At 42.6% G+C, this 142,739-nt stretch overlaps 6 protein-coding genes across 9 annotated transcripts; 4 read left to right on the top strand and 2 right to left on the bottom strand.

The window, feature by feature from the left end:
• Positions 1 to 45,343: 45,343 nt before the first annotated feature.
• Positions 45,344 to 58,087, bottom strand: tfap2a (transcription factor AP-2 alpha). Of its 3 annotated transcripts, none has more exons than XM_076080787.1 (7): positions 58,055 to 58,087; positions 53,023 to 53,442; positions 51,769 to 51,820; positions 49,993 to 50,218; positions 49,076 to 49,194; positions 47,184 to 47,325; positions 45,344 to 45,828 (listed from the first exon to the last, which is right to left on the bottom strand). In XM_076080787.1, the coding sequence occupies exons 1-7, from the start codon at positions 58,085 to 58,087 to the stop codon at positions 45,543 to 45,545; spliced, it is 1,278 nt and encodes a 425-aa protein (XP_075936902.1). In that variant the 3' UTR covers positions 45,344 to 45,542. The 3 variants fall into 3 exon arrangements, with proteins under 3 accessions (XP_075936902.1, XP_075936900.1, XP_075936903.1); XM_076080785.1 differs by lacking the exon at positions 58,055 to 58,087 and adding an exon at positions 56,091 to 56,141; XM_076080788.1 differs by lacking the exon at positions 58,055 to 58,087 and adding an exon at positions 53,941 to 53,967.
• A 3,767-nt stretch (positions 58,088 to 61,854) lies between these two features.
• tmem14ca (transmembrane protein 14Ca) lies at positions 61,855 to 63,298 on the top strand. 2 transcript variants are annotated; one of them, XM_076080571.1, is made up of 5 exons: positions 61,855 to 61,929; positions 62,375 to 62,459; positions 62,698 to 62,799; positions 62,950 to 63,037; positions 63,120 to 63,298. In XM_076080571.1, the coding sequence occupies exons 2-5, from the start codon at positions 62,384 to 62,386 to the stop codon at positions 63,175 to 63,177; spliced, it is 324 nt and encodes a 107-aa protein (XP_075936686.1). In that variant the 5' UTR covers positions 61,855 to 61,929; positions 62,375 to 62,383; the 3' UTR covers positions 63,178 to 63,298. The 2 variants fall into 2 exon arrangements, with proteins under 2 accessions (XP_075936686.1, XP_075936687.1); XM_076080572.1 differs by having other exon boundaries at positions 61,869 to 61,932.
• Positions 62,480 to 75,979, bottom strand: mak (male germ cell-associated kinase). Its single transcript, XM_076080570.1, has 18 exons — positions 75,868 to 75,979; positions 74,563 to 74,737; positions 74,259 to 74,359; positions 73,979 to 74,119; positions 72,419 to 72,473; positions 71,875 to 71,996; positions 71,349 to 71,428; positions 69,829 to 69,961; positions 69,476 to 69,647; positions 68,864 to 69,031; positions 67,920 to 68,165; positions 67,605 to 67,816; positions 67,164 to 67,303; positions 66,614 to 66,757; positions 65,555 to 65,641; positions 64,798 to 64,917; positions 64,403 to 64,498; positions 62,480 to 64,142 (listed from the first exon to the last, which is right to left on the bottom strand). Exons 4-18 carry the CDS (start codon positions 74,080 to 74,082, stop codon positions 63,982 to 63,984), a joined length of 2,040 nt encoding a protein of 679 aa, XP_075936685.1. The 5' UTR covers positions 74,083 to 74,119; positions 74,259 to 74,359; positions 74,563 to 74,737; positions 75,868 to 75,979; the 3' UTR covers positions 62,480 to 63,981.
• A 1,433-nt stretch (positions 75,980 to 77,412) lies between these two features.
• plcxd2 (phosphatidylinositol-specific phospholipase C, X domain containing 2) lies at positions 77,413 to 82,139 on the top strand. The gene is made up of 8 exons (XM_076080776.1): positions 77,413 to 77,515; positions 77,674 to 77,810; positions 77,990 to 78,109; positions 78,585 to 78,638; positions 78,761 to 78,916; positions 79,687 to 79,797; positions 80,066 to 80,196; positions 81,980 to 82,139. The coding sequence occupies exons 1-8, from the start codon at positions 77,413 to 77,415 to the stop codon at positions 82,137 to 82,139; spliced, it is 972 nt and encodes a 323-aa protein (XP_075936891.1).
• A 5,290-nt stretch (positions 82,140 to 87,429) lies between these two features.
• phldb2b (pleckstrin homology-like domain, family B, member 2b) lies at positions 87,430 to 123,822 on the top strand. The gene is made up of 24 exons (XM_076080465.1): positions 87,430 to 87,462; positions 93,499 to 93,555; positions 93,772 to 93,895; positions 95,404 to 95,502; positions 96,284 to 96,367; positions 103,332 to 103,451; positions 105,648 to 105,832; positions 106,212 to 107,465; positions 110,828 to 111,214; positions 111,967 to 112,128; positions 112,355 to 112,492; positions 113,658 to 113,786; positions 114,280 to 114,435; positions 114,538 to 114,648; positions 114,789 to 114,863; positions 115,575 to 115,727; positions 116,658 to 116,801; positions 117,017 to 117,116; positions 118,274 to 118,424; positions 121,579 to 121,669; positions 121,880 to 122,026; positions 122,526 to 122,745; positions 122,976 to 123,061; positions 123,247 to 123,822. The coding sequence occupies exons 1-24, from the start codon at positions 87,430 to 87,432 to the stop codon at positions 123,385 to 123,387; spliced, it is 4,347 nt and encodes a 1,448-aa protein (XP_075936580.1). The 3' UTR covers positions 123,388 to 123,822.
• Positions 123,823 to 126,839: 3,017 nt separating this feature from the next.
• On the top strand, positions 126,840 to 142,265 carry tlcd4a (TLC domain containing 4a). Its single transcript, XM_076080226.1, has 7 exons — positions 126,840 to 127,183; positions 129,797 to 129,966; positions 131,420 to 131,509; positions 133,181 to 133,239; positions 133,506 to 133,600; positions 138,683 to 138,756; positions 139,093 to 142,265. Exons 2-7 carry the CDS (start codon positions 129,812 to 129,814, stop codon positions 139,409 to 139,411), a joined length of 792 nt encoding a protein of 263 aa, XP_075936341.1. The 5' UTR covers positions 126,840 to 127,183; positions 129,797 to 129,811; the 3' UTR covers positions 139,412 to 142,265.
• The last annotated feature ends 474 nt before the right edge of the window (positions 142,266 to 142,739 follow it).

Below are 142,739 nucleotides of genomic sequence, written 5' to 3'. Positions count from 1 at the left end.
ATTTCTGCAACAAAAGATTTTGGTTTCAGCGACATTTCAAAGTGGCTCTTCGGTTTCATTTAACAGCATTTGAGAATGAACTGAAAGAAAATCCTCGATAAGTAGCACGAATGCTACCACTATAGCCTACATACATGGCATCCCATCCCTAAAGCAAGACTTGTTTGTTTTAACTGTATGTGTGCATATACGCACAGTTCAGTTCTGGTCGTTCCGTTCTTTATTGGCATGAAATACAACAGTGTTTGTTGCCAAGGCAAAACACAAATCTCTCTCTCGCACTCTTTCCGTCTGCCTCCCTCAGTCGTGGGAGAATGACAGGTGTCCTGGTCCTGTACTGTGGCCCCTCTGGAAGACAAAGCAGCTGGTTAGGACCTCGGGCAGTGTGTGAGTGTGTGTGTGTGTGTGTGTGTGTGTGTGTGTGTGTGTGTGTGTGAGAGAGAGAGAGAGAGAGAGAGAGAGAGAGTGAGAGAGAGAGAGAGATTTGGCGGTTACATATTTTACAATAAGATAAAGGAGGCTTTTTACACCACTATAACTAGTTCAATCCCTGAGACTCAGATGTTGTATGCCATGACTTGGTGGCAGTGGCATAAACTGGCATTCACTTGTCATGAACTTAGTCCGAGTAATCCCATTCTTCAAACATTCATTTTCCTATTCAACATGTTTCAGAATATCCAGTATTTGTAACACTCAAGGATTGGCCAGTTTTCATTCTGAATATATCAATTTCTTTTATTTATTTTTTTATGTGTCGATACAATACTACGGTACATAAACTCGCCATTTTACTATAAAGTGGAGGATGTTAATATGCGCATTACCATTAGCTTTGCATGTATTTAGTCTTGCCATTAATGTTTCCACCACACTTTACCGTTAGGGGAAAAGGTTCTCAATAAACTCAGTGTTGTTACTATTGCTAGCATTGCTCGCAAAGGGTATTGCTAGCCCCAAGCTAATGATCGATTTGCGGCCTAAATCATCACATTATATTAGTGTTACATAATGAAAAAAACAACCAAAAAAAGCAAATTGTCTTTGTCTATTACAGTAATATACCAAATGCATTTACATAACCAAAAACGTCTACTGTCAAAAGACGTCATGCTACAAAGAGAAAGGAGATTGATCCGTTCACATTACTCAGCATAATACAATTGCGTGACTGAGTGAATTCCATACACTTAGCGCTGTCGTCTTCATCGATTCCCCAATAACAGGCTTCACATTAAGTAATTAGGACTGATTAGCAAAGTTTTATATTTATTGTAATACTCTCAGTGCCATGAATTTCATGTCCTTGCTCCAGCTACACAATGTCTGGGTATTGAACGTTTGTCTAACGTATTGGATTATATCACAATCAATATTCACAATGGAAATAATCCCACTGCATCTGAGGCAGCAGAGATTTTCTATTAAAGTTTCTCCAACGTGGTTTCACTCTTAAAGGGTTGAGTTATGAAGGACGTTACATACACTGACATATGATGACTAAAACAAAATGCCTCTGAAGTTTAGGGATTTGTGCCTCCTGGTAGGTTTCATATGTGAATAACTCTTATGTCACCAGTGATGAAGGTTGCTGCTTTAGGCTAAGTCCTTTAAAACAAACAAATGTCATTCATTAAGTCATGTTGTCTGTCCGTCTGCCTTGCAGCTTGTCTGTCTATCTGCTCGCGCTGCTGCCTTTATGTCTGTGTAGATAGATGGACGGATGGATGGATGGATGGATGGATGGATGGATGGGTAGGTAGGTAGGTAGATAGATAGATGACGCATCATAGAGAAAGGGGAGACGCTAGCCTGTCACTCTGACAGCTCAGATCTCCCTGCAATCCCATTCAAGTAACAGATGCAGATTTTCCCAGGCCCCGCGTCAATATAGGGACACACTCCCACTCACACACACACACACACACACACACACACAGACTGCTGCCTCAATGGGGACAGCCGCTCAACTGTTCTGGAACAGAACACATCACACGCTCTCCGCTCGCTGTCATTTTACTAACAGTAGTCCCAACAGCAGTTCCTACCCATACTTGTCAACCAGCCAGCCAGCCGCTGAACGACTACCTCCTGCTACCCACTGTGGTGAAAGTGAACAGTACATCCCAGCTTCCTAACATGCAACATAATCATGTCGGACTGTTTTTACTTTTTGCATTATTCTTCAGGGCCTCAAAGGCCACGGGTTCACCCAGTGTAAATTGGTTTGTGTTTGATTAAATGCAAATTTGCATGGGAATATGTAGCACAGGAATTTATAATTACTATGCACAATCGACTGTTGAGGCAATAAACGATGCAGATATGACTGGTCACTTCTACAATGTGGCTATATTTTTAACAACCCTCTCTGAGCTCAGTGGCTGGTTCATCTCTCCTCCCTGAGACACCCATTTGGTTTTTGGTTGACATTAACTTTTGTGTTTCTACACCATACAACATTGCATACTCACTTTTCCACTCATGCACTTACTTACACCGTTGAACTTACTAACTCCACACGCCACTGTTTAGTGAATGAATAATTAGTTAAGTGGCTCTCCCTCTTTTGTCATGGCCGTGCAGTCCGGTTTGTGACATTGGTGAATTATTTTCATGTGGAATCTGCAATAAAAGCTTCATATCCAAAGTCAAATCCATTAAAATTCAGAGGAGAAATGCATAACGGCTATGAGCAACTTTCCTAAAGGATAAAAGAGGACAACGTGGCCCATGACAATTTGGGACAAATTCAATGTGAACCGTATGGTCAGCTACGAAGAACAAAATGCTGTAAATGAACAAAAATATGTTATAACTCATTTTTCCCATGCAGAAAGAGTGCATGTGTAGCATTTCCTGCATGTGCTTTCTCACTTGTCTTTGATGTGTTTTGGAAGATATTTTTTTCACATAAAATCCATGTGTCTGTTATAAGTGTGTCTGATCCTCAACAAAATAAATGACTTTGGTTTGGAGTTAGCAGCTTAGAGAAACAAGGAACAGAACTAGTAATGACCATTTACAGCACCATTTGTGTCTATGTGCGTGCGTGCACATGCTCGTGACTGTAACGGTGCATCTATGTGTGCGACCACGTGTGTGTTTATGTATTTGTGTGCCTGTGTGTTTCTGTGTTTGTGTTGTGTGCTGAGCTTGGCACCGGTTAACGGTGCCAAATAATGTGCTCTGTTGAAATTTTAATCACCTGCAAGTGCAAAACAAGAGCAATGCAATCAGGACCTAATTAGCACAGCAATTAACACCTCTCTCTCACACTTTGTGTGTGCCAGAGCTCTCACACTCTCAGCTCATGCGATTGCAGGTCCTCGTTTCATTAGCATTTATGCTTTGATTGAATATGTTTTATTTATCAGCAAACATTTGTTTGTTGTTCTTGTTGTGGTGGCACCGCTAGCTCCCTGGGTCCCAGCTGCCTGTTGATTTCGATCAGCTACGTGTTTGGTTTCGAAATGAAATTGGGAGTATTTATTTCATCTATTTTCCCATTAATATATTCACATGTAACAGTTCACTTGATGCATATTGAAAAAACATACATACATAAACATACTCATACATAGCAGCATTTTCGACAATTTTAATTTTAATTTTGTCAACTAAGGAATTTGTACAATGATTAAATCCAATCCAGTGAAACAAATTAATTGGTAATGTTAATTAATTAAATACGATTATCTTCTATTTCAGTTACTGCAAAGGCAGGCGTAGAGTGACAAGATTATGGGTAATACAAGTATTACCTTAAGTCTACATTCAAAACATAGTCTTTACATATAGGATTGTCTCAAAAAATCCAACAGTCTCAATGTGAAGTAAATCATATGGAATCTCTGGTTGACTGAGCAGTTGGTGCCGTACACGCGTGCCTGACTGTCCATGCAATAACTGTAAATTTGAATAATTAGATTTTGATTGGCACATGTGACAATTGATCAGTGACCCAAGAAAACGATTGATTACTGTATTTTGACACCCTGTTAGTTTTCCTGTGAAAATGCATATTTAGCAATACTTGTGATTTGCAAACGCACGCAAGCCCACACATTTTATTTCATTCGATTTATGCATGACACCTGAGGAAGCACACGTGCAACTGTAGATTTTGGAACATGCACATGCATAACTATGCGTGTTCTGTACCGAACACACATTCGTAGAGTGTTTGCTGAGTTTGTGTCTTACAGTTTTGGTTTAAGTGACGACCACGCGGACGAGGTCACTGATGACTATTGATCAGGCAACTGCTCAGCCAGCCGGCCGGGTCTGTCATGTGGGGAATGGGGATAGATTTGTGTGTCACTGTCCGTCTGACTGCAGGCCTCCCGGGGAGTGGACGTGTGTGTGTGTGTTTTCATCTGTGTGCATGTGTGTTTGTGCATACTGGCCTCACAAACACGCTGGGTTATCCATTACAGCCTGTCCAGCAAACCAATAAGCTTCACTTCAACTTGAGAAATATTAACTTTCCCCTGGATGGCAAGCTAATTATGGCTGTGGAGTCCCCACACCTAATGCTGTCCTAGGTACACGGTGTCACTGCTGGGAAGGCAAGTCAACCCCAATGACATCTGATCAATGCATTGAGCTATAGATGATTGAGGAAGGGATTTGACTTATCTGTTTTATGTCACTGGCTTTTTTGTAGCAGGACATGATGAGATATTTGTTTGTTCAATCAATGTTAATGTTCAAACTGTTGTCTTTGTTGTCTTTTGATAATACATACGGAATAGATGATAAAAATCCATCTTGTCATTATGAAGAAAATGTGGTTAAATTCTACAAATTTTGAGTGAAAGCACTAGTCCCTTTCATCAACAGACAAGGAAACACCCCCGCCATTTTTTGTTGGATTCTGTTTTTAAAGCGATATCATCATATCCATGGCATGTACAGTTGTTCAGACCCAGACATTGATGAAGGAAACCGTCTGCCGCTCCGTTCAGACAGGAAGTCTTGTTGCCAGTGTAAGAGACTTTGTTAGCGCTCCATTTATTCTTGCAGATCTCAAATCATGGCAGCGTCTTTGGTGGTATTCTGGGTAATTTAATGTGCCAGGGCGCCGCAGATCTAATTTGAGTTGAACAGATACAGTTTTAGTAGGCAGCGGGTGACATCACTTCCCTCTCAGTATGCATTCTTTGGCATCTGTGTCATCAGCCTAATTTGGGGATTTAACAGATGACTTATTGTAGTCTGATTGTGTGTCTTGAGTTGAGGATACACGTCTTGGGGTCAACCATAACTTCTGTAATCCCCCTGAAACCCCGAAACAAGTGTTAATGTAGGACAACGGTGCCGTTGATCACTCAACCCCCTCTGCTCCAATCCCTAAGTCTTTCTCAAAATATCTCATTATCTGTCATACCAATGATCATTATGACCACTAGTGATGAATGTAGAGTATTCTATCATGTGAGCTGGAGCTGGAGCTTCCTAAAAAGGCACTCGGACACCCCAGATGTGAAAACACAAACTCACTTGCACACATGTGCATACAGAGAGCACGATTGTTCAATTCGGATTAAAGCATATAAACCACATGAGGGGATGGAGTTAACGCAGTTTGGCGAGAGAAAATCTGAAGAGCGAGAAAGCATGAAGACGAGGCAACACGCAAAGTACCAGAGCGAGGGAGATGTTTACTTCGCCGACAGCCATCTGATCTGATGCCATTATGCAAGAACCACGCGTATTTTCAAGAAGAAAGGAGAGGGGAAGACAGCAAGACAGAGAATCGCGTATGCCATCAAAACCCCCTTGGGGCGTCTGTGCTTTTTTGGCGTTCCAGAGCGATGCAGCGATCAGGCCGCGTGTGTGACCATGACTCCCTGACGCTGCCTCCCCTACTCGGCCACAGTTCAAGACCAGAGGTTGGGAAGCTCCCTCGTCTTTGACACGATTTTCTCAATTTTCTGCTTGACCGTGGTGGGAAGCGTATGAAAGCACGCTCTGTGCGTTTTCCAAGGCTCGGTGCGTGGTGGCTGAATCCCCTTCACAGATGGCTCTGTGTCGAGCGACGACTGCTGCCCCACAGATGGAGGACGAAAAAGGAGAAAATGGCAGCGGTGTTTGAACGAAGAGCCTCCACTCGCTCCCGGTTTTTGTCACATATGAGAGAGTCTCAGAAAAAACAAATTATCTTTCATGCGTCAGTGTCATTTTGACACACGGAATCTCATGTTTGTTCTCTTTATTCGGATGCACGCATGTTGTGTTTCTGTATTCACTAGTTGCTATCCCAACACTAACCAGTTTTAGGGCCTACTCGTGGGAAAGAGGACATTGAAAGAGAGACACCGCAGAACAGCAGGAGAGAGTGAAAATATGAGTCATTAACATTATCAAAGACATCTGTTGATATATTTGCAGTTTATTTCCACTGACAACAAACCTCTTTTTTTGGGTGCTCCAGATTTAATTTAAAAGTGTTTTTGTATAAAGCACTTTTGAAATGGAAACGCACGATGAAACCTGAGTCTGTTTCAGTGTGATTGATGCTTTGCTGCCTTCAAGGTAAATTCCACACTTGGATCCTTTTACACTCATGAATCAACAATGTTCAGTGTCAGATTATTATGTCATCAAGTGCTGTGATTTACTTTGAATCTGAATTATCCATCTCAGCTGCTTATTTCCCAACAACCAACCAAATGCAACGTACATTTGTTCTGAATAGAGTTGGGGAGATAAACTAATGGGATTTGGTGCAACTTGATCCTGGGCCATGTAAAGATGTGGTTAAGTGTATCTAAACTATCTTTACCAACAAGCTATAATGATGTTATGTTCATAATTGACATGGATATTGTATCCTCTCTCCCTCTCTCTCTCCACTATGACACAAAAATAGATCTTTACACAAACATGATTGCTATGTGGGACTTTATTACGGCCAACACTCATATTGAAACTGTTGCAGTTATTATCTGCTTAATGACAAATTCATCTGACTTGCTATCGGATTCAGAGCGAAGACACCGGGGACCTCTTTTGGGTTCTTAATTTGGAGCATATTTTCACTCGGGAAATCATACTTCCTTGTCTCATTCTCACCAGAGACTTCGCTGCTGTTTTGTTTTTTTTTAGTTTACTAACAGTGGCACGGTACAACCGGGCCTATGATGGTAGGCCTTATTTGGGAGGATAATACAAGAAATTAATGGATGTAGAGTATTTCATGATTTCACACACATTTCTGTGTGGGATATCTGTAATATTCTGGTCCAAAAACCAAAACAGCAATTTGGATATCACCGTGCATCAAGTGTTTTTAATGAGTTGATTTAGGTTTCCAATTTGTCTTTCTTTTTCTTTTTTTGCTTACCCCCATTTTTCTTCCATGCTCTCTGTCTATTTCTATCACCGTCTCTCCGTACAGTAAAGTCTGCCAGCTTGTCTCACATTATTTCATTACCTTAACTTGGTCAGCGTATTTCCGGACCCAACGCTTTTCTCCTCTCTATCTACACCTTCTCCTCTCCCAATCCTCTTCCAGCATTTCCCCAGACCTAAACCTAAAGAAAAGCTGCATCAGCTATCATCAAGGCTTGATGAACAGATTTAAAAATGGAGTATTGCCCAGAGACAAATTTATCCTATGAAGGGGGGGTTCAAACCTGGCAGAGGAACTTGGTGTGATCATCCTGGTTTCCTGAATAGACCTGCATCTACATGAACACACTTATCATTAACATATCCATGATTTACAAATATGAAAGTTAAGAAAATAATATTGCAATGTAAATGCAATTTCAATTCCTTAACACAGTTTGACTTGTGTTGCCCACTTGCATGCACAAGCACCAGCGTACTGTGCAGTCTCAATTAGTTTACAGAGCAATATGGAGGAAAGGAATGTGTCAAGTTTATTTAGATGCTTCCCCCACCTCCCCCACCATCTCTATCTCTCCAGCTCACCAATGGAAGTAGGTAATTAGGAGTGAGAGCGTGGGGGTCGGGGGGGGGGGCTGGGAGGTCCTATAATCTTTTGCTGAGAAGGCACCTTGTCCTCTCCCCTGTTTATAACATCATCAAAGTTGTGCCTCTGGGGGCCCCCAGCTTCGTTAATAATTTAGGTGCAGGCTGGCCTAGCTGGCTGAGGCAGGAAGCCCTTACTTATTGAGTTTGTAAACCATGTGATGATTTACGAGAACACCTTTGCGTTCGTCACGCTCATTAAATGGAATACTCTCTTTTTCTGTGGCCGTGTTTAATCAAGAACGTGAAGGTAAACAGTGCGTCTCTCCATCACATACAATTGCGCTGTGCAGGGTAACCAGGCTGAGACACGGTGGGATATAGAAGCAGCAGGTAGGCAGAGAGGCCGAGGGTCAAAGGGGATGTAACAGAGGTAAGACGGCAAAAATGAGGAGGGATAATAAAAACAGATAAAAGAGAAAGCATATGCATCAGACCAGTAGTGACCTTTCACTTATTGTTGTAATCAGCTGGTTTAAATTGCACACTTCTGACCTGTTGAGTTGTTCTTCTTGACCGCAGCTGCATACAAAGTTTGAAAACCTGCAATGAAATATAATTTTCTATCCACATTTTATCCAGTCATTTATTATTCAACAATGTCTTTTATAAATTAATTCCTCATCTAAAGGCAATAATGTATCCCAGAGTTTCCCTTACGATTGAATAAATGGGGTGGGTCACCCTGCCTAAAGCAGCTGCTAACCCACCTAAAATCATTTCATTAGTCTGCTGCGGTGGAAGGCGCTTTCACCCTGATGAGAATAAAATTCTGGTGGATCCTGTAATTGTTTGGCATTAAAAAGGTCACATTTAATGATACACAAAATGAAAATCAGTACATAAATGCAGAGAGTATCTGCTTTCGGTATCTGGCATTCAAAAACCTGTGCTATAGAGAGAGTTACGGTGCTGGAAGGTGGTATATTAAAGTTTCACTTGGCAGCTAGCTTGGACATGGTGTGGAGGGTAAGTGCTTCACGCTCAGATGGCAGTCAAAGTGGGTTGTCTGACCTTCATACAGCACCTTACACCCCAGTTTAGCTTATGGAATTGATTGTGATATGGCATGGCAGAGCCCGGGCCAGGGGACTATACACAGCAAGGGGCCGTAGAAATGGAATATTTCTTCACCTCAGGATTTATGGCTTTTAGAAAGTTGCTCGCTGCATGTGGAGTGGATGATTGGACAGTGTCTGTGTGTGTGTGTGTGTGTGTGTGTGTGTGTGTGTGTGTGTGTGTGTGTGTGTGTGTGTGTATGTGCTGTATATTTGTCTGCGTGGTGTAATCGAGAGGGAATGTGTGGTAAAGGTGAGGTTGAGTACATGTGCCAGTAAGGAGAGGAGGAAAAGGGAGATAAAAGAAGAGAAGGACAGAAAACAGTGAAAAAAAGTGAGTGATGGAGAAAGGAGAAGAGAGGTGGCGGGGGGGGGGGGGGGGGGGTTGTTGTAACTATGGTAATAGTTAGTTATTACCATATGGTAATAACTTTTTATTGTTACGTTGTAAGATAGCAAACACGTAACTAATAAGATCCTATTAAATTTGCACCAGCAGTTATAGCATGGGATGGTTGGTGGCAAACATTTACCAATATTTATTTGAGTTTGAATTATGTTTGTAACCCTCCCTGAAGGCAGGGCAGCTAAAGAGCTGTGTTTGTTTTACTGGCTTGGCTGTTGTTTTAGAGTCAGTTAGGCCAAATTAACACCATTACATCTCTTCTTTAAACACACATTATGTTGTTTAAACCACCTATAGCATGTTTGCTCAAGAAGCAACCATCCATCTAGGCAATTATTGCAAATATGTCCCAGGAAAGTTTGAGTGTAAACATGCAATCTTTCCTCTTCCTCGCCACGTAGATAAATCCACTTGATAGGCGTCTGTCACAATTTAGAGGCCCACAAAGTTCACTTTCTTACCCTCTCGCTCTCTTTCTGTGAGGATTTAGATGGTGTCACTCTAATGGGTTTTACAGTTTTTAAAGAGATTATACTTTGGGATTACTACCTGAGCAGGAGGGGCTTGGAAAAGTTCAGCAATGCCTTTGATGTCCTGGAGTGTAAACACAACCTAAGGCTACCTTGCAAGGAGGGGCCCCCTGTTTTGTTATTCAGAGCCGTGGCCCTTAATTGTGGTGGTCGGGACAAAAGGGGAAGAAAAAGGTAACATTTTTCTAAAAAGCAAAAGGGGAGGGGCTCAGCTAATGGTCAAGAAAGGCCATCACTTTGCATAATTGTGCAAACAAGAGATAGAAATTCCACGCTGAGGTCAATTAAGCACATCACAGGTTAGTCTTTTATTCCTGTTAAACAAATTTTCAAAATGTCTTGGAGACGGTTGTGTTCAAAAAGGCCAATAGGAGTAAATACATATTTACAAGTTGCTATCCGGGTGCAATAAGTCCTCTCAAGAGTAGATTTGCAAAGAAACCTCATGCCGACAGTTAATATAGTGTTTTAAATCATCCAAAACAAGCTATTGTAGGGGACTCATTACTTGTTCTGTAAAAGAGTCAGGCAACGTTCAATGCTCTGCTTCCCTGCAATATTTAAAACTACGGCTCCACTGAGCGTAAGTGCAGAGATGGGGTTCTCTGTTGGCGTTATGGACATGTAAATAGGCCTTAATGTGTCCACAAGGCCCTCTAAAGGCAAATACCTCCACGCTCACTCACAGCGATGAGCTTCCTTCTGGTGCAGGCTGCACTGAGCTCTTTGTGCTTTCGAATTAAAGATAATGCCTGTTAACGTAGACTTGGGGGACATTTTATTTTTATTGATTATTGTGATGCGCTTGCACTAGATCTAAAGTACGACAAGCCAGGGAATGTACAGTAGATATTTAGTAGATGCTGTCTTATATCTGAATTATTACACTATTACTTCGGATGAACAAAACGTTGTTTTGACTGGCATTTGTATCTCTCTTGCGCACACTAACTCCACATGTGAGACATGATATTGAACAGTTCCTAAAGCTTCCTTCATATGCGCTCTCTCCTCTCGACAAGAGTAAATGTGCTATATCGGAAATGTATCACACCTCAGACAGAAAAAAAGCAGATACAGAGAAAGACATGGAAAGGAGTGAAAGGCATAGGAGATAAACAGCGTATTGTGACAGTTGCAATCGCCATTACCTTTGATTCTGAGTCGCTATCCTGTCCTGTCAAAAAAGAAAAGGCAAATCAATATTGTCATTCACAAGTTCAGATTAAACTCTCCTTGCTTTTACTGCCTCTATGTTCTTTTTTGGGCCATTCAATCAGCCGTAACAGTGACAAACACATCTCAATCGATTGCTGGTGAGATCAGCGAATTAACAAGTGGAATGCTTTTTTTCTCCCCCCCCCCTCCCTTTGTTTTTTCCTCCAAAATGGGCAGGGAGTGAAGCAATGGAGCAAAACACATAAAAAGACGGCAGTCATCAACAAACACAATAAAACCCTGATCTAGAAACTACTTTCTGAGGCGAGGGAGTATTGCCGTGCAAATGTTTTTGCAATTTAGAGTCAGTTGCCACAAACCACTAAATGCCCTTAAATAGTACTGTGCAGTTAAGGTTTTCAACAGAAAAGTAGTTCCAGTGCTTTATGTGGGGCCAGACATGGGAATCATTAAAAAAAAAGAAAAAGATGCGGGGTAAAAAGCAAACACAGAGTAAGTATTGAAAATATCCTCCCCAGATTCATGCCAGACATTCGCATATATCGACAATGTGGTTTTAATAGATCCTCATTGTTCCTCACGGCATCGCCAGAGATGTAAACAAAAGTCAGCGGTGTCTCTTTGCCACATGGACTATCCACATGTGTTTCCGTAACAGATCAAGTGCGCTGGCATCCCAGAGTTCTTTCCTAAATCCTCAGTAATGCTGATACAAAGACACAGCTTGCAATGGCAAAGAGAGGCACACTTGGCACGCACATGGTTCGGTCCAGAACGGGTGAGGTGGGGGCGGGCCGGTGATTAGGTCGGCCCTTCAAAGCCGTCAACTGCAAAAAAAAAACTAAAAATGACAAAGTTGATGACTGGAGATGGAGGGGGTGGCTCGGCACAAAACGCTTTTAGTTATTGTCTAAGACCGCGCCAAGGTAGATTATAGCGCGGCTTTAGCGCATGAATGTGTCATGGGATAGGCTCGATAGGGAGGATGCTGCTTTTGGGTGTGAGAGGTGCAGGTCGGGGTCACGGGTTCACATTCTGAGTGGATCAGCATCATCGCACGCTCAAGTGCTGCGGTAATACTCTGGACCCATCTACCTTAGTCAGGTAAAGAAAGAAACACAGATCCTCCTCCTCAGCACTAACTTAATGTCTCCAAACCCAATCTGCATCTGCACGTCTTAGAGAAGAATGGAAGTATTTAGTTGTTGGATAGACACTGATGACTGCAGCTTTGAAAGAGTCTTGCAGGGTGTTTAGAGGATAATTCCTGTTTTTTTTTTTTTTCATGCAGCAGTCATCTGACTTTTTGACCTTAGAGGGGTCAGAGAACCAGGTAAAACTGGATTGGAGATTGGAGAGAGCCATTAAGACGTTCAGGTAGAACTGATTCTAAAGGACAAAGAGTCAAAGGGGCAACCTCAGCACATTTCAGTCGAGGTTTTTGCTCACCGTCTTTGTTTTTTAAAAGCAAGAATTTTTTATTTAAGGGGATTTGACCAGTTACACAACACGTCTAATTGCCCTCATTTGGCTCGTGTTCGTGATTTAAAATAATCTGCCTCCCAGATTATTCTCAGGCCGATAAACCACCTGACTGAAGATATAAAAACGTGATTCTGTCAAGAGTCCGGCAGGCAGAGCCGTGTGTGTGTGTGTGTATACATGTGATTACTTGCACATGCGTCCATGGGATAGTACGAGCCTGTGTTTGTATGTACATGGGTGTATATAGTAAGTGAGTAGATGCATGTATTTCTGTTCACTTTAATGTGACACACTCGCTGAACTCACCGAGCGCCTAATTTCTCCTCTTCCAGCATTAGGAGCAGGGGTCACACATCAAAGCGGCCAATGATGATTGAACGAGAAAGGTCTCCCGTCTTAAGAGCCTGCCCGAGCCTGCTCCCCTGGATTTAGACACTTAGCAGGGGATAAACAAAAGGTACTGGATTTTACTTCCCGGACACGCAATCAGACACACACGCACCTTCATTCACACACCTAGACGTACACTCTTAGCTGCCCGTGTTCGTGTGTCACGGCATGTGCACGTACAGATTCACGTGTGCTCGTACAGGTCCGCCAAACAGCCTGCATTTTCAAACATATCTATAAAAGAGAATGAAATACCTTATGTATTGTCAGCAATCACTACAAATTTGTTTGTATAAGCGTTTTTTTTATTTTTTATTTCATTGATAGCAATAGCCTGAGGAAAGATTGCACTCCAACTCCCACCAGAGAGCTGCCCAGTATAACGAGTCATGTCCTATCCACCACAGAGCAGATCTGCTGGAGCAGTTTGGAGGTGAAATGTCTTCACAGAGGCAGAGTTGTTGAAAAAGAATGACGAGTGTTTCTCATTCACCGCCACCTACGTGCAACACCACGCCGTGGCGCGCTTTCGAAGCTTGCAACCCTCTGCGTCCATGATTGTTTTCCTCAGACGCCGGGCTCCGCTGCAGTCCTCGGCGAAGCTTCATCGTGAGCTGCGCTGAAAGGTTTTTGCTCTGTTTGTGCTTTGCAAAGCGGAAACGGAGACTTTAAACTGTAAGTTGGTTACAATGAGAACATGGTTGCAGTGTAATAAGAGGCAGAATTGATGTGTTGCAGGGGGACACTGTTCACACACTGCTGTTGGCAGGTGTGCCGTTGTGGGGTCGCTGATGAGTGTCAACTGAAGAACGAAAGACGATAGTTACAGGATCAGGTCAAATCTCTCACATGCTTTCTTATAAACACCCACACCTTGCATGCACCAATGTTGGTGCAAAGTGCTACTGACGCAGACTGAAATTATACAGATCAAGACTCATGCACACACACACAAACACACACACCACAAACACAACAAGGTGTGTCCTCCTTGCACTGATGTTAAAGTAGCCAGGTATTTATGCTCCTGCTTGGCTTATCAGATTTCAGTATCTCCCCTAAGGCATCGTAACACAAAAAGATAGATAGCTATTCAGGCATGACCTCAGATCATACAAAGACACACGCACACACACACACACACACACACACACACACACACACAGTAGATAGATTACAACGCAGGCATGACGTCAGACATCACCAGTGATTACCTTCTTACAGAAACTGAGATGAAACAGAAGCGTAAACAGAGCAACTCTTGTGGTTTTGTGACGGATTTCAAAGCTGTCGAAGTGGATGCCTGTTTGTTTGCGCAAGTAACTGTTTTGAACCATGAGAGGTTCAGTGTGTGTTCATCCTTTGCGGTGCACGTAAGAATGCATTGCTTTTTTTCCAGTCTGCATCATAAAAGTTAACTTGCTTGCAGTTGATATGGGAACGCTGTAGTTGCCCCTGCAGTATCCTAATGCACCCAGACGTATGAATGGCTCTGCGCGGCCTTTGTTGCTCCGTTATCGGCAATCTCTAAATATCTCTTCGTCAAACTGAGCTGGAGAAAAATAGAGCTTTGCAGCAGATTGATTGTTTTCAATTATGGTAATCTGTCCGCATACAGTTGGCACTGATAAGCCGGCCGAAAACTTGGTCAGATGAGCACCGATGGTGTATTTTCTACATATGAGAGGGTATGCGTGAAGGTGCGAGGTTAGAATCGAAGCAAAGGAACAGCTCTTCACTGGCTGTTTTTCTTTCTGTTTCTGTGGGAGGAGTTGAACTCTGAGCTGTTTCATTTTTCTCACACTTTCTGGGTTGCCGGTCCCTGTCCCGGTTTTAAAAAGAAATGTATGTAAATCCTGATAATTTAGCGGCGTGCGTGGCAGTTATTCATCTTGTTGTTGCAGAGCCAGGTGAGCCAGGCTTAACCTGGCTGATAGCATCTGATTTCACATCAGCTCTGCCTCCAGGCCCTGAGGCCCCACCACCGTTTATTTAACTCTAATCATTTTAAGGCATCTTCTCTTTACCACAGTCACTAGAAGATAGATAGAAGGAGATTGAGAGAGGGAGAGAAAATAGAGCAAAAGAAAAGCCCAGACTGAGAGGGAGAGGAAAAAGAGATAAAGAAATGTAAATCTATAGAGGGATGAGGTAAACCGTCAGATCCCAAATTCTGTCCTCTTCCTGTCCTCTAGTTTTCTTCTTTGGTACAATTTAAATTTCCTCAGAAACACATTTCTACACCCACCTTTTGGCAGAAAGTGGTTCAGACATAGAACACACTGGGACAATAATATGATGATGGGGTTTGTAGGGGGTGAAAGGTCAAATAATGTAGGTGACAGCTTGGACTTTGAAGTTTCGCAGCAGGTAGCCCTCCACTTCCCCCTCCTTCCCCATCCTCCCTCAGGCTCTCTGCCCCCCCCACACACACACTCCCCCCTTCTCTGTCAGTCTGTCTATTTCAGCCTCACTTTCAACAGATATTCATCCCCTTTTTTTCTCTCTTTCTCTCCAAACATCTACTCATCCTGCTTGAGTAACTATAGCATGACTTGTGCTGCTTTCCATTGACAGGTGAAAATAAGGTGCTGGTCTTTTAGTCACAAAGTCCACAGCACATCATTACATTTTTACTCCACATATATCCAATTTTAAAAACTCCTTGAATCTTTTCCATTCAAATTGCATTGTTCTTTAAAATGGATAAAAAGTGATATGACCCCTGGCCGTTGAACCCTAGCTCTTATTAAACTCTACCATGTGTGGAGCGCGTATGCTCCTCTACAGTGCCACACAGCTTGCCATTAACACAGTTCTACTCGCTCACAACTGCTGCCTTGTCAACGTGTGCCATGATTCAAGCATGTACTACACCCTGTCAAATTTTAGCAGCAGAAAACAACACTTTTTTGGGGAGAGTTACAACCTAAGCGAGAGATAGATTGTTTTGTGAAAACACTCTGGAAGAGCTTCTTTGCCTAAGGGATGGAACTGAGATGTGTGTGCGGGCCCCCACCCCCACTGTCAGTCCAAGGCACAAGTAGGCACATGCACACACCTTTATACCTATGCACAAATGTCCAAGTTCATGCATGTGTGTGAAAACACACCAACATATTTGCACAAATCTACTTGCACACTCAAGACGGCACACGACACTTTCTCAAAGTCTCCCACACGACAGTTGTCAGTTCCTTTGCCGCGCTTCCACAGCGTCCCTAGAGTGTCAGGACTGCGCCGCGCAGTGTCATCTAAAGAGCAGACATTTGCTCCCGTTACTCCTTCGCTCTGATGAGAAGCTGTAAAGCTACCACCTCTAGTCGGTCCCTGGGTGTGTGTGAGAGAGAAAAGGGATGTGGATAGAAAAGAAGAGGAAGACAGACGATGGGTACAGACAGAGGGAGACAGAGAAGGGGGAAAAGAAGACGGATAGACCAGCGATCGGGCTCTAAAGATGAGTCTTCACATTATTTTTGGGGAAAACCCATATTTTACACAGATTTATACATTTAAGTTATTTTACAGAAATATGAGAAATGTTGAAAACGTACAGAGCACTGTAACAAAAGAACACACCTTTACCTGTATATGTGTGAATTAGTGCTTTAGTGGATAGTGGTTTATTACACCAGCCAACAGCCTTTTTGTGTAACTGTATGTTTTCATGTACTAATTTACAGTTGGCACCCACTCAGTCAGTTTACAGCATGCACTCCAACACAAAGAGGCCCTTGACCCCATATAAGCAATATCTCCAACACAAAAGACAAAGAAACACACGACTGATGGTAATTTCTCACATTAGAATACTGTGAGACTTTTTTTTGATATATCTGGTATTATTGTGATGGAAGATCTTTGACTTTCATTTTACATGAATTATATACAGACATAATTTACCCTCTGGGGATATTTTGCAGTGGTCTCTTTGGGTTCATGGCTGGAGGCGGACACGCATCGCCCCAGGCTATATTTGTGTTCACCTCTTTAGCTGAGTAAGCCTCAGAGGCCCATATGGTTGTAATGTTGTGAATTCCTATTTTTGAATGGATTTCAGCAAATTTTGGATTAGATCCTGACACCAAAGTTATTTTTTGAGACCCTCATAAAGGATGTGATGAATCAAAGATGTTTTCCACGATAACCAGACCTGTGAATTTCAAGATGAAGCTAGTTTTCTTTCCATTGGTAACGCGTCATCAAAGTAAGCGTATGAAGGAATCGCAGCCAAAAGCATCAACTTTTAATGGAAAAATCTCCTCATTCTTCATCATCCAAATGTTACAGCAGCAACTTGCTTGACCCCTCGCTGAGGAGCCTTCCCATTCATGTGTTTCAAGCTGCCCTCACATTGGACCCACTAATGGGTCCTCTTTCTCTCTCTCTCTCTCGCTCTCTCTCTCTCTGTCCCTCGCTCTCTCCTCACGCTGTGTTCTCACTAATGGACAGATGGCATCCCATTGTTTACTGGGCCAAGGTACAATGCCTTATCGGCCATAGCAGCGGAAACTGGGCTAGCGTTTCTGCTTGACCCAGCTTAAATCTGCCTCCTAAAAAAGGAGGAGGGGAAGGAGGGCGGGAAGAAAGAGACGGAGGAAAGGCCGGCCAATGCAGATTGTTGCAAAGAAATATATAAAATCTCCTGCAATATGATTTCTGGCCCTCCGTTTACACCTCTTTGACCCTGGATAGAGTGTGCATTTATGTGTGTGTTGTGATGGTCAAACCCTCCCCCTCTATTCTCCTCCTCACCTCCTAGTAATCGAGTGAGCTGTGACAGCCCCCATCATATATCCTAACACAAACAAAAACACACACACACACACTCATACACAAGCCTTGAGGCTAGAGGGGATTTCTTGATGGGACGCAATCAGCTCAGAGCCAATCAGTAATGAGGGTTAATCAGCTGATCGATCGGAGAAGAGGGTCTCTGTGGCCACACTCCTTATAGCTCCACAATGACTTCCCTGTGTTGTGTGTTGGAGTTTGGTGAGTGATGTTGAGGATATTGTTAAACAATAAACAATATATTAGTCATAAAGTAAATATATAAATGTGAAACTAACTTAGATAAGAGACGCTCAGATGTCACATAATGTCGGTACACACAAAAAAGAAAAACAAAGAAATACAAAGCTCATTGTCTAAATGAAAGATCCAAAACAAAAATATTTAATTTTCATATTAGAGCCACAGCCAGATTAACAATATCAGGGTTTAAAAGATAAGTGATATGCACATTAGCCAAAAGCCTGCAAGAACCAGGGGGTGCAAAACTGATAATCCGTGAGATCTGTAATGTTTTGCTTTGTTGTTTAATTTTATTGTGTGGATATCTTCCATGCGCATATCCTTGATGTTTTGTTTCAGTTTTGCTCTTGTGTCTTTTTCCATTTTCTGCAGGTATAGGGCACGGTTTTATGTGGTCATCACTATTCATGCTAACGATCCAGTTCTTCTTATATACAAACTATAAACACATAAACTGAACATCAGAATTTAGCATGTGGTGAATTTAGGGTTGGGAACAGATTGAATGGGGCTTCGTATACTAATCAGATTGATTCTCAGGTCTGCTGGTGCAGCTATACCCAAAAGAGCGTACATTACTGGCACTCAGGGCCCCTGTTTCAGCCCCTCAAACCCACAGCTCCTCCCCTCCTTTTAACCCCTGAGGGCCAGGGACCTGGGGAACTTTTAATTACCCACAGCTCCAGCTCTCCTCTCCACTAGCCACTGAATGGTCAACAGGCTTTTTACTACTTACAGAGGCATCAGTGCTTGAATAATAATAGAAAACAATGTAGTGTGCAGGGAGAAGTGTCAAAGGGGGGCCAAGGCTGAGTGAGAGAGAGAGAGAGAGAGAGAGAGAGAAAGAGAGACGGAGAGAGAGAGAGATAGGGGTATCATTAGATAAGCCTGTTGGTTAATTAGCCCTGCTTCAGGAGGAGGAGACCCCCCTCCTGATGCCAAGAATGGCCATCAGGCGTTATCCGTGGTCGCCTATTTTTTATGGTCCTTTGCAGACTCCACTGACGAGGTTGTTAAGCAGCATGGAGGGCATATGGTGCCAGGATGGAAACACGCTGTTGTCAGTCAGTTGCACATTGACAAAGAGAAAAATACAAGTTTTTACGTATATAGTTGCAGGGGCGGGACTGACGATGTTTCGCTCCAGCTGCTTGTTCGCCGTGGACTTTAAAACAGGATCCCCCTCAGTGACGAGGCTGTTTGGACCATTCATCAGGTCGACACCGTCTGCTGGTTCACACGATTTACAGTACGTTAGCAGAGGCAAAGACAACTGCCAGAAACTATGCTGTTGGAGATGTTAAAGGTTTATTTGGATAGGATTTTCTCAATATAAAGGGTCACTTCAAATACCAAAAAGCATATTTTCCCACTCACTCCAGACAGAGAGTTTTAGTTTTATTTGGCAGGGTTTTCAGATCATTGGCAGTTGTACTAGAAACTATAGCTTCTATACGAATTGTATTAACCAAGAATGTTTGGCATGTGTTATCACATGTAACGACAACATTTTTTCTGGAAAGAGATGTAAGAGTTTTTCAAATGTAATTTTGAGACGATTTTTAAGGACCCAAAACCAAATACCATTCAACCCCATTATATTTGAGTGGCAGCAGAAGTCTTTACCGGCCAATGACCGGCAGTGTTTGTCAGTTTGAGTCTGTGCAAATGTGTTCCCACAAGCCAGAATTTGTTTTAAGAAACCAGAAGTTGACCCACGGACTTCCCCATGTTGTCGATGTTATCAACGTACAAGAATAAAATGAAATATCCCTCCTAAAGACAAAGGGAAAGAGCCATACATAATACATTAATTCAGCTGAACACACATTAAGAGCTTTGAACAGTCCTACCGTGTTTTTTAACTCCCGTGCCAGCTATTTGCATCGCATTGTATGATGCTCATTTAGTATTCATATTACTGTATGCACTGGCTTTTGTGCAGTCAGTTCATAATAGTCCCCTTTTTTTCAATTAATCACAAAAGATTTTTTATTTTGCCTGCAGCATATTCAGGAGGACTGATTATACATCAAACACAACTTCCCTTTTCTTTCTTTCATTATTTCTATCTCTGTGTTTCTTGCTCTCTCACCCTCGCTTGTTCTTTACCTCTTTTCTCTGCTATTCAACCCTTGATTTTCTCTATCATTCTCACTTCCTGTCCCCCAGTACTCACACACTCCCACTACCCTTCCAGTCGCCCCTGAACATGTTCCCCTTTTTCTACCTCCCTCTGTGAGCTTTACAGATTTTTGCCATTTACCACCACCTTCTCCCCAGTTCACTCTATCCAATCCCTCACCCATCCATCCCCCAAACCCTCTCTTCAATTTTTTTTCTTTTTTGCCATCACCTCTCCATCCCTCCCCTCTTTCACCCTCCTCTCTCTCTCTCTCTCTCTCTCCTGGCAGTGGTGGCTGGGCAGGCCGAGCCCTGGGGCAAGAGAAGCAGCGCCCAGATCTGTTCTGTGTCGTGTGACTAGTTATTTTTATCTCAAGTCACTTTCGAGGCCCAAACAGCTCCCTCTCCATCCCTTTCTCCTCGCTCTCGCTCAATTTAATTTCTTCTTCTTCCTCTCTTTATTTTCATTTTGATTTTCTCATTTTTGGCAGGGGTCCTGGTTTACTCACTGTACTGTATTTACTTCTAACAAGCAGTGTAAGATAAGATGAGTGGGCAGTGTTTATATGCATACAAGCCTGCGTGAGTACGTGTGTGTGCGTGTGTGTGTATGTGTGTGTGTGTGTGTGGTAAGATGATTCAACTTGCTTTTTGTCATTGATGTTGACAAGCATAAACAGAAACCTGCTCTCTCTGCTGGTAAATGTTCCTGAAAATCACGGAAAAGAAACACAAACACCTCAGGTGATGACTACTGATCACTGGAATAAATAATAGAAAAGTCACTATATTTAAAATAAATATATGTGTGTCTCCACCTTTTTACATGTACAGTTTCAGTAAAGTATAGAAAGTATATCAGCATGTTAGTCCAACTTCCAAGCTGTTGCAACATTTTATGAACATCAGAATCAGCCTTTCTGGAAAACACCTTGGAGACTTGTCCTGGAGAATTCTGGGCATGCTGGTTAGAAAAAAATATATGTTGCCAGGAAAGAGGACACACACACACACACATACTCGCACACACACACACACACACGCGGTCTGCTCTTCAGGAGGAAGCCCATTGTGCGGAGCGGAGATCGATGGAGGGGTCAGGTCATGTCGGAAGAGGTAAAGCAGAAACAAGCAGAAGATTGTTTTCTGCGTCTCTCTCTCCTCCTCTGTCTAGAGACCCCGCTGGTCAGTGCTTTGCGCCAGGGTACAACCTTTCAGCTCAGGGAAGACAATTTCTTTCTGTGCAAATGTACTGTGCAAAAACAAATATCAGCAGACTAAAATGCCAATAAATGGGAGGCATTGTAAACCAAACTGATGCCAGAATGTACAGTATGTATTAAGTGCAATGTGATCAATTGAACCATCATCTGTTGTACAGAATTATCAGCTGTCTAAAAATGATGTGAGTGTGTGTGTGTGTGTGTGTGTGTGTGCATAAGCGCTTGCGTGTGGGGGTGTGTATTACTTGTGTTGTGGGGACATGATTCTGTTAACAGATTCACATTGTGGAGGCTCGCCTTCCGTATGGGTACAAAATGCACAACCCCATAACCTCATTACATCTTAGAGTGAAGGCTTAGTTTAAGGTTTGGGTAAGGGTAAGGATTAAGGAAGTAGCGGTTATGGTTAGGGTAAGGCTCCAAAAAAAGAATGATCAAACCATAGAAATAAGTGACTCTATTCACTTCCGTCAATCAGGAGTCAGGAGTCTACGAAAAACACATGTCACAAGGAAGAATCTACTACATCTACTTGATATACTTGGGCCAGTATTTGCAAGAATGATGGTGTCAGTGCAGAAGAATGTAAAAAGTATAGAATATTAGTGAGTAATAATAGGATTTAAATACAGACAACAGTGGCATGCTCTCTTTATCAAAACTGTGACTTCCTGCTGTCTCTTGCTGTTATTAGCCATCAGCTGTTATTTTCGGATGCTGGCCCCAACTGATAAGTGTGGGAAAGGAGCATGTGGTTCTCCACACCAGTCCTCCAACCTCACCCACAATGGTGTGCTTTGTCCACCTCACCTCCCTCCTGCCCTGTATTGGGCGCTACATAGGGTTGGTATTGTGCTTAATAAAGTTACAGTGGCCCTGGGACGTCTGACTTCCGTTTATAGCCAAAGCCGGCACATCTGGGGCGTTCCAAGTTGGGACAAAAGACCTCAACTGCCACTTTGCCACAGCCAGGCCAAAGGTAGCTCAGCAGGGCTATGGATAAAAGTGGCCAGTGAGGTTATAGGAAGCCATGAGATGCAATTATCATTAAAAAGAAACTAGCATGATGGTGGATTTCTGATGTATTTAAAATAAAGGACATTCTGTCTGGAGGGCAGATCATCGACATAGCTAATGAGTTAGCTGGCTGGCACCAAACCGAGCTAATGATTCACTTGGGCTTTTTTATGACCCTACAGCCCTCATGTGCCCCGTGACACATATCTTAAGGATGGGGGTTGAGGGGGTGAGGAGCTGCAGAGACGTTAGCAGAGCCCTTGTTGTCAGAAAATACAAGGTGATGAAGGCTGGTAAACAAGGTAAATGAGTCTAAATGAAAGGGTGCAGGAAGAAATGCTTAGCATTATCAAATTAGCTCCCAAGCGGTTGTTTCATTGACACTCTCGGTATAGGACAAGGGACGGAAGGGCTGTGATGTGTGGAGCATTGACGATGATGGATAGGGTGAGGGTTAGGGTGAGCAGATTGTTTCAAGACCAACCTGTGGCAAATTTACCTAAATGTCCCGGAAAAAGTCTTTGCAAAAAGTGCCCTTTTCGTTCATTGCCCTTTCCATGTGATCCTTCCATTTCATACACGTTATATACATATCAGACAAACTAAAATGTTATACACAACTTGGGTATTCTTGCAACTTCCTCGAATATCACATAATCTGTGACATTTTCATTGCTCGTGATCTGCTTACTTAATCTTACATAACATTAACTGATTCGCTGGCATTAAAAACATTATTCAGCTAGGTTTAACTATTAGCTTTTATAGAAACTCTAACTTATCTGGAAAAATTGCTGATCATAACAACTGACCTTTTTTTCTGATTTGCTTGTTGCCACCGTTATCATTGTGACTCATACCCAATGCTAATTACTGTAAGTATTCCTACATGTATCACCCTACGTTTGTTTGCTTCCCATATCTTGCTTATGTTGCAGCCAGCACATGGCCAGCTCCTGACTGATGACATGCTCTCTTTCCCCAGAGCTGCTGGGTCCCCTGGTAGTCTCATTTCCCCCCCCCCCCCCCCCCCCCCCCTGCCACAACGCTCCCTCAGGGTGTCACAACCAGAGTGTGTGCCTGTGTGTTTGTGTGTGTGTGTACATGCATTAATGTGTGTGTGCTGTATCTCCCCTGTGCAGGTAGCTAACTGTGACAGCTCAGTCCACAGGTAATAGTCAGGTGGCTTAAAGGAGGACCCCCTTGGGAAGATCTCCGTCCGCCAGACCCCAAGGGACAGAGAGAGAGAGGCTAAAAGATAGGCAGGTAGGTCAACCAGCGAGGGGTTTCAGAGCTGAGCTGAGTGTTCCCCCGTGACTTGCTCACAACCACCCTACCCAGGCACTGTCCCCACCGAAATACAACATTGTGTGTTTATGTGTGTGAATGTGTGTGTACATAACAACTGATTGGGTTTATTCTGAATGCAGAGACAGAGTGCGTACGAATGCTGGGCGACATCTGCCTGCTAATGGTAAGAAGGTCAAGATCTGACAAGTGCATGATAAATGGCTGCTTGAGCATCTATTTCCCGCTTCCAGTTGGTCTTTCTGAAGCTCTGTGTTTGGGTGGCTGGGTGGCTGGGACCACAGCCCATTTTTGGGGGGTTTGGGAACATGGCCATTTCTAATGATCCAATGTCTAATTCTCCAATGAAATATCTCATAAAATGTCATTAATCTTTAATGCAGCGCTGTGCACAGCAAGCATTGTGGCTGTATGATAACCATGCATCCTGATCACAGACATGAACCACAATTACCAATAATAATATATATACTTTTTTTCTACAAAAGACATTAATATTGGACGATTGATTACGTTAACTGACAATGTTTACATGCAATACAACAATTATTGTTTTCTGCAGTATCTGCACAAGGCAATCATGGCATGGTTATGGTTAAGGAAATACAATGAATATTAACTATGGTTAAGGTTAAGCAACTAAAAACACTTGGTTGGTAAAAAACTTTGGTGTACTGCATAGAAATCCCTCCACCACTCAAACCTCCACGCCTTTGCTTTCTGCCTCGCTACATATGGAGTAGGCTACTTCCTGCATGAGCACAGAATGTTGGCATTGGATGTAAATCATGGAGTGCGGAATCATCCAATATGAACGTAATTCCTTGGATATCTGGCTGCCCTAGACTATTGTTTTAGAGGTTCAAGGTTTATGGCACTAAAAATAGTAGACATAGATAAGATAGTGTCAGTAATAATATATATCTCCATGTAATTTTATAATTCCATAATGGTACTTAATTGCTCCCTGCAGGAGACAGGATTTAACCTAAGGGGTAACCTCTGTTCCCCAATAACAGACACACACATTTTCTATTGTAAGGTCTTATCTTTCCTGATACCTGTGCATAGACAGGTGGTGATTTGGTAGCCGTAGTCAAACTGCAGAGCATTATGACAGGTGTTTGCAGGATTCTTAATTGCTCCCATGTGCCTGGACATGCCTTGGCTTACACTGACGGTAAGTGTGCATTCAGGGGACGGATCAAGGTGGATTTGCACGCATGCTCTTCAAAACTTTTTTATCTTTCCAGACAGACATACTTGGTGTGGAAGTTGAAGGTAATGGGAGGGGAAGACACTACTGTCTTGTTGGTTCTTCTAGCCAACCACACAATTTGAGTCAGACAGTTTACTTGGTCATGGAAACATTCCTACTCATGTGTCACCAGACGGCAAGACCTCCCTAATCTTCCGCTGCGTTGCCAACGAACCCCATTAAGAAAACTCTCCGACAAGGCAACACAAACAAGATTCTCTTGCTCTTGACTCTTCTTGTCAGGGCTGCCCTTTATCACCCTCATCGTTTTTTATGAAGGGAGGCCTATCTTTGGAATATCATTTGACATCATGTACACATTCCTCCTACCAGATGCTCCCTTGTGATATGCTGTGTGTGTTCCCCCCTTGCTAAGTGACTCAATGGGCTGCTTTCTTCCTTTGCAGCTTCCCCCCTCCATCCACACACAAACATATAGACCATGTCAGCCACAAAGTCCATTCAGCTGATGAAGACTTCTGGCTGAGGGGTAAAAAGCCACCACATGATAGTGGGTCCAGCCCCTCGCAGAAAGCCACCTTTTCTGTCTGAGGGGGGAAACAGACAATGCTTTGTGGACCATATAGAGGGAGTCTACCCCTTCTATTAAAGGCACTGACGCCCAGCTGCTTAAGCACGTCGGCCAAACTATGGACCATTGTTCCACGCCTGCCTGCTTTAGTCACATCCCTTCCTCGATAGGCCCCCAGTGATGATCAATGGTCAGGCCCTGCTGGAGTAGCTGAGGGTCTGTGGCACCCCACAGGTCTACATACTGGGCCCACTCATCTTGTGACTGATCGCCTGTCACTCTCCACCCTCTCCACACCCCTGGCCTGGAAGAGGCACTCGTCCTGTCCCTTCAATTAAACCCACACAGCAGGTTATAGACTCCTTGTTACTGGTTGCTGGCTTTGTCAGACCACATAGAGCTTTTTTTTTTATTCCTCCACGGTGAGGTACAGTTTTTATTAGCTGAGTTTGCAGGAGATAGGTGAGCACGTTCTTATGTTTTTCATCCCGTCTCCCTTTTACGACAGCCTTTAAAAAGCTAATGTCTGTCATCTCATCTGTTTGGTGCAATTAAATTCTTCTTTTAGTGGTATTGAAAGGAGGCCTCAGCTAACACGTCCATCAGAAGAGGAGCTGCGTATAGGAGACATGCTCAGTTAGACCGCATGGTCATAAAGGTTATATTAATGGTTTATGTACCCCACTGCAGCATTGTTAATGGCAAATGGCATTTACTGGGTGCTGCAGAGGAAGGCCATTCAATCCACTGTATGGTTTATCTATCATGTCAAGAGCTCAATAAAAAGCCTTCAGTAATATCAAAGAAGACTCAACACAAAGGCTCTACCCCTGGGCTAGGTTTAAACCTTCTCTTGTGTTCTATGCAACAAAATGAATAGTTTATATTTTCAAAATCCGTCTGAAATTAATCAAATTTAATTCCTCTTTGCGCCGTGCCTAAGTACATGCACATGGACACACAGAGACAAACACACACCACGGTATGTCTGTGTGTGCACACACAAGGCAACAAAGCGATCCCTACACAGTGAAACAAACCCTATTAAAAGAATTTCAGGGGTCGTTTCAAAACTGGCTCTGTGAAATAGCTCACGCCTGAACCAGAGACTGATTTCATGTGCCTATTTGATTGTTTGGTGTCCCTTTATCAGCCATGATGTCATCAAAACGAGTCCCCTCACCACAGCAGCACCTCTCTGGCTTTACAGTTAAGCAATCCCCACAATGCTGGCTGAATGCTGGAAAGGATAACGATAATGATGATGGAGGTTATCGTGGAGTAATTACTGTGCATGGAGGATTCCGCGCAGTGTGAATGAGTAAAACACCCAAGCGAGAGAGATTGAAAGAGGGAATGAGGAAGAAACATCGAAGGGGAGGGGGTGTGGGGGAGTCGTATCTCTTAATGTGTCGCTTGATTGAAGTGCGTAAGGTTCTGAGCTAATTACATCCAGAACCGCAGCCTAGGAACAGATGCCACACTTGTGCATCAATAAATGCTTATAAGTAACTTATTTAGGGCTGCCTGCCATGCAAGGAAATGGCATGACTTAAAGCACAAGCGCCCGGGGGCTATTCCCCAGCTCTTTGTCTTGTCATCCTGCATCTTTTAAATCTATTCACCGCTTCAAAACAACACAGGCAGACAGCAGGGCACGCAGGGAAAAAAAAGAGAGAAGAGGAAGAAAAAAAAAGATACAAATATTCACACTTTGCAGACAGTATTATGTTTGCTGTTTGGGTTGTCTAGCATCAAAGAAATGCTGTCTTCTCTTAGATTTGTGAGCGGTAAAGGAGTGGTGAGAGCGCTGTCTTTAAGGCCAAGCTCCCATTTGATGAAATGCAGCTGTTCTTTAAAGTTTTAAGATAAATATGTTTTGACTTGAGCGTAGAGAGATACATTAGCTTGACAAGTCGGTGCTATGTTTTATTTAGCGGTGTAATAAACAGTGAGGCCTAAATGCCCGAAAGTTGTGTGTTGTCAAAAAGTAAAGGTACATTCCTGCTTTATGAACGTGTTGGGTGTGAACACAAGAGGAGTTTTTTTTGTTGTTGTTGTTTTTCTGGTGGAGCCTACGCTGACATGCCATCATCTCTACTGACCGCCGTGAGTGACAGATTCAGACAAACAGGTTGACTGCCTTGACAATTCCACAATGGAGAGCTTATAGAACAGAGTATGTAATCAAAGCCAGGCCTTAGCTTTCTGCAAAGATAACAGGCAATTAGTGTTGCCACAGCACACAGAGCTTTGCTATTCAGTGCATGCGTTTGAAAATTCATTTCAACATCAGTTCTGATTGTTTTATCCTTGGAACAGCATTTGAGTCTTTGCATGGTGCTGAACGTATCCTGTTTTTAGCATTCTGAATCTATCTTTGATTGTTGCACCTGTTTTACGCCTGCTGTCCTGTGTTCAAACATTTTTAGCTAAACTTGATGGAAATGAGACAGAAAGAGACACAGTGAAAGCATGCAATGGTGCTCACACTCTAGTAACTCTGTGTATGTGTGTGCACTCATGTTCGCAATTGTGTCTGTGCATGTTTAGGAGTATGCTAGTGAACCTTGGCCCACTCGCGAAGCTATTTAAAGCAGTAAAGCTGGAAAATCATCTGTGTGTAACAATAAGGGCCCCTGCACATTCCCAAGGATTTGCATACAGGGAGAAAGAGCTTCTTCACTCATTACGGTCTCTGCTACATGATGTAAGAGGGCGAAAGTCCCCAGGATTATTGTTCGCTTCAAGCAGCCTGCACGACTGACCAGTGCTAAAAACACTGCAGCGCTAAATACAAAAATGCTAATGCCAGCAGTTTCCCCTATTTGTTCTCCCTTTTTAAATGCAAAAGTCTGCAATTGATGATTGTCCCAAAGAATAATTAGACAGGTTTGCATCTTTCATGAGATTAATTCATGGCTTTCTAATGTGCGTTTTGTAACCTCGTACTGCATATATTCTGCGCCATATTAACATATTTGAAATATGTATGATCTTTAAGGAATATGCCATATGTTAGTAGCAGGCCCTGCACCGTGGGTTCAACCATGTGAAAGCAGAATGCAAATTGCCGCGTTTATTTTGTAATATTAATATCAGAAGCTTAGAAATGGGTTTGCGATGGAATTCTCACATGGACTTGTCTGTTCACGTTCATCAGATCATACTCACAACCATATCCACTGCCAACGTCTGCACACAAACACGCACACATTGTAAGTATAGGTGCAAGCACAGTTAACTTTCTTTAAAATCTCATGTCTATTAATTATTACCATTTCAAGTCTACACCGGAATCTTCACAGTTTGTATGTGTTTGTGTGCATTCGCATTTGAGCACACAAGCTTGTTTGCATTAGTGTGCTTGCGTATTTGCACACAAACATAGCTCATGCAGTTAGTGGGTGTATTTGTGAACGGTCATCCCATGCGTGGACAAACAAGGAGGCGGAGTGTGTAATGAAAAGAGGAGAGGTGGCGGAGGACGAGGTGATGGAGGACGAGGTGTCGGTAGAAGCTGCGAAACATGGCTAACTTTTCCATGACATCGCTCATCTGGCATTGACGATGTTATCGCGTTGTCCGGCTCTCCTCTCCCCCGTGCCACCCAAATGAGAGGAATGTAGCAGAGAGACCATGTACAGTATGTGGCTGTTTTATAGGGGTTCCAAGTGGCCTGCTGCCAGAACCTCTGCGTATGCTCCCAGGGCTTATTTATCACCTCCTTCCCTCACCTATTCTTCTCCAAGGGTGAGTTCTACTGGGATGGACCAATGCACTATAGTGTCTAGTGGAACTCAGCACTGCACTTAACCCTGTCTTCGTTTCGTAGGCTGATTACGAATAAAAGTAACAAGGACTAAACTTTGAGCTCCAAATTATACCTCCTTAGAAGGTAAGAGTGAACGCTGGACTCAAATATGTTAGTATAACCTGCAATATTTTGGTCACAGGACATCAATTCCACGTTTAATTAACTCTTCGCACGTTCTTCCCCAATAACAAATAATAAATACAGGATGTACACTCTAGAGAAACAGCATCTGCATTTTCATTAACACTCCATTAAGTCAATTTATGAAATGAAAACCCGGTGTATAAAAACCTTTAAACTGTCAAGTAATCAGACCTGAGGCTTCGTTAGTACCAAAGCAGCTGGAACACACTTTCTCACAGTGTGGAGTGAGTCTTTACAACCAAGCACAGTATGCGAAGAATACGGAAAAAAAACTGTAATCCAAGGTGTCTGATTTCACCTCCGGGGCAGGAGGTGGGGGAGCAGCTATGTAGAGAGGTACAATATCTTAATGCTTTAGAAATTACCGCTCACTATTTGTTGACTTGTTTGGGCAGTGAACAAACACTGGTGGCATATATATATACCTCCTAGCTCCACCTTCTCCTGCACCCACAGCTGCAACCACCACCCCCGATCGTTTTGATCTAATTTCCTCTTTTTTTTTCTTCTTCCTTTACCTTTCCTGCTGAAATTGATTTCTGCTTGTTTGGTTTGGCAGTAATAAGATCAACAGTAGGATCATGTTTCAATGGCATACTACCTTGAACCCCAGGCAAATGATTTGTCCAAACTTAATAATGGAAATACTTAGGATGTATTGGGAGATGTAAACAGTAGTTGTAATAAAACAGTGCCGGAAGGTAAGGGCTCCTTTAAGTTGCAAAGCCTTTCCACTTATGTTGGCCGTACACACCTCGGGCTCTCCCCAAACACTGCGAATAAAGCGTATCCCCATTTAGCCTGGCGAAAAGTCACCCAATAAAAGCTATTTAACTGGAGTGGGGTCTGCAGCGTGGCATGTTCAGCCCACTGCAAAGTTTGACCGCCAATGACAAAGCTGTCAACACAACAGGAAACAGCTAATGGTTCACTACACAGACAATTAGTTTAAGCCTGTCAAACACACATACAGGCACTTTATACTTGCTGTAATGCTACAGTGCTGTTTTTCCTCGACCAGAATATATATATTTTTTTGTTTCTGCGAGAGGAGTCCCAAAGGAGCAAAGGGATTTTTACAAGTAGCATGTGTTGCAACTCTCAAGATTGATGTTTCTCCTCTTTGTAAACTGTTACACCTGTGGACAACATTACAATGAGAGCATGCATAGACACTTTTCAGCAACTAGACATAGAGCAAAATATTTCTCTCTTCCCTCAGCGCGAGTCTTGGCTTACAAGTCAATCAGTCAACAAGCCTGCGGGACATATTGTATTGTTAAGACCTGCCTTAACCTACATAGACATTTCAGTGAAATCTCAGCCGTTTGCTAAAGTAGCCAAGGTAGCAATTTTAGGTTATATTTAGCTTTTCAAAAGGTATATTGTATGTGTGTCAGTTTCTAATTAAACCCTTGGAGAGTTTTGTTTACAGGCTGTCGCCTCACACCTTGAATGCATTGGCTCACTTACATTCCTCAAAGTGAATTAGATTAGTTTCACTCCATGCTGGATGGCAGAGTTAGTCCCTGTCTTCTGCCGTAACCTGAGAATGTATCCATTCAGGAAACGCTTCACAACCTCCCTCTCCTTTCCCACAGATTTCTCCTCCATGTTACAAAAAAAAGTGATACCTTGGGACACTCAAACAGAGCCTAAAATGTAAATGTACCTTGACTCTCGATGTCAATCCACAAATTAATGGCAATATCCTTAACTTTGCCGAGTATGAGCAGATGTGAGTGGGGAGCGTTCAGGGCACAGACAGATTCTGCAGATGCACTTTGTGGCTCTATTGACCCAAAATAGACTGACTCATGCTGTGTTTAGTTCTGTATCATACCCTCTGTTGTCTGACGCATGGAGTCCTTGTGACCAGGCCACAGAATCAAGATAACAAACGGCTGCAAAGACTTCTTGATAAGCTTTCTCGCTGAAACACACAAATCATTCCGCCAAGAGAAGCACAAAGTCAAACACAGACGCATTCAAAATTTGCAAATTAAATGCACATTTAAAGACTCAAGCACATGTGTGGACTAAAATAAATACTTTTAATAATCAGTATGCTACAGTATGCTCGAACATACTGTACAAGTGCAAACGCTAACACGTGCTCAGTCGCAAATCGATTCTCCTCGTGTTTCGTCTTCTTCTAAAACAGACACACACGAAGAACCCAATGAACCAAAAGCTTGTCCCAGCCCACTAATGTTCCCTCACCTTTGTCTGTCTGCTGCTTGCTGTTGTCCCATACATATTGCTGTTCTCTTTCTCTTCCTGCTTGTGTATCTTGTTCTGTTGTTGTAGTATTGCCCGATGCTGCTCTCTGCGAGCTACCTGCCCGATGCTTGTGTGCGAGACTGCAAGACATTTACCAAATGCTTGTTGTCACATGCAATGCTTGTTGTGATTGTATGCTAGTCCTGGGTGTGTTGGAAATGTTTAGATGTTGTGCTGCAGTTTCTGTTTACTTTAGATATTTCTTTTTCCTTCAAGACGCTTTGCCTTTTGCCAGGCCGCCATTGTAAATAAGAATTTGTTTCCAAGGACTTGGCTGGTTAAATAGAGGTTAAATAAAAATGAAAACTTTCGCCATTGAGGCTGCGTCATGTAGTGTGTGACCTTCATGGCAGTTTTAATGCAGCTGCATTTCTTGATGCACTAATTATTCTGCCTCTGTGGTGAAGAACTGATTAAAAGAGGCTCAGTCAGTGATCAGTCATGACAAAGAAAATATTCATCATTCAGCTGCAAAGGGACCAGTGTTATATGAGACCAAACCATGTGATTTGGTGCTGTCATCCAGTGAGCTGTTTAAGGTTTTTGAACCCTCGGTCGGGAGTCAAAATGGTAACTCTGAAAGTTGGTGGAAATAAACAGCAGGCGGACTCATAAAACACCTGTTTCCAGTATGGAGGCCTGAAAGCAGGAGTTGTTAATAGCCAGCCATAAATCGCTCACTGCATTGTTCTGTCACCAAGTTGCGGGCCTGCTTTTCTCTGTGGGATTCAAGGGCTAAAACTTTGTTGAAAGTATCCCCCCCCCCCTCGTTTGCTACTTTTACATCAAACATTTTAAAGCATCAATCGCCCGGCACGTTATGCAAACCTTTGAAACTGGAAAATACCAACTCCTGAGCCGTGATCTTTCACAAACATGTAAAACGCCTTTTGAATTTCAACGTCTTTGCAAATCATTTGGTTCCCTTCACATAATCTACGTCAAACATTTCATTAATTTGAATTTAAAAAATTCCATCTTTTATGGAACACCATTCGACTGCATTAGTCACAGCTCTTTATCGGGCGCTTTTTGGTCGAATGCTGATATTGAGATTGCACAGAAAAAAAACATGCTGATTTATCAGAATTTAGCTGCTGTTGACCTTTTGTGAGGGCTTGGGAGCGCCAGCAGAGAGGGGTCTTTTTCCTAATCAGTCTTTTGACAACAAACACAAGCTGTTTGGGCCACAGAAAGCATTGAATGTGTGTGTGATGAGTGCATTCACGACTGTGTCACCTGGACAGCCTGAGCAAATCCCCCACCCCTTTTATTTTAAAAATAAACCTGTGGACGTCTCAGTCGTCTCAGTGATACAACGCACATGTCTGACAAACAAAGGAGCAGGCAGAGGAATTGAATGGGGGGGGGGGTAAAAAGAGCAGTCGCCACAGACAAGCCTGGACGGGACAGGAGGAAGACCTCTGGCCTTCCACCGGTCCTCCCTCAGAGTCTCCTTGGACTGGTGGGGGGGGGGGGGGGTCAGCTCACTGTAACAAGCTGCACAAAGACAGCAGGAGGAGCAGAGGGGGGAGAGCTGAACACCTGAGATCAGATCTGCTGATCACGTGCCTGCAGTAAAGGGTCATCTCTGCATTCATTCTCCTTTTAAGGAGCCAAGCCTCCATTGTGAGGGAAATACATCGAGGGGTCAACAAAAACAATAGTTGTCGTGTTTTATTCTTTGTTTATGAGATAAGCTATTGTTCTGTTGCTGTTTTTCATAGTTTATTCAAAAGTCTATTCTATTCATTATAGATCTGATTTTAAAAGTCTAAGTGTGAAGACAGTGAGACCTCCATGAGTCCTGCTAAATGCTAGGTATAGTATACTTCTGGTTTAAATGGTGAGTAAAACAGAAAAGACGAGGGCCACACCAGCCTTTCTACATTCTCTGTCTAGTTAATGTCGGGAGGCTCTAATAAAAAGCCACCATGTGCCAATTGAGCGCCTACAATTAACAGATTAGAGTGATAAAGAGGTTGCAGGGCTGCAAGGCATGGGGGCCGCCTCCACGGGCCCTCAGGGCTCCACGATGGGCAGGAGCGGGAGGAGGAGGAGGTAGGGGGGGGCTGAACCACTGATGAAGGGCCCAGATAATCTCTTCCTCCCTCCTTCTCTCTCCCTTTTCCCTCCTCCCCCTCTCCGTTCACCTCCCCCCTCGCCGCCGACCCACCCCACCCCACCCAATCCCTCGCACTCCGTGCCCTGGAGCACCTTTTTCGCAAATACCTGCTCAATATTCCAGTTGGGGGGTGCAGCAGTGGTGGTGGCGGCGGGGCATGTGGTGTGTCTGCAGAGGGGAGATACAACACACACAAAAAGCCGCTTGAAACAAAAAGCGGAACATCTGCTAAAGCGATTGCGAGGTAAATATGTTTGACAATTATTGTTTACAGTGACAGTGGTAACAGTTTCAACACCCAAATCAAAACCCCACCATTTCTCTATTTGCAGTGAAACAGATGGGCCTACAGCGATCCATTAGCAACCTGTCAAACGCTTTATTCTCAACTTACTTTTATGTCTTTGCTTCTTTGCTGTGTGACTGAGGAGAGGCACTATTTGGGCATAATGATTATTATCTATTTGCCCAGCATAAATCAGATACCTACAGCTCATTTGTGTATATTCTTTATTTATTTTTTTGTCTTGCTCTTTCTTTACTTTCTTCTCCTGCCAGTGTTTACTGTTCAAGGAGAGCCGCTTGAATCCACATTTGTTTCTCCCTCTTCACATATTATTGTATTATTGATGGCGATACACTCTGCGTTGCACTTGAAAGAACCTGCATAACGATTTTTCACTGGTTGTTGTTTTGGTTTGTTTGCTTCAGCAGTTAAATCTAATACATTTGGGGGCATTTCTCATTTGTGTGAGTGAGATTATTCAGCGATACAAATTATTAACAAGTCGCCTCTTTTATCCTGCTGCCTGTATTCTCACGCTACCTTGAGAGACCAACATGAGGCCGTTGTGAGCGAGGACTTTGAATGATGTGAGGATGCTAATCTAATCAATTGGCAGCAGTTTTGGAACGAGGGAGGTGCAACTTCAGACCCCTTCCGCCATTTTTATATTGTTTTACACAAGACACAGAGTTGTACAACACAGAGTCACATTAAGAATACTTCATGATACAGGAAGCGGAAGGAAGTTATTCCAGCTGCTTAGGAACAGGATTTGTGTGTGTGTTTGTGTGTGTGTGTGTGTGTGTGTGTGTGTGTGTGTGTGTGTGTGTGTGTGTGTGTGTGTGTGTGTGTGTGTGTGTGTGTGTGTGTGCACGTCTGTCACTGTCTGTAAGTGTACATCAACACTGACTAAGGCGTTATCTACTGCTACCCCTCTCACCATGTTCCCCCTGCACTGTACTGCTCTAAATACGCTCAATCAAATAATGTGTTGGGAATAATTAACCCCAGAGCCCCCATTGGTTCTAATTGGCACCTATTAGAGAGCTGTATGATTCCTTGATAAACACTGAGGAGAGAGAGCGAATGGCAGCAGTGGTGGTGGGCGGAGGTTTGATTGGTAAGCAAAGTGCGGGAGCGATGCATACCGGGGGTAACCAACATTTAATTATCAATGAGGTTTTCGCAACACTTTAGAGAGGCCCCGGGCATCGTTTCCTTCAGTAGTAGTAATGGGCTCTTTTTAATGGAACTTGTGTTAAACACGGTGCTGCCACTGCAAAGCTTTGGCGTTCAGCCCTTAGTTGTGGCTGCTTTAATTTAGGCGACGACTGAAAGAAGATGGAGCTCATTTGGGTTGCACACTTTTGAAAGTGTGCACCAGGGCCACGGAAGGAGATAAAGAGGGTGCCCATGGTGAATTCACATAGGCTGCATTTACATTTTCTCATTTGTATCTGCTGTGCGACTTCTTCAGGACTAGGGTTAGTCGAATGATTCTTCTCTTTCCAGATTGCATCCTAAGAGCTTCGGAACGGTCTGATACTTGTCCTTGTATTAAAGAAAATACTATATTCTGCTCTCCAATTAAGCTACTACAAATTGTTGTGTAACTTTTTAACTTTCAAGCCACATCCCTGGAGCCACTCTGTTTTAAATTACCAGTGGTTGAATGTCACTCTAATGTCAAACTCTACCCGCTGTCACCACACACATTAATGTGGTTTCCCAGTAAGACCAGTGAGAACTTTATGTCATCGGATTTCTCAACCGCACAAACTGCCTCTATCCTATATTTGATCCATTTGTTTACCCTATAGTGTCAAAAATACTTTTTTTTTTGCTTTTCTTTTGAATGTGTGTTTTATAAACACTTTGTCTGGTCATGAACATGAGGGCTCAACATGTTGCCAGACTGACTGTGTACTTTGGGAGTTCAGAGCAAATTAACCTATATGTCAACTTTCTTTTCTTCACATTCATCATCAATCTGGAGACAGCCTAATGTGCTGTTTTCTAAACTAGGAGTGGAAACAAAATCAGGGATGTGTGGCCTTTATTGTGAAGGGAAGGGAGGGGTGGGGGGGGGGGGGGGGGGTGATACACATTACAGACAATATTCTATGAATAAACACACTAACAGTTAATTCTTTCATTTATTTAAAAACCAACTGCAGTTTATTTGAAATAGGCGTGAAATGTTTGAAGAACCATATTGTAACAGCTGTTCACACTGAATGTCCTGTTTCAAGCCATTGCCTACACTGAATAAGGACAAAGCAATAACTGCTTCTAACAAAAAGACATCAAGTATCTTATACAGTATATGTTTAAGAAGGCTATAATACATGATTCTGTTTTTGGAAAGGAGAACGGTAGGATTGCTGAAATACCGGCTTCGACTTTGGCCTCCATCCGAGGCCTAAGGCTTGATCCACCTCTTCCACAGCACTTGCATTGGGACTAACGCTGGGGCGAAGGGGCTCGGGGCACAGCCAAGCCCAAGTCTGACCCAGTTTTCGGGGGGTTCCTGGTAGCAGACGGCTGGGAGGTCTGAGGCTGAGCCTCCATCAACACCAGCTCCTGTAATCTGGCCTAGCATGTGCCAATCAAGCCGAACGCGATGACAAGCTCATGATGACACGGCCATCGTCCTCTCTCTTCTCTTTGCTGCCTGGACATCTCAAACGCAGGAAAACATCCCAGTGATTATGGCATTTCAGTGTCAACTGGCATGTTGAGTTTGGCCAGAACCTTGAGATTGACAATGGAGAGACAACATGTTTGTGAGCTTCGCAAAGTTTATCGGGAAAGGTTGAGGTTTTTGGCACACAAGTGTTCAATGGTATTAGATGAAACTTGTTTGTGGAAGCAAACCATCGGATCACATTTACATCCGTTAAGCTTCCAAAAACCATGAACCATGAGTGAAAAAAATTCTAACTTTTTCACAGATCTTTAAAAAAAAATGACCAAGCCTAAAGAAGCAAACACACATAAGAACTTGAACGCAAACTTCAACTAGATTTAAATTTTGTCAGAAAACACGTTTCATAATAAGAAAGGCTTATGCAAGTTTATCAGTTTTTCCCTCTCTGGTCTTTTCCATTTTTCAGCTGTCAGTAGGGAATCCTTTTTCTGGACACTCACATGTAAGCATACTGGGAAAGAGAGAGAGAGATAGTGAGTATGAGACACAGAGGGAAAGAGAGCAGCACATCTGACAATCCACTGGCATGAAAGTGAGCCCCTCAAGCTAACAAATTCAGAGGGAAAATTACAGTTTTGCGCATTTGTGTCAATATGCATGTCAAAAGGTAATTGGGAAATTGTTCTGCAATGTCAAGTCCTGTTGGCAGTGTTTAGCCTGTGGTAAGATCAAAATCATTTCTTCACAGGCTCCGGGAGGCCAGACCAAGCTCTCGAACTCTCTCAACCATATACAAGACTCTCCTTTAAACTAATAATGTGGCTGTTTATCGTAAAGTATCCTACGTTGTTATCAGCTGCTCACAGGATCTGCTGAAAATGACAAAAAAAAACCTGTATTGCGTTGCTGCACTGCCATGAACAGTTCATATGTGAGATTAAGTTTAACTAACAAGCAATGAAGATGGACATGGTGCAAAATACGCTTTTTCCCTCATGGAACTCACACATGATGATTTATCTGGTGACACTGCAATAGTCTCACGATCAGCCATGTTGTGTTGCAAGGTAAAAAAAAAAATACAGTTACAACAGCTTAGCAATTTAGCAGAACATTCAACAACTAAGAGAAAACCGGTGTGAAAAAGAGTCTCAATGTATGAAGATTAAATGATCAGAATCCCATCATTTGAAGTGTATCTTATTCTATTATTATTCTTAAGATTTTTTAACGAAAAGAAAAGTAATGTATTGCCTGAAATGGCAGATTTTTTCAAGCAATAGGATAATAAGAATGGACTGTCTTGCACCTACTGTTACGTGTTATTTTAGCACACTTTATTCATTCAGTTCCAAATACTGATTCATTATAAGTGAATAAAAAGGTATCACTGGATAAAGTGCACAAGGGTCACTTCCTTTTAACAATATATCTATATACTGTTTCGCAGGGTTTTCCACTCTAATGTAGGCATTGTAGGCTAAACAATGGAACCTACTTTAGCATGACAGAAAGTAGAAAGATATGGAAGACATGGCAGAAGAAATACAGCTGAGTAAAAAGAAGGGTAATGATTCCGTTATCTTCCGATATCTTCTCCACGGCTCCTTAAGAGTTGATTTCATGTAATTTTTTATTTAGAGTGCAGTGGACGTTGATTTTTGTCCACTTTTTATCAAACTAATTCCAAAAGAACCAAAGGAAAAAAGATAGGAAATAAAAACATTTCCAAATAATAAATAGTGGCATTTGTGGGAATGTAGCACCCATCATCAGTCTACTGACTCTTTACATTGAAGAATAAACTGCACAAGTGTTTCTTTCCTTGATGAAGTTGAAACTGGCTAACCTGAAGGCAGATGCACCCATATGGACAGAATGGGCCTTATCACCTGGTATTAGAGTTTTAGGACCCTATCAACCTGGAAGCTGCAGGGGAAGAGGTCCACATTATGTTCAGTGTGTGTCCCGTTTCTTTATGAATTTCTTCCACTTGTTTTATTATTTTGGGAAACAAATATACATTTGTGTAGAAACAACAACAACAACAAAAAATATATATACTTCTCCTTAGATTCTGAGAACAGACATTTAGACGTTATAGTTTTCTTCCTAAAATCGGTATGCTTTCTGAGCAGCTGGATGAAAAAGTGAGTCCAACAAAATGCGTAGGAGTCAAAAAGTAAGAAAAAAATGGCTTCCGTTCTGAATAACAACTTCGGGTGAATTTAAAGTGACCTAAGGTCTATATATAATGCACTTTATATATAAATATATATAATATATACATATAATATATATTATTATACATAGTAGTAGTAGTATTGTTGTTGTTGTTGTTGTTGTCATTAATAAAGTTTTATTTGAGGCGTAAGGGTAAATAAATGTCCACCCAAATGTTAGTCACAGAGAGAAAAGGGAGACAGAAAGAGAAAAAGAGAGGGATGGAGAAAGAGAGGGCGGGGGGTGTATACCAATCGTTAAAGGGCCAAGCCAGTGAGTTGATTAGGTTCGGGAGAGAGAGAAGCTGCTGCGGCTTTCTTTGCGCACAGACAGAGTATAAGTCCTTTATCATGGGGAGGCACCGGCGTGGCCCCGAGCTATTGCTGGCCCGAAGCAAAGTACCAGAGAGAAGGGAAAAAAAGAGAGAGAGAGGGAAAAAAAGAAAGAAAGGGTGGGGGTCTATCATCAAACTTCATAATAACGCTTGGGGTTTGCCACAGCTGCGCAGTGACCCTTTCATTTTGCTGTGATGGAACAGATAGCTCACTATGAAATAGTGTGAAATTATCATGTCTATTAATTCAGTCAGACATCCACAGCTCTCCGCTGCCCCCCCCCCCCCCCCCCCCCCTCTCTATCTTATTTCATCCCTTATCCGTGGAAATATGTGATTTCCTGGCAAATGCTCCCTTTTACTGGAGTGAATTCTCCATCGTCGATTCACAGAAAATAAGGCAAAGGATGTCACGGGGTGTCAAAGCACCGGGTGTCTGTTTATGCAGAACACAACAACACAGATCAATGTGCACGTTCATCTGGCTGCTTTCCGCACTTTGCAGGACAAACTTTGTATGTTTATAAATTCATCACAGGGGAGCAGACAATTTAGTTTCCTTATCGAATCACGTTTTATAATGAACCCAATAATTTAAAGTCAGATAGAAAACCCTGGCACCCTGGGGCGGATTGACGTGAACATTTCTCAGATGTCCCAATGTGTTTCCCAAATGTTCAAATCATATTCATTTAAAACTAAGTGAAGTTAAATTCAATAAGTCAGTCTGGTATTTTTCTTATCCTTACTATTATTATTATTGTTGTTATAATTATTATTATTAATAATAATGTTTTTAATATTATTATTACTATGTCCTAATAATTTTACTAATATACTACTACTGTAGAGTAGAGCTTACTTTAAATTCGCCCTTTAGCATTTTAGATTCGATCCAAACGCCTCGAGGTTTCAGTAACATCTGTTAAACTCCGCAGATCTTGTCATTTGTCACTTCATTTTGTCTGTCTCTGCAGTAAACGATGCAAGTTATAATGAGCTATGTTAACTTGGTTGGATGACCAAGTAGATTTACCCTTCTTGCCTGAATAATGCTGGTCTAAAATAGTCACCAACATTTTCATTCTTATTTGTACTCATTGCTCATGCGACCGTTTTGCCAATAAAGCCTGCCAACATGGTGCCCTGTCAATATTAATGAAGATGGTGCTCCAAATGAGATGACCTGACAGCAACAACAACATGAGGGGGAAATAAAGAAAATAAAAAACTCTTTTTTTTAAAGGATGTGGCTGTGTTTTTATGGAGCGTGAGGGTCTGGTTTGATAAAAGGTCTGGGGTTTGATACAGAAAGAGAGAGAGAGAGAGAGGAGAGAGAGAGAGAGAGAGAGAGAGAGAGAGAGAGAGAGAGAGAGAGAGAGAGAGAGAGAGATGATTGAAATGGCGTGTGCCTGGCTGACGGGAGCCAGTGAGGGACAAAGCCCCTGCGAAGCCACGGCCACTCGAGCAATTATTCCTCCACGCTGCATTTGGATTAGTGCAATGGAAAGAAGCATATGTTTGGCCCGGGGCGACACTCCCCCCCTGGCTGACTGCAGAGGATGCAGGGAGAGGCTCAGAGAGAGACACACAGTGAGAGAGAATGACTGAAACTAGAATATAAAACGGCATCAACCAAGTGCAGAAACATTAACACAATTTTAATCCGCCTTTTTTTCAAATATTTGGGGATACACAAGCCCATGAAGTTGCAAACCTTAGTCCTCAGACTAGAGGACAACAATTATTCATGTCAACAAACATTATTTATTGTTTATAAAGCCTTTTCAAAGTGCCAAGCCCTTTCAGAGTGTAGTTGTACGCGCGTGCACGTGTTCTCCCTTGCAGATGACAACCAATCAAACACCTCTCCTTTTTGTGAATGAGCCACATTGCGGTGGAGTTATTGAGCAGCGCCTATCAGGAGTCGCTTTGTTTATTCAAAGTCACTTAATGTTTTCTAATCGGTTACCTAATGTCTCAAGTAATCAAGGGTAATTTGATGATTTGGTGGAGTCATTGACCTCTCTTGGCTTCTGAGCCCTGTCTCACAGAAGTGGGCAAGGGGCCCATAGGGGGTCAGCGCCAGGCGGGAGAGGGGGGGTGGCAAAGGCCCAAATTACGGCTAATGTCAGAGTTGAGGACAATTAGCCATTTTGCGCTTCATTGCAAACTTTAAAGTCACATAATTCGATTGCACCAATAACCGTATCACATGTCATTTAGAGGAACCCTGCGCCTTGTCCAATCACTCACAAAACAATGACTTCCATCTTCATCAGATCCCTCCGTTTAAATGTCATGGGGACAGCTGGGCTTAAATCAAATTCCAATCACACAAATATAACATTTGTGGCGGCGCAGCGAAGGAATCGCTGTTGCCCTATATCTTCCCATGCATGCAGGCAAGCAGCTCCAAAGCATTGCCTGCGAGCGTTACAGTGCAGGCCGTTGCAGCCATGGTGCTACAGGGTAATTAGGCCATGCAGACACTCCTTTCACCCAAGCGATGACTTCAGCAGCACCAAATAAATACTTTCTGACCCCCAGACGTCACTGCTGGCGCGTAAAGCGGATGGCACACATTTGTACAGGACTGATGAGTGCAGCTGGTCGAAGATGAAAAGTTCGACGGACAGTGGTCAATAGAAGGCGAGTAGTCTGAAAAAAATAAATACAGTAAATACAGCATTTGCACATGAGCATCAATTCAAGCTCTGAAGTAATCCTCGATGCAAACGTTGGTGCTGCAGCTTTTGATTTTAAGTGAGATTGTTGCCAGAAGAAAGTGTGAGGTGGTTCAACTGAGTCTGTCTGTTTGGCCTTCATTGCATCTCTGCTATAAACTATAAATATCAACAGAGCGCCAGCTCACTGAACCTGCGTTTTACCAGCAGAGAAATGTGTGAAATGAATAGAGAGGGATCCACGCTTCTTCCGCATCGTCATCTGCAGAAGACGCTTAATCACACAAAGTGTGGGCTATCACTCTAACCCCTAGCATATATTTCATTTCGCATATCCTGCAGAATATTTGATAACAACAGGCCTAACACTTATTAATTACTATACGGGAATCAGCTGTAATTGCTTTAGTTGAGACAAGCAGCAGTTATGGATTGAATTAGCCAAATTCACCTGGGTATTGCTGACTGGCTCATCAAATTTCACCTCCTTGTTTTTTGTTTTTTTTTTTATTTTTGCAAATGACTTTTGCTGTGAGGCAATACGAGAAATTACCTCTACCTGTTTAAAATCAAATTAGGGTAAAATTACAATTTTGTATGAAAAAAAGGTATGCAAATTATAGGCGAGTATCAGTGTAAACAAACAAATTCCATTACACAGAAGGACACAATTACAGGCCTTGCGATCCTCTCGTCTCATACTAATAACACGCACAAATATCCGCCATTGTCACAGACACCCCTATTTCTAATGCGTTCGTTTCACCCTAAAAAAAAACCTGTTTTCATTCAAGCAAAACGCCGATAAATTTATTAAACAACATTAGCATTAATGACACACGCGAGGGGCTTCCTTTTTTCGCTAATACCAATGAATGCTGTTTTAATACGATTGTTTTCCCTTAAAGTGACTATTTATGCTACCCCCCCCCCCCCCCCCCCCCCCCCTCCCTCCCTCCCTCCCCCTCCTTCACATCCACCATAGCAGGAGCAGCCGGGTAGTCTCTCCCCTTTATGAGTGAGCTATTGTGCCTGAGGACAGGATCCCACACACAATCTGAAGACTGAGCCAACAAAAACAGGGCCTGACAGACAATGCCTCGCTTCACCTGCTCCAGCACTGTGCATCGCAATTATGCCAAGGACATGTACAGTTAGGCTTCACTCACCCTCCTGCAAAACAACTGCCTCGGAATTAAACCAGGGCCCGAAAATCATGCAGATAATAAATATGGCTGCTGAGGAGGAGAGAGAGAGAGAGAGAGAAGGAGAGAAACGGAGGGGGGTCGCAGTGTTACAATATTTTAAACTGCATGGTGACAATGAAATAGGGGAAGCAAAAAAAACAACAACAGCAGGATGCATATATCACCAGACTGATTCATGCTCCAGACGAGATTGATTTCGAGCTATAGGTGCCATGCCATCAATATACAATCAAACTCAACTGAAATGTTATGCAACGGCCTGCTCTCTGCAGCTCTGCGCGCAAAATAAAGCAAAGGCCAGCCTCAGATTTGCTATTACAGCCTGCGTGATGGCCACATTTATGGACTCACTCAGCCAAACACAACGAAATGAGACCAAAGACCAGCTAGAGGAGGATATTCTTTATGGGAGCGTTATAGGCCTAATTATATCACGGAATATGGATTGAAATCCAGCCTACTGAGCGCAGATTGTTCATTGATTACACGGAGAGGCAAACAACAAATATTTGATGCATATCTTTGAATAAGGCTCCAGCACAGAATAAACGGGGGAGAGCCAAATATAGCCTATAACAACCAAACATTGCACCACCAGGCCTGTATACATCTCAGAGGGTTTTAGCTGGAGGGGTGGCGCTGCACACTTCAAACGCGAGTATATCCATTGTTGTGAGCCAGTTGGCCTGCATAAGATCCTGTGCTCTGAAGGAGTTTAAAGTAAGATTTTTTTTTTTTTTTATTATACTTGAGGGAAACAATGAGTTCAGCTGCTTATTGCAAGGAGCAATCGTCAGGGGAGACTTAAACTCAATTACTGTAGCCATTCAGAATGAAAAAAAAAATGCTAAGACCAAAAAAGAAAAAAAAAAGACCCGGGCGTATCAAGCAGTGAATAAAAAATTTAAAGATATGAATAAATATCGAGATGAAGCGTATCAAATATTTATTATTTTTTTCTGGGCAACAAAGGACTATAATACATTGACAGGCATGGGAACTATTGCCAGCACATGTCTATACAATACAGCTAAAACCGCCTCCAATTGTGGACATTTTCGGACATAACAAGATATCAGGTGGTCCCAAAAATGTTTTTTTGAATGTCTTTCAACATTTAAAAAAAAAGACAATATTCCATTTATTGCTTTTATGGTGCTTCAAGGAGAGAACAAGAGGTGAAACGTATTCTGATTGGCACAACACATAAAAGCTTGTATAAAAACGAAAATAGGAACACAAAAACAAACAGTTCTCCTCAGGGTGTCACCTATGCTCTGTCTCAAATTTAAAGAAAAAAACTGAATAGGGATGATATATATAGAGAGAAATGGAAGTTTATTTCTATTCAATTTGTTCACTTGCTTCAATGTCGCCTCAACATGCTACAAGAGGGCTGAATTGAAATATCCCAGAGAAATGAAAAATACCCCAAACTTCTGTTTTCTAAGAACCATAAAATCACATGAAGAACTAACCGAATATTTAAACCCACTAAAACAGGAGGCACCAGATAAATAAAAAAAAAAAAAAAGAAGTTTCAACAGACGCACCATATTTACAATTCCCATTAAATTACACATAAATAAATATATACATACATGAACACTGATTCCCTTATATAACCGCGAATCGTGTTGAAATTCAAAAAGTTCAAGTTGGTCGCTTGGAGAGAGTGAGAGTCTACAACTGAAGTCATGACATGGAGCTCTGTGGAATTTCTCTTTGTTTTTCAAGTTTATTATTCACAATACTGTTAAGAATTCATCCTCTTTTCGCTTCGTTTTTTTTTGTCACAATCGTAAAATTGAGATATAGAGGGGTCGCTGGATTTCAGTCCATTCGTTGCAGCTCATAAAAAATAAGGGGAGTACATAAAAAGTCCTCTGGCTGAGGCAATACACCTTTTCCTCGCCCTGGAGCTGTTCCTCTGCAGCTTTTTTTTTTCTTTTCTTTTTTTAAAATAACATTTCATATGGTTCAGGTGTTGGAAGAAGAAGAAGATTCTTGCGTCGTTTCCTCGTGAATCCAAAGTGGGATGTAAAAACAAAACATGTAAAACCGCGCAAGATCAGAAAGTGGCACGTTTAACTTTATCAATAGTATTTATAAGGTATTTATAATATTTATATTGGATGAGTGTGGGTGGGCCGGGGCGAGACGGAGGGCTGTGGGGGCCGGTGTAGAAGAAGGGCCCTGGGGTTTGGCCCTCGGTGAAAGGTGGGATGGAAACATCACTTTCTGTGCTTCTCGTCTTTGTCGCCTTTAGTGCCGTTATCTGAGTGACTGTTGGGGTTGTTGTTGAGGTACATTTTGTCCATGGCTTTGATAGCCTCGGTCAGATAGTTCTGCAGGGCAGTGACTGCCGCGCACAGTGCCGGGGTCCCAAAACCGTGCGAAATTAGACTGAAGTGGGTCAAACAGCTTTGGATTCCCGGTTCAAGAATGGGCTGCGGCCGTGAGTTTCCAAGCGGCGAGCGGTCCTGGGACAGCAGGTCTGTGAACTCTTTGCAGACTTGCCTATAAAGAGATTGATAGAGCGGCGAGTTAATGACTGAACCAGAATATCATAAATATATGCATGCATTTTAATGTAAAAAAATAAATAAAAATAAAACTGGGCACACTGCAAAAATCGCAATTTTATGATCAGTCAGTGCTACTGGGTTGTAAATTCGTAACTTCTTAAAGTAAGTGAAAAGTGAAAAAATGTGTTGACAACATTTATTAGTGGACTGAAACTGTGTTTCTTACTCTGCTTTGTTTTCAGAATTTATCACTTAGCTAAAGAAAATGTCCCGAGGCTACAAACAGGTGGAAGTTCACCTCTGAGCTCAGTGGCAGGAGATCTTACTTTTATTAAGAAGATTTCAAGAGAAAACACGAGTCAAAATGACTTGTCGGTGTAAAACGAACATTTTTTCAATGTTAACTTTGAAACTGCAGGAGCTGATTATCAAATAGGCCTAAACACCAATAAAACGATACAATAACGATAACCCATGCTGTGATTCCCTCAAACCACCTCAAACACCTTCCTCTCTACATCTTGCTTACATGCAGTACACTACGAATGTGTGTAGAATATCTTAGATATTTAAAAAATATTTAAATTGCATTCTACCATTAAAAGTTTCTATCATTGCACTTTTAATTTCATAGCGTCGGCATTTATTTGTATAACACTCAAAAAGCCTGTAATAAGCGGTTATAGTAAACAGCTGTTTGATTATAGCAGTCCGTCATCAATATTATATGCAGGTCGTTTAAGAAGTCCCCATGTTTCAGTTAACGCATAGTAAAAAAAAATAACCAAAGCCAATGGTAGCGCTGCAGGTGAACCAGCTATGTGTCACTGTAGAGGAAACCACAAAGGCACAGTAAATGCAGCTGTGCGTGCAGATGAGGGAAAGGCTCAGTCAACAGACCAACAGCAGCACATTCATTTGCACGAGACGAATTTTAATTATGATGTATGCTATAATATTGAATGCATGTAATAATAAGAAAATAAGTGTCCGAATAAAATACATAATTAGCAGAAATGTAACATAGAAAGGTGTGCATCCTAATAAAAAAGCGTATTAATTAATATTAGGCTAGCCAATAGTGGACTGATATTGGCATGGCACAATTATGACAACGTATTTTATTATGAGCACATATCTGACACATAGTGTATACAATTTGTATTTGTTCAAAAAGCACTTAAAGAAATTGCGACCCGCAAGAAAATTGCATTTTAGTAAGATGCAAAAAAATGATGAGTTATGTGTATGTGTGCGCGAGTGTGAAATAAACGCACCCACACAAACAGTGGGCACAGACTGGGATGCATTTGGTGTGACACAGTGAAACGTGATAACAGCACTTACTTTGTGGCCAATAGCATGTTTTTTCTTTGGACTTGTTCGTTTGGGTCGGAATGCTGACGGTTTACATATTCAGCTACTGCCTTGGCTGGAAACTCGGTCTCGCATACATAACCAAAATCCCTGGCAAGATGAACTGCTTCGCCTGAGAAAGAAAGAAAAAACAATAAGAGGTCGAATGTGTTTGCTTATTAAATATGGTTACATCAAATACAGAGCAGTTCACACACTCCCTGCTTGGACTAACACATGATTTAATCTGATCTGAGCAGCGCGTGCAGACAGCAGGGTTATATCACCTGTGCCTTCACAACAACACTAATGATGATAACAACAAAAATACCCGAGAAATAATAATTAAATAATAATAAAAACAGGCCTGCGAGCTGTCAATACACGTCAAGCTCTGTCCTCCATACCGTGAGAACGGTTAAAGATGGAGGGGGAACCATAAGTGGATATGAAATATAGACGGAGCGTCATGCTTAACACCATGTCATTGATTACCAATGCCTGCACATTATTGAAAGTCCAGCCGATCACAGAGGCATGGGGAAGCAATTTGAAATGGCTATCCCTAAATCTCACTTTGTCTTTGCACACTGTGAGCATCACAACTTTTATTCTGTCCGAGCCCGAGCTCGCTTCTGTTGTTGGTTGAATTTTGTTTTTCTTTTTTTTTTCTCTCCCCAAGTCTTTGCTTTTAATTTCCTGAAGCAGTTGAGTTTTTACTGCGGGGCTTCCTGCCCATAAGCCTCCACTCCGGAAGAACGCATGCGCCAATTAGCATCAAAGCTCAAGTCCAGTAAACTCGTTTCCATAAAATGGAGCGGATCATAAACAATGACAGCACCTCTGCAAACGCAGTGTCCCTTCACTAAATAACCGGCCGCCTTCTCCCACCGTCTGCCGTCCACCACCTCCACACGTGCCACCACCACCCCTTTATTACCCAGAATCATACATTTCTCCAGGCTCATTACAATACGGCACCACATTTCTACCAAGCGCAGTGAACATTGCATTCGGCCCTCTCCTGCAATAATGATTAACAGGGACCAATGAACCATCGCGGGCTTTCACCTTTGGAAAACCCACAGCGCACAAAATACCACTGCACTGAATAATAAGGTTCAACTCTGCAAGCAAAACGGATTCATCCAGTCGCGTAAAATGCATCTTTTCAGCGCGCCACCGTCGACTAATTTATTCTTTAATAGGCGCAACACATATAGCTCCCAATAGGTCAGAGCCAATTCCATTTGCATGCAACAAAACTCTTCGCTGACAACCAAAGCATGGGAAGCTATAAACGAAAGAATTAAGTCACCATTAAAAATCAGCCCTGCGCTGCCATACCCGGGCTGTAATAATGTTTGAAACAACGCGGGGTTAATAAATCAATCGACTTCTCATCCATGAGGTGAAGCAGCTCAGCGGTGCCCAATAAACAAGCAGCACTCAATAATTAACTGGACTTCAACACAAATTCATCCAGTGTATAAACTAGGCCAGCCGTGGACCTGCAAGTGGGCTCCTGAAAGCGAAGGCCGAACGCTGCAAAGCCACTAGAATCACCAGCCCCACTCTCTCTCTCTCTCTCTCTCTCTCTCTCTCTCTCTCTCTCTCTCTCTCTCTCTCTCTCTCTCTCTCTCTCTCTCTCTCTCTCTCGCTCTCTATCCACACACACATACACACACACGCACATCCTTCATGCTTTATTACTTGCGAGGCAAAGTCGGTCCACATTACACGGATGAGCGCATATGCTGATTTCCAACACAGAGAGAGAAAGAAAGAGAGAGAGAGAGAGAGAGAAAAAAAAACATTTTGGAAGCACCTGGTATCGCGGGAGCAACAAGAGTGGGAAACGAGATTTACGGCTCACGACTTACCTTCGACTAGTGACGTCAGCAAGGTGACGTTGGCTGCCTTGCGTCTGCCCGCAGGTAGATTCAAGCCGATTTTATCCAGCTTCTCCCTCAAGGATCTTCCTCCATTCTTAGACTTGGCCCTGTGACAGAACAGAACAGATATTTTTAATATATAAAATATGCAATACTCTCGTGAATTTATGGGGAAACTGTGGTTTGGACTTACAGGCAAAAAGTCACATGTCCAATAATTGCAATGACTATGTCCTTTCATGTTAGAATTGTGATGATGCTTTCCACAATGCAGAGATGATATTTACATGATATGTCGGCTGGTAAATGTGGCTCAGCTCTTTGTCACTAATTAAAAGGTGAATGGACTGAATTTGGCTGGCTTTGCCCTCCATTACATATCTCATAAAAGCTATACATAATAGTAAAAGAGCCCAGCCTTTTCACCGCAGACAAATACTGTACAAAATGAATAAATAAAGCCCTGCTTAATAGGCAGTACTATTACTGGCTGCGTGTCTACAGCACTTCAGCAGACAGTTCACTGGAGACCAATGTTTTCATGTGTAATGCCTTCACTGGGCCTATAGAGCTGGGGTTGAAACAGACTAGGCCTACATTAATTTGAGAGAGAGAGCGAGAGAGCGCTAGGGAAGTTAATATGGAATTTAACAGACCCCTCCTGCTTTAAATGCAGGAGCTAGGTGTCATGGTTGGTCGATTTTAATTATTCTTGGTACAGAGAGAGAGAGAGAGATGCACGCTCACAGAGAGAATGGATAGGAGTAGAGGGAGCGAGTTCACACTCATACACACACACACACACACACACACACACACACACACACACACACACACACACACATATAGACAGGTAACAAGATTTTTTTTTTTTTTTTTTTTTGCAGCTCTCCAGTCGAACTCACCTCCTCAGCACCCCGCCCAGCAGAGAGGCGTTGAGGCACTCGGGCGGCGAGAGGCGTCTCTGCACCTCTGCCACCGTGACCTTGTACTTTGATGTGGAGCTGAGGAGGGACAGGCGACCCGGAACAGAGCAGAACACCTCGTTGGGGTTTACCACCCCTCCAAAAAGACCGTCCTTATTTAAGGGGATGGCGGAGATGTTGTTGTTCTTGGATAAAGACACTGGACCTATAGCCACGGTAGAGAGAGGAGGGGATGGTGGGATGGAGAGAAAGGAAGGAGGGGGAGAAACAGAGAGAGACCGTGCTCAGTGAATTTCATGCAATGCAGAGACTTAACTAAATGAGAAGGGGGGTTTAGGCCCCGGATTTAGAGTTTAGCACCACATGTGTACACTTTCAGCAACAAGGACAGGGAGAGAAAAGTGCCTGATGGAGGCCTGCAGTATATCAATATAATAGTATTAATAGTTCAAATGTATGTGCGCATTGTGGAATCAGCAACATCAGGATTAATGTGTGGCATAATTGTCGCTGCACTACACGTGTGCGAAATTCAGAATATTTTTCATCCGTCTATTCTTTATCTGAAAAAGCACCGCGGTCAACATCTATGTGTGGAGATCTCAGAAGGCGGACAGCGAGGATCTCCAGCGTCTCAGCGCTCGTTCATTCTATTTTTTGCGCACCATGGATCGACTCTGCACAAAGCCGCCACACACCAACCGAGAGATTTGGTTAAAGTCTACCTATTTTGACATATCCACGGTATCCAGCAAAATCGCCCGTGTGTGATTTCAACCCGGGGGTGGGGGTGGGGGGGTGGGGGGGGGGGGGGGGGGTTCCCAGCACTACTGCGCTTTACACCGTTTTGGTGTGCAGTAACCGGAGACAAAGGGGACTGTGCGCCTTTGGATAGATCACTTGTGACATTAATGGCTCAGGGGAGCCTAATAGAGACAATAGGAGTTAAACGAACTCTTGAGATTACTAATATAAGAAGCCAATTATCATGTTGATGCGCAGATAGACAGACTCAAAATAGAGAGAATGGAGAAGAAGAAAAAAAAGACGGAAAGGGAAAGAAAAATCGCCCCATATCTAGTCTAGTGAGTACTAATTTGACCTGACAACACGCTTTTAAACCCGAACATGAAAAAAGGCCTGCTCGTGTTGTATCAACGATGATATAATTGTAACAGCAAATACATACGAATATTATTATCCAACAACCATCGCCTGATCACTCAGTGCTTTTTCCAAGCCGAGCTTTGATTCCCCACCAAAATGAGGAAATTAGTACCATCCACACACTAAGACCTCCATCCAGCGCTACCAACTTCCATTTTAAATTTGACCATGCAGTGTGATTGCAGCTATTGGCTTTCCCCACTGAAGTGCCAGGATCGTCTATAGGCCTGAATCTTTGTCCATCAATACCACGGGCCTACAAAGCCCACCAGCTCCACTCATCTCCCCGCTGCTCTGAAACGCTGACAGTAAATTCCATCAGCGAGAAGAGGGGGGAGAAAAAAAAAAGGTGCAGCCAGTTTGATGCACTTGGAAACCATGTAATGAAAAATAGGCTACTGCGTATTAGGATCAGTCAGGCATTACCGCATTGCATCGGGGTCTCTCGAGCAGAATGGTGAATGGTGTGTGCGTGTGTGTGTGTGTGTGTGTGTGTGCGCGTGTGTGTGTGTGTGCGCGTGTGTGTGCGTAGCCTAGTGGTGTGCAGCTTGCAGAAACATGCATGATATCTCGGAGGAAATTGCTTACCTTTTTTAATTACAGTCTGGTCGGGAATGTGAATTCCTTGATCATCAACAGACTATGACACACATGCAAAAAAAAAAAAAAAAAGGACAATTTTAGCACAAAGGCAGGAAAATATCAGCCCCAGTCGCGTGTGTAAGTGAATGCACGAACAAAGCCTGACACAATTAGCGGCCACAATCACCCAACATGGAGGCTCTCGGAGGCCCATATACCTGTTATTATTGTCCACGACTGTTTTCAGCGGGTTGCACTGATGGACGCGTTACACCAGATCACAAAGTCAGACTTAAATAACGAAGCTGTGTCGCCCCATAATCCTGACCTAATTTCGCCCTCATATTGGCTCTACTCACAAGGAAACTTCTAATCTAGATTGGATAGTAATTACGGCGGCGCAGCCTATTAAAGGCCTATGAACTAATTAGAGGATTATTGGTGTTTGTTTCTGATTAAAAACTGGGATGAGTCCTCTAAATAAGAATTGAGGGTTATAGACAATTTTCGGCGCTCATTTATCATGCATCTTTAGTAATCGTACAGCGATTACCTAAACTCAATCCACCAAACTCAATTCTCCCGTTCGGGGTATCATAATGTGATTGTTTGCAGCAGAGAACGGCGAGCGTCGTCTGCTTGTAAACTGAAAAATCAAATAGAGTCAAACGACACGAGGAGATCCGTGTGGAAATACGGGCGCTTTTTTTTTTTTATTTATCTATCTCATCTAATTAGATTCCAGTGATAGTATGGAGCAAAGACACCATCGAATTTGGCAGATGAAAGCATTTTCATGTCCAATTTTTTAAAACTATATTTTAGAAGTGGAAATTATGAGGCTAAATTGTGCACTGGAAAAATATAATGTCATGCTATTTTTTCAAGCAGTAAAAAATAGAGACTAATTTAATGCGTGTTATCTTTTGAACATTTATTAAACAACAATGATAATATGAATGATAATAATAATAATGATGCTAATAATAATAATAAACACGTTTACAAATAGGCTACCCTTATAATACTAAAATAAATAGTAACCTAATTATGAAATGCAGGGTGCTTGAACAAATAGTGGGCAAATAACAATTAATTTCAAATAAAAATAACACCATTACTGTTATTATTGTAAGTGATTATATTAATTCAAAATACACTAGTGCTGGTAACTCACTGTGCCATTATTAATGAGCCTTTTTTATGTTTTTTAACAGAATGGGCTAAGCCAAAAAGAGAAACGGGTACATGCTGCCTCACCTGAACGTCGTCTAAAGAGTGAGGTATTCCATGGAGAGAGATAGAGTCCGACAGTCCCGTATCGATGCCATGGCCGGACGGTAGGAGCACTTCCCTGCGGTACTCCCGGCACAGCTGGTGGGGCAGGCCGCGGTGCTGGTGCAGCAGGCCGCTCTCCTGACTCTGCCTTTGGCCCGGCCAGCCCGGGTGCTGAGGCTGCTGCTGGGCGTGCAGGGAGTTGAGGGAGTACGGGTCGTTGACGTGCGAGTACGGGTCCTGAGACTGCGGGTAGATGGGTTGGTAGGGCGGAGGGAAGTACGGGGGCTGGAAGTCCGAGTTCGGTGTGTGGGAGAGCGGAGGGGCGCTCGTGTAGGGACTCTGGCCCACGCCGCCCAGCTGAGGTAGCCTGGCTGTCCCATTGCTGGTGCCGTCGTGACGGTCCTGGCAGGGGAGGACAGGGAGAAAAGTGTTTAGCCTAAATACATTTTTAAAAAACACACAACCATAAATGATCGCATTTCCCCCTCTTTTGTTTTAACTGCAGAAGGCTCTGGGCTTATGCTGGGGCTTTATCAAATATGGCCTGAGTGTGGAATCTGTAGCCTATTATCTGAAGAAGTCGTCCTGGTGGATTTTAAACAGCAAACACAACAAGTTCACGCTCCGAATACTACCTGTCTGCAAAGTTTTAGGAATACAAAAACGTGATAATAGACGAGTATAAGTATATTGTCAAATAAAAACATCGAAATTCCGGAGATGGGAATGCCCTCAAATAAATAGCCGGAGCCTTGTATTATTTCAACACTTCTCCAGTGTGTCCCACCGTTTTTAAGCATGCACGATTATCAAAATATTAATAAGCGAAAAGAAGTATTATAACACAATCTGATATGCAAACACATTCCAAGTATCTGACACGGAGATTTAGCAACTTACCATCGCGGAAAAACTGTGCACTAACATTTGAAAGGATTTTTGGTGCCACTCAATGATCAGTTCAAAAACACTTTTGAGTGTTTCTTTTTGCTGGGAGGGGGGGCGAGCAAAGGCAATTAACCAGCAAAAGAAAAAAAATGTAAGCCCCCAGAAAAGACTCTTCTCTCCTGAAAAGATCACGATGGCCCCGGCGATCAGATATGTGCCACAGAAGCAGGACGATAATCCATCAGAAATAAACGGTTAGATCCCCGCTGCCCTTCATGTGGGTCTAAAAAAAAAAGCAGATATTCGGCGGTGCCGGCGGATTTGGGTTGGAAAGTTTCTCTTGGTAAACCCTCTTTTTCTCCCCTGCTCTCCTGGCTTCTATATCACAGTGCTGCCGTCCCCTCGCTCGCGCTCATATTAGCAAAAGAGCCGCTTCTTCGTCTCCCTCTCGGACTCCTAATAGAACGCGTTCATGACTATTAATATTGCAGGAATACTTAACAATGAGGAAAGAATGGTCGGAAATCGGGCGTGAAGCGGAGGACGCAACTCAAGGCAGGAGTCTGCGCTTAAATGACGTCCATTGAAAGGAGGAATCAGTATATCTAATCAGAGATGGGGAGAGAGGGAGTGAGAGAGAGAGAGAGAGAGAGAGAGAGAGAGAGAGAGAGAGAGAGAGAGAGGGGAGTGAGAGACTGTGGAGGAAGTGGAGAGAGAGAGAGACAAAAAGAGGGACACTCACTCCCCGTCTGACGAATCAGAGAGAGAGGGAGGGGGGGGAAGGGGGGGGGGGGGGGGGCATTTTAAATGGGTCCCAGGGCCAAAGCGCAAAAGTGAAAGAAAGACATAGGAATGAAGGCAGGCTGGACCACAGACAGGGGGAAGAAACCATGGAAGGAAAAAACGTGCACCTCTGAACTGGGTGAAAATCCAGCAGACGACGTTATGGGCATTCCGAGCGGCTCATTTCTACCGCTCGCCTCTTTGTTTTCCACCTCAGACTCCGACAGCGAGCTGTCCACAATGGGTCTCTTTTCTCTCTCCTCTGTCTCCGCCGAATTAATCCACCGGTTCCTCTTCGACTCCAAAAAAAAGCCAGAGTCGCACCCGGCTAACTTTATAATTTGAAACCCGGAAAGACGGAGAAAAATAAATTCCCCCAAGTCTGTATGACAGGGCCGCGCGGATCCGGCGCTCTTACCCAACTTTTACACGCGGCTAAAAGAGCTCAACTGCCTCATCACACTTTTTTTTTTTAAATAATGAAGCACCGGGCTGTGACCGGATTTCGATTGTGTATTTTATATGTTCTTATAATCTAACAGCGGGGAAAAAAGCAATAAAAAAAACACCACAACATGAACGCAGGAGGTGCCCAGCTTTTGTTTTCCTACTCCCGGCCGGCCCTATCCTCTCAGGACGCGGGTGGAAACACGTTCGACCGGCTTCTCCACTCCTAAACAAGTCCCTGATATTACTGCCAAACTTTGTCTATGGCCATAACAACAATCAGTGAGCGTATATGCACTCCACACGTACAGGCACACACGCATATTCTAACGGCTCATGTTTCAATTAAATTAAAACTGAGGGGTAAATGTCCATGCCATTTGAGCAGTGAATGAAGCAGGCTGTGTTGGAGCTTTCATCTGCCATTTAGTCGAAAATATTTATTTTAATTAAATGCATGGTGTATATTATTTTTAAAGTTTCCACGAGTCGTTTCATATTTGGATCTAATTTTTTTTATGGGAATTTAAAGAAGAAAAAAATAAATAACTGGTGTGAATTTACTCATGCAACTAACATTTTAAATAAAGCTGTTATTGCCATAATGCCAAATTGTTATTATAATTATCATTAGTATTATTGTTGTAGTTATAATTCTTATAATTTATATTATTATTCGTATTATTCATTATTATTACTGTTAACTTCTAATTGTACTCTACACAAATGCACAAAAAGAACAACCTATGAAATGAATTAATAAAAACATGGATCTATTCCTTTCTGCACTTGAATTAAATGTGTTCACTAACAGCTGTCAAAAGAATGACATATTTGGATCAAAACAATACAACACACCCCTGAAATGATCATCTTAAAAAAAAAATTCTAAAGTTAAATTAAATTAAACAAATCAAAGAGGAGCCCCTTACCTCGCAATCTTCATATTTAATGTTATCAGTTAATTTCCAAAGCATTTTCATGGATTGTTGAGGTGGATATTGAGTGAGGATATCGCCTTAGTCTTGTTTTCACTCAGTGAATTGTGCTCCCCGCTCAGAAAAACTACTTTTATTGAAGCTGTGGGCTTCTGTCTGTCTTGCGCTCTGAGGTCTCCCTCTAATGGTGGAAGTGAAGGGCTGGAGCAGCTCTGTAATAACACTGGCACAGGGCCTCATTAGCATATCAACAGCCGTTTGATTCCCCCCCATCTGCTCACACAACACCAATGGACAACGCACAGGTAAAAACTAAAGCAGCAAGACGCTACACATGCTTATTACTCCTACTGTTCAGAGAGGTGTGTGTGTGTGTGTGTGTGTGTGTGTGTGTGTGTGTGTGTGTGTGTGTGTGTGTGTGTGTGTGTGACTGTTTGTTGAGGGGGGAGGAGGGTACAGCCATGCATGGGGATCTGCATGCACCTGGGACGGTTTCTACAAGTCGAGGCTCGAAAAAAGCACATTAGACTCCAGAAATTCTATTTTAACGTTAAATTTGCATGATAAAAAAAAATGTTTTGCAGATGTCTTTGCTATAAAAATCACTTATCTTTTTGCTGAAGTGCACTGACTCAGTCCTGCACATCCCGGTGTCTTATCCATTACTTCTCTAGGACAGCAGACCACTGCAAATGCAACCCTGCCACACACTTTGTTGCCAACCTTGATTTTTTCTTCTTTTTTTTAAACTCTCAAACTGTTATTTTAATCCCATTGAGAGTGGAGACCTTGAGAGGCTATTCTTCTAATGTTATGTTAAAAGGGTGAGCCATTCGGAGCGGCTCTACAGGTCCATTGACTACCTGTAAGGGCGCAGGGTTTGGGGGTGGGTGGGGGGGGGGGGGGGGGGATGTAAATAATTAACACAACAACATGGCCTTGTTTCATTTGAATGAGCGGCTCGGGGAGCCTGGCTCTGCCCTGTCGCCGGCCGAGCCTTCACCTCAGCAGGTCGTGGGTCAGCAGACAGGTCGCCAGCTCTTTAAGGCGTTGGCTCCTCTCGTTTAAAAACCTGGATTACCATTTTTGGTGGAGTGCCTTTTTGCAAGCAGTTAGGCTATTAATGAGAATGGAGCGATGAAACTGGCTGACAATGACAGCTATGCGAGTGTCTTTCTTTTCCGGCCTGGTTGTCTGTAGTGATGATCGTTTTTTTTCTCTCTCTCTCTCTCTCTCTCTCTCTCTCTCTCTCTCCCTCTCTCTCTCTCTCTCTCTTTTTTTTTTTTTTTTAAACGAGTGAAACTAAAGTTTTCTGTTTCATCAGGTCGTCTCTTTTATCCTCCACACCTCACAAAACAAGGCCATGGTTTCAGTGGCGAGACCAGACTCTTTTAAGTCCACTATGGGATGCTTTGTAACTTGTGAGTTGAGAACATGTAATGCGAACGTGGAACCGCTGTGAATATATGCGAAGTGCAGGCTGCATTTATGAAAAGTCAGATCTCACCTCAAAGGCGCAACGACACATTGTTAGAGTAAGGGCTGCGTTGAATATAAAAAAACAATACTCCAATTTGGACAAAACCACATCTCGTGTCTTGTTTCCACACATTTCTAATTTATGATCAAAGACATGACCGTGCATCTGAAAGGCGTGTGCAGTCATTACAGCCTATAAACAACATGCGATCAACATCCTCGGGCTTCCACAGTAAAAAAAAAAAGAAACTACGAGATGGCTGTGAGGCTACAGAGTTTTCCAAAATAAAATAACTTCTTTGTATGATCTCCTGACGGATTAAAGCTATGCGTCTCTAAACTACCTGCACCACCTCTCTTTACAAACGATTTCACGAGAGCAGCCTCTTCCTACAACAAGTCGACACTTTGACAGTTTTCATGGATTTTCACCGCCGTGTCTTTGTCTTAAAGTAAGCAGCACATTAAGCAGCACATACCTGCCATTCTCCCATTTTGCCCATAATTGACATTCTTTGTATCCGCTGCCTTTGGTGCCTTTTTGGTCGATCCGGTGCCGTGTCTATCTCATTGAGCCTTCGGTCCCAAACTAAACCTTTACTTTTTTTTTTTCTTTTTTTTTTTACCTGACCGGATCGTCTCACCTGGCCATAAAACAAACGGTGCGGAGCCACCTGGTGACGCATGCGCAATGCTCCGGATGTGGACGAGAAAGGAGAAGCTACCTGGGAAGAGTTAAACAGCCTATTTTGTCTGGGAGCTGTGTCGGCCTCTTTTGTCTTCAAAGACAAGTCAATGAGTTTTTATGAAAGAGTAAATTATAAAACGAAACAATAAGAAAGCTCGACATTACTTGTTGAGGAAACTCTGAGATACCAGCCAGCACTAGTCTAATCCCAGCCATTGCTATTAATAAGACATATTTATTATACTTGCAGAATTTCAATTTAAGTTAATGTTAACATATACAATACATTTTAATCGAATGATCACTTCTTTACATCAGGTGAATTTACATCAAACATTATTTTCGTTTATAAAAAGTGTGAAAAACTATGATGTGGTTTACCTTCCCCTTCATTTATGGTAAAACTGAATTTATAAATATGACTTATTAGAGAGTAAAACAAGATAATTAAATAGTATGGACCAAAGTAAAGTTATATTAAATTATATGGGTAATATGTTTGATAGTTATCTTTCCTTTTTTCTTCTTCTTTACTGTTTTGTCTAGAAAACATGAATTCTCACTGCAAATGAAACTGTGTCAAGTTAAAAACTTGAAGGTTAACTGCCAACATCATTACTTCTACACAGAAAGCTACCCAGCTATTGTGAGGGTCATTATTTATTTATCCACTGTTTATTTCTAATACATACTTATGTAGACCCCTCGGGCCAAGAGCGAATGAGCTCTCCCTCTCTCTGTCTCACACACGCACGCATACTAACACACACACACACACACACACACACACACACACACACAGAGGAGAGCAACACGTGCGCTCACATGGGTGATAATGGTCGAAGCTTTAGTCCAAAAGCCCTTTTTGTCCTCTTTCAAGTCCCTGACGGAGCAGACACACACTCAGACAGCACGTCGCTGCCAGCTGCACGTCGGTTCCCTCACTACATCAAACCCTTTATATTAAACATATTTAATGCATGCACTGAGATTATTGGATACACTTTTGACGGAAAAAAATACATCTCTTTTTGCATTGTATCCTATTATAGTTGTTTTATTTTTGTGCCATTGCATAATTCCGCATTGGATCTATAGATTTTTATTTTTTTTGCAGTGTTAATATTTAAAACAAGCCTTCATGTTTGACTTCAAAGGCGAACACATTTTAACTACACACACAATACCTGCAGCTATAAAGACCTCACCAGGACTGGACAAAGGAGAGGGGGGTGGGGGGGTGGGGGGGGGGGGGGGTCAGAAATATTGTTTGGGGCTCTGCGCACTAAGGGAGGAGTAAGTTTTAAAGCAGAGCTGTCTGAGAGTGGGTTACTCTCAGACAGGAGCGGGGTCCCCTTTGGATATCCAGGCTGTTTGTCTGGAGCTTGGTTTCAACCACTTCCACCATCGCACTGGGCCTCCGGCAACGTTCAGCTTCCTAAAAACTGCGAGCTGTGTTTAATAGGCGTCGGCAACGGCTGCCCCCGAGGCAATGTGTATGGCCATTCACATTTATACAAATTACAATAAATTATTATTGTTGTAATTATTGTTGTAATTATTATTATTATATGTAATATTTTCTGTATTTGGTATTGGTGGTGTTGTGTGTGCGTGGGTGTGTGGTAGGCCTACTGGTCCGCGTCTCGTTCAAAACATGCTGAGACATAAACTGCGTAAATTACGCGGTCCATTGACAATTTTTTTCTACTTTATTTTCTCTCCTCCTTCCCTTGTTGTATCGAAGTATTGGTCGGCGATGGGACTGATTCCTTGTCCCCCACGAGTTGTTATTTAGAAGTTGGAAAATGATCTTAGAAAAGATGCCCAGCTTGATTTTCAGCAGATTTTCTTGTTGTTGCAGACTCACTCCAGCTGGACGTGTCAGCCTGCTGAGGACGGTGCTATCCCGGTACAGAATCCCCACGTAGCTCCGTGAGATCAATGGGTGTCTGTTGAGTGAGAAGGTGTCAGGCCCATTGTATGAAACGCTGCTTCCCCAGGGTGATACATTGTATCATAGCGCCACCTTGCTTCCGGAGATGGAAGACAATATTGTAGGTAATTGAAACCAAATGAGAATGTGTGCGCAGCGAGCATTCCAGTAAGTGGAACTGCCAAACCGATGCCAGTCAAAAAAAAAAATAGCAGGTGGTTAAAAGGAACATGTTCAAATTAGTGAAATATACAAATATAGCCACGGGTCAGAATTCAGGCAAATGTCAGGTTTATCACTCAGGTTTTAAATTAAATAGATGACATTCATTGGGTTTATAAGCCTTTTTCTTTATATTTTGACCTTAATCCACCTGTTTTCTTTATGAACACTAATCACACTTCCAAAGACTAAACCTGTCCATTTTCACGGTGATCACCCAACAAGGCTCCAAATACTGAAAACACATATTCTGATGCAGTTACAGGTGATATTGTGTGTATTTTTCTCTGAATGTAAAGCAAAATATATTAAAAAGGGTGAAAAAAATCAAGTCCAGTTACAGTTTAGAGATGTTGGGGGTATGTCTTCAACACAACTTAATCTAATCCTGTGGTGCCATCTTGTGGTGGTAAAAATAAAAGGTCCCACCCTAGTGTCTGACGACCATCAACGGTCCTTTGAGGTCCTGCAAGGCCAGTAGTTTATCTTCACTGTTATGTCATAAACTAGTTACCTGTTTGTTCCGCTACAACATAGGAAAAATATTTTTTTTATGGAGACATATCAAACAACAAAGGTCCGCATAGATGATAATCCTGAGAGGAATTTACTTTGAAATGATGGTCTGTTGACTAATGCACATCGATGTGGAAACAGATGGGGAAGCTTTGCTCAGGGGCGCAGAATTAATCTCAGGAGGTGGCAGTGTCAAATTATATGCGACAAATAAATAGAATGATTATGTCAAACATGTTAATTAATCACTAATCGTACACACACGGCAATGCTGGATGGTTTCAAATTGCTACTGTTACTTTCTGCCTGCAGAGACAAACATAAAGGCATCATAATATTTATGTACAATATACTACGTTTAATAAACATTAGGAATGAATCTTATATATATATATATATATAAACGATATTACTGATTACTGATACTGGGGATTGAAATTACTTCTGCGTTCAAGCACAGTAGAGAGTTAATAAAAAGCTCAAGTGCTATGATGTAATTGTAACTGCTACTCACAGTAGTCCAGTTCATGAAAACCAGTGAAGAAACAAGGCTTGTGAAATGTATTTACATAAAACATAAAACATACTTCTGCAGCAGAGTATCGTCAGTCATTAAGCTACAAACACACAGTAGCATACATGCTATATCATGGCAAGTGAAAGTCATAGTTAGAAAAACGCTTTTTTTTTTCAATGCCATCAACTACACTTGGTTTGGTGAATGTCAACCAAAAGTTTTAATTAAAAAATAAAAATAAATACATCTTTGAAAATGTGAAAAGTTCATATCAGAAAAAAACGCCATCTATTGTTAATTTATTATCATTGTTTGTACAAATTCCGCCTCTCTTGAACGCAGCACTTGCCTCCAAAGCAATAGGGCCTACATTTCCCATCAGGCACCGTAGCGCGTGTTATGTGCACCAATAATTTGTGCCCGGTGGAGAACAGGCTGCCGTTGGTTGTGACAGAGGACAAACTGAAAGAGCAAGGTTGTATGTGGCTTCATTTGCGTTTCAAGCTTCCTTTTGTGACAATATCAGACTTGATAAAGCTTAAATTGTTCTACAAAAAAGTGGCGTAGGTTAAATATTCTGTGAACCTCCGTGTAAGCGATGCACGTGTGTTAGTTGTCTGTGCTCCTGGCGCGCTTGCTAAAACTGTACAGCAGCTAGCTTAATCTCATAATCCAGACCTTGGAGTTGGCCCACAATGTAACGATTTGTGATCAAAAACAGACGACCGCAGCTGTGTGACAGCGGGGGAACACTTCCTCAGATGAAACATTGTTTCTATATCTTTTATTGCCTCAGCTAGTTTTCTATAACAGCTCTGTGTCGCAGCCCTCAGACATTCCTTTGGGCATTTTTGCATTTGTAAGTGAACAGTAGGAAGTCGTCTGAATTCAATAGTTACCGTGAACACAACAATTTGCAGGTGTCCAACATGTCTGCGGATTGGGTCGGATATGGATATGCAGCCCTCATTGCATCCGGGGGAGTCATTGGTTTTGTGAAAGCAGGTATGTAGAGCACTTTTTTATTTTTACATATCATTGCATCCCTCAATTTCCAGTAAGAAGAATTAGGATAACCACAGTCTTACAATCTTTAAAATGTATAGTATACCTAATTGCCTTCTAAGTATCTATATTCATTAAATTCTGCACTATGAAACTGAAATACTTTACTCCCATAACACACCAGTCTATGCATGCTCTCAGGTGCAGGTGTTGATCTGCTGTGTGTTTTTTCTTGAAGGCAGTAAACCCTCCCTTGCTGCGGGTCTTCTCTTCGGTGGCCTCGCAGGTTTTGGTGCCTACCAGATCTCCAACGACCCCAAAAATATTTGGGTGTCCCTCGGTTGGTATACTGTGACTATACTGTATAGCGTGCATGCGTTGCATGGAGATAAACTATGTGACGAGTGTATATAGTGAATACGTTAACGGTGATGTGTCTCTGTGGTCATAACGCACTCTGATTTTCTATCCACCACACGGTGTCTTCCAGCTACATCCGGAGCTCTGACTGGCGTCATGGGAAAGCGGTTCTATGGATCCAGGAAGTTCATGCCAGCCGGCTTGATGGCTGCAGCAAGGTATCCATTTCATGCCATTCATATGACTCACACACACAAACATATTCAGGGATGTGACATGTCCTTTTCTTTCTGCTTCCAGTCTTGTGATGGTGGGGAAGCTTGGTTTGACATTGCTCCAGAAACCGCAGGAGTCCTGATGGAGTCGAGATTCTGATGCGCACCCCATCTTCTTCTGTTCCAGGAGCTTCCTGACAGCATTTGTCATTTGCTGTTAATGTCATTTTGTAATGGATGAAATATAGTACCTTGTTTATATAATAGGAATGGTCGGCTTGTCCTTTTTGAGCGAATGCATTATGAACTTTCATGTATTTATTTGTATAAAAGGTTTACAAAATGCTCAGTTAATAATACAAAGAGGTGTGCAGTACACAGTAAGTTGAAGTAATCCTTTTTGTAGCCATTACACTGAAGATTTTGTTACAGGAACATTGCAGGAGCTGTTAATCAATTACTGATTATGCTTTATCATCAGTAGTAAAACAATACTTGACAATGAGTACAAAAAAAATGAAAAGTTATGCTACAATTAAATCCTACTCGCAATACAACACTAACAGCATAATTGGCTCACACTGGCTCCTTCAGGAAAGCAGTGGGATTGTCAAGCAGACGGGATCCGTCTTGGTTCAGCATCATGGCAACCGTCCCCTTCAAAACATACAGACTCCATGCACACTTACAGGTGCATCACTGGGAACAAAGTGATGCCATTGTGGCAGGGAAAATGTCTCCTTGAACAATGTGGGAAGGAACATCTTGTGTGACTATTTTTTGTCCTCTACTAGATCTACCGCCGTATTGGATTCAGATTGTTTTCAGGGGACATGCAGCATTTCCCCCAGGTTGGAGTGTGTTTAGGCTTAACTTCCTTCCAAAGATGTGTACCACTAGGCAACAGTCCCAACAAGCGGTAGAAGCTGCATGGCCTTCTTTCTGAACTACCGAGTTCCACCGTATTTGGATGTCCAGTCCACCCTGCCGTGGACAGGCTGCACGGGGGGAGCTCTGGTCAGTAGATTCCCGGAAGTTTTCCCCAGGGCCGAGTAGCTGCTCCCCTTCATCTGAGTTCTGTCTGCCCTCCTCTTCCAGCCCTCGTAATCTGGAGGAACAAGCCTGTCAGTCATTTTGTCTCCAATATATACAGTGTCTATATAGTCAGGTATCTGTCTTTACACACCGACGCCAGCTTATAAAATGGCATCAAAAGTAAATACAAAAGTATTGTTGGTAGCAGCAAAAGCAATGGACAACAATAACAATACAGGACATCTTTGTTTCCTCTATCAACACAAGTAATCACGCCAGAATCATAAAACAAAATCAACAAAAGCCTAATAGCAACTATTATAATGGCAATACCTTCATTAGTTTCGCTCAAAGATGAGTCGGATATGGCCTTGGGCTTTGCAGATTTCGATCTGTCTTTTTTATTATCAGGAGAAGAAGACAGATTGACTGAAAGAGTGGAAAGAAAAGAGGAGAAACACAGTGCCAGTGAGTGAGAGTTTGGATGGAAATAGTGCAAGCAAGAAACTGGAAACTGAATAGAGTAAAGGAGCAGGAATCTGTCAGGCACGGCATGATGGCCGAGTGCTGGGCGGCCACACAAGAGGGCGGTTATTCTTACGGAATACATCGACTGTTTTAAGATTTGATGAGTGCAACCTTTTGAGCCGGATACGAGGGGAGGTTATCCGACCCACAAGTATCAAGAATCATTTTCTCAGCTTCACGTGGATGGAATAAAAGCTTACTTGCGTGCTGGCCAGCCAGAGGGGCAAGCTGGATTCTCTGCCCCACTGAGCCCACCTCTTTCTTTTGGACTGAAGGGATATAACCACCAGAGAGGTTGTATTTGGTGCTTACAAAGTTCCCTAGAAGAGGAGAAAGACACAGTTCATGGGTCTTTATTTAATGTTACAGCCTCCATGTATCATATAAGCTAAAACAATGTGCGACATTTAAAATACTTCGTAAACACACCTAATAGATGTTCTCACACTTGGCTTTACTGATACAAATGATTTGTGTGAACGTGTGTGAAGTAGCTACTGCATATGCAACAGCTACTGAGGACCCAAACAAATGACTAAGGCTGTGTGATTGAAGTCATTCAGCTTCCCCGGCGTCTCCATCGATCTGCCTCACCAGCAGCCACAGATGGTTATCAGTGTAATTAGTGGAAAGCCTCATTGTTCCCTTATGAAGATGTTGTGGTTGTAGTGCAATTTAACATCTATTTAGCCACTGGAGTTCTTAGTTCTCTGGTTAAACTGTGTATTTGTACCCTTGTCTCCTGCTGAGCCTTTAGCAGCTGCTTTCTTTCGCATGTTAAGTCCCTGGGTGAATACCTGAAGCTTGTTGTATCAGCCAACTACAACTACAACCACAATGTTGGTAGACACAAAAGAGCTTCAGCATAGCAACTTAAGAGTTAAGTCAATTCACAACATAGCTTCCAACTGTGAAATACAACAAAGCAGTTCACGTGAAGTCATCTCAGTGAAATACCTTTGGAGAGATCGATTTTCTCCAGTATTCTCTCTTTAACAACAGTTTTCCCTGGTGGGCTATCCTCACATTTAGAGGCATTCTCTTCTAGTCTCGCACCAAATAGTAGAGTCGGAGGAGATATGCATGCAATCAGAGGGAAAGAAGAAGAAGAAGAAGAAGAAAAATATCATGCACATGTTAGCACTGACGAAGCTGCATCTCAGCTGAAGTGAACAGAACGAGACAAAACAAAAAGAACGGTAGCACTTTTTCTTGATTTAAATGAGAAAAAAAAAAATACATTCATGAGGTGTATTCATAAGTGTATCAAAACAAACGTTGGTGTGTGTTTGTGTTTGTGTGTAAGTGCTGGGAGGTGGGACAAATGAGCGGGGGGCGGTTTCAGTTGAAGGTAATTTAGGGAGCGCTTGATCTTCCACCGACAGCCTTAATCTCATGAATAAGCAACAGTGAGGGAGAGACAGTGAAAGAAAGAGACAGAAGAGGCGAGCACAGCGGGGACACATATTGTGTGTCTGTCTACATGACAAATGATTTATAGTAGTCTCCCTTCTCTCAAGCCGCAGACACATAGGCTCACCCCTGACACTGCTTTTTTTTTCAAGGGCTCCATAACTACTGATCAGGAGACATTAGCTGCATCATTAGCATTTGGTTCCTTTTGTGGCACACAGAGGACAGTGTCATATTATGTAACAGTACGTGACACTGACAGTCGCCAGGTTTCCACTGCATGGCAAAAGAAAGTGAGTCGCGGTGCTGGCATTACCCTTATCGCTAACTGAGTAAGGTCAATGTTTATTTTTGTTGCCAAACATAAGGTGTTGGCTCGGTTATAGATTCTCAAAAATATTTTTTTCCCACACTGGGTACGATGTGTTATTTTAAACATATTTGAGGGGTAAAATAAACAAGTGAAATATTCCCTGAAAAATTAGGACACAAAAACTGGCAAACTGTGACAAACAGTTAGTGAAATCTGGGAACCCGAGCCCCGTCCCACTGCACACTCCATCAAACTCTCTTAACACCTCTACGTTAGAAGTTAGTCCTTACCTGCGTTGTCTCTGGTGACGGATAATCCTCCTCCAATAGGAGCAAGCGGTTTATTTACAGTGTTTGAGGAGTTCTCCCACAAATCCCGCAGCGTCAAACCACTCAACTCCTTATCTCCAGAAGTCTGATTCTTGCCGATCAACCCTTAAAGCAACATAAATATATGTTATGATCAGGTGGTTCCAGGTGAATGCAATGGTGCCTGATTGTATTTACTTGGTATGAGGACGATCCCTGGTTTAATGACCAATATTTATTGACATCTGTGTTAGTGGACGAGCTGATTTGAGTTTCTGAGGTTCTCGCTAGTAATTCCTGATTTTTGCAATCACAACATTTGTTACATAGGCCATTTATCAAAAGGTAATTAAATCTACCAGCAGTCATGCTTGACAATAAATCACCTTACACAGATAAAAGAAAGCATATACATTTGTATAAAAGCACATGTTATAAAAGAATGTTCCGATTGCTTGTATAACACTACATTTTGATGGCCTCTTTCCATTGATAAAGATTACCCAATTGGCTGTTAGTCACGCAGTCCTACCTGGCAGGTATCGTGACTGGCTCAGATAGTGCTGCCGTGCAGCAGATCCTGGGAGATTAGAGTCCATTTGGCCAATCTTAACATTGTTGGGTAGCTTCGTGACTGTGCTGAAGGAATACAGAGGTTTCTGCTCCTTGGGCCTGAAAACAGAAACCAGACATTTGAAGGCCAAACAGCACCTAATGGTGTTTGAGAGAAGTGCATCACATAAAGTTTTATCAAATTATTAAATTATCAAATAATTGATGTGCATAGATCATGTTTTAAACTACATATGACAATCCTTCACATCTCAGATAACATATCGTCTCAAATAACGCATGAGACAGCTACATTTAACACATATTGTGGCGCTCTGCAATGCACTGTTGCTTACATCAATGCTTACATTTTCTTTTCCAAATTACAAATCCAGTCCTGTTAGGACCTCAAAGCACCTACTGTGGGCGGTGCTCCTTCAGGCTCCCCTCCTCCTCGGCGTTCCCCAGGCTGGGTTTCTTGGAGTTGGAGGCGGCGGTTTCTAACGGGTCGGATTCCTCCCAGCTGTCTGAGATCTTGGCCACTGTCTGGCCCCAGCGACGACGGCCACTCTTCAGCACCCCCGTCCCACCACCACCACCAACGCCGTTCTCACTGCCCAGCGGCGCTGCTTTCTGCAGATGAAGACAATACAATTGTCTTACAAGTCCTTCTCCTTAGAAGATCTATAACATGAAATACAATAAATAAAGGTCTGATTTGCATGAAGGCACTCACTGCATGGCTGAGGCCTCCTGGTTTACTCTCAGTTTGGGGAAGGGGAATCTGCTGAAGAGGCTGTTGATGTTGGTTTCTGGAGGAGGATGTGGAGGCTTTGGAGTCAGAGGAAGACTGCTGAGGATCAGCCTTGGACTCTGAGACCTGCATCTGGGCCGGCGGCCTGGCCTGGACCTTCTTGATCTCCTGGCTCTGAGGGCGAGGCCCTAAGATCTGGCCTACCTGGAAGTACGGGTAACGCAGGGCCTAGACAGGCAGAGAAAGGAAAACAGCATCGTTGTTCAGAATAGTCTGCAACCTTATGTGCTCCAAAACGCTGGAGTCAATGACTTTAACCCCTGTACATACAAACAACATGAATCAGACCATCGTGTTGGCACACACACATGTTAGAATGATGGACATGCAGTGTAGACTTTATCCCATTCAAATAATTATATTCTTTTTCTGAGTAAGTTTAAATTGTTTCCTTAGAACTGGCTAAAACTAGATGTGTATCTTACACCTGGGTGCTTTGTAAGCAGGGAATGGAAAAGCATCGTCACTCCCTCTGGAAAGGTGTTTTCCTACTCGGGGACCGCAGAGCGATCCAACAGTGGAATGATAATTATGTCTACCTATGTAATGACCATGTGTTGTACATGATATCATTATGCAGCGCAGAGCACACGGGCAGTGGAAGCACATTTTGCAGCGGCAGGGTGAATGAAGTATGGTACAAGCCCTACTTAAAATGACTGGGATGAGGATGCTAATGCAATCTCAGTATTGGGACAAGATACTTAGGCCAATCGCAGACATATGATGCTTTGTCCCCCTATGTGCTGATTGATGGTACAGAAGGCTTTCACTCCCAATAAATGGCATTTACATTGACCAGACGTGGCAAATGAAGCTTTGACTTCTCACTGTATAACCTGACCGTTAGGTTTGGTTTTGCCTACCTGTAGAGCAGTGGGTCTTTTTTTGGGGTCCCACTGCAGCAGGTCCCTCATCAGGGCGATAGCCTCATTGCTGGCATTAGGGATGAGGGTCTTCAGGTGGGTCGGCACACATTGGGGAAAGCGAAAGTTCATAGCAGACGCTAGTTGGTGGCCCTCTGACCAATCCGTCTAAGGAAAGAAACAATCAGATGTTGTTCATTATTATATTTATCACTTTTCCCGTCTTGTGCGCCAATACACTTTTATAACCATGCAATACATCCCATGAACAATGGAACATATACAGTACAGAAGTGGTTGGTTCCTGGTTACTGCCCTTGTGGTTGAGGTCGCATACCAGTTCAAGACCAGGGCATACCATAAATTGGCTTTGACCGCTCCCTGCTTAGCAATCAGAGGAAATAGTTATGGATTTGGGAAAAGTCTTTGAACGTATGTCTGCCAATTGTTCAGAGAGGGTAACGCTGGTCTTTGCCTACATATGGATTTACTTTGTAAAGAACTTAATTGAAAAAATATCCCCAATGATTTGATTTGGCTTATTTTTAACACATTTAAAACCTTGAATAAAGGTCACTTATTCCCACCTCACTCTATTCAGTTTCTTCTCACCTTTTTGACGGTGCCTAGGACTTGGCAGACCTTAAAGATCTCATCCACCTCACTGTTGCCCGGGAAAAGAGGTCTGAGAGTGTAGAGCTCAGCCATGATGCAGCCCACAGCCCACAGGTCAATAGGAGAGCTGTAGGTAGAGGACCTGAGCAGGACCTCTGGAGCCCGGTACCTGGACAGAAAACACACTCAAATAAACCAGCCGACAAGTCATACTGCATATCCACACAAACAGAAAGCATAATGTGAATTTTACAAGGCTGAAGCTCTCGTCTGGTGTATCCCACTGTAACTGATGCTTAAGCACTTCTCTGTGTCTTAGAAGGCTACTGATGCCCGGACGCTACTCTCACCATCTGGTAGATACGTAGTCTGTGTAGGGGGGTTTGGAGCGGATCTCTCGGGCCAGTCCAAAATCTGCTATTTTGACCAGTTCTGGACCCATGCACAGCAGATTCTCCGGCTTCATGTCTCGATGAAAGAAACCTGCGGCGAGGTTAACATCAAGTTGAGCCACTGTGTACAGAGTCAACTCTATACAATGGCCAAATGACCAAATTACAATCATATGCAACTATTCTATATTAGTGTTTTACATTCATTGCAAATGCTGCACAAAACTCATAGATAGCACAAGAAAAGGAAAACTAGGGAGCTGCTGAATGGGTGTATATTTGCCTTCGACAGCAGTGGCCCATGTTTGACGTATTGAGTATGTTGAGTATTCAACATTGACATTGTCATTATTTAAACATGGCAACAGTGTTTCTCTAACCTTAGCCAAGCTGTTTCAGTTACCTAATCTTGCTTGTACAGTACTTTATTCACCACATAGATATGAAAGGGAATGTCTCTAAAATACAAACGTTGTCAGTGCATTTAGCAGTTACAGTATTAACTGTCACAGCCATGGCCGTGCTTATCCAGGTTAATTCCTAGTGTTCCTTGCGTTTCCCTCTGTCCTGTGTTTCCAGCACTTGCCCCCCCCGTCTGTTTCTGTGTGCGGACGTCGTCCTCCTGGCTCTTCTTGCACCCCGACTCTGCTCACCATACACACCTGTCGGCAATCAGCTAATCATCCCTCCAAGTCTGCACGCCTGCTTCATCAGCCTGCAGTATATCTACTCGACAGATTAAGTTAAATTCCTTGTATTCCCGTAACCTGTATTAATCCCTGTCTGTATTCTGCGCTCCAGGATTCCTGTCGCCCTTGTGGTGTCTTATCTGAGGGTTACAAGACTTTTTTTTTTTTTTACAATATACACCCAAACAAACTACTGAAACGTCGTGGTACTTTGAAACAGGTAAAGAATGATAGAGTAAAGCATCTTACCATGCTTGTGTACAAAAGCCAACCCAGACACCACTTGAAACATGATGTTCCTAATTTCATTCTCTGAGAACTTCTTATTCTCTCTTAACAGCCGACCAAAGAGATGCAAAGAAAAGAAAGGAAAGGGGGGGGTAAAAGAGAAATTCAGCAAAAGCAGTTTTAAAAGGAAGAGAAATCCTAAAACAAAGCATGAGTGCTCTGGATGTGTGGAAGCATGTACTGTAAGGCAAATACAGACTGGCTGTGAATGTGTTTGTTTGCACAAGTTTAAATGAATGAGTTTCCTGTAAAATTCTTATAACTTGCACACATCCATTAGTTATAGAAATGCAGACCAATGCGTTAGATGAGGCAGCGATGAAGGGTTCACAAACTACAAGATTCTGATAAATGAATCACCGGTTTGACATTTCAGCTCTTTGGTTGACATATTCCATATTCCATAGCTTTTTAAAAGTTTTCACGTTTCATCAATGAATCTTGCAGTATGCTGCCACTCTCATGCAATTGCAAGGCATGAAGGGAACACGGTACACCTACCGTGTTTGTGAATAAATGACAGGCCTTGTAAAATCTGAAAGCTTATGTTTCTTATCACTGATTCAGGGAACAACTTTCTTCTGTAAACATAAAATTGACAGAATTCTCATGAGCCGAGCTAATGTAAGAATCATTGCATACACATTGCTTGCACCTTGTACACAAACTAACTGGTAAGATAATGCTGACAAAACAACAACACAGATGACGAACCCATGTGAGTGTAAGTGCAGAGTACACCTGGGGTTTCCAAACTAGCAAAAACATCAGAGCTCCCCCCCCCCCCCCCCCCCGAGAAGGTGTTAGCCTAGTGGCAGCTGTGTTCAAAGAAGAGCCTAATGCACGGCAACTCATGAGAGCGAGGTGTGTTGACAGAAATAGGAAATATTCCACTTGTGCTCCAGAGTCCACTCTGACCAGATGCAGACATTTGGAAACTCTGTGTTCTGGTATTAAACTAAGCCGCTGTGTTATACACCTTCTAAAGACATTCGCCTGGCAAAAGTGTGGTATTTGCTCTTCTTACCTGTCCTTCATGAGCTGGTAGAGGTTCTCCTTCATATACTCAAAGACAAAGTAGAGGTGGTCGTTCTCTCTGATTACCTCCTTCAGTTTCACCACATTCGCATGGTTCAGCTTCTTCAGTGACTGGTGTGACAAGTCGTGGCAAAAGGGTAAGAATGATGGCACTCGTGTAATCGCACACAAATGCATTCAATCTTTGCAATTGTGAATCAGAAAATGCCTGAGGGTAGTTAAGGGTAATGGGAGGTAGTAACTTTAAGTGCACAATAAAGAGACTGCAGATTTGTTTGTTTTTTAATGTGTAGAACATTAATTACTGCTCCCCATCATTATTTCAGTGTGTGACATTTTTTAAAGCATGGGTTACAAAGTTGATTTGCAATATTTTAAATGCGAAGATGCACAAAGAAAGCCAACTGTCAGCTGTGTTAAAGGAGCTGCCGTACGTTATCGCGCAGCATTATCTTGCCAATAAAAATATATTTTCATCTCTGGAAGCAGCCAAAAGCTGTCCCATAACCTGTGCAAAGTATCACCATCCTTACCTTGACCTCTCTTAGGTTCATACATTCTTCCCATGAATAAAACTTCCTCTTCATTCTGTGAGAGAAACAGAGACATTAAGTTTGGAGTACAGGTCAGATATACATCAGCTAAAGAATGGAGGGCAACACATTTGCAGGGCATATAAATTACACCAAACATACAGCGGAGTCCCTGTCTTTATACAATTCTTTTGTGTGTCTTTATCAATAATTCAGCTCCTTTTCTTTTTTTAGGTGTCTCCAATTTCAGCTCATTTCATTTCAAGAACAAAACCAGCAAACACTCTAGAATGTAAAGTGATATTAATTGCCATTCTGGACCGTAGAGGCTTTATTGTTTTTCTTATCTACTTGAATTAAGTGTGAAATACATCTTTCTCAATGGCTGTATTGTCAGTACGTGTCACTATGTACATTAAAAACCACACGGCAGCTGTTATACGGGACACCTGTAGGGATGGCTTATCTCCTCTGATCAAGTTGCCGCTCCCTCCAACCGGAGTTATTTAAGAGTTACAGAATGTGCAGATATCTTTTTTCCTTTTCTCTGGACACCTGCCAGTTTCGTTGGTCCCTTTCACAATGTCGGCAACCTGACACACTCCCTCTACTTTCACTCCCTTTCACCGTCACCACATGTATTGTCTTGCACGGTAACCAAATGATCAACCGGTGGACGCATCTCCACGGTTTCTCATCTATTATTGAACCCTGCTGCCATGCTGCTCAAACAAAGGCATGTAAGCTGGTTTGTTTGGCCTGGTGATGGCAGGAAACCACGAGCCCTTCACTTTTTTTTTTTTTTTTTATATGACATTTATCCAGAGCAAAATATGACAGTTTGAGTTTTTTAATATTTAGTCCTACTAAATATACTTCTATAGTAGTATATGAAGTACATCTGCTTTGTAGAACTGTTAAAGTAGGTCAACATTAGATATACATTATTAAAATATGTAGTAGGCCAGAGTTGACTTCCTACATTTAAAATCTAAAATACACTCGTGTTTATAGTGAACAAACTTGTACAAATGTGTACATGGAAAATTGTAACAAATGATATTTTGGGGGTGATTATTGGTGCTTTTACATGATATTTTTTATAAACTAGGGGTACACAACATGGACTTTGACACAATTAATACCAAGTTTATTCATTTCACTTTTCACAGCAGCCATTTTGACATGTCATTGCAGGGCTAACACATGTGTGATTGACAACATTAATTATGGCCCTGCTCATTTATGCCCTGGTATTGTGCAGGTTGGCTCACTGGAATGGCTTTGACACACAGATTACAGTGTGGCCTTAATTAAATGTACCAATGACACCTGTGTTTACCCTGCTATGACATGCCAACATGGCCGCTGTGAAAACAGCCAACTGTATAGCTTCACTAAAATGTAAAGCAGCCGTTTAAACTAGTGAGAGTGAATATTTAAGCTATGTCACATCAAAATAACCAAACTCTCACATAACATTCATATTATATAAATATATTGCCCTGCTTTAACAGTGAGAAACTCTATTTACATTTTAAAAATGATCACCATCCTCACCTCTTGATAGCCACCAGTTCTCCGGACTCGTTGCTTCTCCCCATCAGCACGCTGCCGTAGGTGCCGTCACCCAGCTGCCTCAGAGTGGTGTAGCGATTCATCATCTCTCAAGACGGTGTCATCAGCTTGTTAACTTTCCTTCTGCATAAAACAAGTTGAGGAAACACACCGCAGATTCATTGACCAAATGTCTTTTGCCCGGCCTCTTCTCGAGAAGAGTTCAACTGTTCTTTTCCCAGGAGGAAGGATTTTCAGTCGGCCACTGTGTCACCATGCTCACCAATTCTTGAAGATGCAAACTCATCCTGCAGTAACTGATCCGCTGTTGGAGAGGTTGGATCCTGGTGGTCAGCCAAGAGTTGACACCGTGCCTTTTGGATCCTTTGGTGACAGTGAAGAAAAGAAACATCAGCAGCAGCATGTGGACACCAGTCAACTACAAATGCAGCAAATCTCACAACAGTTAGAAGCTTTACCCACTCCTGGATAATCCCCACTATACAGGATTTTTTTAATAGATCTGAGGACAAAGAAAAGCGACAACCATTTTTCTCTCAGTGAGGAGGATTAGGTGTGTGTCTCACTAGTAAGAGGCTCCAACATGACCACCCAAGGGAGATGACAAAGCCAGCCCCAGGCAGATTAGGCCCACAGGGATGTAAATAGGATGTTACATCATGCTTACTGGCACCGCGTCTGTCAAGAGGATTTGATTGGCGCCACAGTGATCACTCTTACGTTGTAGATTCAGGCAAAGGACTAGGAAACATAAACAGCGATTTTCATACAGTGACATTAAATGCTTTATTTTCCTTTTTAAATGCATAGCTGGTCACTGTTCTGTGTTAGGTAGCAACCTGCTGCTCTAAATGCTGGTTAAACAGAAGTCACCCTGCGTGTAACTATACAAGACTTGACCAAAGAACCCAATGCATACTCTGACATACTATGCGTAATGAAATGAAACCCTGTCATTTTTGGCTTTCCTGGTTGTAAATACTGAAATGCATACACACATTCTAAGCAATAAAAGCCAAATGATTGTGAGCATTTGGGTGTAAGGATTTAACACTTAAATGACATGCAGTTACAGATAAGCCAAGGGCAGCTGAACACAATGAGATATGTGTTTGATTCATTGGATGGGGCCAGGAACTCCCATCTAAAGAGAATCAGTGCAATTAGTAATGTGTAAATGTTTGAAGATTTGTCATCATTTTTGCATGCTGTAGTCTATATATACTTCTCAATTTATACTTTATTTTCCACTGCAAAGTAGAAATGATTTCTCTAAACAAAAACCCTGCTTGCTATTCCAGCCTCACTGAAACAATATGCAGTAAGACAAGTCGTGATGCCAGCCAGAGGACTGCTGGCTTGTACTCGGCTTTCACATATGGCAATCTGTTGTAGAGGGATTTAAAGGGAATTAAGATGTAGCCTGTCCAGGCCACAGGACATTAGCAGGCTATTCAAGGTCAATTATATTGAAAACAAACGCAGACACAAACCTGACAGTGGAAAGCAAACAGTTACATTTGATCATGTTCCTTTAATATGTAATAAGGCCTAGGCCTACTTGGTAAAAGAAAGGTGTACTTTATTGCTTCCCATATGTAACTCTGCTGTCATGCACACAACGTAACACACAGCAGGCTATCCATAAAACAAGACCTCAGCCTAACTCTAAAGAAATAGCAGCTTTGACGAACCAGCTTAAACTTCTGTAGCCCATAATAAACAGTGCAACGTTGCTTCATCAGGAAAACATCAACACGAGAGAAACATTTGTTATTGACATGTCAGCTTTGACAGAGCAACTCCCTGACCCCCTTTGTTCAGACCCATTCTTCTGTTTACAATGATGTCCTTCTTTCTTTTAAACTCACCATTTAGTGGTGCAGTTCCGTTGCTCGGCCGTTGTCTGGTCCTGCAGATAACACGACGATTCTTCAGTTAAAATGCACGTAGTATCTAAACCTAGTTCTTACGATAAGGGCGCGTGTGTGCGCGCGTGACTCCCCATGGAAACGCACACACAAACGCGACGCTTGTTTAAGTTGCCAGGGGACGAGTGGCTTTGCGGGCGCAGTGCTTTGTGGGACTGCGGAAGTGTAAAGCCTTGCCCACAACCAAATTGAGAATTTAATTAACTTTGAGTTGGCTTGATAGTAATATTCCATGAAGTCATTTTGTGTCCTAAAATATTTACAGCCTTGTAATCAGTCTGACAAAATTATTTGAAATAGCCAACACAAAACAGGAACTACAGCCACAGGTGAAGGTTGTTTTGTATGAACTCTAGGCTATTTATACAGTAAGCTCCACACCAAAAGTGACAAGGATGAATAATTTGTTCCCCAAACACAGCTGCTTTAACTGAAAAAAGTCTGCCAAAACACGTGTCCCTTTTATTCCAGAGCAATCACAACACTGATATTTGGGATGACAAAAAAAGTGACAAGTGTGAGAGCTCTTCACTCCACCACCTCTCTGGACACAGTTGTAATCCACGCGCTGCACCAATAGATGGAGCTGTCGGGCCGTGGTTTTCCATATCGGCCAATAGAGAGCTGGCAAATACGCGTTTAAGTAGTTTATTAATGGCTATTTATATTGGCCTTTGTTTCTTTGTAGCCCTTTGTGGCCTAATAAGTCGGCTACACCAAGCCATACGCGTCATGTCCAGCTGGACAGTTAAAAGTAATGCATCCATAGGATATAAAGGAATAGAACTGACCAAAGCATGAACACACACCTTTTGATGTCGAAGCATCAACTTTAGCCTAGTTTTGTCCTCCTCATTGTCTCAGAGGTCGCAAATAATGATCCATATGTGCTGAATAATGCTTTATGTGCGTTCATCCTTGCAGCCTATGAGTCACGGGTTGTTGATTATAGACCACAACAAATCCGCCTACAATTGAGACAACTTTCTAATCTGTCACCTCTATCTGTCTGTAGGCCCTGCGTTTGTGGGTTTGCGTGTGTCCACGGGATGGTCTTCATACACGCGCGCGCACACACACACACACACACACACACACACACACACACACACACACACACACGAGGCAGGTAAAGCCAAGAAGCAGGAGAAGGGGATAACGAGGAGAATTTTGCTCTAAGAGGATTATCACGGTCGTTAGCTACCCGCCGGTCGGTCTCGTCAACGGATGCCTGGTTCGCCGGCTGGAGAACTGCGCACCGCGACGCGCAGGCAATAACCTACCGACAACCGGGCGAGGAAACGGGACGTCTTGAACCGGTCCTATGTGTTGCCTAGATTAACTGAGACATCGCAAGATGATCCGCGGTAGTTTTTACCTGTTGGGAGCGCACGGGATTCCGTCACCGGGATTGCATGTGCACTGGAAAGCGGTTTCCTGAGGCGGGGGCGGGGGGGGGGGGGGGGTTGACAAGCTGATATTAATATGAAGACCCGACCTGCGGGGATCGGCGATGTCAATGCCGACTGGATGGGTTCGCTCCCCTCCATGCTCAGTGCCATGCCGCTCAAACACCTCGCCGTGCCAGGTGAGCCATGTCCGTGCGTAAAGGTGTTTGGGTTTCTCCGCGTCTTTTCATCTGTCCATCACTGTACACTTCGGGAAGATAACAAAGCTGCACGGGTCAAAATTGGATGTGATCTGTTCATTTTTCTTTTCTCATCATCATTATCATCTCTCTTGCAGGGTCTCACGATTCGTTCACCTACTGGGTAGATGTGCACGCTCCTGTGGGAACCGACCAGAAGGCATACGTGAAGTACCTCGCCACCATGTTCAGCGTCTTGGCCAAGAAAGTCATGGTGAAGTGGTCCATGACCCAGGTACTGAGTTCAGATCAGTGACATATACAAACCTAACCATCTCTGGAGCCAGATAGCTTGCAGATGACATATTCAATAATCTATTTTGGCCAGAAAATCTGTATGTTTCACAGCGTAACAGATGCGTCGGGTTTTGTGGCCAGTTGTTATAATGTAATATATAATGCCTGTATTCCTAGAACCTGACATTTAAAGAGCAGCTGGAGGCAGGAATTCGCTACTTTGATCTCCGGGTCTCCTCCAAACCAGGAGAGCAGGGAAATGAGATATACTTCATCCATGGCCTGTTTGGACACAAGGTGAGCAGTGGAGTATACTGACATTTTAAACGCTTGCATCATTAGGCTACAATCTCCTGCTCTTTCTTATTGTGATTTAAATATGTTTGATTTAATCAGTCACAGTCCAGTATTATCCGTATTATGTTTAACGTTTTTGTCTTTGTGAGATGTCTGAAGTCCTCAAATAATCAAAAGTACATTTGAATGTGTTTTCCAATAGTTCCGCTTATTCAGATGTCTGTCCTTTATTTTTCGTCCAACAGCATGAGCAGAGAATGTGTTCTGCTAGCGTAGTGTTCCAGCTGACGTTGTCAGTAGTGGGATGGAGATGCCCTTGAACAGGGATCAAAGGTTGTGAGTTTAGTTGGAAGCATCCCTCTTCAGAAATGGGGGATTCTGACATGTGCCTGTCCCCCGTGTGAAACAGGGAGACCTTTTAGGTTCGATGCAGGAAAGTACCTCCAGCCTTTCATAGCTCTGTTCTCCCCCACAGGTGTGCGATGGCTTGTTAGAAATCAACTCCTTCTTAAACCGACACAGGAAAGAGGTGAGAAGTGCTTTTCGTAGTGTTCTTTATGAAATACAATCTGAAGAAAGCGCAGATACACAAGCATGCATAGATAGAAGGAGTTGGCACACTTATGTGATTCGGATGTTTGAATGATTTAGGTAGTGTTTCTTGACTTCAACCACTACTATGCAATGGGAGCAGAGCATCATGTGTACCTCATCAACATGCTCAAGGAAGTGTTTGGCAGCAAGCTGTGTAACATCTGTGCAGTGGAGAGCATCACTCTGGACTACCTCTGGCAGAACAAATACCAGGTGAGATCAGAATTCATCCATGAAAGTGAACGTACAACGTTCCTCGAAACATTTCAAAACTATTTTCTTTTCACTTCCAACTAGTTTTTTGTGTGTGTGTGTGTGTGTATTGACTCCGGTGATCTCAGGCCATTTAAAGCTCATACATGTACAAGTAAAAGTGGCATGGAGGCGTGTGTTTATTGGACGGCCCATTTAACTCCTGTGGACAGGTAATCCTCAATTAGTCAATTAGTTATGACATCATCCCATTAACCCTTCTTCCATCATTTCCGTCTTTCATGGTATTTAGCATTGATCCTTTCTTCACACTCTGTTTCCATTTATCTTTATTCATCTTTTGGGGGGCTTTCCCTACATTTCTTCCTTGATTTCCTCATCTCGCACTCTTCATTTTAGTCTGTCTTCATGCATTTCTTTTTATATATACGCATACTCATACGTATATGTGGACACGGGAAGCTCCACGTGGACACTCACGTGTGTGTGCTTCCTGTTTTAGGTGCGATTTTGTTTCCTCGTGGTTCTCTGTGCATGTCCGTGTCTCATTCCGATGCTATCAGTTTAACTCCTGCTCCTATGACCCTAATCTGTGACTGGCTTAGTTGGCAAAGGAGTAGGAGAGAGAGTGTGCAGAGGATAGATTTGCACAATTACCAGCTCCAAAGGGCAGCCAGCTTTCTTGTTAAAAGTGTCACTGAGACACCCGATCAGTTGTGCAGTCTTTTAAACGTATCTATTCACTGTCTTTCATTTGCTTTTCTCCTCAGGTGATTGTGTTCTACCATCATCCATCTGCTCAGGGCATTCCTGTCATGTGGCCGGGAAACAAGATCCCCGCTCCCTGGGCGAACACCACCCAACCCAACAAGCTCACACAGGTCAGAAAACAACAATGGCTGTGAAAACTACTCAGCATGAAGGCAACCATGTATACTTCTTTCATCCTATCCAGCGGAAAATCAATACAAATATATCTGTGATTCGCTATTTTTACACGATGTAGGATTCAAGCTAAAAAAAAACACCAGTTTAGACATCAACTACACGAGCTGTGTCCACACTCCTCGCACACCTCACATCAAGGGGTGCTTTCGCTGACATTTGCTGTGTTTCAACTGTGTGTGTGTTTGACATTCTCCTGTCTAGTTCCTGGAAACTACGCTGAGGGAAAGGGCCAAGCAGGGCTCCTTCCACGTGTCTCAGGCCATCCTCACACCCAAGGTTAACACCGTGGCCAAGGGCCTGGTCTGGGGGCTGCGCAGCTACCTGGTGGAAAGGTCAGTCACTACGTTTGGGGTATTTTATGAAGGTTCTGGGTGTGTGAATACATGCATTACAATGTCAACTTTTTTGGTGGTTTGGATACATTAAGCTTTACATATACCTTGCTATTAAACATGTGTCTAAGCATGCTTGAGCATGTATGTGCTGCTCATGCACCTTTGGACCTTGTCTGCTTCTCTTTTGCTCATGTCCGTTTCATTACTTTGGCATGCGGCCAGTAGAGGGCAGTACAGTAAATGCTACAAATGCCTGCAGTAAAGAGGATCCTCATCTTTGCTCATGCTCTTGAAAAAGGGCCTTATCAACAAGAGCAAACTAAACACTTGGAGCAAATGCAACATAATAAGAGAATGATGCAAACAATTTAAATAAGCCATTTTAAAGAATCACTCTCCAACACAGTCAATGGCTGTGTGTCATTACCTCCTTTACACAAGTGGCGTTTCATGTTCTATTCTTGAAACGCATGACGGTGTAAACGCTGTTGTGTCCCATTTATCAATATGATGTAAATGTTTAAATTAATGGCATGAGATACATTAGAATTAAAACTGAAATAGATTAGGTGGCTTCCTCAACATTTTTTTATTTATATCCATCATCATTGTACAAATTAAATAAATAAAACGTCTGTGTGTGGCTGCAGATTTGTGGTGCTGTGTGTTGACATCGTGCCATGCTGCGCCCATCTAGACAACAATATGATTCCCTGAAGAAGCCTCTGTACATTTGTTGACCTATTGTTACTCATGCTTCCCTGTGATTGGCACAGCTATTTGTGTATCTCACCACACCCTCTGATGGAGAATGCAGTGTAGTAGTAAAACCAATGTCGATGTTTCTTCTACTTACAACAGGTTTACCGCCTATAAGAATCTGTCTAAGCATGCATCTTCAAGTTTGACGTCTCTGTTACAAAATTCTGTCACTTCACTGGTTTATTTAACTAAGGATTAGCTATAATCCTTTTTATCCATTTCCAAACTATGGAGGATCAAACAGAAACTCATTTCATCTCTCAGATAAGAGATTTTACTTCCTATGCACGGATTAAATTATCTGCGCAACTCCAGCAGCCATCTAGCTTGTTGAGCCAAAGCTTTTAGTGGAAATGACTCAGAGGACATACCCACCATCCCTCAAAAGTGAGAAAAACAGCCACTGGTGCTGGGGTATAAAACTCCTGGACGGACTCTCTGGCGAGACAGGAGGCGGCCTAATTTTGCACTTCCGAGGAAATGGGATTGTTTATCTGACTTCCTGGTTTTGTTCTGCTGGCGACTCAAACACAGTGGAGAATTTAAGGGTGTTGGAAGTGATACAGCTACAGAGTCATGGCACAGTCTTTGTGTGTGTTTGTGCCTCTATGCCAAGAACCATAACAGAAAGTATTTGAATGCAAAGCAATGATTTTGAGACAATGGTGGTAAAGAACTCCCACACTGACAGACATACAGACACAAACATCACTCACTTTAACCCTTATTCCATCTGTACCGTTTTCTCCCACATCAAGATACTGTTTCTCAAATCCTTATCAGCAGCTTGTCATGAAATTTGGTGGACATTCAGCCAAGGAACAACTGATTGGAGTCTGGCAACGATAAAGCCATAACTGTAACCCTTAGAGACGGAAACTTGGCCCTAGATATTTTAAATATGTTCACAAGGCCAGTGGATCAGTTTAAATTCAAGTGACAGCACGTTTAGTGTAACAAAAAAAGGGGTGTCATTTTTTTGCCTTCTAATACAAACTCTCTTCTTTGCTGGCTCTAGAAACCTGCCAACCATCATGTCCTGGGTTGAGGCTCAGAGGCCGGGGGTGGAGGGGGTCAACATCATCACCTCTGACTTTGTGGAGCTCACCGACTTTGCCAACATTGTCATCAAACTCAACAACCTGCTGTTGTCTGAACAGGACCCTAAACGGAGATGACACATGTTTGCACAACAGGACAAATGTGTGTGGACCCCGCGGTGTGGTGGAGGTCGGAAGACTCCTTCACTCCATCATTGGAGTGAAGGATTCCTCCATCATTGTTGGATATATAGTTGTTCCATATTGCTGGAGTCCCAATTATTTATTTTCAATAATAATGTGTTATATTGCTTTGATACGTTTTTTTAGTTGTTATTTTTATCATCAGCTGGCAAATAGGTGTTTCTTTAACCGACAAGGTATCATTGCCTTGCTCAAGGGCACTTCAGCACCAAGTTACACAGGGATACTATATGAGACAGGGACTCTTAAGACCCTCGTACGACACAAAACCTTTAGAACATCAGTTTGGGTTGCAGACGACTTTTTCACCCCCAACATCATCAAGTCCAAAAGAGGGAAATGAGCTGGAGCTCAGATTACCATCATCATAACGTCAACCAAATTCTGTCATAACACAGCTTTAGCTTCTTGATTCATTTCTCTACAATCTCTTTGGGGGGAAAACCGGAAATATACCACATTGGTACTATTTAAAGGCAATGCCGCACAGGTGACCATGCAGAAAAAGACTCTCAGCTACCTGTGACCTGAACAATGATCGGTTTAACTTCTAAAATATTACAATCCTTGTCCTTGTTTTTTACATGTTCTGATCACATTACAGATTTTTTTTTATTATGAAGAAAAGCTTTTTGAAATACTGCAGTCCTAGGTTTTTAAGATACTACTACAGACTACTAATACATCCAACATTATGTTAGAGGATTGTGAAGGTAAATTCCCGACATTATGGCAGTGGATTCGTTTACATTCCATTCACTATTGTAAACATTTGGGCAGTATTCTAATGTTGGGTTTTAAACTATACACGTGGTGTTTTTTCAATAGTAAAAAGTGCAGTATTTATGTTTCTATTTTAAGCAATGTCATGCATTGTGAAAACGGAGCCCACTGTGTTAGTCTTAGTACATATAGTTGGGCTATAAAGTGTATGTGAACAGTGGCACCTTTAAGGGGGGAGGGGGGGGGGGGGGGCTGCAGAGGCAAAAGCCAAATATGTGTGGAACTTGTACCACAATACTCGTAAAATGTGCACCCATGCACACAGCTTTAAATGTTTATAGTGTTTTTTTCACCCTTCATAACTAGAGATGCAGGAATGGAAGCAATTTCCTAGGACAATAAAAGTATGTAGGGAAATGCATAGAAGAGCACTAACAGTATACAATATATGAGCATGTCCAGCATGTGTCAAGTCTGCATCGGGCTCCATAAGACAGACTATACTACATGTAGAAATAGCAAGGGTGAAGAAATGTCCACCTTTTTGTAGTCTGGAATGCCTCTGTGTGCGTTACTGTACGTGTCTGTGTGTGTGCTCTGTGGGCCCTGTGATTATGCATGATATGGATAGTGCTGCAGTGACAGTCGCCCTGCATTCCTGTGGTCAGAGTAGGGAAGGAGAGGAGGAGCGACAGACTGCAGAAGAAGACGCAAAGTGATTTACAAAGCAGAGGCACTAAGACGGCAGAGAGGAAAGCAAGAGAAAGTTCAATTAGAAACAGAAAACAATGGAGGATGCAGAGAGAGATATCTGAACAGCTGTTTTGTTTCCTTCACCAGCAGCAGCAGCATCTAACAGGAAAGCAAAATGTTTTCTTTTCAACTCTGCCCTTCTTTTTCCACTCCCTGACTCACTTGTGTGAAATGGCCTGTTCTCTCCAGGCCACATTGTTGACATGGTTGGCGGTCATCAAGCGCTGCAAGTCTCTCACACCCTAACACACACACACACACACAGTCACAAGCACAGGCACTTTAATTGTGGTGTAATTACACATACCATGGCAGGCAAGTGGGAGAGCAGAGAGCAGCAGCTCTAACTGATGGAGAGCATTCCTTTTGTTGTTTGGATTGGTCCTCTCTCGTTCTCTCTCCCTCTCTCCCTCCTCTGTATCCCTGCTGGCTTCCCAGGTTTCAAAGGAGAAGACGACAACTCAAGCATGATCTCCCAATAAAGTCCTAAAGTAATCCTACAGCATTTGTGCTTGTGTGTGTGTGTGTGTGTGTCCGAGATTCTGTTATTCTACAAACAGTCTTTGCCCAAAAGTGGCGCAAACATTGGCACACAGCTCTCCAAAAGTATTTTTTGGGATTGGTTGGGCACCACAGTCTAAGTAGATCAGTATTCTAGCAGAACATTTCAGTCCCGTAACGTCATTTCTCTCTCCCCTGATTTCAAAACGTCAGCCCCCTCCACTACTGCGCCACAAGTTATAGCAAACAGTTGTCACTTGGCTTCATCACAGCCAAATACATGGTAAGTTTCCAGCCTTTAATAAGACTTTGTTTTGGCAGTCCAGCGGCAGTTATACCATCACACTCATGCCTTGGCTGCGTGGTGTGTTTGCGTTAAAATAAGATGTGCAACTATTCGTGGAAAGCCATCTATGTCAGCATAAAAAAGGTTACTCTGCAAATACACTAGTGAGTAAACCGAGGTTTAGTTCATTTAACCACTGCTCTATCCCTGGTGTTAAGTGACGTCAGTGACCCAAGTGGACCAGGTCAGTGACATTCATTACATACAGATCTGTTAGTGTTCTCTTTTAGACCATGATGACGACAGTATTGAACCAGCTGTAAAAACACATGACACTGTATCTTATGATGGTCATGCCTCTGACAGAATGTGGGGTGAGTAAAGAAAGAGAGAGAGACTTGACAAGACTTGAAGAGATGCACCAGACTGAAAATACACCTCACTTACCCGTAAGCCACAAACGGTGTCAATGCCATGCGATCGTCTGTCATTAAGATGATATTAAAAAAAAGCAAGTGGGTTAAATAGTTTTACCCACTCAGATCCTCAAAGCCCCACATCAATTATGATACCAGGGATTTCCCAGAGATTAAATGAGCTGTCAGAGTACTGGTGTTAAGTGCTTCAGATACTGTTTCACAGGTTTTTTAGTACAGTAGACTGGTAGAATTAAGTTATGGCTGTTCAAAAAAAAAAAAGTAAGATGCATTTTTCTAAAGGAAACTGTGTCTCCCCACTGCAGGGTCTCCGAACACCTGTTGGAATCCCTCCAGAGTTCCTGCTCAGCCTCCTGGGGTCACATGGGAGCTGTGGAATTCACTCGGGAATGCTGTCAAACGTTCGGCGGGCTCCTGGGATGATGTCAATGGGAAAGCTTAGCAGCTCTCAAGCTAACAAAGCAACCACGGAGGCATAGTAGCTTTATAGCTTCTGGAAACACGACACAAGAGAGAAAGTTAAAAGGAACTGCGAGACCATTTTCAGGGAGCATTATCCTGACAACATTTAGCTGTTCTGTTTTTAAGGCTTTTTAAAGATGCATCTGTTAATGTTGAGTTGAGACCTAAAATGACCAAAAAGCCATGACATGTTGCCGTATGGAAGCAAACTTTAGAAAAGGCTGATGTTGGTTGACAGACAAAAGCCGATGTATCATAATATCCATCCATCATTCATTTCCCAATACACTTTTTCCATTTTTCGTCTGGCCTATGCTATGTTGTCTCTTTTTTCCCCCCTCCTTTATCCGTTATCCTCCGTAAACACAGTTGGGTTTGTGAACTTGTGAACTTGTAATTTGCAGACTCACTCTTGGGATATGTAATTCTGTGGGTTCAAAACCTTTATATACTCTCTTGGCCAGTAGATCTGTACACATAATGGGTGTCCTAGAGCCGAGGAGCAGTGGAGAAAGTGGAGCAGGGCCGGGTGCACAAGCTCTCTTCCTGTTTATCCACAAAGCGATCCATGCGGTGCCTGAGAGATAAGATAATCCTGCTGCTGTGTGTGTGTGTGTGTGTGTGTGTGTGTGTGCAAACCATCCTTGGCCTCAGTGCTAACCAGTTTACCACTTTCAAGACTACATTTATCATTTTCCAACCATAACAACGCACCCGGCATTACGCTTCAGCTGTGATCCGTGTGCGTAGCCTAAACAAAATTCTGCGTGACTTAGATCGTATGATAGTTCTGCATAATGCATGTTGTTGTTTTATGTCACCTCGCTTGTGAACTGTGGAGAATGCACGAACGTCTGCCGAATGAAATTACCTACCTGTGATACAGAAGTGCTGGCTCCGTGATGTATAGACGCATGACCGTACATGTATAGCTGAGATTTTTCAGATGGTGCACATAACAAAGAGCAGCCAGCCGATGCTTTAATACTCCCAGTTCCACATGTGTAGCAGCATTCAACAGAACAAGGATCAAGGATAAGCATCGATTGACCAATGCACATTGTATTGTGTGTTTTCCCTGTGGAAGCAGATATGTTGGTGGGAATGAAAAACAAAAAAACATAAATACAATTTCGTTGAAACAGATTATGTGTGTTTTATCTGTAACATGTTGTATCTTCCCGCCACTAACCCATACTTTATTCATACTGATGTATTTTGCAATAGGCCTATCACATATTTATCATTTGAAAAGCGTTATAGGTTTGTTTCTTTTTTTTCACAAAGGAAGGCACTTGCATTTTATTTACCTTTATCAACCCGCTGCATGATGGGAGTTAGGCCGTTTTTTTTGTGGGTCTGTCTCCATAGACTGAATGAATCAAAACCATCAGTATTGGGACTGCATTGTGTCATGTGAATGGAGACTAGACTGAATTCCTGTTGTAATATCATTAGCTAAACATGCTTCTTATCGTGGTCTTTTATCATTGCTGCCAAGTAGGTCTGAAGGAAAGCTCTCCCTCTCTCTCTCTCTCTCTCTCTCTCCCTGTGCCCCTCTCTTTTTCTCCCTCTCTCCCCTTCTCACCCTCTCTTTGTCAGCCTAAAGCTTCTATCTTTGAGCCAGTAAGAATGAGAGGTCAAGTGAAGGTGGTCCGTTAACACCTGCACGTTAGGCTCTGTGCCAGTGTGTTTGAGAGAGAGAGAGAGAGAGAGAGAGAGAGAGAGAGAGAGAGAGAGAGAGGGAGAGAGAGAGACTCCCTCCCCTTGCTTGCCGCTCCAGCTCCACTTCCAGCCGTTGCTGCATTCCTCCACACATCGCAATTGGCTGAAGCCGCCGGCTTTTTACGTTTGTGTACGTTTGGAGCGTGTGTTCGTGTGTGTACGTGTGTGTGTGAATGTCACAGAGGATTAAAAGTATCTCCTAGACATCCGCCGGTTGCTCATGCTGCAAAAGGAAAATGCATTCGCTGTCGAGAAAGAGACTGTGACCTCAGCATCGACAGAATAAGTGACGGAATATCTTCGGGATCTTGGAGCAGTTTGCGTCCTTTTCTGCGCGATGACAGAGGTGGCCAGTCCTGCTTCAGTAATGGTGAGCGCGATTTCATGTGGGTAGAATTACAGAGTTCCCATTTTTTATGATTTAAACGTGTGTGTGCCTTCAATTGATTCAATCTCCTTAATGGTGTTTCTACAGCCACTGGTGTTTGATCCACAGCTCAGGGAGTTCTTTTCAGAGTTTGTTTCTTATGAGCTGTGTAAAGATAAGCTTAATCTTATCCGACTTTAATTCCACATTTTGTTCTCGGCAAATACAATACAGGGAACGTTTTGTTTGTTTCTGGGCTACTGATTAAAAGTCCCCACTTTAGAAATGTGTGCGTGTTATAAGTTACTATGCTGAGGATAAAGACCAATAAAGGAACACTATTTGAATGAACAAGTGGATTCCTCTTGCTATTTTTAATTTGGAACCCCATCACAAAATTAGGTAAATACAACAATATTTTAGTAAACCTAACTATTAGATATTAAATATATTACATTATATTTACTTACCTTTTTTGAGGCAAATGCTTTTCTAGATTTTGTATAAGTTAGAACAACTTCAGATATTACAGTGCATGACTGCTGATTGCCTAGACGTTTATATTGGAATTTTTAATATATTTAAATAAGGAGGCCTAAGAGGACAAATCAGAGCAGTGACTGATTTTGACTGGTCATGAGTGGTTTGGGATATTGTTAGTGTGTGAGTGTACGAGCAAGCTCTATCATTTGACACAAACAAACCTAAAGAATACCTCAGTGGATCAGTCCACAAGCTAGTATTATTCCATGACTCACTTCTTCTATAGCTGCATGAGTTCATCGAAGCACTACATGTTGCTTCCCCCTTAATGCAGCCAATCATGTGGCAGAACATTGGAAATCAACCAGGAACTTTAAGAAACCAGACCAAGTGGCAACATCCAGAAATGTCAGTCTTATCACCACGTACCTCTTTAACATAACAGACATATTGTATAATTATTAAGTATGGATGAAGAGTATGCATGTTTGTGGTATATGAGTGTGTAAAGGGATGCTATTAAATCGGGTCGCATGTATGAAATGATATACAATGTTACACTTGGGTCATGTTGAGTTGCTCCTGTCAGGCTTGTTGGAAACAAGTTGTACGCTGCATGTTATGGCTCTGGATCCCAGTGTAATTGTGGATTTATCCACGGCACTTTACAGTGTTTAAGATGCTGAAGAAAGATTCTATTTGAACATATAGAATGATAAGCTATGTTAAAACCATTACACCGGTCAAGCTGGCTCATGTCCATGATGTGGAAACCAGGAGGATACAACTGTTCTGTCACATGGACTCAACATACCAATAACGTTATGAGCTGCTGGACTCACACTATACCAGACTTAAGAACTGTGATAAGTGCACATACAGCACTTGTAAGGATAATTTGTATGCTGAAGTAAATCATTTTTCTACTCTGTCTTGTCAAGATTCCCTCCACAGTGTGTACTGTTTATGTATAAACCAGATATGTGCTTGGATTTTCATCAGGGCAGAAAGGGATCCCATGTTGTTAGGAGGACAGAGGTGCAACTTGGGGAAGCTTTTTTTGATTCACCATTAATCTCTTTTCCTTTCCTCTCTGGATTCTTTAGTCTGTGTTTTTATTCATTATCTTTCCCCGACAGACTGGGTTTGTTTTCTGCCTTGCTCTTTTCTTCTTCTTCAGCACTCACAGTTGATTTCACCATGTGAGCTATGTTAAATATGGGTTATGTCCCTCGACTAGTTCACTGTCCCTCCTTGTCTCTCTGTCATATCCGGACCCTCAGAAACACAAACACCAGTCGATCCCCTGCATATGGCAGTAAAGGTAATCTGGGCTTTTCCAAAGACACACACACCCTCCATAGAAATTCAAGTTTCCTCCGAATTTGAGTCAGCTGCAATAACAATGGACTTTCATTCCTGTGAGGATCTTGCATTTGGGTGTAATGATAGAAGAGAAAACGTTCACTTGAGTGTGAGAGAGTTTGAGTTTGAGAACAATGCCGTGGGATGTGTGTTGTGTTATAGCAGGGGTTCAAGGCTAAGTTGTGTTAATCAGCTGGCAGAGTTTTTACTAAAACACGCACACAAAAACGCACACATGCATGGAAACACACACACACACACTTACTCAAAGACACAAACACAATCACCTACACATGATGAAGCATATTTAACTGGACAAGTGACAGAGAAGAGCAGTATTTCATGTCTGAAAGGATGCATGTGTTTGTTGTGTGTGTGTGGGTGTGTTGACGTCTGTGGCGTTGTATGCATGCGTAAGGCATACTTAAAGTTTTGTTGAAGAAGTTATTGCGCACAGAACACAGGGTGTAGTGAGGAGAAGGGAGGAAGATAACCCCATTTAGCCCTATGTGTTGCTCCATAAGAGGGACGCAGAGAGAGGGACTCCATATTAAACAGCATCTGCGATACAATGCTGGCTTTGTCAGGTGGGCGGAGGAGAGGGTCATGCTGGAATGTAAAGGGGAGGGGATGTTAGTGAGAGACAGAGGGATGGAGAAAGAGAGAGATCAAGACAGAGAGAGGAGTACAGACATCATTTAACGCTTAAATGGCAGATAAAACACGTCAAATGCATGGGAAAGGAAACTAGGTGAGACAGCATTCGTAAACAAATGAGATACAAGTAATATTCCAAAATAAATGGACAGAGACGGGACTGAGAGAAAGAGATGTGTTGTTCTGAACAGATTGGGATATGGGAGTACTGATGAATCAAGGAGCTGGTATGTCACTCAAGCGTGCACATGAACCCTGTACAATACACAGATATTAAGCACATTAACTCAATCTCTACATGCAATCACATAATTCATACTGCATCACCAACACTTGCTTCCAAAACCCAAAGACACGGAAAACACGTCCAAAACCAGCATTGCGTAAATCATTGGCTGTCTTAATGCTCATGGAGTTATTTCGTTAGGAGTTGGCCAGGTTGCATATGGATGTAAAAAAGATGCAGACAGGAAGCGAAGCAACAGAGGCGACGATTTTATTTTTATAGCAAGTGAGCTTAACAGTCACCTTGGCTGTAGCTAGATGTATTGTTATTCCCCCCACCCCCCCCCCCCCCCCCCCCCTCATCTCCATTAGTTGGTCAATATATCACCCTGTGGAGCTGCCTGACTTGAAACACTCTCTAGCCTAAGGCCAATGTAAGCTACTTAAATAAAGCAGCCACACACACTGAAGAAGCAGATGGCCAGCATGGAATATCTGCAGTTAAAGTAGAAGAATACTGATGATTTGTCTGTTGAACACTGTACTCTTCTTCTATTTTTTTTTAATTCAGAGTAACTGCCATGTTCACGATTTAATCCAAGACCACGACCTCGCTGTTTTCGACAGATAGACACATGTAAGTATCGAAACCATCCCAACCAGTGCACTAAAACATGTGTTCCAAATCAGTATTATTAACAACACGCTGAGAGGTCCTGAGATGTGGTTACGAGAATGCAGCCTGCCACAGAAACAGACAGAAACAGACAGAAACAGACAGCAACAACAACAATGAAGAAGGTAATTGAAACAGAGAGAAAGAACAAAACAGATGTAGAGGAAATACAAACAGAGGGACTGGACAGAGGGATAAAAGCAGAGGCTGAAGAAAATAATGAAACAGACAATCCTTGAAACAGAGAATGTCCTTCTGGTTTTATGAGTCCTCTTTTTTTCTTTCTTTCTTTCTTCCTTCCATCACTCTCTCTTTTTTTACCGTCACCCCATTTTTCTATCTCCATCTCCGTCTCCAGCTGCAGGGCATGCTAAGCATTTGGGGAGACTCAGCTGTCCAACAGATGGGATCAAAGAGAGATGTGCATGCATGCCCTTTTTTGACTTATGTCTTAGTGATTTTAAAAACATTGTATGTATGAAGTTGTTTTAGATGTTTTTCAATTATTTAAAGGGCTAGTTCAGGTGTAAAACAGATTTGGGATTAAAGTTAGTATTAAAAGTGGGTCAGGGTATTTTTCCATGAAAGGAAAAAAATACCATTGAAAGTTTTTCATTCCATTCAAGGAGTTAGTTTGTGATGAAATGTTGAAGTTTACTCTACTGGACTTTCTTACCTTCAGTAAGTATTAAATCTAAATCTATGTCTAGAGCAGCTTTATATATTAGTTATAGGGAAATAACAGCAAAGGTCTTGACAAATATTCATCATTATATTGTGTGTTCACATGTTTCTCTACAAACCTGCTAATACCTAGACCATCCAGTAATCGCATAGCCCTCTAATCCAGTGGCCCAGATAGCATCAGTTTTGGTCTAGAAGGGGGATGACACACTTCATTGCTCTGCTTGAACTAGAACACAACAACGCAAGAGCGTGTCTTGACCTGCCTAAACTGGAGCTCACCTGGTGAAAGAAGAAGAGAGGGGGGCCATGGAACAAAAGGAAGACACTGAGGTGAAATGATGGAGTAAAGAATATAAAACAGAAGGGGAGAGTCAAGTAGGCAGGAAAGGACATAGAGGAAGGAAGTGGGAGGAAAAGATAGAAAAAGAAGAGGGAAAAGTATTGTCATTATATAACAACAGTTCCTGTTGAACTTTAAATCTGCATCTCATCTCTGTATTTGTCCAGCTGATGTTCTTGCCATCATACACCGTGTGTTTGTTTTGTCTACACCAGGGATGAAATAAAATCTGTGGAATTTGGGGCCCTATGTCTTTATGCGATAACAAAAAGAGCTGATGCGTGACTTTATTTGTGGATGTGTTTGTGTGTGTGTGTGTGCATAGGGGTTACAAGGGCAGCTGAATTGCAAAGAATAGCAAGTGTGCGTGTATGTGTTTGTGTGTGTGTGTTTAAAGGCAATAAGGGTGTCAAAGCAGCAAAGGAAGTGACCTCAGAGAGGAAGTTGCCGCTGAATTAGAGGAAGTGGTATGGAGCTGACTTGGATTTGTGCTTCCTATGCTGGTGATTGGAGGAAAAGATATAAAAGAGAGGACAGTGAGATTAAAAAGACAGGAGGATGGGACACAGAAAGTAGAAATGAAGGAAGGCAGAGAAGAAGAAAAGACAAGAAGGTTGGAGAGTTGGAAAAACTGTTGAAGAATTAGATATTGAAAACAAATGAGATACTAATGGAGAAACCTGTGTGAGGTCGATAATGTAGATTATCATCGGATTATTACAGGATAACATGGAGAGAGAAGAGGAAGAGAGGCAGGAGATGTCAGAAGGTGGAAAGGGAGATGTGGTTGGGGTGGTTTCCCATATGCTGTAATCATCTCTGCTTTGGTGAGGAGCATTTCACTCATCCATCTGGGTGTTTGTGTGCGTGCATGTGTGTGTAGAAGCAAGACTGTTTTCCTTTATTGAATTGTAGGGTACTGCAGGGGTTGTCCTTGGCACTCGATCTGAGCGTGTTTATTCAAATGCGTACACATTTTTTGAGAGATTTTTTTTCCCCCTTTTATCTCACTCTGTTTTCATTCCTCTTTATAGTTTGCCATTCTCTTCCTTTTATGCCAATCTAATCCCGCCCTGCTATTTCCGAGTTTTCTCATGGCTTCCTTCTTGTTCTTACCCTGTGTGTGTGTGTGTGTGTGTGTGTGTGTGTGTGTGTGTGTGTGTGTGTGTGTGTGTGTGTGTGTGTGTGTGTGTGTGTGTGTGTGTGTGTGTGTGTGTGTGTGTGTGTGTGTGTGTGTGTGTGTGTGTGTGTGTGTGTGTGTGTGTGTGTGTGTGTGTGTGTGTGTGTGTGTGTGTGTGTGTGTGTGTGTGTGTGTGTGTGTGCATGTATTTGAATGTAGCTGGGCATGTATTTGAATGTAGCTGGGCATAATCATTTGTGCAGATGCCTACAACTTTTGTATACTTGTGTGACCCTGGCGTGTAGTGTATACGTATGGACATAAACACCATTTTTTTTTATTGTATAATGAGATGTTGATGAATGAATGTACATTTAAAAAACAGAACGATGAAAAGACAACAGAACATAAAATACTATCATGAATAATTTATAACTCGGTGTGCGGTCTGAGCTGATTTCACCTCCTCTCTCATCCATTCTGCAGGACTCTGAGATGATGTTTCAGCCAGAGTCCGATCAAATTTCTCCGGTGGAACCGAAGGTGAGAGAATATACGCAAACACACACAAGCATTTCAAGTCATCTATAAGTTCAATTAATAAAAGAAAATATAAATGTTGAGCATTCTGCAGAATGATTTCAAGGGTCAATTTTAATGGTGGGCCATGTTTTTCTCGTCTTCCGAGAGTGAAGATTATAATAATGATAAATACACTGTGAGTGAAAACGACCTTTCCAATCTGACTGATGCTTGTAGTTTCCGCCTCTGGACCTGATTGACACAGGGAAGGGGCTGAAGGTCCAGACAGCCACACCTCATCTGGTGAGCCTGGGCAGTGGGAGGCTCAGTGTGGCAATCACCCTGCTGCCACTAAAAGAAGGTAACACACACACACACACACACACACACAGATATAGCATAGAAACACATACCCACTGGGTTAAGAATACCGGGTCATACAGTATAGCCATTCCTCTTCCCAATGCGTCATAGAGTTTTTTATAATGAGTGTAAAGTCATGTAAAGCTGTCGTCGATGGAACTAGACCTTTGCAGTCCCCTCCCCTCCCTCTTTTCCCTCCTTCATTGCTTTGTTTCTCTGCCTCTCCCCTCTTTTTGCCTTCTCCCTGCCCATCCATCGCTTCATTTCCATGTTACTGGAGCAGTGTGTGTTTGTGTGTGTGTGTGATAGGGGAAAGTGAAACCTATGCTGGGTCACAATAAAGTCAAAACAAGGAGTCAACACTACTTCCTCCCACAGGGCTCCCTTAGACTGAAAACATGTAGTTAAACAAATTACTACATCCACATCCCTGGTTATTTATTTTTATTGTCATTGGGGAGGAAAATGACCCCACTTATTGGTTGGTGCGCAGGCTGAACCCACATCTAAACGTACAAAAATGAGGACAGCACTGCGCTAGCAGACTGCAATCCAAACACAAAAACACATGAGTATTTATAGTGTCTCTTTCATCAGCCATCCACAGGTGTCTTGCACTCATTCTCCCTCAATCACTCTTCACCCCTCTCTTTCATACACAGACACACACACACACACACACACATGCAGACAAACATACATTCATTGAATCAGCAAGCCACAGGTGCCATAGCTTAATTATTATTCCAGCAAGTTGGCCAAACACATGACAGCAAAGCGATAGGAGCGAAGATAGTGAGATCTACAACATGATATAGTGAAAAACAAGCTTGTACAACTGATTCGAATTCAATAGCCTGCAGACGGAATACGAACACAATCTGACATTAGATTAAAAGCGTTAAACTTAAGTGAGTATCTGTCCTTAGATAACACTCGTGGCTCTCACACATACACTTTCAGAGTTGACATGTCTTGTGCGGATCACAAAGCTCTCATTGTATTCCTAATACAGAGAGACAGACTCTTTTTGTTTCGCCTCCTCAGCCAGGAGAGCAGTGCAGTTCAAAGATTGTGATAGATGGATTGATTTAAGCTGCGGCAAGTATGAAAAATGATTAACTACAGTATGAAGAAAGTGTTTTACGATATTACACAGTGGATGGTATTAAAATGATACGTACGGTAAAGTCAGCAATGTGACATTTCATGTTTTACGCCGTTATGTTTCTTGCGTAACTTCTACACACTTTCACATCCTCCCAGCTCGGTGTGCCCTTCCATTTCAGTGAGGAATGCCAACCATGTGAACAGGCCATTTTAGGAGAACTGAGGGTCTATTTTTCTCCAGAATATGTCGACTGAAAAAAGAAGAAGCAGTTGAAATTGACAATACTGAAGTGCCCCTTTAAAGTGTGGATCACAGACTGCTCATGTGGTTCAAAAAGACAATTTACTTTTGCATTTCTATCATTTCTATTATTTGCATATTGCTTGATGTTTCAGGGGTGACCCGCATCGGCCGAGAAGATGCTCCAATTCCTCAAGACATCACTATCCAGGGTCCTGGCATCGAGGCGGAGCACTGTCTCATCTTCAATGAAGGTTGATGTCAGTTCACGCAGCACAAAATGAATTCACATTATAAGCCAGGCCTCTGAATTAAACAGTTGTCATTTCGGGACTGGCAAGTGTGTACTAAGATGTCTACCCAGTTCACAACTGCACGTTGTGTTGGCCAATGACTCATTTATTTAAGAAGGCTTTTGAATATAAAAATACTGAATCTACAAAAAAAAAAAAAATCTGACAATGAAGTGAGATTACAATATTTGAAAACATTTAGTCAAAACCGAAAAGAGATGATCCGCTAAATACAGTAAGTAAAAAAAAAAATCAAGAGTCATCTGTATGTGTTTTAAAATGATTATTTTAACAAAACTGCAACAGAATCTGTTAGAATTAGCATATCACACCAGCACAATCTTTAATTTGTTTCAATAATAATAAGGTTTCAAGATAAATATAGCATTGAGTGAACTATTAAGATGGATATCTTTCAATACGTTGTCAGTGTATTGTGTGAATGAAGAGACAATTATCTTTGAAGAGACAGTGATTGATTGCACTGATGGTTTTTTTGTGTTCCTCTGTGATACATCCTGTATAATTACTACGCTAAGCATTCAGACCAAAGCCCTGTAGTGAAGATGGAAATAGCATGGCTTTGTGTGTATGTTATAATTAAACGTGGTAGTGTAGTTAGAAGGCATCTTTCAACAGGGAAGAACGTCTGAGTGAAGGATGATGTCGAAACTTTAGCTGCTTTACTTTAAACCGAAGGTGTACTGATCCCCATACTTTCTCATCATTACCTGTGACACAGGAGGGGTGGTGACCCTGGACCCCTGTGGTCACCTCTGCAGTCTGGATGGAGCACAGGTCACTGTGCCCACACCACTCACACAGGGTAAGATATGCACACACACACACACACACAGTATAGCTCAGTCAACTCTCAGGGAGGGCCTATACAATAGACTGTATATAAGAAAGCCCACACACTCTACGTCAGGTATTTCATTTGCTTGTGCACAACCAGGCACACACACATGTACATGTTCGATATACTGCCACCTACTGGTCAGTGAAATAGTTGGAGTGAAAGTTGACTTAACTTCATTGAGTGTGCATACTTTCAGTGTTAAATGACTCCCCTGTGTGTGAAAAAAAGAGAGAGTGGTTAGTTTGTGGTTCGGTTAACTTGCATTTCTTTCAGTTTGTGTATGAGTCATATGGGTACAGTTAACGTTGTGCTGACGCGCACGAACAGCACGGCGTAGAGTATGTTTGTGTATTTCACATAAATCCAGGGGCCTGTGTGTGTGTGTGTGAGCATTTCCACGTGTTTGCGTATGTGTTTTGAATGATGTAGTGGATGTGCGTGAACCTCTGGTTTGGTTTAATTCCTTGTGGTTTGGAACAGCTAGCTGCTACAGTGAGTCACCGCTTCCAGCAACGGCAGAGCGTACCCTGCACATCAAATTCTGTTATAGGAGACTGCAGAAGACTTGCAGAACACACACACACACACACACACACACACACACACACACACACAAACAAACTGAGGATCCTCCCAAATTCTGACGCATTTATTTTTTTTATAATTCTGTCCACCATGTGTCTGTTTTTTGTCAGCCAGTATCTTGATCTTTCATCTGTCTGCACTCTATCTCCTTCTCTCTTCCCCCAAATTCCCTTTTCATGGATTTACTGAGTTGCACAGCACTCCTTGTTTGACTGTTTTTTGCACCTGGCTTCTCCTTCTCCATGTATCCATCCTTTCTGTGAACCCTTCTCATTGTGGCCTGGCCATTTCAAGTTAAATATTGACAGGCCTATTTATCTTCCCGCTGTGCCGGGCTGATTCAAATATTGACATCATCTTGGTGTGTCTACACACGAGGCTAGGGCTTTGTGAAGTCTCAGGGGCGGAGAGAAGGACTGAAAGAGAAAAAGGGGTTAAAAAAAAAAGAGTCAAGAGGGCATGGTTTGGAAAATTATGGAGAGCGAGAACATCTTTCAGGAATATCATCTGGCCTCAAATTCTTTTGGTTGAGTTATCTAACCACACACAGAGAGACACACACACACACACACATGTACACATGCACACTGTGGAGCAGCCTGGAGATGATTAGCTATGTTTAGGAAGTGATCTGTTCTGTATTTGGGACTTCGGAGCTTGACCTGGAATCACATCAGTTTCACTTCTAACTAGCCTGAACAGCTGGAAGTCACTTGTTGAATATGTCCATACAGCATAACAGCAGATTTGCAATGATGACAATAGAAGTCATCGTACGCCAATAACAACAGTTACAAACGAGCAGTATAACTACAGGCTTTCTTCTTCTTCGAAGAGAGTTAGTTAGAGAGACTACCCTTAAGGCTAACTGAGGCTTGGGAGAGAATTTAAAAAGCTTTTCCTTTTCTTGCTTGCTTTACTCCCTCCCAGAATCTTCCATTTTTTTATGTAGCCAGTCAGTCTGTCTGGCTTACCCCCAAACTATTCTCTGCCCCTTGTGCCCACTGTCGCTTTGTCTCCAGTCAAATTAATTAATTGCAGCATGAATTGGTTTGTCATTATAATCTAAGCAAGCCACCAGGTTTTTTTAAGTCAGTAGCTATTGTCCAGCTGTTTTGGGGTTACACTGGTCCAAGGTATTTCAAAGAAAAGAGAGAGAAAATAATAGGTAGACAAAGAAAAACTGAGGGGGCGTCCACCAAATACCTCACTGTCTAATAGCTCTTGAACCTACCAAATCTAGATTAGGGTGATGGCTTATTACACTGTTAGTTTACATATGGTTTTAACTACTCAAAAATTGTGTTTTCTTCTCTTTCATTTGGCGTTTTAAATATCTGAACCTTCAACGTTGCTATTATATTCCTCGACAGTATGTTAAATAGTCTGCTCTCGTGAATCTTGAACCTCTTACCCCTTTTTACCGAGAGTTGGTACAGTCCCGTACTCAGACTCGTGGATGGTAAATCAGTGAACCTTCTTACACACGCAGTCAAGACGGGTGAGGAGGCGGCTCGCTGGAGAGAGAGATAGAGAGAGAGAGAGAGACAACAACACAGGCACCGCCAGGACTCTAGCTAGACTGCGTTTTACTTTTATAGAAAAAAAAGTGAATTTAAGGTCCGGTCATTATCATTTGTTAGACGTTGAAAGAAAGAAAACAGCTGTTATTGTCGTGAAACGTGCTCACTGAATGGGACTCAAAAGGTATGTAACGGATTTAAATGTTGCTAGCTAAAGTTAACTTTCAACAAAAGTAACAAAGTAACATGTTGCATGTAAATGCATTTACTTAAGTGCACTGCACCTTTTTTAAATTAGGCTTATTTCATACTTAGGCTGTACCACCTTATATACAGTCTATGGCTATACACCCCACTACGTTTTTCTTGAATGAACTAAGGTGTATTGTAGGCTACCGTTACTAATTTACGACGCTTAACACCTTACAGGTGTAGTAGGCTAGTTGTAGTTTATTTGGAGGTAGTCTGTCTGTCTGTTGCCCATATGTGGTGAGTGTGTTTGAATCGGGTTTTGGCTTTTACTCTCTCACTCACACAGTTACGTAAAGGATGGCTGATTCACATTCAAACCAACATCTGCCCGCGCGCTCATGTGTTTTATGAACACACTGTATTTTTAAAACCAGCCTGTCAGGCTCTCTGAAAAGGTTAGGCAATGTTATTCCCATCAATCGATACATTTGTTTATTTGAACCCTGTCCTATGAGCACAGTTGGCTGCTTTGTATCAGTCCCGCATGCTGTCGGCTCATCAGCTGATATTATTGATGTCCCTTCCTCCCTTCTGATTGGCTGCAGTGCAAGCCATCACAGATACAAATTGAGTCTGTCACCATAAATCAATGGTAATAATATATAATAATAATAGTTTTTGCATTTTAAAAAAATGCTACAAGCCAGCTTCACATGGTGTTGTTTAAGTAGAGGATCTATTAATTATTGCTGCTCCTCCTGTGATCCAAGCCACTGAGTGGTGAAATTATTATTTTTTTTTTTCATATTGCCATGCCATCTTTTGGAGGCGTTTCATCACAACCTGGTGGCTGTAGCATATTGTCTGCAGCTTTTGGTGGATCATAAATGAGCCTGCAAGTGTACAGACTGGTGTGGTGTGAGTGCGCGTGACAAAGAGAAGCAGCCCACGGCGGTGAGGACTGGCTCCGTGGTCAGGATACCTGACACCTGAAAACAAAACCGGCCTCATTGTCATGGAAGTCTTTCTTCTGCCGGCCTTCAGCACATTATTTTTAGGGACTTAAAAGAAGAGAACAATCTTTAAACCAGATGAATACGGTATAAATCCTTTGTTATCAGTTGTCATGGTGTTTCTGTTTACCTTTTCTTTCTTTTCATTCTGATAGATTAGAGTTTGTTTATAGTTTATATACCATGGTTGTCCCTTTTGATGCTTTGTGGATGAGATTTGAGATGAAGCAGAGAAGATATCTACTGAGCCTCTGGTGAAGAGCTAGATTATATATATATATATATATATATATGTATATGTATATATATATATATATATACATATATATACATATATATATATATATATATATATACATATATATATATATATATATATATATATATATATATACATATATATACATATATATACATATATATACATATATATATATATATATATATATATATATATATATATATATATATATATATATATATATATATATATATATATATATATATATATATATATATATGTATATATATATATGTATATATATATATATATATATATATATATGTATATATATATATATATATATATATATATATATATATATATATATATATATATATATATATATATATACATATATATACATATGTATATATATGTATATATATATATATATGTATATATATGTATATATATGTATATATATATATATATATATATATATATGTATATATGTATATATATATATATATATATATATATATGTATATATATGTATATATGTATATATATATATATATATATATATATATGTATGTGTGTGTGTGTGTGTGTGTGTGTGTGTGTGTGTGAGTGTCTAAACTAATCTACAATGACTCCCCTGAGAAAGACCAGTCTGTTTTCTTTATGCTGTTACTGCTGGACCCTTGTGCCCCAGAGGGGGTTCATTTGTGGTTTTGAGGCCTATTAACACTCCCACTGGGACCTTGTGTGTACGCATCTTTTCATGAATGAGTAAACTCAGTTTATGTTCAGTCCCATAAAGATTTGAGGGATTACAGCAACATTTTGAAGCCAACCAGTTTCATCAAATGATGTGCATTTGGACATTCCTGGTGATTACTTTTGATATCTGTGATTACTTTGCATGTCAAACCTGACCAATTAGCAGGTAAGTAAGGTAGAGAGAGTTTCATCCAAGAAATAGTTCGACATGGGATCTATGCATTTGGTTTATTTTTCATTCTAACCTAATGGTCTCAATTTGGCAATTCCTCCACTTATGTTAACCAAACACTGCGGTGAGAGTGTAGTTTGGGTCGCTCAGATCTACATGGAAACAGAAATTGTCTCCAGCCGTGATACAGCTCCTACATCTGTGCCCTCAAAGACTCTGAGGTCTGCCTTTGTAGAGCACACACTTTAAATTATCCCATAAATGTATGTACAGACTAATTTCCAGTCTTCTTGTCGTGGGAGAGGGTCTCTCCATATATATGTGTGTGTGTGTGTGGGGGGGGGCATGCTTTGACGTGGGAGGCAAATTCAATTTGCTGGTAATAAAGTGAACACGTAAATGAGATTAAACGTGTTTTGTTGGATGGTATGTCTGTCTGTATGTAGGTTAGGTTAAAGGGAGTTGGCATGTGTTCATGTGCAATCTATTTAGGACAGCAGACTTCAATTTAGTTTGTGTGCAAGCAGTTAGGATTAGCATTTGTTTTTATTGAATGTGGCGGATGCTGTGTGTTCCCTTGTAATCTTATCACAGATGGATTTTAGGAGCAAGGGTTAAGAAAAGGTTTGCAGTAATCCGGTGTTTGTTTGAGAAAGCAAGAAGCGACGCAAAGGTTGAATCATCAGGTTTTATAAATCTCATCCTTTCTTTGTTTATCTCTGTCACAAACACACACACAAACACACACACACACACACACACACACACGTACTGCTTGTATTTGTTCATGCTGAAGGAAGGCAGGATTAGCTAGTAGTTCGTTAGCTAAGAAGCACTGAGAGGAAATTAGATCGGCGGGGGGAGCGGGGGCTGTGAACAAATCATGGCGACACACTTTACCCTCCACTTTAAAGGTGGCACATGGTGAGGCTATTGAGGGTAGGAAATTAGATTTTTACAAGAGCTGACTGCTGGCAGTGTGTGTGTGTGTGTGTGTGTTTGCTTCTCTGCTAAATACTGAGAGTTGCTGTGAGTCATTAGGCAGACACTGTTAGGAGACATGTCTCCACACACAGATTAACAGAGCATGCACAACATTTCAAAGACACACGCACACACATTAATCAAGTCCGGCAATGAGACACACGTATTATTAGATCATTACCACACATATCACACGCGTGTGTGTGTCTGTTTTTCTGTCATTATATTAAAAAAAACACACATCTTTTGATCTCTCGTGTCATGATGCCACTGCTTCACAATTTGCAGCCAAACCTGCAAGATTGTGTTTACATGGGTATGTATTTGAGAAGTTCACAGTCCAGCTGTGTAGACTAAACATTTCTTACAGTTGTTTTCTTGTGTGTGTGTGTGTGTGTGTGTGTGTGTGTGTGTGTGTGTGTGTGGTGTTAGCTCCACCTCACCACAGCTCTCAGGTCCCCCCCCGTGCGGAGAAATTACAGCTTTGAAGACAAAAGAAATCTGCCAAGACAACGTTTAGACAGATACGACCTAGCTAACCTGTCACCGCAAAATTTTGGCCATGCGCTCAACTCTTCAGTGGAGATGTTTGTGAAACTGAGAGTGAGAAAGAACACAGGACACAAAGTGAGATGAGAACGAGAGAAGGCAAAAGAAAGAGAACCAACATTGACATTTTTCCATTCAGTCTTTTTCCATTCGCCCTCTCGCTAGCCCCCCCCCCCCCCCCCCCCCCCTCTTGCCTGTGTCTGACTTCAGGTCCAAGGAATCTGATGTAACTGTAATGGAGCTGTTAAGGAGGTGCTTTTTCAGCCATTTACACACATGCTAACATTGTGGGGGTTTACTGTAATGCTTATCTGAACCTTCTGGGCGGGGGGGGGGGGGGGGGGGGGGGGGCGTTGAAAGAATGGAGAGAGCAAAGAGATTGTGTGTGTGTGTGTGTGTGTGTGTGTGTGTGAGAAGACAGACAAATGAAAGGGGAACTCTTTGTTTATTAGCCAGTCTTGTGATCTTGTCTCCTCTTTGTTGTCCACTCCTCTTTGCACCAGTGAAGTCGTTTCATTTGTTTTCTGCTGTCTTTCTACTTTTTCACTTTTCTTGTGTGTGTGTGTGTGTGTGTGTGTGTGTGTGTGTGTGTTAGCACTGCTGTCTCTCTCCCTTCCCTTCTGAGGTATTTGGACAGCTGTGGCTGTCTGTGTGTATTACAGAGGTTGTGACCCTGACATCTTGTTTAATACCTGGCTCTCTCAGCCTAATTGATGGCCAGAGCAAACACTGTGGTCCGGAATGGCTGGCTGTGCCCGAGAGTGTGCAAGTGTGTTTCTAGCTGTGAATACAAATACAAAAAAGCTGTACCTACGACTGCCTCTTCATACATACAGTACTATAGCGTTTGTCACCATGGTCTCGTATGTTTTACCTTACGCGCCTCTGTGTGTTCTCTCTCCAGGTTATTCCCTGTGTCTGGGTAAGTCCTATTTCTTCCGGTTCAACCATCCCGAGGAGGCAAGCAGAATGAAGAGCATGCTTCCACAAAAGAGCCCTGTGTCAGCTTTAGCCTACAACACAGGTACACACACACACACACACACGCACACAAACCCCTTCTCTGACCCATGACCCACTTGATCCCCGCTCTTTTTCCTTTGTTTCTCCTCTCTCTTTGTTCCGCCACATCACCATCTCCTCTTCTACCTCCCTCCTTCATCTCGCTGATCTATTCCATCTGCTTCTCACCTGTTCTTCCTTTGTAGTTTTTCATCAGCTTATTCTCCTCACGCAACATCTGTCCCCACAACTATATTCACTCCTATGCCCTGACAGGGATCTCAGGGTTACAGTTACAGGTACACACGACCTAGACAGGTGTGTGTGTGTGTGAGATTGGCATGTTGGTCTTGAGTATGTCTGTTACGCACATGTGACAGACTGAAGGGTAGAGTTCAGCCGTCCTCTCAGTATTTCCTAAACATATACTCTCACTGTCACACACGTGCTAAAAACGTAAATTCAAAGTATATAGGAATGTTATTGTCATCTGGTGCCTCTCCATTTCCATGGCGATACAACTGGACTCCGCTGTCTCCTTAGAGTGTGTGTGTGAGTGTGTGTGTGTGTGTGCCATAATCAGTGGAATCCTTGCTCTTGAAACTCCTAGATGCAAGGAATGCACTGCTCTCTCCCCTGCTTCTCTGATGTTTTTGTAGAGATGACTTACATCTCTCTCTCACACACACACACACACACACACAAACACTTTGGAAAACTTGTTTTCACAGGCTGCCAAAATCTTGACCTTTATCCTCCAGATTGCCAAGACTCACACTCCGCACGTGCACCTAAAGGGAAGACTCTCGCACAAAGCAAAAGGAGCCGGGCATTGAGGAGAATAGTCACGATAGAACGGACTTGATGCACGCCAGGCCTCCAGTATAAATCTGCCCATGTATGGACACAAACACCCTGCGTGTGTGTGTGTGTGTGTGTGTGTGTGTGTGTGTCTAGATCTTATGATGTCTTTCATTTTCTGCCCCATTTCTCTCCACCATGTAGGGTTTGACATTTTCCTCACACAGGCTGTTATTCAGCGACGAGGTGCACTTTAGGTGCTCCAGTTTCTCTAACAATACCGCTCGACTAAGCAGCAGTAGTTGAATGTGCTTAAATTCTTCAACACATATGTGCACTCTTAGCATATGTACACATGGGAAGTACACGTGTGTGTGTGTGTGTGTGTGTGTTTCTCTCAGGCGGAGCTACAGTTGTGAGTTGTAGGAAAGCTTTTTTTATGTGTGTGACAGTTAAACACTGGGTGGTCTCAGCTTGTACATTATAATAGTTCCTTTTCCACATAAAGCCACAGATAAATTGAAAACACTCGGCAGGTTTCTCACACATTGCGTTCTACTACCCTCTTCCTAGTGTTTTACCTGCATTTCTGATGACAGGAGAATATATAAGGAGGGTGTTTTTTTTTTTTTATTCTGCACAGAAAAGTAGAAATACTGCTATTAATCAACAATACTCCTGCTGACCTCAGCAATATTTTACCAAGTAAAAACATATTTTTGTTTGATTTGTTTTAGTTTTGACTTCCTTCCTGCTAAATCTTCCTGACTCAGTTGAGGTTTGGAAAAAGACCCGCTTACTGCTGAAGCTGCTTTAAATAGAAGGCTTTAGGTAGGGCGGGGGCCTCTCGAGGGTATTCCTGAATATTTTGTGGTTTTCTTTTCATTTCCCAAAATCTTACTCTAAGGAACAGTTCGAGTTCTATGTCGAGTTCGATTTAAAATGTTTGTTTTGGAGCTAATGGATGGTTTTGTGCAAGAGTGTGTGTGTGTGTGTGTGTGTGAGAGAGAGAGAGAGAGAGAGAGAGAGTTAACTCCTATTCTGGGTGATTCGCTGCTAGCTGCAGATTGTGTGGTTCGGGTTTGTTCTGCCATCAGCCCCCTCTATGAATAGCTTCAGGTACATACACAGCCTCTCTCTCTCTCTCTCTCTCTCTCTCTCTCTCTTTTTCTGTCATCATTTCCCCTCTCCTCCCGTCTTCTTTTCTTGTGACTCCATATTGCTTATCCCAGCCATAGCGCTTTTCTCTTGTTTTTCTCTTAACTCAATTTCCCTCCAGCTCCTCTCTGCTTCCCCATTTCTATATTTATTTAAATCACCGTTTCTCATACTCCTCAATGTTCACCTGTATTTGTGTATCTACGCTTTCCCCTTTACTATTCATTTATTTTCCATTATATCTCTTTCCCGCCCTCAGACTACTTGAAGTTTAGCAGTGACTATAGCCATGCGGTGGTGGGCGGCACCAACAGTGCTCGGGGGATGCGATCGGCGTCTGAGCTCCGGGACTTGATGGACACCCTGCAGCGCAAGAAGATCGCCCTGGAGAACAGCCTGAGAGCCAATGGGAATGCGAACCCCTCCTACTTCAGCGTCACACAGGTCAGACATCATTTAGCTCCACTTCAGGATTAATCATTCCGCCTTCTACGTCACACTCCAACTGGGCTTATAGAGTTTATATGGTTAGCCTGCATGTTTGTCTTGGGCTAAAAAGGGCTAACCGGGGTTTACTCATTATGTACAAGACCAAACATGGATAAGCAGGGCATACACATTATCCTGAGCTAAACTACAGAGATGTATTCATTCTGTCACAGCTTTAAGAAAAGTCTGTTTATATACTAAAGCCTCACCATTATCTTCTCATTATATTTATCTACTACTTATCATGTTTTATGTGCATTTGATATTATGATGAAGTAGCATTTTTAAGTATTTTCAGTTATAATGTATATATTTTTCACATTCTATCTCTCAGTCTCCCCCCACCACACCTACCACGAGTCCTGCCACGTCCTCATCAGCCTATCAGGACCAGGCGAGGCGGTTCTACGGCTCGGATCGTGCACCCATGTCTTTGAAATCGGCTCCCTCTTTTTCTCCCGGGCGACGGTCCGACCCTTCTTCTTCTTCTTCTCTGGCCTCCCGCACCTCGGGCAGTCGCCACCAGGACAACCTCGGCATAAGCGACGGCCGACGGCTGCACAACCCGGGCTCCTCTTCTTCTTTACTGTCCACATGGAACGGCGGAGGCTCCTCCACCTCTGTTGACGGTAGCAACAGCTTCCTCCTCTCTCTTCCGCCCCCCTCCTCCTCCTCATCCCGCGCTCCATCAATAGGAGGTGCAGCCAGCATGCCCTCGAGCCCCCGTCTTGGCCGCCGTAGCTACGGCAGCCAAGAGCCAGCGCCCAGCAGTAGAACCCGGAAATACTCGGCAGGCTCGCTGAATGGGATGATATTAGGAGACCACAGTCGCTCGCTGCCACGCCTCTGCCCCTCCCAATCTCCCCGTGACAACAACAATGGAGCCCCGACCTTGTCAACGCTGCCCCCGCGGCGATCCGATGTCGCCGGCGGTTACAAATTTAGCAAAGACCATTACAACAGCAGTCAGAATGCCAGCCCTGACATCAACCACAACTCCAGTAAATCAAGCCAGCTTTCCTCCAACAGGCATCATATTCAGAGCGCAAATCAGGGAGAAAGTGTAGTGTCTATCTCCCTCTCCTCCCCCAAGAACCTGCCCTCCACTACGGCCACCGTCTCTTCCACACCCACTCCCCCCGATGTGACCATCCCATCCAGGACAGGGGGCTCCTCTTCTCCTCGTGTGGCCAAAAAGCTCAGCCTGACTTCCACTAGCTCTGTGGGCTCCTTAGGCTCCACGAGTTCCAACCCTCCGGAACTGGAACGGCTGACAAGCCGTGGATCGTCCGCAGGAGTGGGCCTGTCTTTGGGGGAGAGGGAGAGGCGAGGGGTGGACCTAGACTTCACTGGTTCCCTGGGGTTCGGACTTGGAGAGAGGAGGTCTTCATTTGGGAAGGCAGGCCTGGAAGCTGGGATGGGGCTGGGCGAGAGGAGGCAGTCGTTCGGAAAGGCAGGAGTGACCCCACCAGGAGGTTTCAGGGAAAGAAGGGGGAGCATCAGCTCACTGAGCGGGAAGGAGGAACTGACCGACTACCATCAGCACCAAAAAGACGAGAGACTCCGTGAGCAGGAGGTGGAAAGACTGGTGAGTTTGAGTGTGTTTGAACTGAGGACATCGACTGTTGCGGCATGTTGTCAGTCAGATCAGATGGCACTGTCTCGCTATGCAGCTATAACCTGTGATACCGTATCTGGTGTAATGTGTAAATTAGCTTACAGACTTATAGACTTACAGACCTTTGACAGGTGAACAGCTTGTTGCCGTTGCGGACACTGAGAGAAGATTGGGGTATCGGGTTTGAATTAGCAGTGTAAGGTTTCTGTTGTTTTGCATACAACATGCAATCACACAAAGACACACAACAAGTGGAATGAGTGAAGGAAAATGCATCCCTTCACACCAAACTCCTCCTCGTGCCCTCAAACATACTCTCCCAGGGAGCTTAACACACACACACACAGAGAGAGTGAGGTTCACCACTCCACAGATGCCTCTGGCAGTTAGCCCATACTAACAGGACTATTCTTAACCCCGTGCTTAGGTCGTGTGTGTGTGTGTGTGAGTTTGTGTATGCGTGGTGCGTGTTTATGTCAGTCATCTGGAGGTGCACCCAGTGCGGTTCGGACCACTGAAGAGCCACAGAACACATCAGTCAGATGTTGGTTAGAGCAACCAGGAAGATTAGAGAGCAGAGTTGTAGTGTAGCAGGTGGATAAACACACAGATGCTCAACATATAATGACAGCTGGACTCATAATCCCATCGTTCCCTCTTTAAATGTCTTTCTCTTTCACGTAACCGCGTTCTGCTCAGTCATCGGGTGTCTCTTGAGCTGTGAGAAAGAGTTTTCTGGATGCCGTACAAACCAAAGTGTGTTTCACGAGCTTCTCAGTGGCTTTAACCTGCTCGACTAGCGAGATAGAACATGAAACCCAGCAACGCTTCATATGATGTGGTTTGATTTAAAAGCATTTGTTTTTAGTTTGTGCCCCAGTGTAATGGATAGCAGCCACCTGTTAGGCATGTTTAATGACGCATTCAAATAGTTTTAATCAAAGAGTGATATGACTTTCTATATTTAACTGTCAAAAGTATGGTTATTTTAAAGTAGTTTACTTATGGAGGTCATATGGGCAAGAGTAATAATTTCATAACCAGTTAAAAGTTCCTCGCCGTAACTTGAATACATTTTTTTTGAATAATAGCTCTGAATATTTGATAATAAAACAATGAACTGTGTTTAACAGTTCTGATCAGATATGCTGCTGGACAGTGAAAGAAAGCCAATAGCAGCATCTGAGCTCAGGAAGGCTTTGTCTTAATCTTGTCTGCCCTCTAGTGGTGGAACAGGAAACCTGCGTTCATTCCATACTGAGACGTTATTAGGTTGTGTGCATAAATGGCTATTTTGGGGTTTTGAGAGCAACGAAAGGAAGAGAAACACAAGAACAATTGCTTAAAGCTAACACGATCGCCTATTGTGTCAGTTAGGATGCACAGTTTAGACGTTTAGATTATTATATTCCATCAGTCCGTATTAAAAGTTGGCATTTAGCAAAGCGGCTTTGTCTCGTCAGTGTAAATAGTTTAGAATTGACAGAATTAAAAAGTGCAGAACTGTAATGGTTGCTACTAATAAAGACAGCACTGGAAGGTGGTCATGAGGAATAAATGACTGGAAAAGGAGAAAGAGAGATTAAGAGCTAGAGTGAGATAACTCTCTCTTTCCCTTTTGCCATAACTATTTCAAAATACTTTATTTCACCAGAAAAGCACCGCAAGTCAGAGAGGCCAATATACTTGCATTCCTCTTTTTGTCCACTATGTGTCAGGCCAAAGCACCAATTATTATTCCCCCACTTGTTTTCCTCTCTTTCTATTTCCTCACACTGTCTGTGGTTTTCTCTCCATCTTTTTTTCTATACAGTTCTTTCAGCGTGTCCTCCCTCTCCCTCTCCCTCTCCCTGTCTCTCTCTCTCTCTCTCTCTCTCTCTCTCCGTCTGTCTCTCTAGTTGAAAGCTGATTACTATAAAGGCTCCACAGAGGCTTGTGTCCATTAGAATAGAACAAGGTGACAAACTGACACGGGCTCGTTTTGCCTCAGCTCCCGGCTCACATTACACACTATATGCACTCACACACACACATGCATACAAAAGATTATTCCGCTGGTAAACACTTTGTACTGTGATCACTTATTCATATTATTCATATTTATATTGACTTTTTATATTTAATTTCTAACATATTGGGATAAATGAGCAATGTAACGTATGTGTAGCGCTATATGTTTGTCCTAAATATGACGTCTCTCTTCTAATCAGACTGATAGTCCAAACTTCACCTGGTTCAGATTCCTTCCTAGAGCACATTTCCCTGGAAAGTGTCCCGTTTCCTCCGCGGCCGTACACACACAAACACACACGCACACACACACATTCCTGTGTTTGGAGTCATGGCCTGTTCTCGTGCACACTTCCGATCATAGTTGACAGCTGTCCACCTTCTCATTAGCTTACTCTCTCTCTATATCTCTCACTCACACACGCGCACACATTCACACACACCTCTGTCTCACGTTGGGTTTTTTTCTAACCTCCTTCTTTCCGCCTCTGATATTACTTACACGGGCTTGCTGTGTGGGTTTATATTTCTCCCTCCAGAGAAGCTACTGCTGAGCCTCTCAGGGTATACTTTGACTCTCTGTAGCCTCCGTAGCTCCCCATATACAGCTGTGTTCGGGCAGACAGAACTGTGGAAAAGGGAACTCTCGCTCCAGAGATTTCCCAACGAGAGGAAATGATCTTTCTAGACTGTACAATTTGACAGTAGAGGATGTAAATTACAAACAAAACAGGAGTGTATTTTCGACATAACAAGGACATTTTAACTGAAGCGATTCACTTCTGCGATGCTTCCCCAGGTAACTTGGCGTTGGAAACTTGATTTCATGATGGAAAGAAGTAATACCAGCTGAGCTGTTGTGACTTCTCTCTAGTTTGGAACATAACAGAACGTTCAATTTGTGCTTTTTCTTTTAACCAATTTCAAAAATGCACATGCATGTATATGAAGAGATAAAATGTCAGAATCAATAGAACAAAATGTGTTGTTTACTGGTATTGAGTTAACATCTGACTAATGGAAATGTAACTTGAATTTAGGTGGGATCTGAAATAACATGTGCGCTGTTTGATATATCTCACCTCGTAATCCAGCACCACCATAGGGCTCTATATACAATGTGTTTTTTGTAATAACACGGTTTTACTGTGTTTGTGTAGCACCCCAAAACTCTGTGTCTAAGATGCAGTAGATTAAAAAGTGGTGGGGACTTTTGGGTTTGTTACTCAAGGTAGCTACCATGAATTTTCTGCATATACTGTAACTCATGCACTCGTGTGTGTGTGTGTGTGTGTGTGTGTGTGTGTGCGTGCTCATCTCAGGAGCGACAGCGGCTAGAGACCATCCTGTCTCTGTGTTCGGAGCTGGGCCGGTCTGCCAGAGATGGAGGAGGCACAGCTACAAGTTCCACTTCAGCTGTGTCGGATCTCCAGAAGATCAACCAGCAGCTCGAGAAGCTTCAACTCGACGACGACGACGACGACGATGACGACGCACCATCGGTCTTTTCAGACTCTTCAGCCACTAACGGAACAACGAGGAACGGACACATGGCCTCCCTTGGATCAGAGAACGGTTACTATGATGATGACCTACAGGTACGACGGAGGCGCAGCAGCGGCCACCGAGACAACAGGGCAGAATCCCCCGCCGTCAGCCTGCGAAGCTTCGCCCCTTCAGCTTCTCCACGTGCACAGAGGACCAATGAGGTACAAGGGATTTGTTTCTACACATTTATACGCACTCATACAATATCACATCAGTAGCTGCAAAAGCAAATGGCCCTATCTAGAGCCAGTTTGGTTTGTCCCGCTCCACACGTACTAAGGTGATTATACACTAAAGAGAAAATACTTCTTAATATTATATTCCATTTCCGCCAATAGCTCCCCCTAAATGCTACACAGTGTAAATTATAAAAAAAAGCAAGACAGACCTAAGAGTGCACAAGTTGGTGAATAAGATTTCTATGTTCTGTGTCATTCTGTAGCTAAGCAGCAGAGCATATGGATTTACAGTTGCAGTCTATCAACATACACATCCTTCACGTACCGCAGATGGCAGATATTTACAGAACATTTATTAGGTTAGAGCAGGCTAAGTGTTACAAATTCCGAATGGACAGCTGGTGTTTGTATGTGTGATTGTGTCTTCCCACATTTGTTTTTTGCTTCACAAGAACAGACATTTTCAGTGTCCAGAGGAAGCACTGCTTCACCACAGCAAACCAGTGTTCAGAAAACATTGTTTAGCAATAATATAAGATATATATATTATTTTGTTCTGCAGTTACAGATACTGTTGGTGCCCCTATTTCCACTTGATGTCGCCTCATCATTTAAATGCTGGTGTCAGCGATCATTATTACACCCAATGACCATGAAACCCCAATATTGGCTCTAACCAAGTTTGAACTACATCTTAAAAATGGTTCAATCTGTTAATGACGGTGTTTTACCAGGCTCTAGATGTAGCCGCTCGTCGGCGCGGACAGGAAGTGAGGCCTTCAGAGGAGGAAGTGAGGCGCGTGGAAGAGGAGAGGATCCAGGTGCTGAACAACATGGAGGAGCTGGAGCAAAAGATCAAAGAGCTGGACAACCAAATGGATGAATCTGCCCAAGAGGTAAAGAGAAGATGGAGCGAAGGGCGATTTGGGGAGAAAAATGACCATCTTAACAAATCATGGTTTAATAATAAGTCTAGAAGTCCTATTTCTAAAGAGAAATGAGGAACATATCAGTAACATGTTCACACATTATTAGGTAGTGTTACATACAGGTTTTAATAAAGGTAAGGATAAACCCAAAGTCACTACAAATGGCTTCCTTACTGGTGTGCATTTATCCAAGGTGGAGCTTGAGCGAGCGCTGGTGGAGGCTGAGCAGGAGTCGGAGGTCGCTGCTCTCCAGCAGGAGAAAGAGGCTCTGGAAGCACTTCACAACAAGATGGCTGACCTGGAGACCAAGTCCCAGCAGGAAAAAGATAAGGTATCTAACAGGCTGTGCTTCATTGTAAAACAATGAGAGACAAGACAAGAGTCACAGTGGCTGACACAGAGACCAAGAGCACAGAGCTTTCATCAACGGACTAGGCTTTTGATGATGCATCTTCTGCACGTTGTTCGTATTTCTGTAAAGTGATATTATTATTGTGCATCGGGGAGAAACACAAGTGTTGTACACCAAACGTGGCTTGTAACAAGCAACATTTCCCTTCCTATGATGTTTGGTTATGAAAATACACACACTGCTCTGAGACTCTCATACATTTAGGGGTCACGTGACTAACCGGTAGGCGTTAATCTCTCTCATGCTGTCTCCGGTCCAAATATATATCTGCTAATACTGCCCAGGGTATAGCGGTCACCAAGTGATCCTGTCTTACACACACTCCTGCGGAACTACCGTGTGTGTGTGTGTGTGTGTGTCTGTCTACCCTTTTACCAGTATATGGTAACATTGACAGGGTGAGGAGTGCATAAACAGATTGAATTTGTCGTCGGTATGTGGGCGTTTGCGAGTACATGCTTTGGTTTAGCATTTGGACGTTCCCCTCTGTCGGATTGGGTCCCACCCTGGTTGGCAAATTTCCTTGCACCACACAGCTGGTAGATACTGTATATGATACAAAACCTCGTCGTGATACTGAGTGAGACAGAGGGAAGGAGAGGCGGAACGATCAGATAGCCGAGCGTGAAGTTGAGTGCTTGTACAGGTTTTTGGCGCGTGTATATGTGGTGTTATTTATAGAGAGGACTGTCGATCTACTGAGCCATTCCTTCTCATCCATCCCATCAGTCCTTTCCATTCAAACAAACAGGATAAAAAGGCAGGAGAAAGAGCTCATGACACTATTCATCATACTACCTCCATTTCTACTCGATACCTCCCCGGTCCTCCATCTCTTTGGGAGATGTTTTTTCTCCGGCTTGCCCTCCCCTCCCTCCCCTCTAGGCTAATCTCGCTGACCTGGTCGCCGTAGTGACTAACTGTGGCTCCCCAGTCCCACTAACGCTGCCATCCTCTCTCTCTGTCCCGTGTGGATGTGTGTCTCCGTTTCTTTTGTTTGTCGTGCACATCAACAAACGTGCACATGTATGTGCGTGCGGGCGTGTCTGTGCGTCTCTGTGTCGTGTACATGTGTGTATGCCAGGCGTGCGAGTTGCTACAGGCAGAGAGGGGCAGAGTAGAGAGGTTGGCTCAGATTGTGTGTGAGCAGCGCTCCCAGCTGGACAGCTGCCCTGAGGCCACCAAGGAGCCCCTGCAGGAGCAGCTGGCCAGGGTCAGTACGAACACACACACACACACATCACTGCATCAAACACATGCACAGGAAGATATGTACTTAAGTGTGTAAACCAATGGATCCACGCAGAGACATCACACCGGACAAGCATAGAACTCAACATCAGTGGGAAACACAACAGCTGTGCATGCGTGGTACACCGCATATTGACACTCAAAACATGCAGCATATGTAGACCATATTCTGGAAAGAGACACGTGATGCTCGCGTACTTGAACTTGCATGTGAATATGCACACATTTTCTTTCCTGAGCCAACTTGCTCTCCAACCCTCGGCCACCTTTGATCTTTACTGGTTCATGTTCTTGTTCTCTTCTCACTGTCTCACTCTTTAGGTTTCTATGTCTCTGCTATAACGGTATGTCTAGTTAAGGCTGTCCTGTACACATGTTTTCATTTGGCATGCTTGTTTACCTGTGTTCTCGTGTGTGTGTGTGTGTGTGTGTGTGTGTGTGTGTGTGTGTGTCAGGACTGTGAGGTGCTCGATGCAGAGTCGAAGCGTTTTGAGGACCTGGAGTTTCAGCAACTGGAGAGAGAGAGCAGGCAGGACGAGGAGAAGGAGACTCATACGCAGCAGCTTCTCCGGGACATCGCAGACTACCAGCGGAGCACTGTCACTCGCAAGGTAACAAACTGAATCTCTGTTTGAAAAGCATGCAAACTTATGTATTTTACGTAGTTTTGGCTAAAAACACGTAACAAGCTGGTTTTGTTTTTTTTCTTTCAGGAACGACTGTTAACTCTGAAGAAGCAGGCAACACAGATTACCCAGCAGGCTCAGCGAGAGAAGGAGAGCTTCTTGAAGGAGAGGAGCACCCTCGAAGCAATGCTGCAAAGGGTACGAAGATATCCATGTTTGCATGTGTATGCATGTGGCCATCCGGGCCTCTGTGTGTGTGTGAATGAAAAGCAAAAGCAATCAAGAAGCGGTCAATGTTGTTTTCAGCATCGTTTTTGTTTCCTTGTTTTGTCTTTTAGGAGAAAGAAAACCTCACCATGCTGGAAAGAAAATACGCTGACCTCACTGGTGGCCGAGGTTTCACTCTCAGGGAGGTAGGTTCGATGGACAGTCCTCCTCTTTGAACTCCTTAAGGCTCTTCAAGTGAGCAGGACTTCCGTCATTTATAATCGTGGGGTTTCCTTCTCTGCTAGGAAACAGCCTCTCTGGCTGATGTGTGTCAGTCTTTTAGTGATCGCTGCCGTGACACCACCTCTGCCGCAATTTCTCCTCCTCCAGTCAACTTGTGCGCCCTCGCATCCCTCCTCTCCTCTATTTCTCTCAAGAATGCGGAGGTACTTTTGGCTTATTTCACTAATATTACCCTTTGTCTTTTTTAATCCATCTCGTCCTTCCTTCCTGTTCCTTTATTCTGTTATTCTCCTTGCGGTATATCGTTGTAACTGCAAGACCCTGCAATGTAGGTTACAGGAAATTGAGACTTCTTTCATTAATTCTATGCACAACTTATACTCACTTATGTATTAATACCGAGGTAACCTTGTTATAATGCCTATTGCCGTATGTACACCACTGAATGAATGTTACCCGTACTGTCTAAGTAACTTACTTCCCAGTCACAAGACTTGTTGTTCCATTTTTGCTTTGAAATTGCTAAAATTGCAACCAAATTCTGCATCATTCTAACAACTACTAAACTCCTAAAACGTTTGTCATTAATATGGCTGACTCCCGTCATGCTATGCCTCACCCCTTCTTTCCCTCCCCCCCCCCCTCCCCCCCTTTCTCTACATGACACTTTCCAGGGCTATGTCACAGTCAGTGAAATCAATAGGCTTTACTCACAGCTTGGGGCGGACCCTAAACCCGCCCTTGCCCCCACTCTGGCCAATGCCTTTCCTGAGTCCGAGGCAAACTCCTCCCCTGACGACGACACCCCCAAACCACCGGAGGATGAGGTGTGTGTAGTGGTGTTAAGGGCTCGAGTAGACGTAGATTATGCAAAGTGTGTGTGTGAGTGTGTGAAAGTGTTTTCCCCCGATTTCCCTTCCTTCTTTTGCACCCTTTCAGTTTTTCTGACAATAATCCTTTCTTCTTTTCAAAGCTCTGCCATTCATCCTCACCTGCCGACTGTCTCTCTTCTTCCTCCTCTTCTTCCTCTTCCCACTTCTATCCCCGTCTCCTCCCCAAAACACCCTCTGTGCATTGGCCAGAGAACATGGTGTCATACAGAGACCCCTCTCCCCTCCCTGACTCTCCCCCACCTCCCCTCCCTGTCAAAAAACACCACCACCGACACAGGCAGGTAATGCGAGTGTGTCCTTCTGTTTGTGTGTGTGTGTGTATCAGCAACTTTGTGTTTGTCTGTTTTTACGTGACAAACACAAAACCAGACGCACAGTTTACACAGTTGCTTTGATTGATTGCTGCTGATTATAGTAAATCATTGACAATTGTTCAGGTAAATTTGGTTTTAGTGCGCAATTAAGGAAGTTGATCCTCCCTTTAATCCCATCTCATACTCGTATGGAATAATTAGAATTTATTTATATGGCTGAAATGAATAAATATGGATTAAAGAATTGGAGTATGCATTGTTGTTTGCTACGTTGTCTTTTTGTTGATATTCTTAATAAAACAAAAAAAGTGTAAGTACAACATTTAACAATATATCCCACACACAGCGACTTACTTTTCCTTGAAGCAGTGGGACCGTGTTATTTGACCTAAAATGAAATTGGATCATTTTGCTCATTCATATCGTTGGGTTGAATGAATATGACGCATAATCAATAGTCAATTAACTGTGTACATCCCTTCCCCTCTGTGTGTGTGTGTGTGTGTGGGTGTGCGTGTGTGGGTGTGCGTGTGTGCGTGTGTTTTATCAGCATTTCCGTTTGCTGGAAGAGAGGAAGAGGTCTGGCAGAGAAGGCGGTTCCCATCTAAGTGACACATTACCCAGGAAGAAAACCACCCCCACCATGACCCCCCAGTTTATGTGCGCAACACTGGGACGCAGCTTCCCAACCAAGGTACACATGAATATAGATGCACATGTACGCATAAATGTCATCAATTAATACAAATGATTTGATGTCGTACTTTGGCTTGCTCTCTGTGTTTTTTTGTATTGTATTGTGTATTATAATTATAGATATTGTGTCATTTAAAGATGCAAACCAGATTTTTTTTAAATGACTAAAACATTAAAGGTTTGGTCTCTTCTTGCTCTTTGTCTTTCTTTCAGGCCCATCATCCCCTGGTACAGAGCACAAGTTGTGGCAGCATTCTCCCAAGTATTTTCTCCATATCCAACAAGGACACTGAATCTCGCCATCTGCATAAAGGTATACAAACGTATGCTGTCACACTTACTTAGAAACCATATGTACGGATAAAGAGAGTACTTGTTAGTGCACGGATACATGGGAGTGCATGTAACTTCACTTACAAAGACTATCTACCCTTTTTGTTTGTGTCGTTGTGTTTAGTTGGATCACAAAGTTTCTCATTTGTTTACGTGTCAGTGGAGATAGTGCAGGAATGTAAGTGGAGGAGGGCTGCTCCATCAAGTGGTGTAGAGTATTGTTTGTGTGTGTGTGTGTGTGTGTGTGTGTGAGGGAGTAAAACAGAGGTACCGGTTTGAGTAAAACACTTTGATATTATTCTGTTAGTTAGTAAAAGGGTTGTGACAAAACAAGCTGCTTAGAAGTAGATTTCTTCTGTTGTTTTTCCCGGACACTGCTACGTGGGTATCTGGCCCCTCGGTCCCTTCGGTCCCTTGATCTGGCTCATCAGATGGGTGGGTCTGCTGCATGGGGCAGATGGTATCAGGTTTTTTTTTGTGTGTTTCTTCCTGTACCCAGAGGCTGAGTTAGTCTATCTTTAAAGTATCTGCACCATCATTATTGTCGCCATTCCTCCTTCTACTTCTGAGGACATCTCATTCCTTTCCAGACATCTTTGGACGGCCTAAACTACTTTTAGGACTCTGCTGTGCTGCACTCATTTTGCAGACCGTTTGTTTGTTTGAGAGTCTTACTTTTTTGGACACGTTTTTATTCACTGGACTTTTATTAGTTACACCAATAAGGTGTGAATTAATTTTTCTCCTGAACGCATAAGAGCGTTTCACAGTGGCGGGGCATTGTGAACCAAAATTGAACCCATCTGGGCCAACGGTGGTGCCAGATGAAGTGACCGAGACAGGTACAACACAAGAATGCACACGTGCATAAGGAGAATAAATAACGTTAGTCAATGCTAATGCTGTTTTTGTTATTTCTCTTTCTGTGTGTGTTGTGTGTTGTGTGTGTGTGTGTGTGTGTGTGTGTGTGTGTGTGTGTGTGTGTGTGTGTGTGTGTGTGTGTGTGTGTGTGTGTGTGTGTGTGTGTGTGTGTGTGTGTGTGTGTGTGTGTGTGTGTGTGTGTGTGTGTGTGTGTGTGTGTGTGTGTGTGTGTGTGTGTGTGTGTGTGTGTGTGTGTGTGTGTGTGTGTGTCTCCAGGTCAGCCCGGCTCACGAGCAGCATCCCAGAACAACGTCTACCTCGATGCCTTTGGGTACCGCGACAACCAGGCCTTTGACACAATGAGCGTGGATAGCACGGACTCCATTGAAACCAGCATCTCTGCTTGTTCACCTGATAATGTCTCCAGGTAGGTGTCTCCAGATGGTGTGCATGTACACATACGTGCATGCACAGTGTGTCTGTGGCCATCAATGGAAGGAGCAGAAACAAAACAATGAAGCCTGTCGGGGTTGAGTGTTTCTGACTTCAGTGTTTTTCTTGAATATTTCTTTGTGAAGTATGAACATTACTCACTGCTACTTTCTTCACTTTCTCAGAATGATTTGAGAAATCTGACGGATGAAGACAGAAGTGAATAGTTTAAAAGTTGAAATGTGACAAGGCGACACCACAATAATGTGTTCATAATATGGAATGTTGACTGTAGAAATGGGGGGGGCCAACAAAGAGAGCAGAAAGTGAGTTAATTTAAAAAGTATGTGGAGCTGCGGTGCAAAGGTTTCCCGCCTTTCATGGTCCCTCCTTGGAGAATCAGATGTGTAGAACTGAGTGAGTTAAGGGGGACTCTTGATTAGTGTTCTGTGGGTCAGGTTACGGAAGACGGAAAACATGAAGGTATGTGTGTGTGTGTGTGTTCACAGTCAACCCCCTTAGGTTCAGATGAACTGAGCAAACCAGTATGAGTGTGATTTAGGGGTCCGCCCCCCCATCCGGACTAAACCCATGTGTGCTTGCTTTCCTTCTTGCCGTTTTACAGCGGTCGCATCTGTCTTTTGTCTCCCCTCCTCTTGTTCCTCTGAATGGTATGGTCTTGTTTCTGAAGACAGAATTTGCACAGCCCCAAACCATTTGCAGATTGACCTCTTTGCAAGTTTTCCTGGGACAGGCTGCCTCTGTGATCCTTAGTATGGTTCCAGTTGGATTGGAAGACGCGTGTTGAAACCTGGATCAGTGTTGGACAAAAAAAAACAGTGATGTGTTCCGTTTTCTGGAGATACAACTGTCGGAGCAAGAGAAATAAAGTTCTTCTCAAGTAATCCAAATACTTGAATAGATAGAAGTGGGCTGGTGTATGATGACTATGAGCGTGATTGGCTCTCATCGATTGAGGTAAGAAAATGGCATGGGGATGGGAGGAAGAGAGGAAAGGATGGATGTTACAGTGAGGTCGGATTAATGTTTATGTGAGTACAGGGAAACGGGATAAATACTGGAAGATTAGTTTGAGTCTTGTATGTTGGATGGCATTTAAATTTTCATCTGTACCTAAATGTTTTTTGTATTCACATCCAAAATTAAAATTATGGCAAAATATTATATTTTATGCAAAACTGGCAGCCGATTATGAAAAAAGTACATGCGAGCGGGAAAGCATTTTCTTTTCCCCGCTTTCTCTTATTTTTTTCTTCGTTTTTTCATACCCTCCCTCCAAATCATTTTTTTTTTTCTCTCTTTTGGGTTACTTGGGGTACCCTACCCCTCTCTCTCTATCTCTCTCTCTCACTCTCTCTCTCACTCTCTCTCTCTCTCTCTAACCCGCCATTCCTTCCTGATTTGTTTGGACTGAGTCTAATGTGTACCATTCATCTTAACAATGTTGTGACATCATCACAGATCAACACTGGGTATCCATTTTCATTCTGGCCCCAGATAAGAGAGAAAGTGTGTGTGTGTGTGTGTGTGTGTGTGTGTGTGTGTGTGTGTGTGTGTGTGTGTGTGTGTGTGTGTGTGTGTGTGTGTGTGTGTGTGTGTGTGTGTGTGTGTGTGTGTGTGTGTGTGTGTGTGTGTGTGTGTGTGTGTGTGTGTGTGTGTGTGTGTGTTTTTTTGCATCAAGGTAGAGAAAGAGGGGAAAATACAGTTTAACATGCTCTAAACTGAAGACAGTGACACAGCAGAGAGTCAGAACGTCTTCTATAGACACTGAGAGGGGGAAAAGAGATGGTCTGATCCTTAGATTGCTTTCACATCCAGGCTTCCTTTCTTAATGGATTTCCTCTTTGATTCAGTAAATAATCAGGAGTATTCTCAGGGGAGTGTAGCCTTATTTTTCAGAAAACATCTCAGTAAATGTAACCCCTGAAACAACACATGGAAAAGTCTGAATGGAGTCAGAATAGAAAAGAAAATATGTGAAGAAAATACAGTAGAAATTGCTGCCGGGTCTTTGTGGTAATCACATACAGGTGCTCTTTGGATCCTTCAGTTGTACTGTGCTTAATTCATCTTGTGAATATAAAATCCAAGTCTCTTTAAAAAAAAAAAAAAAAAGTATTTCAAATGAGCAACACGTTGCTACTGACACAGGTCTTCATCAGGGGTGAACACATTGTTTATTCGAAATATTTCTTGCCATACAGAATAAAGGGATTTTATTTGCACAAACCCTACACTGTGCCTTGGATTATTTTTGCATTATATACTTTAAAGATTGACACCTTTTTGTAACATGGGGCAGACTTCTGATTGTTAAAAAAGTACTGAGGACCACCTTCCCAAATAAACGAGAGTAAACACACAACATGACAAAAAAGGTGAAACCAATAAACTGAGCTGTAAATGTGTGTTATGCCACTTTCATCACTGCCTGCCATCATGAATGATAATGTAATGTATGCACATGTCTTATTTCCTCAACACACTTTGGAGGTTTTACTGACGCAGGATTGTCTCCCACATCGCTTTTTCGTTTCAAATTTAATTCAATCTAACCATATTGCAGTTCCTCTGCAGCCCACTAGATGGAGCTCTGAGGCCCACCATTGGGCCCCGGCCCAGTGATTGAGTACAGCCGCTCTATAGTGCTTCCCAGAGCTCAAACTGGCTGTAGAGAGGGTGGACTCTGCCAGGAGATTCTTCCTCATCCTTCGTCATCCCCCTTTTGGAGTTTCCCAACTATTTTGCATGCCACTGACACACTCCTAGGGAGTTTATTCTTAGATCGACAGTTTAGGTGTCCTTACCAAGCAGGACGGTGAAAAGTTAAAAGACGCAACAATAGTTTTGTACACTAGTTGGCCACATTGATTTCTAGCTGGCTCATGCGACAACATGTTTGAAGGGCCAGATAGGCAGCTGGACCTAATTTTAATTCTGTTTATCAGCATGCATAACCAATCTAGAAATGTTTCTCATTAATCATAACTTTGTTGGTAAAGGGTGAGGATAGCACAGCAGGGGAAAGAACACGGCCTTTTGAGCAGCCTGTGCTCACAGTTCTCCTTGACTGTTTGTGATGAAAACAAGTATTTCTGATGTTTGCTGTATGTGCTTGTTTGCTGCAGTGCCAGTACTTCAAATATGGCCAAGCTAGAGGAGATGGAGCGTCTGCTGAGAGAAGCCCAGGCAGAGAAGAGCCGCCTAATAGAATACAAGGTCACTATGAGACAAAACCATCCTTTGTTTTGCTGTTTTCTTATTGGTAGAGACAGGCCATGTGTATATAAGCACAGATGTTGTCCCTTTATTTGGCTTTGTGATAAATCCCCAAACATAAAGACACAGTGGCAGTACGTTCACTAGACAATTCTTCAGAAATGACATCATTTGACATTCATTCTGTGAACAATTTCCATTGTTCCTCAGGAGCAAGAGATGGAAGTGCGAAAGCAGGCGCTGGATGAGGAGAGGAAAAGACGGGAGGACCTGGAGAAACGACTACAGGAGGAAACCAGCAGACGCCAGAAACTCATCGACCGGGAGGTGAAACTGAGAGAGAAACAGAGGGCACAGGTACGGAAGAGAAACGAAACCGCTGCCTCAAAGATTTGTGTTCATTTGTCATTGGAAAATGTTACTTAACATGTGATTATTCTTTGGCACAGCATGTTGTTTAATCACCTGTAGACCCACATCTCAAACTGTATGACCCTTATTGCAACCAGTGAAGCGTTATGAAAAAGTGAATGAATAAAGCTTTCTCTCAACTGTTTAAAAAAAAAAAAAAAAAAAAAAAAAAAAATTGTCAGGCTGTAATTTTACCCAAACGCTCCCTTTGAACTTGCTGACAGTTCTTAGCATAAGCCTCATCCATCATCTTTTTTTTTTTTTTTCTTTCGCCTGGACCATGAACTGTTGGCAGCAGAAGAAAGAATCTTTAATCCATCTAACATATGATTTGCATCTGCATGATTCATATGAATTACATCCAAACACAAAAGCAGCTACAAATACACTTGAACTAATTCCCTCTCCTTTTCCAATGAACCCCGCTCACTCTTTTTCTCTCCAGTCCCGGCCGCTAACACGGTACCTGCCGGTGCGAAAGGACGACTTTGACCTGCGAGCTCACATTGAGTCGGCGGGCCACAGCACCGACACATGCTTCCACTTATCCATCTCTGAAAAGACGTGCCGGGGCTACTTGATCAAAATGGGAGGCAAAATCAAAACCTGGAAGAAGCGCTGGTTCGTCTTTGACCGCAACCGACGCACGCTCTCCTACTACTCAGGTACTGTAGGTCACAAGGTGCACACACACAGACTACCACATGAAGATGCAAATGTGTACAGAGCATCCACATGGATAGAGGCCCACACACACACACACACACACATGCACACACACACATGCACACACAGGTATTTTACAGATATATTTAAATGCATTTAACAGTTTGTATTTCCTATATTTTACATGCATTTGAAAAATAGACATTTACACACATTTTGTCTTCTGCAGACAAGCATGAAGCCAAGCTTAAAGGAGTCATCTACTTCCAAGCTATTGAAGAAGTGTATTACGACCACTTGAAGAATGCACATAAGGTATGTGTAGATATTTTTGCTACAAAAGCGATGCATGCAAATTACTTCCGTCCTGAAAAGTGTGATTTAGTATCTTCTAATTCACGTGTAAAATTCTGTCTCCCTCTTTCTGTCTCCCACTCACTCATTCATCATTCCCCGTCTCATTTTCCCTCCCACTGTTCTCGTTGCCTCCGCCCCTTCAGAGCCCAAATCCCTCCCTGACCTTCAGTGTGAAGACTCATGACAGAGTCTACTACATGGTGGCTCCCTCTCCGGAGGCCATGAGGATCTGGATGGATGTGATCGTCACCGGCGCCGAGGGTTACACCCAGTTCATGGTGTAGTGAAGGAGCGGGACGGGCCAATGGGCTGTGACTAAGTTTTCTATTCCCTGTTTTAATTTTCGGATGGACGTTATTCTCATCTTTGTTGAAGAGTGAACACGGTTTCTGTTGTGTAGAGACAGCAGCCCCCGAGTTACTCAAGATCATTTTTGCTGCGTATTATCCGCCTCATTTGCAAGATGGGCAGAGTTTGTAATAATATGTGGAGCATTCATGTGAAATTGTGGGCAGATACAAGATAATAATTTGAACAATTCTTATGCAATCCCAGATACGTTCTAAGCTTCAAGCACCGATGTGCCTTGGAGTGAGTTCAGGTGTACCTCAAGGTGTAAAGGACATACACGTTGAATATATATTTGATATGATCTTTTTACAACCCTTTTTCTTCAGAGAAGAGCAGACTGTGACTCAGCAGCTCCTTTTTTAGCTATATGAAGCTTTTTACAAAAAGATATTTAATGTGGAGATACTATTGGATACAGTGATGCTGAGTCAGCCAGTTTCAGCTCTATGGTATGTCATTATCAACATCAACTAGGAATACATAACAGTAGTTGTGTTAGGAAACACTGAGTGCCATACAAAGCCTGAACAATTTGAACACGTCACGGAAGAGCTTGTAATCTATTTTGAGATGGGTTTGAAGTGTGTTCTGATCATTTTAAACAATTTTTCTGTGTACAGAATAAATAATGCCTTATTCATTTAGTAAAAGTAGAGGAAATGTATTTAAATTTTCAACGTTTTTCCATCTAATTTCATGCATCTTTACTGTGGCATTCTCAGGTCTTAACTGTGTGCATCACATGATCATTGTGTGAATTTATACACGCGCGTGTGCTTAGAAGTGCCTGTTTTGCGTGCACATCTATTTACTGCCAGCTTCTAATGTAGCGCCACGGTGCTATTACTTACATGGTGTATAACACTAATAATCCAAGCCGCACCATCACATCAAAGATTTCAATTGGAGTGTAACTCTGCACTCAATGGTGATTGTCAGTCATTTGTTTTTTTTGAATGGATTGCTGTGCCGGGGTTTAGAATAGTGTCACCGCAGGCTCAGCAATGAAGCTCTATGGAAACACGGTGAGGATCAAGCTTTATTGTTTTCTGATGTAAGGAGTTGGTTTAATGAGCATGAAGAATAATGACTGTTACTGAGGCACAACATTGTGGTATTTGTACATTTTGCTTCCAGGTTGTAGTCGGATGACGATAGTGAGGACTTGATCCATTATCAACTCAGAACTTCTCAAAAAAGTTTGTGGCTTTTTTTTATGTGACAGTATTTTTGACATGCGTATTATCTATATTTTTAAGAGCTACATGTATCTATATATATATATATATATATATATATACAACGGCGAACTGTCTCGGGTGAGGAAAATATACCGATGTGGAAGCACGTAGGTAGTCGGGAAGAAAGAATCCATGGTACACACACTTACGAGGCGTTTAGTCACCCAAACTGACTGATCATCGTGCTGCTTTGGTCCACTAGCTTTCATTGCTTTGCTTTTATTACCACTAATTCAATGGTTCTAGTTAAAGTGACTATTCCACATTGATCACCAAAGCTGCTTTTACATTTCACAGCACACTCAGTCCACTGATGGATGCATTTATCATCTTGCCTCTTGGCGTAGCTTTTTGTTTATCGACCAAAGTACATGTTCATGTGGTTTAATGTATATGTGGTTACTTTGCTTTGACTTCTCTTTGTTCAGTACAATACGATCAAATGTGTTTTCACATGACAAGCACATGGTTGTTCTCCACCAACTAGAGGAACTGTTACAGTGGAAGCTTCCATGAGCTGCTTTTTGGGTTTTTTGTACAAGTAATTTGTATGTTGATCCTACTGTATTTATACCAATGCATGTTTCTTAATTTTTTATTTCCATATGAATAATAAAAATTATATATTTTACCTTTTTTAATGATTTTCAAGAAGTTATATTTCTGAGATCATACTGCCCAGTGTGTCCCCGAAATAAACTACAAGGACACTTTTTTTGCAGGGATGAAAATATGGCTTTGACAACTTGGGCGACTGTGGCTCAGTGGTGGAGCAGGGTCGTCCTTCCATCCTCCTATGAATGGTTAGTTAGAATCCTGATGGGCAGGTGGCACCTTGCATGGTCGAACCACAAACCTCCATGTGAGGTGCGTGTTGCATTTTAAAGGGGCAGTTCACCCCTAATCAAAAATGCATATTTTTCCACTCAGCTGTAGTGCTATTTATCAAGATTGTCACGACCGCAAGCTTCTCGTCCACGTGTAAGTCACCCAATTCAAATGTCCACCCTATAGACCACAATGCAATTTAATTCAAATGTTTACCGGAACTGGCCCTGTAGTTTCAGATTGGACAAATTGGCCTAGTAAAGACGAGAGGAAGCTCAACACATTGTCCACGTCAACCACCGAGTTGATCAGGATGTCCTGGGAAAGCCTCTGAGATGATGCTTCAGATCAATAGACAGCACCATTCTCTGGCATGCTGAACTGTGCGTTAGCCTTTGATTCCTCCAAAGGTCAGGACGTGGTCCTTTACTGTGAGTGGTTCATCCAATCCAGTTCATCCAGTTCTTGCCTGACTGAAACGCAGCTTCAGAAATTCATTCTCAGAAAGCAGCCATTTTGGGATATTGAGAAGAATTCCACCTCAACGGCGAGGGCACTGTCCTTGGCAATGACTCACAATTGATATTGAGCCCGTGTTTGACCCTGAAATGTGCTCATCACAGCTGAAAGACCTGACAGACCTGCATGTTACAAACAAACCAATAGGTGTGCCGTCTTTACACGAAGCCCAGCAGATGCTTATTGTCACTGTTTAACTTGAAGCATTATCTCCTCGTGTTCGCTTGGATGTCAGAGTTAATGTTTTCCAGCAGCAGGGAGGTTGAGGACACGGATATGAAGGTAATAGCTGGCGCTTCTTGTACAGTGATCAAGGCATATCTCCATGCTGTAAATACCCCGGCCTCGCTCATTTGATTTATAGATATTTTAAATGGCTGCCACTGGTCATTCAATATGTCACCTGCCCTCTGGCAATGTGTATAGGCTATGGGTGCACTCTGCTCGTGTGGCTGACATCTGAGAAGGGACAGGGGAAGACACTGGGAGTTGAAACTCTGATTCTGTCTCGTCAATTCTCACACAGTAGCCATCTGGGTCACTCGTTAGGCCATGTGACAGGCAAATATAACAAAACAAGAGGAATGCAAAAAGACTGAGTGGCGTCAGTGAAGGGCCCCGGATACCAGGACCGGTGCGCCATGCCTGCAGTTCGCTGATATACCCCGGATCAGTTCAACAAGCCTTGGCTATAAATAGACACAGTGAGTGTGTTCCTGTGCACGGGAGTGTGTCTTTAAGAATTTTAGCTGTAGTTCGAGCCCTATAGGGGAGAGAGAGAGAGAGAGAGAGGGGGGGAGGGAGGGAGAGAGGGCTGCCTCTTACACACAAACACCTTCCATCGTCCCTGTAATCGAGCGTCGAGCTGCACCTCTGCAATTATGCACGTTTGGTGTTGGATGGGCTTCTCGGTAAACACCGCGAAGCTGCCGCAGACACGGAGCTCCGGCCCCGCCGCGTCCCCCACGAGTCGTCGTTAGCGTGTGCGCGGAGCGGGAGCCGGGCTCGTGTTGTTTATCCAAGAAATCTGACTCGACATGGCTGTTGCTTTGACTCAACATACACGGTTTCGCAAACGACCCTGGACACCATAACCAGTTGAGAGAGAGCGGCTGCAGATCATCTTAATGAACGTCATAAGGTAGGCCCGTCTCATGTTTTGCACATTATCTGTGGCTGGTACGCAGGACACACGACCGGGGCCGGTGTTGTTGTTGTTTTTTCTTCCCTTCAACACATTTCCCAGCAACAGCAGCTGGTCCGGCCAATGCGGCGTAGCGTGCCCTAATATCCGTCGCTTTAAGATAACCAGAATACCACTGTGGGTACTTGATCGTGCGTTCTGCTCCGGGGCGATCGATTGTGCTCAAGCATCTCCGAAATGCAACGTGATGCACAAAGCGGAGTTATTTTCGTGGGGGATATAGTTTCCTCGTTAAAAAAAAAAAAAAAGAGTCCACCCCGTCTTACGCAAGCGCATTTTCACCTTACGTGGATCTTTAAAGACATATATGGACGTCAGTTTGTAGGTCTACCGTGCCCTAAAAGGCCCTGCTCCATCGTAATGGTTGACAATAACACTTCTCAGTTTGAAGGTGAATCCTCTAAAGTCATAACCTCCGCCGTGTTATAGTACACAACACATTAAGGCACGTCTGCTCTGTGCCTTAATGACTAACAGTGTGCTCTGAGGGCAAACGGAATAATGTTGGGTGTTTTTCAAAATAATTGTCTGTTGTGATGCGTTGCATGAGTCCTGATTGGAGGTTATGGTTCCTGCCCCCCCCCCTTTTTGTTTATTTATCATCACTGGTTTATTGAATCAAGGGCAGTAAAAAAACAACATAGCGTGTCATCAGCTCATTGCAACCTCACCTAAATCACAGTTTATTGTCAGGGATTTCAAATGTGTAAGTCTTCGCTTATGAAACACACTCGACAGATATACCCAAATGTTAAGTCAGGTTTCTTTTGTTTGTAGTGGTGCTTCAGCTATTTATTTATTTTTCCTGTATTCAAGTTGACCTTTGTAACCATTTGCCCTTGGCAACCCACATGGGAACCGCAGAACTCAAACATGTGTGCACACAAAACAATCCAATATATCTATTTATCCCCTCAGTTAAAATCACACTGTGGACCTTTTGAAGGTCCATACTTGTGAAGGTCCATACGTTAATGTAGCATGCCTTGCAGCATGCTACATTAGCAGCTGCTCAGGTCACTGGTGACTTTTTCTTGGCTAAAGCGAGCCAGTGAGGTACACCGTTTTTGTCCTCGAGCATTTCTTAAGGCGTAATGCAGGAACAAAAGGCGAGGTATATAGTCACCAAGGCCAGAGCTCCAGGGACGGAGATGTGTGCTGATCAGTGTGACTGTGCTGGGAGACGCTCTGTTGCTTTAATTGGGAGATGTAAATATGTCTGTAAAGTTTACTGACTTGGCGTAAACACAAGAGCTGGCAACAGTCAAATCAGTCCGTATGCAAATGGTCCCCCAGGCAACACGTATGAAACAGTTCAGTGGTCTGGACCTCAGTCACTGCTATACATTTACTTTGTTCCATATATGGATAGGATGAAATAGATTTCTACGTGGCGTTCGTTCTACTACACATCACGCTACTTCGAGGCCTAGATTTTGAATTAAAGTATCTATCAATATGAAATGTATTTTATTGAACCATCCCATGCTGATCTCCCTTTATACCGTGTGCCCATGCTCCACTCACATTTTCCAGCACACGGCTGACCTGTTTCCATTTCCGATGCTCTAACGGCGAAGCTGAGAAACCAGCCTCCCATTAACCCCCTAAAATAGAAAAAGTAGAGCTGTGCCGATATGTCTCTTTAATGTTGCATATCGAAAGTTATATTGGCATCGTAGTATTTGCTCTGACACTTAATTTTGATAACGGGAGTAGGGCTATTTAGGTAAACTCTGCATGTGTTGCACCCTTAAAATGAACCGTCCAACAACACGTCCATCTTCGTTTTGCAACTTTTATTTACAAACCCCACGGTTAAGCACAAGCACATCTTTTCCTTCAGCCTGCATACATCACGTTCTCTCTAAACTCTCTTAAAGCGACAGCCCTTTCTTCTAAAGGGTCAGTACACCAACTTTCTTCCCTTTACAGTTAGCAAGCATACCGTTCAGTAGTTAATAACATTACCGACTGAAGTAATACAAATATGAATGAACTTAAACACATATTTAAAGCAAATGATGTTACATAGACACCCTGACAAATGACATATTTCAGTGCGCTACACATGCAGCTGTGTTGAACGTATACCTTTTTGGGATCATAGGTCACTGGTACTTGGGTGTGTGTATTAAAAGCAAACAAAGCGAAGTCCAGGGCGGGTTCAAAGAATCCACACAGTTATTTGGAAGTTTACCGGGTAGTAGATGCAGTAGATGAGCATGCCCGTTTTTGTGGCACAGCTTCCTGGGAAGGGAGCTGTGTGTGCGTGTGTGTGTGTGTGGTTTTAGAAGCTATGTGTGCGCTGAAACCACAAGGATCTTAATACGTTTGTTTCAGCCAGTTTTTTGGTTGAGGCTTTAAATATGTAAAGAAGCTGATGGAGCAGAGTTGATGACCTGTTATTGTCAAAATAACAGCCCCCCCCCCGTTTCCAGTGATGTCTAATCCACCTTTTTCTGGTTAAGTTTTAAGGTTTCACAATATAGTGATGACACAACTGAGCATTTCTAACCTTTAACCTTCTTTCCCTCCATCCGCCCACAGTCAGGTTGGGTGGCCATGGATCCATTCAACCAGCTTATTCTCACCATCTCGGTGACCAGTTTCTTCACCTTCCAGTGGCTCTTCCACAAAGTCAGCCCGTGGACGTCCACGCGCATCAGCCCCAGCTTCCTCGGCCTCAGTGACAAGCAGAAGGTGGAATGGAACTCAAGGTGACGCGACACATAATTATGGTCACGATGGGTCCGAATATTTACGTGTGGCATGCAGCAGAGAGTGCAACACCGCTCTCAGTAGAGGTCGGATATAACTCATCACTCAAGAAGAAGGGAGTTGAGAACGGCTCGATATCTTTCTCAATGAGAGAAAAATACTGAAAGCGCTGACTGAGTTCTGTCATGAGAGACGTTATCACGGACATTCCCCTTATTTAGCAGAAAGGTTGGCCTTCGGAAAAGCACATTTGACTTCGGACTGCGTGGGGAAGTGCGCAACATTGAAGTTGCGTAGTTGTGCCCTCGTGCTCGAATTATGCTGACAGTTTTCACAACCGTGTTCGTCACATCGCCCAGCTGGACTGTCTTGGCACAGAGGGATTCTTGCTGGATGATGCAGTGCATTTGAACAGCCTCACCTCCGCTCTCTTGCGCTCGCCTTTCATAGCTGGAGCCCTATCTGTTATAACTCCACACAGCTTGTCCCATTCTCCTAAGATCAAGCAGCTCCTCCGTAAAGCAGAAATGATCGTCAACTCCCCGCAAAAAAAAATTTTTTTTTTTAAAAGCAGCATGGGCATAGTATTTTACTGAAGCAATAATATACCTTTTTATCCTCACAGTTCGTCAGTCAAAATGGACGGACAAGTAGGAATGCTTCAAGGACACAGTGTTCAGACTGATGAACAATTTGATATGAACAACAACCAAGTGTCATCTGTTGTCGTATTGATTCTTTTTCTGCTAACTTGTTGTGGGAACATTGCAGATACTGGTTAGAACAAATAGACCGGAGCAAAAAGATGGAGTGTTTTGTGTCTTGAGTGAGACAGACGGACAGGCTGTGACCTTTGAGCGCTATGAGTACAGTGGAAGCCGTACTGTAGATTGAAAGATGTCCAGCGGGCGAAGAGCGTTTGAAAGGATCCAGCCTGGTCCGACTCCAACGTGCATGAATCACTCGTTTTTTGTTATTGTCTCTCATATTAACTTTATTACTAACGAGAGCACTTGTGAAATTGAAATGGTCACATGGTTTATGAGCAAATGAAAGTGAAGGATTAGTGGAGCTGGACCCGGGCTGTGGGGAGCCTTTTCTGAGGCCCGCGTGACTTTACAGATTCTGTTGAAACAGTCTTATATGCAGTGTGGCTGTCATTGTGTCTCACTGCCTCAGTGACTGACTGGGACTGTGTGCCGCTCCGCCTGGCCCTTCAGCAGTGTTTAATCTCTTAGTCTTAATTGGTCGGAATCTGTGTGCAGCCGTGACAGGCAATCGGTTGATTCACTGTAGTCTAAAACCACACGAGCCGCATGAATTGAGATAGATACTGAGTATTCCTTTGGCAAGCTTATTGAGCACACAATCTCTGACGTGTGTCAGTACTGCTCCTGTCAGACAGGAGACAATCATCACGGCTGTGTGTGCGTGTTTTGCTTTTCATTTCAGGACGGTGTCGACGTTTCACGCACTGTTGGTGGGAATCTTCTGTCTCTACATCTTGTTCTTTGATGATGCTGTCAATGAAGACCCAGTCTGGTGAGAGTTCGGCTGCGAATTGCATGTTTTTAACCTTTTACTTTCCATAGTTTTTTTTTTTTTGTTTTTTTAGTCGTGTGCTGTGTGAGTTTTTTTCCAACAGATCAAGAGGTAATGTTAGCATATAGCTAACTTCATTATTATGTGTGTTTTAGAGCTTATGTGATGGAGCCAAGACTCGCCTGTATCAGAGTTGAGGATAACATTAGCACTCCAAGACCTGGAGCCAAGCCCATCACCAAAGATAGTTACATTTCTCAAAACTCGTGTTTGTTCTGTTGTAAAGTCCAGCCGTACTGTTTAGAAATATGAACACGAAATCCCAAATGTAAATGTGTTATGTTTGAAATAACAATTTTATTACATTTCTAGTTCGCCAACTGGACTATGACTCTAGAGCTGAAGAGCTATCCTGCGCTTTAGCTTTAGCCTCTTAGCAATATATTATACATATAGTGGTCAAGTTCATGTTTAGGATCTTTTTATATGGTTCTCGTTTTAAAACAAGTTTTCTGGAATCATCATAAAGTCAACAGGAGACGGTGTTTTCAGCCAGCTCAAGGAGTTAGTGCTGGCTAGAGCTGATCAAATCTGGAAATGAGAAACCCGCTTGTGTGTGAAATCAAACACCCATTGTTTCAAAGATAACCAGGAATTCCCAGCCGTAAATCTTCCACCCTTAATGTGAACTGTTACGTGCTGTACTAGCAGGGAAAGCTCGACAGGCATAGCGACATTCACCAAGGGGGTAGGGCTTAGCGATGATATCCACCTCTGCTTGATGGAAATGGGAAATCCCCTGCAAGTTTGGAAGTTGTTCCCTCATTCAGGTGCCGTGTAACTCAATTTCTCTTTTGATACTACCACAAAGAGTGTTCAAAGTCGAGACATTTGAAACACCTACACTGCGTTTCAAACGTATGGAATCACCGGTTATATTGATGCTTTCCTTCTTTCCATCAATATTAGCTGTTTTAACAGAGCTAGAAACGGTATAATACAGAAACCAAATGTATTATTTATACTTGAGATAGTTGGGGGAAAAAAGAACATTTTAATTAAAAAAGAAAAGTGACCTTCGATCATTATTGAACCACAATTGTGCCCAAGATATTTTGGGGAGTCGTTTTCCTTTGGGCTCTCTGCAGTCCACTCATTGGTTCGGTTGAATAGGTTTAATCTGTGCTTTGCAAGTCCACAGTATGTTCAGCTGACTATTGCTAACTCTGGGCTATCCTTCTATTTTTATTGTTACGTTTGAATCGATGAAGGGGAACAGGCAGTAGTTCATCGGGTGTTGTACCTCCCTCGTCCCTGTGTGTAGGCTAAAACCGCGCAAAGACGGTATTTTTAAATCCATGTTGTGGCCGAACGTGAGGATGAAACCGGTACACCGCCCTGCACCCCTACTCTTATTTAATTGTCAGTATGGTTGGATCATTGCACAGCGTTTAGATCTCCATGTACAAAACGTAACTTTTTCAGGAAACCCTTCATACAAAATAACATCTATTTGTAAAGAGGACTTTCTACATCCTAAAAGCACTTCTAGCCTTCTCTGCCACCTGACAAATAACCAATCAAACGTTTGTGGCCGGGGATTCTAAACCTTTGAATGGCAGTGTGCATACGGAGACTCCCTGTAAAACCAAATGTGTTTTTGTTCAATAGGGGAGACCCTACATTGGTGAAGACTAATGTTGGCATCACAACAGGCTACCTCATATCTGGTAAGAGAAACGTACAGTTTACCCAGGTAATGGTTGTGAAAATGAGACCAGAAGAACATGCACGTAGTTTGTAATAAGATGTGATAACTTCATGCTTGGAGAACTCACTTGAGTTTTGGCCCTAGAGTGTGTGTCAGCTGCGGGTCAGAAATAAAATAGACAATTTTTCAGTGTGGTATTGTTCAGTTGTATGTACTTCAAATGTTTTGATTTCACCCATGACATGTTATCTCTCTCTCTCTCTCCCCTGTGCTTCTGTGTTCCAGATCTGCTGCTGATATTTTACTATTGGAAGGCGATAGGCGACAAATTTTTTGTAGTTCACCATCTGGCAGCATTGTATGCTTACTACTATGTACTGGTGAGTGCCCTATTGTCCAATAGCAGAACGTGCAGGCAAGATGGGAAGGAGACAACCAAAGGGTGAACAGCTGTGTCCTGTCAAGCTGGGCCTTTTACCGAACATAGCCACCATTCAGCAAGTGTCCCCGACCGTCTCCATGCAGCTCATATAGTTTGGTTGAATATGCACAAGGCAAGTACAGTAAGTGCGACAAGTGACGTACCCTAAACTGTACAGTCACATCAGATAAGGAAACCGTACGGATGTTCGAAGTCCACCTCATTGGCTTCATCTCTCCCAGTGGAAGTGTAATAAAGTGCGTCAGTAATGCACTAGTCGGTGAGTTACAGTCTCTCCAGAACTGTTTCCCTGCACAGTTCTGTGCAAGTGCTGAGCGGTTGTATTCTTTAACCCGCCCGGAAACGGCAAGTTTAAATGATGTGAGGATTGCAGGAATAACATGACTGTAGGTTTCAGGTCCGTTTGAGATTTCACTCCGGTTTAGCGATCGTTGAAGCTGCACTGTAAAAAGCAATGTTATCAAAAATACATGACGGTGTCGCTCTCTATCATTATTACGAAATCAGCCGTGGTTATTGACAGGTAATTGACCTGATGATGATGATGTCACAAGTCCTCTGAGGTACATGGCTATGGTGTGCAGTTGGCTCTCATCCAGATATGGAGACGGTTTAGTGTACTCGGCATTTACGGGCAGTGCTGTTCACTCTTGGTTCGATCTGAAACCCTCTAGGTCGCCAGGATCTGTTGATAAATATTATGGAAATGAATGACTATGGTATTTTTTGCATGGAATGCTCAATGATGGTACTGGCTGATGACCCCTCCCCCCCCTCACCTTGCCCTTACAATTTCTGTGCTTTCTGTTTGTTTTACTGACCCCCCTTTAAATGTTGTATGAATCCGACGCAAGTCAAGCTTAGCTATATGCTAAACTGTAACCACCGTGTGCATGCTTGCAGCTCTGAAGCATTCTACACAGGCGGGGTTCCTTCTCTTGTCACTGTGCATGCTATAGCAAACAGTATTTAACTTTCTTAATTACTTCCCTGCCTATCTACATTACCTGCCCGCCTGTCTGTTGTTGTGCCAGTTCTGCCTCTTCTTTCTCTTCCTTACACTCCTCCTGAGATTTCCCCCCCGATGAGGGAAAAACTGACAAAGCCACTCAAATAACGTCATCCACATGACCCCGAGATGATAGCGCATCACCAGATAGCCATACCATGCTGAATGTATTATATCAGGTGTACTCTGAGCTTACAGAATTACTGTTGTTAATGCTATTAAAAGTTTCCTTTTATACCCAGTTTATTTTAGTTAAGCGACTCAGTGTGTTCCCCTTGAATACGTGCTCTGTATTTTGAGGAGAATGCAAAAGGACACTAAGTGTGCATTGCTCTGCCTGAGTCCCCATACTTTAACTATTCTTGGATTTAACCTTTTGTTACGTTGCTAAAAAGCAGTAAAACACTATGGACGTTTGGTTTCAACCACATGTTTGGTGTAAACCTCGCAGTCAAGATTTACATTCTACCCCTAACTACACTCAAGTCGCTGGGTGGATTTACAGATTTGATTTTCTTCTTTAATGTGACACATATATCATATTAGTGTCTTGTCTTCATTGCATTGATAATGAGGAATATCACTCTTCCACCTTCCTGCGTCCAAACAATAATTACATTAAAACAGTGTTACATCGTTGGAATAAATATCTGATTCATGACCGACTGTAAATCCAGCCTTTCATTTGGAGAAACAGAGCAATGTATAAATTAGATGACTGAAGCGAAGTAGGCCATACTGTTACTGGACACTCATGACTGTTTCCTTAGACTGGATCTGGAAATTCATGTGGGATAACAGAATGAATGCTCCGCGTTAGTCAATGGTGGTAGAAAACATATTGTGAGCCACATTACTGTAGCCATATTCAATTTGCGGTAAAAACCCCAATAAATGTGGCTAACCCCTTGATGTCATTTTCATTTTATTTAGTCAATTGTGTCGTATGTTGTCAAAGTCTCATTAGTGAACGTGCTGGGTGTTTTTATGTGGACGTTTTCATGTCAAATACACGATAAATTCTACCAACTCACAATATGAATATTAAACCCTGCGGCACACAGCCAAATTAAGGCCTAATTCAATTTACTTAGATTGAAAGCAAACTTCAGATCAGCTTAATGTCGTAAGCTTGTTGGTATGTTTTGATTATTGATTAATCGTTCACTAATTGATTTTTTTTTTCGATAGCATAATCTGTATATGTGTTTTTAACAGTCAAGCATAGCCTAACCAGAAATATAATGTATTAACTGCTGTGTAACTATGAGATGCATGCTTTCTTCTCGGTGTTGTAAATGTTGCTTCTTACTTGCTTCCCATTGTGGTTGCATCTTTTTTTTTTTTTTTTTTTCTAAAAAAAAATCTGTCTGTCTTTCTGTCTCTGCGTCCTCCGCTGACTTTAACATAAATAGCCCCTCTTCAAACCCAACATGCAAAAACTGCCAACATCAAGTCGGACTGTGTCGTCCCCGTTCATGCAAAAAAAACTACCAAAAAGGTTGTGTGTCATTTAGAAACCCAGAGCAGGTCAGGTCTTGGTCCTTTTCCTGTCTTGTCTGCTATATTGCTGTTGTGTTGCACTGAGCAGATATGATGCCCAGTCACAGTATGGACTTACCAGTTCCTAGAGGTACTAGTATGCCTCATGCTAGGTGGAAGGTTCAACTCATACGGTACAAAAACTGCAATGCAGATTACCCTGTTTGTGTCACATAGTAAGTATGTTTTAATGTCCAGCTTTTATTTCAGCCCTGACGGTAAGTCTACTTGTAAATGCAGTTAAAGCCTGGCCACTAGCCAAATAACCCTAAAGTTCCTGGTGGGTCTTTCGGTGAAATTGAATGCTGTGATTTGTCTCTTCATTTTGAGTCTGACTTATGTGCTGAATTTTTACGGTCAGGAGTTAGACACAAAATTCAAAATCCCAACTATTTTAATTGCAGTTAAGATGTAGATCACAGCAGTATAATTCAGTCTTTCAGTCGGTACACAAATGTGTCTGGCTAATGGCACCATTTTAATCAACACTATTCAAGATGGGGAGTCCTGAAAGCATCTTGGTTGTAAGATCATCTTCATTCTATTTAGCAGCAGCGGAAAAATTGTTCAATTGGAACAGAAATCAATCGATTTTAAGCTTCTCTCATGGTAGGATCACTCAAGGGCTTCATAGCGGGCTTCTGTCCAGGTCAGAAACCACGGTTTGTAGTTGGTGCCTTTGTAATATTGCAACCGTGGTTAGCTTCATAATCCAATTTTGAGTTCAGGTTCAAACCTGCTGAAGATGATCTCATACAGCATGGAATTCAGGCCCTGACCTTCTAAACAACGACATGTTTGGCAGTTAAACGTATCGCTTTTTTACTCTGCATGGCTTCTGGTTGCTCCTTTTTTTTAAAATAGTGGCTGGCTGAATGTATGTATGGTTGTACATCAGATGTATCAAAGCCTGTGCTGTGTTGATATTTGCTCGAAAACCCTCTTAATGTCGAGATGTTCCTCAGATGAACTGCAGTGCATTGTGGTCTTCCCGGTATGTTTTAAGACATTAAATATTGCATGTTGACTTTTTGCTTTTTCAGGCAAAGCAATTTATTGTCTCTCTAAAAACAGGCCCAATGGTGGTTGGTAAATATGTCTCTAGTGTTCTCTTGGAGTTCCTATGTTTTCATTGAATTTGACTTTAAAGGGAAAATTCACCACCTCTTCATGTGGATGTCCAAATTAGTGTCGATGGTACATGTATTCGATTGAAACAACGCATTCCTCAGTGTGCACTATATCGACTGAGAAAACTTGAGTTTGCAGTTGCAAAATGTGTTTATCTTCTGCATTCAGTGGCATCATTTGACGCGACAGTGACGCCGTTAGTGGAAAGGAAGACCTATTTCAAGCCTGGATTTCTGTTCTCCGCTTTTGTCGCTCAAAAGCAGAACTGCCTTGTTTTCTTCGCTGGTATTGCAAACTAGCTACATTTCCAACAGCGAAAAAATGGCAACCCAAAAAATGAAGGGCACGTTATGGACGTGGATACATTTTACAGTGTTTTTGGCTGACTCGGATAAACAGTTGTGTTTACCCAGAGTATGTACCTGGAGAACTGCAGCAGAGGTTCTGGGAGCATTAGCTGTGGAAGAGGATTATGTTCTGACAGGGACCCTCTAGGCATCAGAAGCTCACGGACAATGCAAGTAATTGGAAATAATTGCTTCAATGACATTTACAATCAACAGTGATTGGACATCAACATACAAGGTGTTGGATTTTCCCTTTAATTAAGTTTCCATGATTTTGTTTTTAGTGCGTAACAACATATCTCCAAAAAGCTCAATTTCCATTAAATTCGCTGAGTATTCTTGGTCTCCATAGAATGAATCCTTCAATTGTTCATACTCCTAAGAGGATGAACCATGTCTATTTTTGAATAACTGTGCCAATCTCAAGCAAAAAATGTCAACATTACTCCAAAGATATCTGATACTTAAACAGATTGATTGAATGTGGTCAGCACATTCACGCTCCCCAGGGAATGAACCCTTTTCATTTAAAGACAACTGTGTCAACAAGCCCTTCGTGTGAACAACTGACTTGGACCACAATGCATTACAGTTAATCTGTTATTTTGCTCCTTTTATAGTATGGACTAGTTTCTGCTCACAATAGATGAGGGGAATGAATCATTAGGAAAGTCAAATTAAAGACCAGTCTAATTTTAGCTGGAGACTAATTGTGTGCCCTGAAGGAGAAGGCTCTTTTCTTAGATCTGCCAAATAGGTCTATATTTGGGAGGACGTCATCTAATTTTAATCTTGAGTTCCCCACACCAAAAAAAATATGTCTTGAAATATCATATGGTTGTGTCTGACGATTGGAAGCGTACCTTAATTACCGAGTTACTCTGAGGAGCAGGCGGTACATCAGCTTCATGCCTGCTGAATCCAAATGACTCGTCTTGTTTTTGTCCCTTTCATGTGTCGTTGTCTTCCTGTTCTTACCTTGTTCTTCCAGGGCGAAGGAATGTTGCCTTATTTTGCTAACTTCCGTCTGCTTGCTGAGTTTTCTACACCCTGTGTGAACCAGCGGTAGGTACCTGTTTACTAACGACCTGGGCTTTGGGTCTTAAAATTCAGGTTTGGAGCTCAATTTACATTTTCTGGAGATTACATTTCAGAACTTGTGAATTAATTGTTAAGAATTTCAATTACAATTCCAATTGTAATTCAATTGAAATTCCAATTTCAATTCCATTGCTTCTTGGATGTTCTCTTTGTGGTCGGATTAGATCAATTGAAATCCGAAGATACTTTAGACAACAGGCCCCTAACTCTTTATGTAAAGTGTCAAGTGACTTGTGATTGTCTTTAACATTTACATATCCTGCCAGACACTTTTTTTCTTAACCATGTGTTGTGTTTCAGCTGGTTCTATGAGGTACTAGGTTATCCCAAGTCCTCCCGGCCCAACATGGCGAATGGCGTTGCCATGGCAGTAGTCTTTTTCGTGGTCCGCATCGCCGTCATGCCAGTCTACTACATTCGTATGTATGGGGTCTATGGCACTGAGGCTTTCTACCTGGTGCCCTGGGGTGGCCGTGTAGCCTGGATCTGCTCCAGTATCTGCTTGGACATCATGAACATTATGTGGATGCACAAGATTGCCCGCGGCTGCTACAAGGTGCTGCGTTCGGCACGCCAGAGCAAAGCCGGCATGCCTCAGGAGAATGGGAAGACGGATTAAAGGACACTGGGTGTCGGTGGTGAGAAAGCCACAGCAGAGACACAATGACGTCACTCTCAGCGCATCGGGGGAGCAGCAGCTCGGACACTTACCTGTCGCACCTGGGAAGAGTGATATCACAGGACCGAATGTAACGAGGGAAATTGAGTCACTTGAGATGGACCGTTGAACTGGGCCATCCCGAAGCCACGACATGAACTGTCAGCAATACCGTGTGCACGGCCAATTATTGTTCTCTTGAACAATTTACCACTACAGAAAAGAGTCCTGGGACTCTTAGCCCAACCACAAAATGTCAAAAAGTTGACCGTTCTTTACATACTTTGTGCTCAACAAAATATATATATATACAGTATATATATATTTTTTTTCTCAAAGTATTATTATTTTCAATCCCAGGATTACACAGTTAATAACTCAACCACCGCAATCTGACATCATGAGTCTTGGTTGCATTTGAATGGTGTAATTTGTACAATGTAGGGTTGAAAGGGCCCCGGTACACTGTATGTTGTCTATTTATTTTGTCTTGCTGGGGTCGAGGCAAATTAGTTTTCAACCATACAAACGGTTGAAGATGTTGTTTTTAATGAAAAGGAAACTGGTGTACAGAATACTCTGGAAATGCTAAAAGGGAAACCGAATGTCAATGCTGTGTTTGTACGCTGACGTGAAGCAATGCGAGAACATTCGTTGTCCTTAATAATATTGAGGTGACAGTTTTCCTTAAATGTTTATACAACCTGAAATTCCACACTGTAAAAAAAAAAAAAAAAAAAAAAAAGAAAATTACATTTTGTTAACAAAGATTAGTTATTGACACGGTTTTGTGGGAGCTGTCATTTGTGTCACATTGTGCGGTGCATGCTAAAGGGTCAAACTGCCCTGGAGTGCTGATTCGGAATCAGAATGATAAACACAGAGTACACACAAAGAGCAGCTGCTTTGAAGGACTTCTGTTTGCTAAGAGGCTTAGTGGAAAATCTGACACTCCTTTAGCAACAGGTGTTGACCTTAAGTTTATATAGCATTCAAACTTCCTATTTTTGATATCTTTTTTGGCACAAGCTGTTCAAATTTACCCCCCCCCCCCCCCCCCCCCCGGCAACATATGTCAACAAGCTGCATGCTGCTGTGTGTGTTTACCGTTAAGGAATTGGACATTGTAGCCAGCGAATTGAACTCAGGACACGAGTTCAACACATTCATTTGACTAAATTAGTTGTTTTTTTTGCAGATTTTAAGTTTGATGTCAAATCAAGGACAATAATCAGTGTTTCAGAGGGTAATGGTTCTGGGCGTGTCAAAAAAGTATTTTGCAGTTTTAGAACATTGTGATGGATAAAGCTTCTGCCTCATGTTGCACATGATTTCCAATCCGCTGTTAAACATAATGTGCACTTCCGTATTTATTCATCAGCTTGATACAAGGATTGTGTGCCCCCCCCCCCCCGGTGGACAGGAATGTATGGAAACTGAAAGATTCACGTTATCATTCTACTGTCAAAACTGTCAATCATCGTACAACACTGAACACAGGAACAAATCTCCTCATCGGGTTTTAAGACAACTGTAGGCCTATCCTTTGTTTTTATTTAAAAGTTGCAATTCATCGATGATTTACGGAACATGTACTTGAATTTTCATTGTAAATGTATCTTTGTATGAGTTGTACATCAAAAGCTATCTTCAAAATGTTTTGTCAAACAGAAACGGGGGATTGCTAGTTTTGAAAATACGCCTTGCTATGTTCAGCATTTGATTTTGTTGCCTTTTTAAAACAACGCATGATTGCACACTGAATACTTTATGACATCCCCAAAAAAAAAAAAAAAAAATAGTGTGTTCCACGTCTAATGCTGTCTAATGTGATTGTTTGGCCTTTTGTTTCAAATGTTAAACCAAGAGATTTGTTAAGGCTGGTTGTTTTAATGCTTTTGTTTTGTTTTGTTTTTTTCACATCCATGAGCATTTTTAATACAGTGCCAACCAATTCTCTGCACGTACCCGTCTCTGCGCGCTGTTGTTAGTCACAGGAGGACGAGGCTCGGTGCCGTTTGGCGTGGTGGAACGGTGTGAAACACTTCTTGTCACTTACGCCATTCGAGTACAGGCAGTGTGTTTAGAACAGGACGGACTCGAGTGGATCATCACTGTCTCACATCTTGGGGAAAGAGTCAGGATGTGTTCATATTTCACTGGAGTTAAATGGAAACCAGGCCAGGTCATGCATGGCCAGTATGGTCGTCTTCTTCATGCACCTTCTATAACTGCATGTTGTATTGCATGGGGATTGCACTGTAAACAAAATAGCATATACATTTGCAAGACAACCTTTTGTTCTCTTTTCTTTCTTTTTTTTTTCCTATAGTACATGTACATAATGTTTACTGAAACATTATTCTTGTACTGTGCCACATAATGTAATCCACAGATGATGATGATGATGGTGATGGTGATGATGATGATGTGTTGAAAATGTCATAAAGCAGATATTTAGTATAATATCCAGCACAGAAATGATCAGTAAGGGAATACTTGAATACTAATCAGGACCGTCTATAACAATCTGGGAAGTGCAAATAAACCTGAATCCTATGAGCATCTTGCATTGTATGCGTACCATTGTCTTTAATTTATGAATCCAAGAGAAGTCGACATAAAAACAATGCAGATGCTATAATACGGAGCATGGTGCTGCTGGTGTTGGTGTTTCTGTTCTGAATGTTGTATGGGGAGAGATGTGAGTAGGTGGGAGTGTTAAGTGGCATTCTATGAATGTATGCGAGGAGAGAAAATATATTTGTCATTTACATTTTCATTTGTTCTTTACAATAAATACCAAATTCACGGATGTGATGTGTGTGTGTCATTCGGGTTCTAACATCTTTGGCAGCTTAAAACACAATCAATGAGCGTCTGATGTCTCAGATATGGATTTCATGTCGCGGCTTGTTAACGTAAAAGCCTAATTAGTGGCACATCCCATCATAGGCGTTCAAAGTTCTGAAAAACATTTATTTTTTGTCAAAATAAACCAATATACATCATCAACAAGAACATGTTTTAATATTGTAACAATCACCAGTGATACCAGTGACACCAGTGGTCAGTGATACGTGACCTTAGCAGGTAATGTCTTACACGGGCCACTAGAGGACAGTGTTGCCATGTAATTCAATTCTCTGGCCTCCCCCTGCGATATCTGCAGCCACTGTATCCTGCAGCTGGGCTGTTGTTTTTTCTAGTCATCATCAATGAAAAGGATAAAACAAATTCACCGTACTATCAATGTGCCATCCAAATGTGTCTCTTCTTCTGCTGTTCA

Source organism: Anarhichas minor, unplaced genomic scaffold, assembly GCF_050575085.1.
Source record: "Anarhichas minor isolate MPS153535 unplaced genomic scaffold, ASM5057508v1 ptg000074l, whole genome shotgun sequence".
NCBI classification, from domain to species: domain Eukaryota; kingdom Metazoa; phylum Chordata; class Actinopteri; order Perciformes; family Anarhichadidae; genus Anarhichas; species Anarhichas minor.
Note: the sequence above shows the minus strand (reverse complement) of the source record. Positions and strands in the feature narration are given on the sequence as shown.

Excerpts from the sequence above, each read along its gene's own strand:
- tfap2a (XM_076080785.1), bottom strand. The coding sequence starts at position 56,141 with ATGAAAATGCTTTGGAAATTAACTGATAACATTAAATATGAAGATTGC. Across the intron at positions 51,821-53,022 it reads ACTCTTTAGACGACGTTCAG|TCTGTTGATGATCAAGGAAT; the intron begins GTGAGGCAGCAT and ends TGTGTGTCATAG. Across the intron at positions 47,326-49,075 it reads GCTGACGTCACTAGTCGAAG|GCGAAGCAGTTCATCTTGCC; the intron begins GTAAGTCGTGAG and ends TTTCTTTCTCAG.
- tmem14ca (XM_076080571.1), top strand. The coding sequence starts at position 62,384 with ATGTCTGCGGATTGGGTCGGATATGGATATGCAGCCCTCATTGCATCC. Across the intron at positions 62,800-62,949 it reads AAATATTTGGGTGTCCCTCG|CTACATCCGGAGCTCTGACT; the intron begins GTTGGTATACTG and ends GGTGTCTTCCAG. Across the intron at positions 63,038-63,119 it reads GGCTTGATGGCTGCAGCAAG|TCTTGTGATGGTGGGGAAGC; the intron begins GTATCCATTTCA and ends TTCTGCTTCCAG.
- mak (XM_076080570.1), bottom strand. The coding sequence starts at position 74,082 with ATGATGAATCGCTACACCACTCTGAGGCAGCTGGGTGACGGCACCTAC. Across the intron at positions 69,032-69,475 it reads TCCTAGGCACCGTCAAAAAG|ACGGATTGGTCAGAGGGCCA; the intron begins GTGAGAAGAAAC and ends TTCTTTCCTTAG. Across the intron at positions 66,758-67,163 it reads CCAGTCACGATACCTGCCAG|GGTTGATCGGCAAGAATCAG; the intron begins GTAGGACTGCGT and ends TGTTGCTTTAAG.
- plcxd2 (XM_076080776.1), top strand. The coding sequence starts at position 77,413 with ATGAAGACCCGACCTGCGGGGATCGGCGATGTCAATGCCGACTGGATG. Across the intron at positions 77,811-77,989 it reads TGAAGTGGTCCATGACCCAG|AACCTGACATTTAAAGAGCA; the intron begins GTACTGAGTTCA and ends CTGTATTCCTAG. Across the intron at positions 79,798-80,065 it reads AACCCAACAAGCTCACACAG|TTCCTGGAAACTACGCTGAG; the intron begins GTCAGAAAACAA and ends TCTCCTGTCTAG.
- phldb2b (XM_076080465.1), top strand. The coding sequence starts at position 87,430 with ATGACAGAGGTGGCCAGTCCTGCTTCAGTAATG. Across the intron at positions 103,452-105,647 it reads AGCTTTAGCCTACAACACAG|ACTACTTGAAGTTTAGCAGT; the intron begins GTACACACACAC and ends TCCCGCCCTCAG. Across the intron at positions 105,833-106,211 it reads CCTACTTCAGCGTCACACAG|TCTCCCCCCACCACACCTAC; the intron begins GTCAGACATCAT and ends TCTATCTCTCAG.
- tlcd4a (XM_076080226.1), top strand. The coding sequence starts at position 129,812 with ATGGATCCATTCAACCAGCTTATTCTCACCATCTCGGTGACCAGTTTC. Across the intron at positions 131,510-133,180 it reads GTCAATGAAGACCCAGTCTG|GGGAGACCCTACATTGGTGA; the intron begins GTGAGAGTTCGG and ends TTTGTTCAATAG. Across the intron at positions 133,240-133,505 it reads AACAGGCTACCTCATATCTG|ATCTGCTGCTGATATTTTAC; the intron begins GTAAGAGAAACG and ends TCTGTGTTCCAG.